Raw genomic sequence first — 144179 nt, forward strand, 5'->3', positions numbered from 1 at the left:
ATCGGTTACCATGGCAGCCAGGATGCTACTGAAGTCCTGGCTGCCATGGTATGTTAGTGAGCAGCATTATACTCACGTGCGCTGTGGCCGCCGAGCGCTCCTTCTTCTCATAGGTCTGTGCGGCGCATTGCTAATGCTATAAGCATTAGCAATGCGCCGTACAGACAGAAGAAGGAGCAACCGGCGGCCACGGCGCACGTGAGTATAATGCTGCTCACTAACATACCATGGCAGCCAGGACTTCAGTAGCGTGACTCCTGGCTGCCATGTCAATCCATCTCCACTACCGCTCCGTGGTCATATCGCGGTCCGGCGATATAGGCGATATGCACAAAATCTATATCGTGGCACAAATTTATATCACATATCGCCTATATCGCCCACCCCTAGTTAACAGCCAAACCTAACTCAATATTTATGGCCCTGATTCTGTAGTTTACAGAAACACCCCATATGTGGTCGTAAACAGCTGTAACGGCACACGACAGGGCGCAGAAGGAAAGGAATGCCATACAGTTTTTGGAAGGCAGATTTTGCTGGACTGTTTTTTTTTACACCATGTCCCATTTGAAGCCCCCCTGATGCACCCCTAGAGTAGAAACTCCATAAAAGTGACCCCATCTAAGAAACTACACCCCTCAAGGTATTTAAAACAGATTTTACAAATGTCGTCAACCCTTTAGGTGTTCTACAAAAGTTATTGGCAAATGGAGATGAAATTTCAGAATTTCAATTTTTTGGCAAATTTTTTATTTTAATCAATTTTTCCCAGTAACAAAGCAAGGGTTAACAGCCAAACAAAACTCAATATTTATGGCCCTGATTCTGTAGTTTACAGAAACACCCCATATGTGGTCGTAAACAGCTGTATGGGCAGGACGCAGAAGGAAAGGAATGCCATACGGTTTTTGGAAGGCAGATTTTGCTGGACTGGTTTTTTTGACACCATGTCCCATTTGAAGCCCCCCTGATGCACCCCTAGAGTAGAAACTCCAAAAAAGTGGCCCCATTTTAGAAACTACGGGATAGGGTGGCAGTATTGTTGGTACTAGTTTAGGGTACATATGATTTTTGGTTGCTCTATATTACACTTTTTGTGAGGCAAGATAACAAGAAATTGCTGTTTTGGCACCGTTTTTATTTTTAGTTATTTACAACATTCATCTGACAGGTTAGATCATGTGATATTTTTATAGACCAGGTTGTCACGAATGCGGCGATACCTAATATGTATACTTTTTTTATTTATGTACCGTATTTTTCGCCCTATAAGACGCACCGGCCCATAAGACGCACCTAGGTTTTTGGGGAGGAAAATAAGAAAAAAAATATTTTTAACCAAAAGGTGTGCTGTGTGTTTGGAACTAATGGTGGTCTGTGGATGGCACTATTACTGGGGATCTGTGGATGACTGACACTGTTATGGGGGGATCTGTGGATGACGGACACTGTTATGGGGGATCTGTGGATGATGGACACTGTTATGGGGGGATCTGTGGATGACGGACACTGTTATGGGGGGCATCTGTGGATGACGGACACTGTTATGGGGGGATCTGTGGATGACGGACAGTGTTATGGGGGGATCTGTGGATGACGGACACTGTTATGGGGGGATCTGTGGATAACGGACACTGTTATGGGGGGATCTGTGGATGACGGACACTGTTATGGGGGGGATCTGTGGATGACGGACACTGTTATGGGGGATCTGTGGATGACGGACACTGTTATGGGGGGATCTGTGGATGACTGACACTGTTATGGGGGGGATCTGTGGCTTGCACTGTTACAGGGGGGGGGGCTGTGGCTGACACTGTTACAGGGGGGATCTGTGGATGGCACTGTTACAGGGGGGATCTGTGGATGGCACTGCTACAGGGGGATCTGTGGATGGCACTGTTATGGGCTGGGGGGGGATCTGTGGGTGGCACTGTTATATATGTGCCATCCACAGACCCCCTAGCCCATAACAGTGCCATGCACAGACCCCCCCAGCCCATAACAGTGCCATTCACAGATCCCCCCCCCTGTAACAGTGCCATCCACAGATCGCAATCCGGACCCCCCCCCCCACCCGCCGCCGCACAAATATAAGTTGTCATATTGAATTAATAGTTATTAAACATGCCCCCCAACTCCTATTACTACCTTACATCCTAATCGCTGCTGTAGAAATCAGGCAGGCCGGCCGGACGGCCGGCGCGTCTCACTGACGTCACTTGCCTGCGCCGCCTACTTCATTCATAAAGTAGGCGGCGCAGGCACGTGACACGAGTTACGCTGCCGCCCGCCCGGCCTGCCTGAATTCTACAGCAGCGATTAGGAGGTAAGGTAGTAATAGCAGTTGGGGGGCATGTTTAATAACTATTACTTCAATATGAGATCTTATATTAGTATACCGGAGCGGCGGGGCGGTGCTATACTACACTGACTGCACCGCCCCACCGCTATTGCCGGCCCCCAGCTCCTCCCAGTCCCTCCCCGAGTCCCCGCTCTGCTCATATATCGCAGCTTGCGATGTAAAAGTGGCAGCATTCGCCCCATAAGACGCAGGGGCATTTCTCCCCCATTTTGGGGGAAGAAAAAGTGCGTCTTATGGGGCGAAAAATGCGGTAAGTTTTACACAATTATTTCATTTTTGAAGCAAAAAAAATCATATTTTAGTGTTTCCATAGTCTGAGAGCCATAATTTTTTCCGTTTTTGGGCGATTACCTTGGGTAGGGTATTATTTTTGCGGGATGAGATGACGGTTTAATTGGCACTATTTTGGGGTGCGTGTGACTTTTTGATCGCTTGCTATTACACTTTTTGTGATGTAAGGTGACAAAAAATGGTTTATTTAGCACAGTTTTTATTTTAAATTTTTATGGTGTTCATCTGAGGGGTTAGGTCATGTGATAGAACGCAGCGATACCAAATATGTATACTTTTTTTTATTTATGTAAGTTTTACAAAATAACAGCTTTTTTAAAACAAAAAAAATGATGTTTTAGTGTCTCCGTATTCTGAGCTATAGTTTTTTTTTTTTTTTTGGGCGATTGTCTCAGGTAGGGGCTAATTTTTTGCGGGATGAGGTGACGGTTAGATTGGTACTATTTTGGTGGTCAAAACGCCTTTTTGATCGCTTGCTGATGTACTTTTTGTGATGTAAGGTGACAAAAAAATTGTTTATTTAGCACAGTTTTTATTTTTAATTTTTTACGGTGTTAATCTGAGGAGTTAGGTCATGTGATATGTAGTTAGAGCCGGTCGATACGGACACAGCAATACCTAATATATATACCTTTTTTTCCCCCCCCCCTAATTTTTACCAATTTTACTTTATTTGGGGAAAATTACGTTTTTGTTTATTTTTACTTGAAACTTTTAATTTTTTGGGGGGAAACTTTTTTTTCAACTTTTTTTTTCACTTTATTTTTTGTCCCACTTTGAGACTTGAACTTTTGGGGTCTAATCCTTTACAATGCATTCCAATACTTCTGTATTGGAATGCATTGGCTGTATGAGTAATACTGTGTGTATTACTCATACAGCTTCCAGCCTGTGAGATCTCACAAGCTCGTCACCGGAAGGCAGCGCGATGCCTTCCTTAGACATCGCGCTGCCTTCCATGCCATCGGGTCCCCCCCACAGCCGCATGGGGACCCGATGGCACCGCCGACCACCGCTGCCACACCAGGTAAAAGCTGCAAACCGCAGGTCTGAATTGACCTGCGGTTTGCGGCGATCGCCGATACGGGGGGGAGGGTCACATGAATGATTTCAGCGGGCATCCTGTCACAATTAACCCCAGCTGCGCTGCAGTCTACTTTTAAACTTAGGACGTACTGGTACGTCCTGAGTCCTTAAGGACTCGGCAAACGTGGCGTACCGGTACGTCCTAAGTCCCTAAGGGGTTAAAGGGATTCTGTCAGCTAGTTTGAGCCTATAGAGCTGAGGACATGTGCTGCTAGATCGCCACTAGCATGTCCACAATATACATTTACCATAGCTCTGAGTGCTTTTATATATGCAAAGGAGGCAAGTAAGGAGCCCAAGGGGCTGTTACCAACGTTTCAGGAGCCCAGCCCACTGTGAAGGAGCCCAGCACCACCCGCATTCTCAGAATCTCCTCCTTGCTCCACTGATGTCACATAGTTGAAGTGCTGTAATCTTCCGCATGCCAGCTATCGCATGCACAGTTCGTTCCCTGAGGCTGATGTCAGCACAGGGAAGGAACACCATTTCGGCACTCACATGCGGCATACTCGTGCATACAGCGCTTCAACCGGCAAGGTTCATCAAAAACGCTTCCATTACTGATAATACAAACATCTGCATCCGTTATGAAGGCTCAGGGATTGTGAGGTGGTGACCTTTCCCTGTTCCCTAGCCTGGTGTTTTGTTGCTCCCTTTGGTTTGCTTCCCTTCTGTCACCTACCGTGACAACAGGAAACTAGTAAAATCATCATAGATTCCAATGCAAGTGCATTGGAATCTATGATTATAACAATCAGATGATTGATTGTTATAGTTCCCTATGGGAACTATAATTAGTGTAAAAAAAAAAAAATTAAAAAAAAAAATTTTAAATTAAAAATCACCCCCCTTTTCCCAAAATAAAAATAAAACAAATAAACAAATACACATCATGGGTGTTGCAATGTGCGAAAAACGTCCATAGTATAAAATAAAACTATGGCAACAAAAAAATTTAATGGATTTTTTTCCCACTTTTGAATTTTTTTATCACTATCAAAACGCAAGAAAAACTATACATATGAGGTATCGCCGGATTCGTACTGACCTGTAGAATAAAAGTAACTGGTCAGTTTATAGCACATCAAACGTCTTAAATAAAAAACTCACAAAACTGTGGTGGAATTGCTTTTTTTCTTTTGCAATTTCACCCCATTTGGAATTTTTTTCCCGATTCCCACTACATGATATGCAATATTAAATGGTGGCATTGGAAACTACAACTTGTCCTGCAAAAAACAAGCCCTCATATGGCTATTTAAACAGACAAATAAAAAGTTATGGCTCTGGGAAGGCAGGGAGCGCAAAACGAAAACGCAAAAAAAAAACTCCGGGCCTAACATAACATACCCAAGACGGATCCTTCATGAACTCCATTGAAAGTCAATGCGGGATGGATCAATTTGATATATTGTGTCAGATTGTGTCAGAAAAAACTGATCCATTCTCATTGACTTGTATTGTGGTTTATGACGTTTTGCCCGCATCCCATGACAAAAAGAAAACCGCAGCATGCTCTCCGGTATGAGAACGGAACAGAATGCATTTTGGAGCATTACGTTCTGTTCAGTTACATTTTGTCCCCATTGACAATGAATGGGGACAAAACAGAAGCATTTTTTCCAGTACTGAGACCCTATGATGGATATCAATACAGGAAAATATTAACGCTAGTGTGAAAATAGCCTTAGACAGATAGTAATACCTCATAAAATACTTATTAATTAACATTCATCATATGTCTACTTCATGTTGGCATCATTTTTGGTAATGTAATTTTATTTTTTAGGACGTTGGAAGGTTTAGAATTTTAGAAGCAATTTTTGAAATTATTAAGAAAATATCCAAAATCAACTTTTTAAAGGACCAGTTCAGTTATAAAGTCACTTTGAGGAGCGCACATAATAGAAAACACGAATAAATTACCCCATTTTAGAAACTACACCCCTCAAACTATTCAAAACTTGTTTTAGAAATGTTGTTAACCCTTTAAGGCCCCTTTCATCGAGTATTCCGCGCGGGTGCGATGCGCGAGTTGGACGCATTGCACCCGCACTGAATCCGGACCCATTCATTTCTATGGGCTTGTTCACATGAGCGGTGATTTTCACGCATCACTTATGCGTTGCGTGAAAATCGCAGCATGTTCTATATCCTGCGTTTTTCACGTAACGCAGGCCCCATAGAAAAGAATGGGGTGAAAATCGCACCGCATCCGAATGGGGTGAAAATCGCACCGCATCCGCACTTGCTTGCGGATGCTTGCGATTTTCACGCATGGTTTCTAGGTGACAGTCTATTCACTGTATTATTTTCCCTTATAACATGGTTATAAGGGAAAATAATAGCATTCTGAATACAGAATGCATAGTATAATAGTGCTGGAGGAGTTAAAAAAAATAAAAAAATTAACTCACCTTCTCCTCTTGATCGCGTAGTTCCCGGTCTCTTCTTTACTTCTTTAATGATGAGCTGTGGGCTAAAGGACCTGTGGTGACGTTAGATCACATGCTGCATCACCACGGTGATGGACCATGTGATTGGAGCATGTGATCTGACGTCACCACAGGTCATTTAGCCCACAGCTAGTAAAGAAGAGACCTTGAACTACGCGATCAAGAGGATAAGGTGAGTTAATTTTTTATTTATTTTTTAACCCCTCCAGCCCTATTTTGCTATGCATTCTGTATTCAGAATACTATTATTTTCCCTTATAACCATGTTATAAGGGAAAATAATACAATCTTAAGAACATTAATCCCAAGCCCGAACTTCTGTGAAGAAGTTCGGGTTTGGGTACCAAACATGCACGATTTTTCTCACGCGAGTGCAAAACGCATTACAATGTTTTGCACTAGCGCGGAAAAATTGCGCGTGTTCCCGCCTCTTATCCGGGCCAAAAATATGACGCCCGTGTGAAAGAGGCCTAAGTATTCCACAGGAATGAAAGCATAATGGAGGTAACAATTCAAAATTTCACTTTTTTGGAAGATTTTCCATTTAATACATTTTTTCCTGTAACAAAAAAAACTCAATATTTATTACCCTGATTCTGCAGTTTGCAGAAACACCTCATATGTGGTCATAAACCACTGTATGGGCACACAACAGGGCTCAGAAGGCAAGGAGCACCATATGGTTTTTGGAGGGCAGATTTTGCTGAAAGGGTCTTTAGGCGTCAAGTTGCATTTCAAGAGACCCTGGGGTACCTCTACAGTAAAAAAAAAACAAAAAGTGACCACATTTTGTAAACTACACCACCTAAGAAATTTTTAAGGGGTATAGTGAGCACTGGACCCCACAGGTGTTTCATAGAATTTATAATACTTGGCTGTGAAAATGAAAAAACTACCTTTACTTTACAAGAAAATGGTGCGTTAGAATGTGCCCAGTGGGAGGGAGCCGTGACTGCCGAGATAGAGGAGATGCCGATGTACACGGGTTTGCCCTATGACTATACTTCTGCCTGTACCCTTGGTGTCACACATTGGTGTCTCTTGCTCCTGCAGGGTCACCAGCCTCTGAACAGAGACTACTCCTAGAGGTAGTGGCCCGGTGGCCCATGCAGCGAAGTCCAGATCTTCATACAGGAATGAAAAGGTAAAATATCAGGGAACTACCTTGACAATGACCTGAGAACTAGCCTGACGTTCAATCTGTTCACTGCCACAGTGGGTCCACAACTGCTGCCCGATTTAAGAAATGAGATCTGTTCAAGAAAATGACTACTCAGTAAATGAACAATTGCTCCAGTATACGGATATCATCTCTGCATGTCTAGACACCATGGATCCCTGTGTCCCAACTCCAATTCCTCAAGCTGCAGCTCCTTAACATCAGCCGCAGTCAGCCTCTCATTGCACCTGCTATTGCTACCTTGTTATGATAAAGACCCCAAGACTTGCCATTGCTTTTGCTAAATCAGTGTACCATACACTTAAAAAATTTCCTGACTACATTACGAAGAATCTTTGAGGAACCTGATTGCCTGCTTCAGCTGCATCTTCATTGCTACATTTCCATCAGGACAATTTGACTGTGGGCAAATATGCTATCCAGTTCTGCACAATGAGTCATCCCCGTATAATAAGGCCCTGGTAGCAGTCCTCTGCGAGGGTCTGATAGGTCGAATTTAAGACAAGCTTGTGGGCAGAGAGTTACCAATTATGTTGGATGAGTTAATTACTCTGGCTGCTCGACTTATGTTTCAGAACTCCACTTCTGGCAGCATTATTCCAAAATCCTGTGCACAGCCACAACAATTTGCTTGTCTACTGTGCAATAAGTCTTCACTATGTAAGGAATTTCCTTCTTACGTTGGGAAACTCCAAAGCTTAAAGTTGGTAGGAGAGACGACCTAGGTGAGTAAGAATTCTCTCCAAAAGTGACTTTTCCTTTAATTCTGTCAAATGTAATGGTCATTTCTCTGCAGAGACCTTTTTAGACTCTATTTCTGCTGGCAACTTTCTACATTAGCCATTGGTTACCTAATAGTCCATACCCACTTTATGACTGGAGAAGTCTCTGACTGTGGAGAACTTCTTCCTGAAACTATCCTGTACTCTACTGTGCCCATTTATCTCCAGTTTGGAGTCATGCACATGGAAAAGATCTCCTTCTACTGTATATCCTCCCCAAAACATTCAGCCCAATTATTATAGGTTTGCGTTAGTTGCAACTTTATGCTCCTGTCATTGATTTGGACAACAGGCAAATCCTTCAGTCTGGGTCTCGGTGCCAATCATGCTGCCTTTAGACCTCATCAATGCCCTGGTAGTGTTCCAGAAAATTGGCAAAAACATCTTCCAAGATCTGTGTCGAGATCCTAGGTCTCAGTTGTGGTATACCTAGATGACTGGTCTACTTGCCTGACTTGAGGTCTCATTGAACGCATGCTCATGCTGTCTTGCAACAGCTATGGTAGAATAGGCTTCAGACCAAGCTAAAAAAAATTACCATCTTTGAAAACTTCACTCTTTCCTTCTTGGGATATGTGAGCACAGACCAAGACCTACAGGTGTATAATAAAAACTGTCTGCAGTCCTAGACTTGCCTTGTTCCCAGGGCCTGAGAGCCATCCAGTGGATTTTAGGTTTCATCAACTATTATTGAGTTCATTTCTCCTTTTTCCACTTTAAACACACTTATGTCTGCTCTCACCAGAAATGGAGTGAATGACAGAGCTTGGTCAGTGATGCAACAGATGTTGCAGCTGCTTTCCAAGCCCTATAGCAAGCCTTCCTTTCTTCCTCTATCTTGCATTGTTATGATGTCACCAGTCAGTGTTTCCTATATCGGTGGTAGTCCGACACCCAAGACCCCTGTTGACCAGCTGTTTGAGAAGACACCTGTGAGTGCCACAACCTTCTCCCTGCTCACCAAGCACAGCCCCATACATTGTATAGCAGCTGTGCTTGGTATCCTGTTCAGCCCCATTCACTTCTATGGGGCTGAGCTGTGCTTAGGCCATGTGACCGATGAAAGTGTTGTCACTTGGCCTAGGGAAACTGAGAGAAGGCTGCCATGCTACTGCGAGAGCTGTAGCCTTCTCAGACAGCTGATCAGTAGGGGTCCTGGGTGTCGGACCCCCACTGATCAGATACTGATGAACTATCAAAAGGATATGTCACAAGTATTTAAGTCTCGCAATACCCCTTTAACTTAAACAACAGTTTATTCAGATTGATGTAAAGAGCATATGGTTACAATCTCACATAGATGACACAAACTTAAAGGGGGTTGGCCACTCTTTAAAGAGGACCTTTCACTACCATAAAAAATCTAAACTAAGTATACAGGCATGGAGAGCAGCGCCCAGGGATCTCCCTGCACTTACTATTATCCCTGGGCGCTGCTCCGTTCTCCCGGTATAGGCTCCGGTATCTTCAGATAGGCTCCTTCTCCCAGGTTGTAGCGTTGGCCAATCGCAGTGCTCAGCTCATAGCTTGAGAGGTTTTTTTTTCTCTCAGGCTATGAGCTGAGCGCTGCGATGAGCCAAAAATCTGAAGATACCGGAGCCAATACCGGGAGAACGGAGCGGCGCCCAGGGATAATAGTAAGTGCAGGGAGATCCGTGGGTGCCGCTCTCCATGTCTGTATGCTTAGTTTTGATTTTTTATTGTAGTGATAGGTCCTTTTTAAATACTCTCCACTACTGTGTGGCAGGCAGGGAAAAAGATGAAGTTTTAAACACACCTGTCTGCTTTTCTTTCAGTTATAAGCCACGCCCCCCTTAGTCCTGCCCTACCTTGCAGCTGAATTCGTCCATGGCTGCACACGACATGTAGGCAGGGCTGGGCCGCCTCAGGGCTCGAGTGGGTGTGCCGTGACTGCCGGGTATGGCCTAATCACACCCCTGTCACTGTGACTGCTCCGCCTCCTGCCAGCCCCGGCCGCCCACTGTGACACAAAGAAGACAGACACATAGAGATACTGACTGTGTGAGACTGAGTCCACCCCCACTGCTCCGCCTCCTGTGCTCCGCCTCCTGTTCTCCGCCTCCGTGCTCTGCCTCCGTGCTCTGCCTCCCATCTTCCGGCGGCCGGCAGTGTAACGTCGCTCGCTCCGACGTCACGTGCCTGCTCCGCCTTCAGTGTGGGAGGAGCAGCGCGTGCAACGTAACGTAGTGAGTGACGTCACGTCACGTTATGTTATGCTGCCGCCGGCCGCCTAGTTTGAATGTTGAAGAGCGGGACTGGAGCACTGGCACGCCACCAGCTTCTGCCTGCCTGCCCCTGCGCCCCAGTAGTGCCCAACTGGCTGTCACTGCCGCGACAATTTGGAGTCCTCCTGACTGTCCCAGGCAGTAAGTTAGTGATGATAGTGATAGATTATATTAGATAAGATAGTAACTTATGTAAGTGAGCTATTGAGCTTGTAAATAAACTTGTGCAAACTGCAAACTATATGAGTGGTTAGTAACTACTCATATACTTTGCACAAGTTTATTTACAAGCTCAATAGCTCACTTACATAAGGAACGGACGTCTTACAATAGGGTGGGACACTGTCAGGGACACTGTTATGGGGGGGGGGGGAGAGATGTGATATGTGGATGATGACACATTTATATAGCACAAGATGCTTGCGCTGCCATATATGTGTATCATCCACAGATCCCCCCCGGCCACCCATAACAGTGTCATCCACAGATGCCCCCCGCATCTGTGTCAGATTCCATCATTCCACAATCCACACGGATGCCGCCATGCCAGTGTCATCCACAGATGCCCATACCAGTGTGTCATCCACAGATGCCCCCCTAATAGTGTCATCTACAGATCCCCCATAACAGTGTATCATCCACAGATGTCCCCATAAGTTCCATAACAGTGTCATCCACAGATGCCCCCATAACCGTGTGTCATCGACCGATGCCCATAACAGTGTGTCATCCACAGATCCCCCATAACAGTGCGTCATCCACAGATCCCCCATAACAGTGTGTCATCCACAGATCCCCCATAACAGTGTGTCATCCACAGATCCCCCATAACAGTGTCATCCACATATCCCCCATAACAGTGTGTCATCCACAGATCCTCCATAACAGTGTGTCATCCACAGATGCCCCCATAACAGTGCGTCATCCACAGATCCCCCATAACAGTGTGTCACCCACAGATCCCCCATAACAGTGCGTCATCCACAGATCCCCCATAACAGTGCGTCATCCACAGATGCCCCCATAACGGTGTGTCATCCACAGATGCCCATAACAGTGTGTCATCCACAGATGCCCATAACAGTGTGTCATCCACAGGTCCCCCATAACAGTGCGTCATCCACAGATGCCCATACCAGTGTGTCATCCACAAATGCCCCCCTAATAGTGTCATCTACAGATCCCCCATAACAGTGTGTCATCCACAGATGTCCCCATAAGTTCCATAACAGTGTCATCCACAGATGCCCCCATAACCGTGTGTCATCCACCGATGCCCATAACAGTGTGTCATCCACAGATCCCCCATAACAGTGCGTCATCCACAGATCCCCCATAACAGTGTGTCATCCACAGATCCCCCATAACAGTGTGTCATCCACAGATCCCCCATAACAGTGTCATCCACAGATCCCCCATAACAGTGTGTCATCCACAGATCCTCCATAACAGTGTGTCATGCACAGATGCCCCCATAACAGTGCGTCATCCACAGATCCCCCATAACAGTGTGTCATCCACAGATCCCCCATAACAGTGCGTCATCCACAGATCCCCCATAACAGTGCGTCATCCACAGATGCCCCCATAACGGTGTGTCATCCACAGATGCCCATAACAGTGTGTCATCCACAGATGCCCATAACAGTGTGTCATCCACAGGTCCCCCATAACAGTGCGTCATCCACAGATGCCCCCATAACAGTGCGTCATCCACAGGTCCCCCATAACAGTGTGTTATCCACAGATCCCCCCCTAACAGTGTGTCATCCACAGGTCCCCCATAACAGTGTGTCATCCACAGGTCCCCCATAACAGTGTGTTATCCACAGGTCCCCCATAACAGTGTGTCATACTGTCATCCACAGGTCCCCCATAACAGTGCGTCATCCACAGGTCCCCCATAACAGTGCGTCGTCCACAGATCCCCCATAACAGTGCGCCTGCGCACTGAGGAGAGACAGAAAGGAGGGCACATAATCAGTGGAAGCAAGCAGAGGACGGCACAGCAGACGACTGAACAGCTTCTTTTGTAAGTAAATTGTTTTATTATAAATGTAGTTTAATGTTTTTTTCTTTTATTATATTCTGGCTTTTGCTTGGTTATGTATGATGCTTTTTGATAATAAGTAAATGTAGTGGTGCTATAATGTGGACCCCAGGCCTCTCTGATGTCCTGCAGGCTGGCGCTGTGGCAGCATACAGTTGGTCAGGCAGCAGAAAGGCTCTGGGGCTGTCATTGTGCTCTGGAACTTTCCCCTTCACAGCCACTGCTATCTCTCGTACACAGTGGCGACTCTAGGAACAATATATAGGGGGGGCACAAAGATACCACAGTCAAAAATGGGGGGGCAAAAACAAAATAAGATTACAAAATACGAGAGAGTTGCGGTCTGCAGGGATACAGTTATAATAAAACAATTTACTTACAAAAGAAGCTATTCAGTCGTCTGCTGTGCTGTCCTCTGCTTGCTTCCACGGATTCTTTCCCCTTCTTTCTGTCTCTCGTCAGTGCACAGGCGCACTGTTATGGTGGATCTGTGGAAGACACACTGTTATGGTGGATCTGTGGAAGACACACTGTTATGGGGGATCTGTGGATGACACATTATGCCTCTCATTAGCCCTCATTATGCCTCTCATCACTCCCATATCAGCCCCCATATAAGCCCTTATGCCTCATTAGCCCCCATTATTCTTCTTATTAGCCCCATTGGCCCCCATTATGCCTCATTAGCCCCCATTATGCCTCTAATTAGCCCCCATTATGCCTCTTATTAGCCCCCATATGCCTCCAATTAGCTACATATGCCTCCAATTAGCCCCCATATGCCTTCAATTAGCCCCCATATGCCTCCTATTAGCCCCCATATGCCTCCTATTAGCCCCCATATGCCTCCTATTAGCCCCCAATTAGCCCCCATATGCCTCCAATTAACCCCATATGCCTCCAATTAGCCCCATAGACCCCATATGCCTCCAATTAGCCCCCATATGCCTCCAATTAGCCCCCATATGCCTCCAATTAGCCCCCAATTAGCCCCCATATGCCTCTTATTAGCCCCCAATTAGCCCCTATATGCCTCCAATTAGCCCCTATATGCCTCCAATTAGCCCCTATATGCCTCCAATTAGCCCCTATATGCCTCCAATTAGCCCCCATATGCCTCCTATTAGCCCCCATATGCCTCCTATTAGCCCCCATATGCCTCCTATTAGCCCCCATATGCCTCCTATTAGCCCCATAGACCCCATATGCCTCCAATTAGCCCCCATATGCCTCCAATTAGCCCCCATATGCCTCCTATTAGCCCCCAATTAGCCCCCATATGCCTCAAATTAACCCCATATGCCTCCAATTAGCCCCATAGACCCCATATGCCTCCAATTAGCCCCCATATGCCTCCAATTAGCCCCCATATGCCTCCAATTAGCCCCCAATTAGCCCCCATATGCCTCCTATTAGCCCCCAATTAGCCCCTATATGCCTCCAATTAGCCCCTATATGCCTCCAATTAGCCCCTATATGCCTCCAATTAGCCCCCATATGCCTCCTATTAGCCCCCATATGCCTCCTATTAGCCCCCATATGCCTCCTATTAGCCCCATAGACCCCATATGCCTCCAATTAGCCCCCATATGCCTCCAATTAGCCCCCAATTAGCCCCCATATGCCTCAAATTAACCCCATATGCCTCCAATTAGCCCCATAGACCCCATATGCCTCCAATTAGCCCCCATATGCCTCCAATTAGCCCCCATATGCCTCCAATTAGCCCCCAATTAGCCCCCATATGCCTCCAATTAGCCCCATAGACCCCATATGCCTCCTATTAGCCCCATATGCCTATTAGCCCCATATGCCTATTAGCCCCCATATGCCTCCAATTAGCCCCATATGCCTCCTATTAGCCCCATATGCCTCCTATTAGCCCCATATGCCTCCTATTAGCCCCCAAATATGCCTCCAATTAGCCACCAAATATGCCTCCAAATGCCCCCATACATCTCCAATTAGCCCCCAAATATGCCTCCAATTAGCCCCCAAATATGCTTCCAATTAGCCCCATATGCCTCCTATTAGCCCCCATAATGCCCCCAGCAGCCACATTTTTTATAAAATTAAAAAAAAAAACACTTACCTCTCCTGCTCCTGGACGGACGCCGCCTGCCATTTTCTCCCTCCTCAGTCGACTGTGCGTGCTCTAAACTGGCGCGCACAGCGTGAGGTCACAGAGCGACCTCACGCTGTGCGCAGCCCTGCACAGCCGACAGCCGAGGACCAGGAAGTGGTGAGTACAGAGCGTTCACCACTTCCTGGTCCTTCTGTACTAATGAGCGCTTCCTTAATGGAAGCGCTCATTAGTATTCACTCGGGGGAATCAGCGGGGGGGCACCTGGGGGGGCAAGGAACAACATAGGGGGGGCAATTGCCCCCCCTCGCCCCCCTCTAGCGACGCCACTACTCGTACAGTGCAGACTCTGCAAGAGGCTTTCCGTTTGCTCTACAGGTTGGCTAAAGCCTTCCTATCTTACTGGTGGCTGGCTCTGCCCCTCAATTGTGCTTCCAGTGTTGGCCCCGCCCCTATACTGCAAGGGGGTGGGGCCTGTTAGGGGTCATGTGATTGGGCTGCTCAGTCAAAAATGCCCAGGCCTATTTTTTGTCCCAGTCCGGCCCTGCATGTAGGTGCTTGAGAGGAAGCTCGTCCATACGCATGTGCAGTCTGCTCCTGTCAGTGGTGGGCTCCCTGCTTCCCCCCCCAACTGTGACAGGAATCAGCTGCTTGTTCCCTCTCTACAAACAGCTGATTCCTGTCAGAAGCTGGCTGTAATAAAAACCTTCAGAGTCCCTACTGCAGAAGCTACTTATACAATCCCCATCCCCCCTGCTCTATCACCACACAGCCGACCCGCTAAGCCACGCCCACCGGTTCCGTTAGGCCACGCCCCCCTGCAACCAACAGGGAAAGCAGGACATTTAGCAGGAACTATGATATATATATATATATATACATACATACAAACATCGCGTCCACATGAGTGAATAATCTTTTTTCTATTTTCATCTAACGAGAGTGCTGTTGTTTTGCTTCATATATATATATATATATATATATATACACACACGTGTTTAATATATTTATACATTGCGGTCTGCAATGCATGGGCTCTGACCGTATGTGTATATCAGGGGGTATTGGGCAGTAATGAGGAAAATCGTTGAAAACAAGGTATAAATGACCTACTAATCCTGATTGACATTCAAGTGGTCCAATCTGCTGAAAGCACATACCATGACTGTGTACATCCAACACTGGGGTGCACCAATCATATTGCTCTAAATTCAATATTCCTCCCTCTTATTCCACCTATGGCAGCGTGCTGGTGGGATGTTACACATGACGTGATGCGCATCATTAAGATGCACATAGACTTCTGTTCACCTACCATGAAGTTTCCCCTATGCTGCGCCGGGACTGTTTGGAGAATGTGGAAGTAAAGAAGTAGTGCGCATGTTCTGCGCAGATCAACAATGCGCACGGACATAGCTCACTGTTCACGGGTAAGTAAGAGCTGCGCATGTCCTGCATAGAAATCAATAAGCAAGAACTTAGTACTCTGCCTGGAACATGACTAGGTGCTGCTCAAGTGCCATGCAGAAGAATCGCACACTAACACTTAAAAGTAATGCCTATAAACTCGGCCGAGTGATGCACATATCTTCTGCACATTTATACTAAGAGTATATTTTATAGGGGCAACCACTCGTATAACATATATGATGCTAATCATTACTGTAATCTTAGCCGTGCCTGGCATTACAATAGTGGATGAAACAGTGAGGAGTAAAGGGGGAGGGGGTTTAATAGAAAATACTTTCTGCACAGGGCGCATATAAATAGGCGGTGTCAAAAAATGTTGGTTGTACTACGAGTAGTCACAAATGTAGTACCCAACAGGTATGTGCCATACATACAGTCAGGGGCGTAGCTAAAGGCTCATGGGCCCTGGTGCAAGAGTTAGGCTTGGGCCCCCCTTCCCTCAGTGCTTTGTGTGTCTTCTTCTGAGGGGGTCTTTGGGCCCCCTCAGGCTCCTGGGCCCGGTAGCGACTGCTACCTCTGCACCCCCTATAGCTACGCCCCTGGATACAGTATAGACCTATAAAAACAAGTGGCACCAATCTGGTACCTAATAAAGACAAACTTTTAAGATATTTCGAATCAATTGTTTGCAAGGTACAATGCTCACTTATGAAATGAAATGATTGTATGATTACCAATACCATCTTCAGGTGTTTACAGGAATGATGTATAGGGGAAGCCCTCATTAAGGCCTTTAGGGCTCAGACTGTCCAGTCTGTAAATCCACTTAGTTTCTTCTTGTAATAAAATTCTATCCAAATCACCCTTTCTCACCCCCGGGGACTTCTTGCAAATAGCCCCAAATTTTAGATAGTCGGGGTCACTATCATGAAAGTATCTCACATGTCTAGATATGGCAGTATCTGCTTTGGTATTAATACCGCTGATGTGTTGAAAAAATGCGACGTCTGAATTCTAATGTTGCTTTGCCAACATATATTTTGGGACAGGGACATTGGGCAATATAGATGATCCCTGCTGACTAACAGTTAATACATTATTTAATATGATATTCCTTATTATCAACTTCATGGTAGGTGAACAGAAGTCTATGTGCATCTTAATGATGCGCATCACGTCATGTGTAACATCCCACCAGCACGCTGCCATAGGTGAAATGAAAGGGAGGAATATTGAATTTAGAGCAATATGATTGGTGCACCCCAGTGTTGGATGTACACAGTCATGGTATGTGCTTTCAGCAGATTGGACCACTTGAATGTCAATCAGGATTAGTAGGTCATTTATACCTTGTTTTCAACGATTTTCCTCATTGCTGCCCAATACCCCCTGATGAAGCAAGCTCTGCTGGTGAAACATGTCGGGGGCAGTTAGCAGATTTTTAGGGGTCTGTGTCCTGTCCTGTGCAGTTCTCTTGCATTCATGTAACCAGTTTATGGCGTTACATTGTCTCTCAAATAATCATGTAACCAGTTTATGGCGTTACATCATTATTGGTAAGATACCAATTGCCAGTGAATGCATCAGCACCCATCGGTATATACAGAGCCAGACAACTATTGGCAACACTGATCTAATAGTTTAGCAGGGAATGTGCATGTCCCTGACATCTATGATTTCAGTATTATACAAACACACTTTACACACGGACTGGACACAGCGGTTTATAACCTATTGTTTATGCTCACTAAGCCATTATAACTGTGATCATTAAAAGTTAAAGGGCTTCTGTCAGCCCACTAAACCGTTTTTTTTTGGTTAATAATAATCCCTACACTGCGAGCTCCCTATACATAAGCTAAATATTCATTTTTGTTCAGTAGATTTTGTTAAAAAGCTATTTTTATAATATGTAAATTACCTCGCTACCAGCAAGTAGGGCGCCGATGACGTCACATCTACACCCGGCGCAGGCGCATTGAGGATGGAGCGGCCGAGAGAGCGGCCGCCTCTCAGTGCGCCTGAGCCGATTAAAGACAGGTACGGCGCAGGCGCGATAATTTGAATTCAAACAGGGCCAGCAGAGAACGATCCCGTTCCCTGGCCCTGTCACTCACACAGCGGAGGGGGTGTCATTATGAGAGGAGGATGTGGCTGCTACCAGTAAGTAGCCGCCCTACTTGCTGGTAGCAAGGTAATTTACATATTATAAAAATAGCTTTTTAACAAAATCTACTGAACAAAAATGAATATTTAGCTTATGTATAGGGAGCTCGCAGTGTAGGGATTAATATTAACCCCAAAAAATTATCTGGGTCAAGTTTGGGTATTCAGCTTTGAGGCTTTTTGTTGATTTATTATTAATGAAGGTCATCTCTCCAAGAACAAGGGGTCACTCCACTTCCAACCACAGATCCTCCGGCTAACTACAGTAACTAGTGGCTAGTGACTAGGGGTGCCTTGGCTCAACTGCAATCTCTCATACACACATTAACTGCCCACGAGGAGCTCTGAGGTCCTCCTATTTATGAAGTGGCCCCACCACACAACTCATGTGGAGCAATGCCACACTGTCCACACTTGAGATTCCTGACCTCAGCCATGACTATAGTTTAAAAGGTACATTACACAGAAAAAATATAGCGCCTGCAGCAAAACGTAACATACAATCCTCTGTCCAGCATATCACAGCATAGCACAAAACATGGTGATCACAAGTTATCTTACTGTCGGTGAAATTTCTGAATGCAATAGTCCCCCCACCTCAGGAACTTCTTCGCAACCCCCATTCCTGTGGCTAGTCAAGATTGTCGTCACAGACCAGGCTCAGCATCCGCCTGTCCTTTTCCTACATGTATATACTGTATGTCATGTCACTGTATATAATGTCATTGAATAATACTGTTGAGGCTTTAAGGGGGCCCTGTCAATAAAATCTTTTAGTCCTCCTCCTGGGTGGGTCCCTTCTGAGTTCGGGCCCCATAGCAACTGCTTCCCCTGCTTCCACAATTGCTACGCCCCATGCTTGGGTATGGCGTCTTAATTTCCTGCACTGTGCAGGAAGTGTGTCCCCACACATTGTAAATGTAAGGTGTACCTCCACTTACTTTTAAACCCACACTAAAGATATTTTAAGAGGATGCCTGGAAATGGTGCAGAAAGAGACCTGTTACAGGGGCAATTTTATGAGGGTAGAAGCCTCTCCTTCCAATTTACTGTTATAATTTATAAGAGCTTTACAGGTGAATCTTCCAGTGACACACAGTGGCCTTGGCAACAGTTGTGTCAGCAATAGATAACCACTTGTCCAATCTTCTGGATTTCTTGCCTCTATGAAATGATGGCCGTACCTATCAATCTTTACTCTCATTCCTTGTGCTAAGAGATCTCTTCTATTAGAATTACACAGCTAGAACCAAAATTAAAGGTGTTATCACCAGACACATGTAACGGTGCCCTCTTGGACTGAGAGTTTTCTAGATTACTATCATAGCCACCACAGAATGGTCACGCTGTTAGCTAGGCTAGGGTTCCTTGAAGTGCAGGGTTGCACATGTTGCTAGTTTATTTAATCTTCATGCATTCCTTTTCACTACTTGTGAATTACTGGAATGTTAGTTTTTTTGCCAAAATATGCAGTACGCTATAATTTCTCCGGTAACATAAAATGCTTTATATAAAAAATATAAGCACCTTGCGACATAAGTGATACGTGCTGCACAGACCACAGTTCTTGCACTCGGCTATGTAACAAAGACAGACTATTGCGTGGTTTAGAGACAATGTTGAAGTACCATACCATCCTGCTCCAGAAGGGGAAGTTTGGGAAATAATTACAACAGCCTGCAATTAAGAAATTAAACTTTACTTAACCCTTCCAGCTAAATGGGTGGTTTGTGGTTTTGCTTAGTATGAGCAAACCTAATGATTCATGGTATGCTATTTGTACTTTGTACTGTACATGTATCTTAAGACTTCTGTGTTAATCCCTAATTATTCCATTGCAACTAGAAAACAAGACATTACAGACCCGCAGAAAAGTACCCACACAATCCAGAGTTGTTACATACAGCATTTGTACACTTTTGTTGCAGCTGCTGTGACAAGGACCTTTGAGAATGAGGGTTTTTCTATAGTTTTTTTTTCAGCCATTTTTTCCTATGTTGCCTCTGATAAAATTGGAACATTGGGCACAGTGTAGTCATGATAAAGTGCCATTGCATTATGGTCTTAAAGGGGTTGTCTCACTTCAGCAAATGACATTTATCATGTAGAGAAAGTTACTACAAGGCACTTACTAATGTATTGTGATTGTCCATATTGCCTCCTTTGCTGGCTGGATTCATATTTCCGTCACATTATACCCTGTTTATTTCCATGGTTACGACCACCCTGTTATCCAGCAGTGGTGGACATCCTTGCACACTATAAGGAAAAAATCCGGACTCTCTGGTGGCCGAGACCGTGGGAGCTCACATAGGTTGGTGCTTTTTCCTATAGTGTGTAAACACGGCCACCGCTGCTGGATTACAGGGTGGTCATAACCATGGAAACAAGCACTGTATAATGTGATGGAAAAATGAATCAGGACAGCAAAGGATGCAACAGGAACAATTACAATACATTAGTAAGTGCCTTGTATTAACTTTCTCTACGTGATAAATGCCATTTACTGAAGTGCGACAACCCCTTTAAGGTCTGCTGTGGACCTATAGACCCTTTTACACAGGCAGATGGAAAGACAGTTTTTGGGAATGAGCCGTTCATTCCCAATCAATGCCTGATAATTCAGCTGAGATGAAGACCAATCACTGCTTCTGAAACCGACCTGTTATTTCACTTTGAATGCTGCAGACACATTGGTGGTTTAGCCTCACTGAACTGAGCTACACCGTGAGCAGATGCCAGCCGCAGTTTCCAGTAGCATCTGTCTGGACACCTCACCAAGAAGGAACATGTCCCTTCTTTGTGAGGTTGTGGCTTTAAATCGCCAGTTGCATGAATTGCTGTGTGGCGCCCAATTGAAAACAATTCAGGTGTCACCCATTCAAGTTTTTGAAGACGAAAAAGAACCCATGGCCTCACCCTAGGCCAGTGACGTCACATTCATTGGTCACATGGCCTATTTGCAGCTCAGTCCAATTCGGCTCTGTGGTAAGCTGTGAGGAGGCCTCAGCGCTCACTGAAGACACGTAGTCTCTTCAAATAGCTAATTGGCGGTGGTGCTGGGTATCAGACCTCCACCGATCTGATATTGATGACCCATCCTTAGGATAGGTCATCAATATCGAACTCCCAGTAAACCACTTTCAGTGGCTCCTCTAGAAGATAGGTAGATAGATTGTGTTACCTCTTACAAAATCTAAGTGTGATGTAAAAAAGCAAGAGTAATAGGAGGTTGGTTCACTAGACACTCCTGTATTTCACTATAGCCAGTATCTAGAAAAACAGTCAAGTTTGGTGGCTATGAAAATGTATGAAGCAAGCAGTTTGTCATAATTTAGCATCATGAACTACCATATCACAAACATGGGCTAGGACACATGGCTAAGACAGCATCACTTTTGCTTTGTCATTCAGGGATTGATCTATTCTTCCAAATAGAGAAAGCTCATGTTGTCTTTAAACTGGTAAGATATGGACAGTGGTTTGATGCTATCTATATTTATTTTTTGAAGATCAGTGGAAATATTCCGTTCATAGACCTGAACCACTGTGGAGGATGCTTTATAAGTGCCTGTATTTCACATGGTACTGTATATCATATAACGATACACAAGCACTACTACAGCATTATACATACAGTGGAGTGTACCCTCTATGGGATTTGCACATACTGCATGTACATATGATATGTAAAGTATATTTACTTCTATCAAGTATTCACTTATAGTCAAGGTCAGCTGTAACTTTATACTGTAATTTACAATAGAAATAATAGAAAACAAATTATAACATGGGAACATTGCATATTTCCAATTTAAGATGAAACAGCCTCTGGCAGTAAAATGTCATGGGTCTCATGATTCACTGTAATTTATTTTTAGTTTGTACCAAGCAAACAGATAAAAGGGAAATGGCTCAAATACTAAAGGTAAACAAATGAGAATGCACTAAAGATCTGTAAAAATCAACTGCAGGTACAGGGTGAGCTTTATCATATCCCTGTGCCATGGTTTTGGCATTAAAAAGTTACCAAACTGTGTTTTATGACTTTTTAAACGCCATTGCAAGTGACATTATTACATCACCCTCTCCAGTTTCTGAAAAGGAGGTTTGGCGAATGGGGGACCATTGGCGTATATGATGATTGAAATCTACACAAGCTACAAGCTGGAGTAGATTTCAGTCTGGGACACGGACTGCTAGAAGAGACATTTCATTTATGATGAGGCCTGAGGTCAATCCATGGAGATTTCAGGTCTGTCAATAACTCAAGACCATTCATAATGTTCCACATAATGTATGCAGGGTCGGATTTGCCCACCAGGGCGCCAGAGGAGTCTCTGGATGACCAAAGCTCTGACAATAATGGTGCAGCCACATGGTCAGGTTTCTGAATGCAGTTTTGGAAGCCAAAATCAGGAGTGGATCATAAAAGGACAGAATGTTTGAGGGGCAGAAAAGACTTCTTCACTTCCTGGTTTTGACTTCAGGAAACCTGACCATAGCCATAACTGTAGTCATACCCTAATGGGCCCCACAATTTCACAGAATAAAAATCACATGCTATTATTTGATGCAAGTGTAATAACAAATAGGCTATTAGACCTTATTAAAGAGGTTCTCCAGATTTTTATATTGATGATCAATATCCAATCAGAGGGGATCCAAATGGAAGCAGTACTGGTGTAAGCAGCTCCATCTGTGTGGTTCTGACACTTCTGATAGTGGGGTGCCGAGAATCAGACTTCAACAGTCAGATATTCATGACCTAGCCTAAGGATAGACCATCAATATAAAAGTATGATGCAGTATGTCCTGTGTGCGCCATAACGCCACACCTCAGCTAGAAACCTGATGGATCTTGATATAGTCAAATGGATCCATCAGGTGCTATTGTTGTCCATATTATGCCATGATTATTGTTGTTCTGCAGTGATGAGCGGCAGGGGCAATATTCAAATTCGCGATATTTCGCGAATATTTGGGCGAATATTCATCATAAATTCACAAATTCAAGAATTCGCTATTATTTTCTTGATTTCGAAAATCGGCAATGTAATATGCACATATTGCGCACGCAATACAGGCGTGGGTCAGTTTTGCTACATTTTTCAAGCTGCTAGAAGTTTCTTGAAACCGGAGAAAATGGTTGGCATGGCAGAACGTTACAAAAGCTTTACAAGCAAATAGAGTGCTCCAATATATTCACGATTGCGAAAATCGGCAATTAATGATGCGCATATTTTGCCGCAATACGTGCAACTTCAAATTTTAGCAGGTCTGACTACATATTACTGATTACCAGAGGCTAGGTGCACTCACGTACACCTGCACCCTAGAGGGAAGTATTAGTACAAATAGTGAAGTTCCACCAGGTAATATCGCAATCAGCAGGTTTTATTCTACTTACAAACGACCTTTTGTAAGTAGAATAAAACCTGCTGATTGCGATATTACCTGGTGGAACTTCACTATTTGTACTAATACTTCCCTCTAGGGTGCAGGTGTACGTGAGTGCACCTAGCCTCTGGTAACCGATCGTTTGGCTACAAGGTGGAATAACCTGAGCATTGGAAAGAAAGATCTGGGATTGAAACTTTGCACTCAGAAGGCAGCGCGATCAGCATATTCTGGACATTTTAACTGTGAAGCGATTTATACTCACGTCGCTTGGTGGATCTGCAGCGCCGATAAGTACACCAAAAAATTGGAGACTGTTTTCTTTTTATTTACATATTACTGATTGGTGCACTAAGTATTGTTGTGAACTTGTGACATCACAGCACTATGTCTGTAGCATGTACAAACCGGATTCCAAAAAAGTTGGGACACTATACAAATCGTGAATAAAAACTGAATGCAATGATGTGGAGGTGCCAACTTCTAATATTTTATTCAGAATAGAACATAAATCACGGAACAAAAGTTTAAACTGAGAAAATGTACCATTTTAAGGGAAAAATATGTTGAATCAGAATTTCATAGTGTCAACAAATCCCCAAAAAGTTGGGACAAGGCCATTTTCACCACTGTGTGGCATTTCCCTTTCTTCTTATAACACTCAACAGACGTCTGGGGACCGAGGAGACCAGTTTCTCAAGTTTAGAAATAGGAATGCTCTCCCATTCTTGTCTAATACAGGCCTCTAACTGTTCAATTGTCTTGGGCCTTCTTTGTTGCACCTTCTTCTTTATGATGCGCCAAATGTTCTCTATAGGTGAAAGATCTGGACTGAAGACTGGCCATTTCAGTACCCGGATCCTTCTCCTACAAAGCCATGATGTTGTGATTGATGCAGAATGTGGTCTGGCATTATCTTGTTGAAAAATGCAGGGTCTTCCCTGAAAGAGATGACGTCTGGATGGGAGCATATGTTGTTCTAGAACCTGAATATATTTTTCTGCATTGATGGTGCCTTTCCAGACATGCAAGCTGCCCATGCCAAACACACTCATGCAACCCCATACCATCAGAGATGCAGGCTTCTGAACTGAGCGTTGATAACAACTTGGGTTGTCCTTCTCCACTTTGGTCCGGATGACATGGCGTCCCAGATTTCCAAAAATAACTTCGAATCGTGACTCGTCTGACCACAGAACAGTCTTCCATTTTGCCACACTTCATTTTAAATGATCCCTGGCCCAGTGAAAACGCCTGAGCTTGTGGATCTTGCTTAGAAATGGCTTCTTCTTTGCACTGTAGAGTTTCAGCTGGCAACGGCAGATGGCACGGTGGATGGTGTTCACTGACAATGGTTTCTGGAAGTATTCCTGAGCCCATTCTGTGATTTCCTTTACAGTAGCATTCCTGTTTGTGGTGCAGTGTCGTTTAACGGCCCGGAGATCACGGGCATCCAGTATGGTTTTACGGCCTTGACCCTTACGCACAGAGATTGTTCCAGATTCTCTGAATCTTTGGATGATGTTATGCACAGTTGATGATGATAGATGCAAAGTCTTTGCAATATTTCGCTGGGTAACACCTTTCTGATATTGCTCCACTATCTTTCTGCGCAACATTGTGGGAATTGGTGATCCTCTACCCATCTTGGCTTCTGAGAGACACGGCCACTCTGAGAAGCTCTTTTTATACCCAATCATGTTGCCAATTGACCTAATTAGTGTTAATTGGTCTTCCAGCTCTTCGTTATGCTCAAATTTACTTTTTCCAGCCTCTTATTGCTACTTGTCCCAACTTTTTTGGGATTTGTTGACACCGTGAAAATTTGAATCAACGTATTTTTCCTTTAAAATGATACATTTACTCGGATTAAACGTTTGATCTGTCATCTACGTTCTATTACAAATAAAATATTGACATTTGCCATCTCCACATCATTGCATTCAGTTTTTATTCACAATTTGTTTAGTGTCCCAACTTTTTTGGAATCCGGTTTGTATGTATGGACAGCAGAACCTATCAGCTACACTATATTACGATATAACCTACACTGACTATATCCCACTAACTATCTGTATTATATATATAAGCTAAGTAACTAACTAACTAACTATCTAATGTAATGATACAAGTAGAGAGCCCATGACAGAGTGGGGAGGGTGTCAGCAGTAAGTTTGTATTGATGTCATTGTTTATGTTTCCCTTCTTCTGGTCTGTCAGAATAACAACCGCCAAAAATGGATTCTGTCTTTTGAGCATCCGCCTTTACACAGCCAGCATTTGCTCAGCAAATTCATCAGTATTGCTAAGGCCCAAAAAAACAGGAGTGGATCCAAAACAGAGATAACATGTGATGGGAACATTTGCATGTCTTCTGTGTTTTGTACCCACTCTTGCTTTTGGCTTCCAAATCATGAGCAAATCCTGATGTAAAATACTGACCGTGTGATAGAGGCCTCATGCGCAATTTGCATGAGTTTTGGCTATTTGCCTCAGAATTCGGTTTTATTCAGATGGGAAAAGAAGTCCTACATGCAGACCTTTATTGGCCTCTATCACACAGTCAGTATTTGGTCAGTTTTTTGCATCAGTATTTGATAAGTATTGGTAAGGCAAAAACAGGAGTCAGTCCAAAACAGAGCTAACATGTGATGGGAATATTTGCATGTCCTCTGTGTTTTGGACACACTACTGCTTTTGGCTTTGAAATCATGAGCAAATCCTGAAGCTAAATACTGACTGTGTTTTTCAGTTCTTCTGACAGATCAGAAGAAGCATAAAATAAACGGTGATGTCAATAATGCCAAACATGGAACCTAGTGACCCCGTCATATAGTGGTGAGGGTGGCAACAGCGGGAGGACTCAACATAGTGGCCCCGTCACAGTGTGGGGAGGGTGGCAACCACATGAGGAGTCAACACAGTGGCCAAGTCCCAGAGTGGTGAGAGTGGAAACAGTATGAGGAGTCAACACAGTGGCCCAGTCACAGAGTGGTAAGGATGACAACAGCATATGGAGCCAACATAGTGGCCCAGTCACAGAGTGGTGAAGGTGGCAACTGCATGAGGAGTCAACACAGTGACCCAGTCACATAGTGTTCAAGGTGGCAACAGTATGAGGAGTCAACACAGTGGTCCAGACACAGAGTGGTGAGATGGCAACAGTATGAGGAGGCAACATAGTGGTCCAGTTACAGACTTGTGAGGATGGCAACAGCATGATGGGTCAACACAGTGGCCCATTCACAGAGTGGTGAGGTGGCAACAGCATGAGGAGTCAACACAGTGGCCCAGTCACTGAGTGATGAAGGTGACAACAGCATGAGGAGTCAAGATAGTGACCCAGTTACAAAGTGGTGAGATGGGGGACAACAGCAGTGGCAGTAACAGTACAAGATAGTGGCAGTAGGAGAAGATGGCAGCAGGTGTGTGGCATCAGGCGGGTGGCAGCAGCAGAATAGTGGCTGAAGCACATGGCCAAAAGTAACGAGCCATTTTTCACAATGTTTTGGTGTGACACTCAGAATGATCTAGTCTGATGCATCAGGCACTGGCGTGTGGATATCCTGGCTGATACAGTCCTGATTCAGCTTTACTTAGGTTAGTCTCTCAACATTTTGTGTTGAAAGACAAGTTCTCTTTGGGGTAACTATGCCCTCGGCCGCACTAAACACCTGCTCTAATGCCACACTACTGGCTGAGCAGGAAAGCTGAGCGTGAGCTCAGAGGGCCCCCCCCAGTCAGACCTTCGTGAGGATGGGCAATGGCACACATAGGCAGCGACCAACTGACTACATAGGATGCCTCGATAGTAGTTGGATTTATCCTCTCTCTCAGCAGGTGGAAAAAAGGCCCCTCATTTTGGCCCGGTAGCGAGGGTCTAGCATGGTGGTTAGCCAGTAATCATCCCTCTGCCGAATGGTGATAATACGACTGTCACTACGCAAACAACTCGGAATGCATCTGGCCATTTGCGCCAGGGGCTCAGAGGGACTCCCTACCTGCATCTTTACTGCATACTGCCACAGTGTGTCAGGATCATCTGCCTGGTGTTCCTCATCACTCTTAAGCTTCTCCTGCTCCTCTCCTGTCACTTGTACAGATAAACCACCCATTTCTGTATACATTGCTTGTGCATGAATGTCCTCCTCTGCCAGTTCAGCCCCCACAAGGCTCAGGTGGTAGTGAGATGTAGGCACCACGTCTCTTGTCCCTGGTCAGCCAGATTTATCAGCACCTGTTCCAGTATGTGAAGGAGTGGAATGACATCATTCATCCCTTAGTCCTGGCGACTGACAAATAAAGTGGCCTCCTCAAATGGCCTGAGCAAACGGCAGGTGTCACGCATGAGCTGACACTGGCTAAGGTTGAAGTTACACAGGGAAGTATTCCTGATCGCCTGCATCATCAAGAAATCGTTCACGGCCTTACTCTGCTGATATAGTCGGTCCAACATGTGGAGGGTGGAGTTCCAATGGGTGGAAACATTGCATATGTTTGGGGATGTTGGGGAATGCTATTCTGTCTTTCCAGCTCAAGGGGGGAGTGTTTTGCAGTGTAAGAGTGGCTGAAGTGCATGCACATTTTCCTGGCCATTTTCAAGATGTCTTAAAGTTGGCTGGAAGACTTCAGGAACCACTTTACAACTAGATTAAAGATGTAAGTCAGCCCTACTTGATGCAGCGCCAACACAATGTTCTTCCCGTTGTTGGTGACCATGGTTCAGATCTTTAGTTAGTGAGGAGATAGCCAGGATTCGATAACCTCTTGAAGGACGCAGAGCAGTTCCTCCCCAGTGTGACTCCGTTCTCACAGGCAAAGCAGGTGTAGAACAGTGTGACACCGCCATGCTTTGCATTGGTGGTATGCTGGAGGAGCACTCCGAATTGTGCCTGCAGTGGAGGCTGAGGACAAGGTTGAGGATGAGGAGGACATTGGCGCAAGACTCACAGCTTGAGATGGCAGATTGCCATCACCTAGCCAAGTTGCCGGTGTGCTTGGGCAGGAACCACATTTACCCAGTGGGTTGTAAAGGACATATATTGTCCTTGACCATAGTTACAGCTCCACACGTCGGTGCTGCGTGAACTTTACCAGACACCGGCAGGTTCAAGGACTGGCTCACCATTTTCTCAAAATACATGTGCAGGGCTGGTACAGATTTTTTAGAGAAGTAATGGTGGCTTGGGACTCACCACCTTGGCTCAGCACAAGCTATCAGTTCTCTGAAAGGTGCAGAGTCAATCACATGGAAAGGGAGGGACTGCAGTACCAGCAACTTGGCTAGGAGCACGTTCAGCTTCTGCATGCACACATACTGTTGTCTTTTTGAAATGAGTGATGAGCAAGAGCATCAGGACCAGTAGATGATGGGAAGGAAACACAGCTCCTGTCTGCTGAGGTGGTGGAGCCTTGACTGCTGGAAAAGGGTTGCGGGCACTAGGAGATGCCTCAGGCTGCACCACTACATTAGCGCCATGGTTTTCCCAGGCCACTTTATGGTGATGCTGCATGTGTTGATGCAGGGTCGTGGTCCTGGCCATGCTTCACCTTCTGCCCACAGAATCTATACATGCCACACTGATGTCTGGTGACTTGATGAAAAATTCCCACACCGGCGAGTTGGAACTTTACCACCACCAGTGCGTACTGACTGCCTGCCGCTGCTTCTATGAATCTGTGCACCGCTAGTTGTTTCCAGACAGGCAGGCTCCTGAGTAGCAGATGGTCTGCCCTGGGCATGTTTGGCTCCAGATCTCACACTGCTGACTCACGGCCACGGCACCCTACTGGTTCAGCTGCTGTCTCACGCTGAAGTGGCCACCCTCATCCCTTGATGATGATGATGAAGCCCCCTCTTCACCCGACTCCCACATGCGATCTGCTACATCATCATCCACCACTGTCTGCACATCACTGATGTCACCCTTCCCAGTCTCAGGGCTGCGTGCCTGACCGCTTGCAACACCAGCTCCCACAAAATTCTCAGCTTTGCTACTTGCCTTCTTACTGGAGGAAGCAGCGGATCTCGCCTCCAAATCTTGACTAGGCAATACTTCCCGAGCAGAAGGAACAGAAATTGAAAGAGGCAGGTTCAGGACAGGTGGGGGCAAAAAGCTTGTTGCTGGGCCATGCCAACTAAGCATGGTGTCAGAGAAACCCACCGACTCCTGGCTGATGTCAGTTGAGATGATGTTAAAGACCGAGTCAACCATTCAAGGACAGCTGAGTTGCTGGTCAAAGCACGACCACTGGATGACACTGACAGCTCTTGTCTGTCGCTGCCACTGCTGCTACCCCCCCCCCCCTCTCTTCTTCTGCTACTACTTTGCCAGCTCTAGAAACATTTTTGCCACTGCTCATTCCCTTGGAAGGCCCTGGCACCTGTCTGTCGGACATACTGTACTGTAATAGTATAAAATAGCAGTAGTATTAGAACACAATTTCACCCAAATTACAGAATCGAGGACTAACAGATTTAGTTATGTATAAAAGAATGTGAACACCCCAAACTCAGTAGTATTAAGTCGCATTTTCACCCCAATTACAGAATCAAGGATGAGTGGAAGTACTTATGAAAAAAACACCATGTGTTCAGTAGTATCAGACCGCAAATTAACTCCAATTACAGAATAAAGGATTAATGGAGTTACTTATGTATAAAAGAATGTAAACACCCCAAAATCAGTAGTATCCGGCCGCCATTTCTCCCCAATTACAGAATCAAGGATGAGTGGAAGTACTTATGAAAAAAACACCATGTGTTCAGTAGTATCAGACCGCAAATTAACTCCAATTACAGAATAAAGGATTAATGAATTTACTTATGTATAAAAAAAATGTGAATACCCCAAAATCAGTAGTATCAGGCTGCAATTTCACCCTAGAATCAAGGAAGAATGGAATTACTTATGTATAAAAGAATGTGAACGCCCCAAACTCAGAAGTTTTAGGCTGCAGCCAGTTACACAATGAAGGATGAATGGAATAACTTATGCAAAATAACAATGGGAACCCCCCCAAAATCAGTAGTATCAGACGCAAATTAACCCCACTTACAGAATGAAGGATTAATGGAATTACTTATGTATAAAAGAACGTGAAACCCCCCCCCAAAAAAATACGTAGTATCAGACCGCAATTTCACCCCAATTACAGAATCAAGGATTAATGAAATTACATCTGTAAAAAACAATGTGAACACCCGAAAATCAGTTGTATCAGACCGCAATTTCACTCCAATTACAGAATCAAGGTTAAAAGAATCAAAAATCAGCAGTATAAGAACAATTTTTAACCCTAATTATTGCAGCAAGGTGTAATAGAATGGCTTCTCTATTAGCCAAGCGTTACACTGTACAATTAGTCCCTGCTCTCTCCCTGTAGTGTGGATAAAGTCTCCCTATTATATCCCTACACTATCACTAAGCTGTCCCTGTACTGCTTAATAGTAATATTTTGTGAATAAAGTCTTTCCTAATCACTGTCTCTAGCGCCTGTCACGTCTTTCCCTGCACTAAGTTCACTGGAAAATGACGGAGACCGGGCAGGATTAGGCTTTTTACAGGGCTGTGACATCACAGGGGCTGGCTATCTGATGTTTGGCTGGCTGCACTGCATAATGGGTGATCCCTTATTCCAGGGCTTCTTACTTCCTCTTTGTAACATGTGCATCAACCATTTTAGAAAAAAATCTGATTTGTTACCATGAACCGTGAGGAAATTCGGATTCGTAACAAATTGAATTTTTCCTGAAATTCAGATCGAATTCCACTTCATCAACTTTTATTCACTCAACACTAATCACGACCATTTGGTCATTATTAAACATTAGAGCACATTACAGGAAAGGGGTATATAAATAAAGAACTACAGCTCCCAGCATGTCCAGGATGTTATTATAAGCTGTCAGAGGATATTACAGGCAGTGGGTATAAAGAGAGAACTACAACTCTCAGCATGTCTAGGAATCTATTATGGGCTGTGTGGGGAGTTGCTCTGGTAGGCAGGTGGTAGCGATGCAGTGAGACAGGGATGAGAAGAGTTTAAAGTCCAAAACAGTGTTTTATTCACACTTTCAAACTAAAACATAAGCAGCCTTAACTCAGGCACAAATAAACACATCGGCCACCCAGCCACTATCTATGGGCTCATTCAGATGATCGTATGTGTTTGGTGGTCCGCAAATTATGGATCCACAAAACAGCCAGCCCTATGATAGAAAAGCCTATTATTGTCTGCAATTGGAGACAAGAATAGGACATACTCTATCTTTTTTTGCGGGAAATGACTGGGTCCGGAAAATTGCAGAACGCATTTGGACACATAAATACGGTCGTGTGAACGGACCCTAATATAGAACAATCCTTTTCTATATGAGGGCCTAGCTGTCAGGCCGACACTATGGCTCTACTGAACCATGTGGGACACGGTTACTTTGGTTGGTATAGCAATACAGCATATGCAAGTCCCCAAGTAATGTTCACCTCTGATTCTCGAAGGAGATTTTATCAGACCCCTAATGACCCACATGACCCAGGGCTGTAAGCTAGGGAAAAAACAGGGATGGAGTTTAGAGTCCCACTGCCAACCTACCATTCACTCCATAAAAAGCAGGCCCATAACAGACTTTACAAAAAGGTCTATGCCTGATATAGATGACCACTTTTTCCTGCTTTCCGTGTCTTTCTCAGCCAGCTCACAGGTTGAGGCACACAAATCCTGGGTTTCACCACACACAATGCAATCTGCTGGGCGACAAATACCTTTTTCTCCCCAGAACATTCCCTTCACTTTCTCACAAGTGTCAGAGGGTATTACAGGGAGTGGGTATCAGGGGTGGATTGGCCATAGACCTTACAGGGAAAGCGCGTTCTGCTGCTTCTGCTGCTGGAGAACACAAGCTGTGCCGATCTTCAGGGAAACAGGTAAGTATTGTGTTTTTTTATGGAGCTGGACAGGGCACTAGGGGCCAAAGGAGGGCACAAGGAGGAAATAACTACTGTTAAGGGACACAAAGGTGGACATAACTACTGTGAAGGAGTACAAAGATGGACATGACTACTGTGAAGGGACACAAATGAGGGCATAATTACTGTGAAGTGGCACAAAGGTGGGCATAACTACTGTGAAGTGGCACAAAGGTGGGTATAACTACTGTGAAAGGAGGGCACAATATGGGTTAACTACTGTGAAGGGGCACAAAGGTGGGCATAACTACTGTGATCAGTGTGATCAGTGGGGGTCTCAAATTCCCACCGATTAAAACCTTTGATATGTTACTATGACATATCAAGAATGTTTTCATTGTGCACTTACTCTTTAAGTCATCTAGTTATAGGTTTAAAAAATATATGTTAACCTAAATATTGGTTTGGCAGCTTGCTCACTATATACATTTTATATCTTGCTGCTGCCCATATGGTATGTTCATCTTTTTGTAATCACAGAGGCTGGTCATGTTTCACAAAAAGGAAACTGTGTGTAAATATCAGTTTTCACTTCCTCTCGGATATATTTCCTTGCAGCTGTACCTATAGAGCAGTAGTCCATACAGCTTGAGGAGGTGGTGAAACTCTGTGCTAAGATGAGCAACTGGGTGGGAAACGAAGGGCTTTCCATCATTGTAATTGTAAGTAGACAGCATCATGACCCTGTGTTCAATTCTCAAGCTATAGTTAGTTATAGGAAACCTACAGTATAGATTGCTTAAAATAAGGTACAGTATAATGTAGTGCAATAAACTAGGAAACCAATTTGAAATAATTTGCAAATGTATGTATTTATATTGAGAACAGACATACAACTATAGTAAAGAAAAGTTTATCAGTTTTTGTTAACTTCGTATAATCTATCAATTTTTAGATTGTTATTTTATGTTTTGCACACATGCAATTTCCACGTTGTAGTCCTAATATGGCCACGTTTTAGCCTCCATATTATGGCCTCAATATCTGGACCTCTCACAATTATCTCAACTGAACTTAGACCACCACAGGGTTCTATTGTGAGCTAAGTACAGTTCCGGGTGCTGGTCCGGATGCTGCAGCCCTAATATGGAGACTAAAATATGGTCACACTACATTCTTCTGAAATTGACCTAAAGATAAGACTATGCTACAACTTTTTTTAACTCTGCTACACAAAATCGTTCAGAAACAAATGTCTGAAAGTACTGGTACTTTGTTCCAAGAAAATGAAAAATGAAAAAATTTAAAATTACTACAGTCAAGTGAATTACTAGTGATTTTTATAAAGCAGTGGCTAGTTTTTGTGAACATGTCTTATTCTTAAATTATTCAGTAAGCATTCATGTAAATAATTAAATGAAAGCAATAAGTAAAGTAAAAAGTAAAGTAAACAATTGGCTGTGCTGTTTTACACTAAAGATTTATGTGGCTGGATAATTTTTTTTATTGTAGACATGTTGTTTGTACCACTGTGCATTTGTAAGATCTGATCATTTTACAATGATTTGCAAAGAGAGAGAGAAAGAGGAAAAAAGATTAAATCAATAAACTATTTAAAAAAGTGAGAGACAAGAGAGAAAAAGTCTTAGAAGAGAGAGAGAGGTCTTACACAAATTTGGGTAGAATTGAGCCTGAATAGAATTTTGAGCTATTCACTCATCTCTAATTAAGACGTAAAAAGATAACACAGAATAATAGCGACACTTGCCTTTTAACCACAGCAGTTTGAGCAAATAAGATGAACGCATGGCTGGTTATAAGTTTGGGAACATAAAATTACTCCGGTATATCACCTTGAGAGAAAGTTATGAAAAATATCTGAAATATTACTTGTAAAATACTCAGTTTTTAATAGCTACTTATTACTCATTTCTCCTATTAGAATATCTTTTAAAGTGTATTCTATAATCTTCAGATATACTGCATTTATGATACAATTATAAGAAGGAATTACTTGTTTAATGTCTATATAAATTCACAAAAAGAGGTGAAACAAGTTGTGACCTTGTGATATGCTGAAGTATGTTCCCTCAGTACTAATCTGTTGTGGGAGATTTATTTTCTTTACTTGTGTGTATTGTGTTCATGCATAGAAGATAAATACATATATCCCTGAGGGGTTGCAAGTCTGTCAAATGGCTTGCAAAAATATGCTGCCAATAGAGCTGGCATCGAAAACTAGCAACTTACTTCCAGAAGGTCCCCTATAGGCATGAGCCTTCAATGCCTGTGAGACAATCTGAGCTTAAAGGGATTGTTCAACCCGCTGGATTGACGGGAGTCCAACACCCCACACCTCCACCGATCAGCTGTTGCTCCAGAACTACACAGCTCTGTCCGTGTTGCAGTGGTTACTGAAGCATTGCTCCCATTCACTTCAGTGGGCATAGTGCTGCAGTAGTCACCTCTGTCTACTGCAAAACAGCTGATCAGCAAGGTTGTGGGTGTCAGACCCCCGCCAATCAGATAGTGATTGTCTGTCATGAGGATAGGCCATTACTTGTAAATGGTTGGACAACCTCTTTTATAATTCTCATAAATATTGTTATTATCTTTCAGCTGGCATGGTTAGGAATAAACGCATATCTTTTCTGGAATTTCTACCTTGTCTATGATGAAGATGTACGATATGTCTACTCCAGAGACCTTTATAAGGTAAGTCGCTTTTTTAGAATGACTCTGATAACAGGTTAGTCCCCACATATGCTAGGTAGAATTCAGTTACATTTATGCAACTGCATTCACAATGATCTGAGCAGAAGAGTCAGTGTAATTTAGAGCAATTCATATTACCTATTTTTCTACTATCATTTAAAAGCATCACAGTGCTACTATGAGAGAAGCCAACCCTTCTGCTCATATTGAAAATCCTAAATTAATATACAATTCTTTAGTCCTGTAGAAAAATACATTTTAATTGTCTAAGAGACTTTCAAATGTAGAGGTCTTAGGAAACCTGATTGTACATTGGCCCAGATTTAATAATGCGCCTGCGCCTAGAATCTGTCTAAAAAATGTTGCAATTTGGCGCAAGTGGATTTATAACATTTTTTTCTGACTTGCTCAAAAGGGGGCAGGACTTCGTGGGAAAGAGCAGGGCTTAGCGAATAGGGGGTATGGTTTGAACGTCTGTCTCAAAGTAAGCCAACCAATTGTAGGTATGGAGTTAGACAAATGTGTCTATCCCTGCAACAGATTTATCATCCAGCCTGAGCCCTGGTCGTAAATCTGGTGCAGATCTAGAAATATTGCTTAAGTTTAAGCCATCTGTAAGATTCATAAATCTAGGCCAATGTGCTGCCTTAAATGTTAGCTAAATAGATCATTCGTTGGCTGTTATACCTGGATGTTCATTGTATTTACAGAAACATATCTATTAAACCAAGGTCCACTGTTATAGAGAGGACACTCCCAAACAAATTCACATTTTGTTGTAAATTCATCTAAATTATTATTACATGTATATTGTTTTTTTCCCCATCTATTGCAGTCTGCCCTAGCTTGGGCCAGAGCTCCAGCCGCCTGCTTGAACTTTAACTGCCTTCTTATCCTTCTTCCAGTATGTCGCAATCTACTTTCATTTTTGCGTGGATCCAGTGCGGTAAGACCACAGCAAAGTTATAAAAATGTTCTCATCTCACATATTTTTATTTTTACTTTGGAAAGAGGTGCTGCAGATTTCGATGCAGTTTTTTGAGTCAAAAACTAGAAGTGGATCCATCAGTAGGGTACCGTACAGTAAAAGTCCTTTGTTTATATTTCTCATTCATTTGAATCCTCTTCTGACACAAAAGAATACATGAAAAATTCCCACAAAAACTACAGTATGAAAACCACCTTAAAGTGTACTAAGTTTTCAAAAACACTTGCATATTGGCTTCTTTGTACAATTATGTGAAGGAGCAGTTATGTTTTGGCTTCCCTAATGTTTTTCAGCCATGTTATTCCCTATTTCTACTGCATAGCTAGATACATTTCACTCAGAAGCAGAGGGGCATCTCCCTTTTGCCAGCACTGTACTGCTGTGACATCCTTACACCCTTACTTCCCGCTATGTTTGTTTTCAGCTCCAGAGATCACAGAACAGATAAGGAGGGATAACTCACATTTACAGAAAGACAGGAGGCTCCTATAATGTAGAAGCAATTCTTTTATCAGGCATAGGATCTGACACCCCTCCACTTCCTCTTAGCCATCTTCTGAGTCTCTGTTACCAGGGATGGCTCTTGCCTGCAACTTAGGTGCAAGTGAGAGCCCTAGCAGCCATGACTACAGCTCTTTTTTTAGGTGGATTTAGGCATATTTTTTAACCCTAAATTTAGTTAGGCACTCCTACATCTGGATACAATATGGATTCATCATATTCCTAAAAATAATACCGTATTTATTAAAAACCGAAAAACATCTTTTTGTATATACACCACAAAATGGTATCACCCTAAAAATCTATAAAAACAAGGATGCACTCATAAAATGTCTAGTACAATCACTTTTAGGTACAAGCGTCTAACCCTCCAAAAAAATGCATAGCGGTAATTAAAAACAGTGTCTATAAATATATGCGCATTATATCATGTCGTATTCCAACTGTTAAAATATCACATATCGATATTTGTTAATAAACATCACAATTAATATTCCAGTTGGATATATAACACTGTTGATGTTAATTTTCTTATTAGTTTTGCTCAGCTGATATAATTGGTATCAGATGTCCTTTTGCCACAATATATACAGTATGTGTCTGGTATCGAATGTCCTTTTGACACAATGGTTATGGCGTTAGAAATATCCACTGTATAGTTGTTAATGTATTATCCCAAGGAAGTGTATACATTGATACACGTTGAGGCTGTGATATTTATAATTATACACACATTAATGCAGTTTGGCTGCCTATTACTCACAGTTCGGTGAATCGAAGGGGAGTCGAGGACTGTTCAGACCAGACGCGTTTCCAAGCCAGTATCTTGCTGCTTCTTCAGTGCTTAAAGGGCTTCTGTCACCCCACTAAACCGTTTTTTTTTTTTAGTTTACTTATAATCCCTATAGTGCGATTTCTGCATATATAAGCTAAATAATCATTTCGGTCCAGTAGAATTTGTTAAAAACGTAATGTTAAAATATGCAAATTAACTTGCTACCAGCAAGTAGGGCGGCTACTTGCTGGTAGCAGCCGCATCCTCCGATCCTAAAGACGCCCCCTCCACATGTTGATTGACAGGGCCAGGGAACGGGATCGTCCTTTGCTGGCCCTGTTTAAATTCAAAATATCGCGCCTGCGCCGTACCTGTCTTCAATCGGCGCAGGCGCACTGAGAGGCTCCATCCTCAATGCGCCTGCGCTGATGACATCACATCTACACCCCGCGCAGGCGCATTGAGGATGGAGCGGCCGCCTCTCAGTGCGCCTGCGCCGATTGAAGAAAGGTACGGCGCGTGCGCGATATTTTGGTCAGTGAATACCATTCACTGACCGGTCCTTCAGTATTGGCCAGGGGTGAGGGGCACTTATGGCTGATGACTGTCTTGAGGGTGGGCGGCAGATGGCAGGCAGCACGTGAGCGCAGAGAGGATAACTCTGCCACGCCGGGTGCACGCCTCTATTAGAGTGGCCAGACGTCCGGTTTTTAGACTCCTGGCCCTCTGTCTGGCACAAGGCCAGGACGGAAGGCCAGGACGGACGGCCAGAAGTCCTCCTTTTTTGTGGTCATCAGCGACTCTAGACTCAGCGAGTACAGGGCACTTTAAGGATCACTCACATCACAGCACAGAGCGCACTGACGTCACGTCGCATGTCTGGCAGCGCCTGCATCGCACCAGTCAATTCTGGTTTGTGCAGGCACGGCCACGCAGGAAGTGGAGGAACAGACTCAGAGGAGTACAGCTGCGCTGAGGTACTCACTGGTCTGTGCTGTGGGCCGTCGGGGATTGCTCAAAGGGGGGAAGGGCAGGCGCTGGTAATTTTGAAAGGAGTTAATAATAACTACTGTGTGGGTCCTGGGAACAGCTGAAAGGGGGAAATAGATAAGTTTGAAGAGGGGACTGAAAGGGGTTAATAAATACTGTGAATGAGGGACTGCTGAAAAGGGTTAATGTGAAGGCCCTTCACAGTAGTTATTAACTCCTTTCAGCAGTCCCCCATTCACAGTATTTATTAATCCCTCGGGGGACTGCTGAAAAGGGTTAATAAATACTGTAAATGGGGGACTGCTGAAATTGGTTAATAAATACTGTGAATGGGGGACTGCTGAAATGGGTAAATAACTACTACTGTGAAGGGGAAACTGGCTGGATCCACACACCCCGGCCCCTCCAGGACACCCATGGCCCCTCCACAGGTTCTTTCCTCTCCTCCACCCGTTTCCCGGCAGGCGATGGGGGAGTGGCTTCATGGAGGTTTTGGGAGCGTGGCCGGCAAGGTCCGTGAAGCCAGTAGCCACCCTAGTCTCTATGTGTGACTGCGCTGCTCCTGCTGCCTGATACACTGGTCAATCAGCAGCAGGATCCTTGCCTGGGGGGGAGCCGCAGCCCAAATCATGGAGCCGGAGGGAGAAGTTCAAGAACGCTGCCTTAAACTATGAATAAACTTTCACTGTCTTGTGCAGAGTAGGGACGGAGCCTTCCATGCACTCCGGGCCCCCCTGTGCATTGGGCCCCATAGCAACGCCGTGGTCTGCCTATATTTGCAGTACGGCACTGCTTATAACTATTATTAAGAAAGGATATGATGAACACTCCTTATCGAATCATTTTAGGAAGAACACAATCAAGGCCCCACAGGTTTGAAATTTGCAGCACTGGATAAGGTGGGGATCATATTAGCAAAATGTCAAGATTAGAATTAAGGAGGATTTTTGAATTCAATACACTTTTACCTGCAGGTCTCAATGCCGAGTTAGAGGTATTCAGTTTCCTGTAGATCATCGGAGATGCCCCTCTCCAGCAAGGGATCGGGGCCTTTAATTAAACAATCACATAGAAAACGCCTGCGGTAAAACCAGATTATAGATCTCGGTTGATTAGCCTCATATGAAGAAGATCTCCCAGTCATGTAAATAGTAAAAAAAAGTGTTAAGTTATATATAAGTGTATTAAACTATGCCTCTTTATCTCATGAAATTGCAATAATAGCAGCTGATTATTTAAATACAGAAGGCGTATAGACAATGTGAAGTATAAGAAATTAACAGCAAAAACTGCATAAAAAATTCACTGTATAATCGCATGAAAAACGTATCCTAACAGATTTATTTAAAGTGTGATTGCATCATGTTAGGTAAACTTTTTTAAGATTGTATATAGATACTATATTGACCAGCCGAGAATTTATTGACCATGAGTAATGATAAAGCTGGTATCAATTATGTGAATGAAGATTAATTCCATAGTTTGGGTACACCCTATACTAAACAATGCCGGATATTGTATTTAAGGATACAAAATTCATAGGGGACTTAACCACTGAAGAAGGAGCAAGATACTGGCTCGGAAACGTGTCTGGTCTGAACAGTCACCTTGTGAAATGTACCTGACTTTTGTCTTCTAAAAGTACAATACATGGAGCTCTCCACAATTGTCCAGGCTTCTACCGCTGAGAGATACTGCTGAGAGGACTACGATCCGGCCCTCTGAGACACGTGGGACACCGACTTCAATAACATTCCACATAGGAGGTGCCGGCTTAATCTTCTAATTACACACTCTGCAGTGTCACAACACTCACTGATACCGAGGTAAGAACCCTTGGGGACACCGCGGCAGGTACGGGACTTCGCTTTGTTTCACCGAACTGTGAGTAATAGGCAGCCAAACTGCACTAATGTGTGTATAATTATAAATATCACAGCCTCAGCATGTATAGATTTCCTTGGGATAATACATTGAGAACTATACAGTGGATATTTCTAACGCCATAACCATTGTGTCAAAAGGACATTCGATACCAGACACATATATATTGTGGCAAATGGACATCTGATACCAATTATATTGGCTGAGCAAAAGTAATAAGAAAATAACATTGTTATATATCCAACGGGAATATTAATTGTGATGTTTATCCAAAACGAACAGCAGGTAGCAAAAGAAAGCAAAATAAATCCCAAAATGTTTTTTAAATATATAAATGCTAAAAAACATAGGTCTGGGCAGTTAGGTCCCTAAATAATGGTAAAAGGGGGGGGGGGGTAGTCACTGAAGATAAGGAAAAGGCAGAGTTCCTAAATAGGTTTTTTAGCTCTGTGTATACAAAAGAAGAGAAAGGAGCTGATATCTGTGGCGCCCGGGCTGTTAGTACCATCCAGTGATATACTCAATTGGCTAACTGTAGATATGGTCCAAGAGAAGTTAAATAGGGTAAATGTGAACAAAACTCTGGGTCCAGATGGATTACACCCAAGAGTGCTTAAAGAGCTCTGTTCAGTCATTGCTGTGCCCCTGTTTATAATTTTTAAGGATTCTCTCGTACAGTGCCAAGTGATTGGCGCAAGGCAAACGTGGTGACCATATTCAAAAAAGGATCAAAGTTCTCCACAGGTAATTATAGACTAGTTAGTTTAACTTCTGTTGTGGGAAAAATGTTTGAAGGAATCTTAAAGGATAACTGTCGTATATATATTTTTTGGAGTATTGGATTGTGGTGATTAATATCACCTTGGTGGCCCTATTTCAACTTTTCACTGTGTATTTAATTACCCCTTAATTCCACATTTTTGTTCCCTGTACTGCCTACTTTTACCTGTGCTTAAAATAGGGTTGCTATGCAGGTCCGTCTATCTGTTGAAGGATGGAGGACGCTGCGTGCAAGGTCAGATTACTGACAGCCAGGGACTGTAAGTAAATGATTAAAGCCAGGTCCTCCCCAGCAGCTGATAACAGTGCCTGGGCTGTGTGCACTTCTCCCTGTCCCTGCGCTTGGCAGACGCTCCCTCACTCAGCAGAGCTGGACAATGCAGAGTTGAAGCAGCGCAGAGCAGGGAAGGGAGATCTGCCGTCTGCTCAGTGTATAAATGTAAGCAACATGTGGTAAGAGGACCCCTTTGTGCTGCAGGAGATTAACCCTTTAGGGGGAGGGCTCTGGTTACTGACACTTTTGGGGGGCTATTGTTACTGGCTAGTGAGGGCAGGCGGGATTAGCCTCAGGGTGAGGGCAGTGGAGACCATCTTAACTGAATAGTGAGATTGCAGTTTTATGCAGACTGGTTGCTAAGGGCTGAATCTTATTAAATATGGGGTAAGTCAGTCTAATAGTAACTGATTCTGGAATATCATGTTATTAGTAACTACATATATGAAAATTGAAATTAGGGTCTAAATGTGACAGTTATCCTTTAAGGGACTATATACAGGAGTATGTATCTATAAATAATATTATAAATAATAACCAGCATGGGTTTACCAAGGACAGAAGTTGTCAGACTAACCTGATTTGTTTTTATGAGGAGGTGAGTAGAAGCCTGTACAGAGGGGCGGCTGTGGATGTAGTGTTTCTGTATTTTGCAAAGGCTTTTGATACTGTCCCTCATAGACGCTTAATAAGTAAAGTAAGGTCTATTGGCTTGTAAACTATAGTTTTGTAATTGGATTGAAAACTGGCTGAAGGACCATGTCCAGAGAGTTGTGGTCAATGATTCCTATTCAGAATGGTCCCAGATTATAAGTGGTGTACCCCAAGGTTCAGTGCTGGGCCCTCTATTATTTAATGTATTTATTAATGTAATTGAGGATGGGATTAATAGCACCATATCTATTTTTGCAGATGACACTAAGCTATGTAGTACTGTGCAGTCTTACACTAAGCTATGTAGTACTGTGCAGTCTATAGAAGATGTCCATAAGCTGACTTGAACACTCTGAGTGATTGGGCATCACCTTGGCAAATGAGGTTCAATGTGGACAAATGTAATGCATCTTGGTAGTAATAATCTCTGTGCTTCATATGTCCTAGGTCAGTGATGGCGAACCTATGGCACGGGTGCCAGAGGCAGCACTCAGAGCCATCTCTGTGGGCACCCGCACCCTGGAAAAAGTCTATGGTGTACCAAATTGCCTTAGATGTTTCCTGCCATCATCAGCGCAGGGCGTACTATGAACAGCACAGGCAGCGCATTGAATGTAGGCAGGCTATTGTAGCTAAATGATAAAGTACATGGAAGATATACTATATTAGACTGTAGTATTCAGGTTACATTGCCGTGTTGCCACTTTGCGATAAATAAGTGGGTTTTAGGTTGCAGTTTGGGCACTCGGTCTCTAAAAGGTTCGCCATCACTGTCCTAGGTGATGTAGCACTGGGAGAGTCACTTTTAGAGAATGATTTGGGTGTCCTTGTGGATGGTAGATTAAATTACAGCATACAATGTCAATCAGCTGCCTCTAAGGCCACTAGGATATTATCATACAATAAACGAGGCATGGACTCGTGGGGCAGGGATGTAATATTACCACCTTACAAAGCAATGGTGCGGCCTCATCTGGAATATGCAGTTCAGCTCTGGGCACCAGTCCATAGAAAGGACACACTGCAGCTGGAAAAAGTACAGAGGAGAGCGACTAAAATGATAAGGGGCATGGAGGGTCTTAGTTATGAAGAAAGATTAAAATAATTGAATTTATTTAGTCTTGAGAAGAGACGTCTAAGATGATTAACCTATACAAGTATATAAATGGGCCATACAAAAAATACGGCGAAAAGCTGTTCCATGTAAAATGTGCTCAAAAGACAAGGGGGCACTGCCTCCGACTGGAGAGGAAAAAGTTCAGTCTCCAGAAGACTCAAAGCTTCTGTACTGTAAGAACTGTGAATCTGTGGAATAGACTTCCTCAGGACGTGGTCACAGCAGGAACAGTGGACAGTTTCAAAAAGGTTTTATACAAATTCTTAAAAGTTAAAAACATAAATGCTTATGAAAACGTGTAGAAATCTGAGTCTCACTTTCTTTCTGGGATTCGCGTCCCCACCTATCCCTTGGATTGAACTTGATGGACATTTGTCTTTTTTCACCTGTTTTAACTAACTAGGTAAAATATCGATATGTGATATTTTAACAGTTGGTATACGATACGATATCTTGCGCATATATTTATAGACTGTTTTTAATTAGCGCTATACTTTTTCTTTTTTGTTAGATGCTTGTACCTAAAAGTGATTGTACTAGACATTTTATGATTGTATAATCGAAACCTAAAGTTCTTCACGAATTGCACCTCAGCGTAGTCCATACATTTGAATGCTGCATCATTTATAATACTGGTGTCTTATATGGCAGAGGGTTCGTTGGGCCAGGCACAGATGCAACTTCTACCTCCTAATCGCCTATAGTTATGCCACTGGCCAAAGAGACTCTGCAGTATTTGGGAGAACTTTTCAAAAACTCCAGAGAGTGAAACATTAGTTCTGAGTGACTGCATTAAATATTTTATTATTCTGTGTCGGCACCTTTTAAAATGTTTTAAAATCATTTTATTATAAAGTAATGTAGTGTTTTCATTAATTCAACAAAGGGGGCTACATTTGCCTAATCTGCCTAGGGCACTAAAGTACCTTGTTTTGGCCCTGTTCCTCTGCCATAACAACCAATCAGATTAAATTTTGAAATTTTTCAGAACTAATTTGGAAAGTGAATGGTGGAATCTGATTGGTTGTTATGGACAACTATGCCAGCCTTCCTTTACACCCGTTTTGATAAATTCCCCTTAGGTTTTATTGGTTTCTGTTAAGATTATCCATAAGATGCATGTTCAAAAGCGACACATTTCAGACAAATGCGTGTCATCCTTCTTCATGCCATAACGTTATATTGTGCAAACACACTTTTAAAAGAAATATAGGCGGACCCAAATGCATCATAAAATAAAGAATACACCTCCTGAATCTACTTAAGCTATACACCTGAGTTAACCACTTTGATACATATCCAACAACTATGGTAGATAAATGTGCAATTATACAGTGCCATTGAAAAATGTAGGCACCTCTGGTCAAAATTGCTGTTACCATGAGCAGTTAAGCAAGTTGAAGATCAGATGATGTTCAAAAGGTATAAAGTTAAAGATGACACATTCCCTTTGTATTTTAAGTTAAAAAAAAAAAAATGTCTTTTCATCTTTTGCATTTTCAAAATATCAAAATGAAAAGGGCCTGAAGTAAAACTTTGGGCACACTACATGGTTAGTGCCTAGTAGCACCCTCTTTGGCAAGTATCACAGCTTGTAAATGCTTTTTGTAGCCAAGTGTCTTTCAATTCTTGTTTGAGGGATTTTCATCCATTCTTCCTTTCAAAAGTCTTCTAGTTCTGTGAGATTCCTTGGCTGTCTTGCATGTACCACTCTTTTGAGGTCTATTGACAGATTTTCAATGATGGTCAGATCAGGGGACTATGAGGGTAGTCTATTGTGGATTTTGATGTGTGTTTAGGATCGTTATCCATTTGTAGAAGCCATCCTCTTTTCAACTTCAGCTTATTTTACAGTTGGTGTAATGTTTGCTTCCCAAATTTGCTGAAATTTCATTGAATATATTCTTCCCTTCATCTGTGAAATGTTCCCTGTGCCATTGGCTGCAACACAACCCCAAAGCATGATTGATCCATCTCTGTGCTTAATGGTTGGAGAGGTGCTATTTTCATGAAATTGAGTGCTCTTTTTTCTCTAAACATATCTTTGCTCTTTGTGGCCAAAGAGTTCTAGTTTAACCTCACTGGTCCACAGGACTAATTTCCAAAATGCATCAGGCATGTTTACATGTTCTTTTGCAAACTACTGACTGATTTTGTGGAGAGGACGCAAGAGAGGTTTTCTTCTGATTACTTTTCCATTCAGGCCATATTTGTGCAGGTGCCGCTGAACAGTAGAACAATGTAACAGTAGAACAGTAGAGTAATGTACAACTCCAGAGTCTGCTAAATCTTCCTGGAGGTCTTTTGCAGTCAAACGGGGGTTTCTGATTTGTCTTTCTAGCAATCATAGCAGTGTCTCTGAAATGTATTAGTCTTACAGGTCTTCTCTTGACCTCCACTGCTCTTGTTAACTGCCGTTTCTTAATTGCATTTCTAACTGAGGAAATGGCAACCTGAAAACACTTTGCCATCTTCTTATAGTCTTCTCCAGCTATGTGGGCCACCACCATTAATATTTTCAGAATGTTAGGCCTCTTTCAGATGAGCATGTCCTGTGCAAAAATCCCCTGACTTTTACAGAATTATAATGACATAATGCTATCAGTATAATTCTGTAGAAGTAAGGTCATGCAGAGACGCACAGCATTATAAATCATTATAATGTCATGCTCTCCTGCGAAAATAGCAGTGTCCGTAATGGGAAATCGTGCTCACACACGGAGTGCGATTTCTGCACAGAACACCAATGTCTGAAAGAGGCCTTAGGCAGCTGCTTGGAAGAACCTATGGCTGCTGTTTCTTGGAACATGGTTTGAGGAGTCTGGGTATTTATAAAGCTTTGAAATTTGCATCACCTGACGGTTATGACCACCCTGCAATCCAGCAGCGGAGGCCATGCTTGAACACTGTAGGAAAAAGTGCAAGCCTCTCGTGGCCAGGACCGTGGGAGCTCAAATAGGCTAGTGCTTTTTCTATGGTGTGCAAGCGCAGCCACTGCTGATGGAATGAAGGGTGGTCATATAACCATGTAAACAAGCAGTGTATAATGTGATGGACAAATTAATATAGCCAGCAAAGGAAGCAATATGGATAACAACAATGCATTAGTAAGTGGCTTGTATTAATTTTCTCTACATGATAAATGCCACTTGCTAAAGTGACACAACCCCTTTAAGGTCTGAGACCTCGCTCAAAGTTTTCTGAGCATGCAAATCTCCTTGGGTTCCCATACCTGCGTAACTGGTCAACTGTTTGGGAACTTCTAAGATTTTTTTTAACTATGCCATATTCACATACAGCACTCTGGCATAATTATAGAGGTAAGGAGGTCCCAGATGCACCAAGACCATGTGCCACATTAAAGAGACACAAGTGTTATGTATAACATTTGTCAAGTTGGGACCCTGTTACAGATTTTGGTTTGTGGCCTCAGGGCTTTAAGTTAATCTTTTCACACACATTATATACACGAAAAGAACACTGAAGAAAAGAGGACAAATGTTGGAAAGTGAGAAGGAATTAGCTGGTTGTTTTTTTTTTGTTTATGTTTTTAGTTTTTATCAAAGACCGGATGCGTGATTCTATTTTCTCAGTATTTCTTCAGTGTTTTTAAACCAGTACCAGGAGCAGGTCCAACACAGAAGAGGCACAAATCATTCCATTAAACGTTCTCTCTGTAGGTTCCACTCACGATTTTGGTTTACAAATACTGATGTAAAATAGTGACCAAATACTGACCATGTGAAAGTCGCCTTAGGCCTCTTTCACACGACCGTTTTTTTTTTTCCGTTTTGCGGGCCGTTTTTTGCGGTCCGTATACGGTCCGTATACGGAACCATTCATTTCAATGGTTCCGCAAAAAAAACGGAATGTACTCCGTGTGCATTCCGTTTCCGTATTTCCGTTTTTCCGTTCCGTTTAAAGATAGAACATGTCCTATATTTGGCCGCAAATCACGTTCCGTGGCTCCATTAAAGTCTATGGGTCCGCAAAAAAACGGAATGCATACGGAAATGCATCCGTATGTCTTCCGTATCCGTTCCGTTTTTTGCGGAACCATCTATTGAAAAAGTTATGCCCAGCCCAATTTTTAATATGAAATTACTGTATACTGTATTTGCCATACGGAAAAACGGAACGGAACAACGGAACGGAAACGGAACCACAACGGAAGCAAAACACGGAACAACGGATCCGTGAAAAACGGACCGCAAAACACTGAAATGGACATACTGTCGTGTGAAAGAGGCCTTAGGCTGTGATGTATGAACAAGTCAATGATGCTAACCATCAAAGTACAAATGTAATTGTGTTTACTATGCCTTTTCCATTTCAATAAAGAGACTGGCGAGGACAAATAAGTGGGTTACCTGGCTTAAACAGTGAGAGCTCCTATGAAATGAAAAAATAGCGCAATAGGCCAGCCCCTGGGTCCCAGTAGGAATCATGATGCATGCACATAGGCACAATCATATTGCAATGTGGGTGGATGTTCATGACGTATAACAAAAAACATTTCCAGTGTCTATTTTGAGACAGGCAACAGATAAAAACAAGAGGTACACGAATAGCAATTTGTACCTAAAAGAGATAAGTTGTAAAGCATATGCCGATTTACAGGCGGATTAGGAAATATGACTTGGCGTTATAATATTAGAGGGCACTCTAGAGATACAGCTGCTCATCTTCTCACTCCTTAAGTAAAAAAGGAAAAAAAAACTTTCAAAGGGGTGGTTTCACGTGTGGTGTTTTTAGGGAGGAAGGGCAAGCTAAAACCTGCAATTTTTAAAAGTGCCAAAAAGGTTAAACAGGTGCTAATATGCACCAAAATTTTAGATTTTTTTTTAAACCCTTTCACCCCCAGAGTCAGGGGAGGGCTGGGAAGGAGGGCAGGGAGGCAATTGCCCCCCAGGCCATCCTAAAGCATGTTAAAAACGGCCGCTGGGCCATCTTTAACAAATTATTATTATTATTTTTTAATTCCTCAGAGTCACACCACCGATCACCACAGGCGGTGCGGTCCTGGTTCTAGTTGCCGGCAGCAGTGGGGGGCAGTAGGAGATGAGTGCTTCCATTGTGGAAGCACTCATCTCCATATTCATCTGTATCTCCGTCCTCAGGACAGCGATACAGATGGCTGTGCTGCGGAGGTGCAGGGGAGGGAGCGAGGCGTGTCCCTTCCCTGTTCTTCTGATAGGCCGCAGGCATTAATGCCTGCAGCCTATCAGAGGCCGGCTCAGGCGGCGCGATGACGTCATTATCATCGCGCCACCTGAGCCAGGCAGCACAAAGCGGGGGGACACACTGCTGATGGAGGTAAGTATTAATGATTTTTGTTTTTTTCTTTGCGGAGGGAACTGGCACTATGGGGGCATCTGGCATTTCTTACAGCCCCATTTTTTTGGGGTGGCACTCTGGGGGCATTTATTTCTTGCAGATTTTTTGGGGGGCACTATGGGGGCATTTTTTACTGGCACATTATGGGAGGCACTATAGGGGAGAGCGTCACTATGTGGCATTATTTGGGGGCACTATTGCATTATGCCACATTATGGGGGAGAGGAGCACTATAGGATCATCTGCTGGGGGCACTAAGAAGGGCATTTATGGGGGACACTATGGGGAAGGGGGAGAGGAGCACTATGAGGGCATTTACTGGGGCACTATATAGGGGTATTTTATACTGGCATACATTATGGGGACATTCACTCAACTGCGGGCACTAAGGGGGGGGGGGTATTAAATGTACCTTCATATTATAGGGAGAATTATTACTACTAGGAGGTATTATGCAGAGCTTCACTACTACTGGGGGGCTATGAGGAACATGATTACTAGTATGGGCACTATAGGAGCATTCTTACTACTAAGTGTGCTCTGGCAGAGAATTATTTCTATTGGTGGGATTTTAGGGAGCACTGTTACTTTGGGGGGTATCCTGGCACAGTATCAGCTTAGCACAATTATTTTTGGGGGACATTATCTATATACTATTAGTGTCTGGGCACAGTTATTTTTTAGAGCACTGTGTGCTAATAATTGTTGAAGGGGGCACTATCTGTGTGGTAGCAGTATTTCAAAGGGGACTGTTTCTGCAGCATAGTATTGGGGGCACAGCGGGCACAGTATTGGGGGAACTATCTGTGTGGTAGTAGTATTTCCAGGGGGACTGTTTCTGCAGTATAGTATTGGGGGTGTTCAGAAGATGTGAAGATGATGGAAATGTGGGAAACTAATGTCTGTTTGTCAATCTCTCCAGAGACGGGAGATGGCTGAAAAATCATCATGGCGGTCTGGTCTGAATGGAGAAGATAAATAAAGAGAACGTCTACAACAAAGGTGACATCACTGGATGTAAGAGGCATGGGGTGCTATGTAGGAGAGGAGATGCTCCGGCTCCTCCACCTGCCATTTGCAGAAGGAGGATTCAGAACTGGGTGAGGACGGCCAAAGGAGGCAGCAGGCTAAGGGCGGGTGGCAGATGGTAGGGGAAAACACAGGCCTTGAGCAGGATCTGGGGAGGGAGGAGCTTCCTGGCTGTAGCCTGCTGTTTATTGTATAATGTAAAGCAGGCAGTGCAGCCAGGACAGGCCTCCCCCCTCTCCGTATGATGTGTAGAGACAGGCCTCAACAATAGAATGTCAGCTGTACAGTGTTCGTTGGGAGTGGCCTATTATATGTAGGAGGGGATTCTAATAATGGGCGGGGTTAAAAATGGGCCATTTGACTGGATTTGCCCCCCAGGACTAAGGCTGCCAGCCCTCCCCTGCCCAGAGTTTTTCATTTTTGCATTTTCGCTTTTCACTCCCTGCCTTTCCGGGGCCATAACTTTTGTACTTTTCCATTCATATAGTCGTTTGATGGCTTGTTTTTTGCAGGGCAAGTTGTACTTTCTATTGACACTATTTAAAGAGAATCTGTTGCCACAAAGTGCAATGCAATCTGAAAGCACCATGTTAAAGAATAGAAGAAGCTGATAAGATTGATGTGGATGTGTTATGGGTATTGTTTTCACAGCAGTCCCTGTGGTATTATTGACCTGTTACTTTCATTCTCCGGGTCAGAACCATAACAGCAATACCACATTTGTATATTTTTTCTTGCATTTTTATACTGAAAAAAATTAATTAAATAAAATAAAATTTGATGAGACTTACACTATGTTCCTATTAAGCCCTGCCACAGACAGGGTCTCCAAAGACACCAGTGTGTGGCAGCCTCGGATCATTCAGAAGAACCAAGGCTGACGCACATATTATCTGGCTCCCCCAATACCTGCTAGGGGGAGTCGATGCACACATGGGTGCACGGTATTGTCATTCTCATCCATTAGCCCCGAGTTTCGGCTGTTTATAGCAGCAAGCACCCAGCGGCTATGGCGCTGCTGCATGTACGGTGCTGAGCGGGAAGGGATTAATTCCACTTACATTTTTACATTTACAACACCTATTCATTTATTTACTTTGCACCAGAATTTTGTGCTAAAATTTTGGCATCTTAAGCCGTGCCTCCTTTCAGGTGAACCACACCCCCTGTCTGGTAAATAGTCATTTAATAAAGACTAGCATTTTACATGCCTGTCCTAATAAAAACCCCACTAGTGAAAGATCCAACCAATTTATTAAGAGGAACACCCCCCATAATACATTTTTCACATCTTCTGCAGGCAATACACCAGAAGAGTAAAGTGAGGCTGTACTGGGACGCCAGTTAGGGAAGGCCGACATGAAGAGTTTTGGCGAGAGGGGGCTGGTAGTGTAAGGGTTAAGTGGTAAAGGAATTCGGTGGGTGAAGTGTAGAAGGGGGCGGACTAGGGAGTTTATATCATGAGAGGAGTGTCGGCGCCATTTTAGTGCGTGATAAAGAGAAGGAACGAACTGCCTCCCTTATGAAAGGGGTTTAGCAGGTGGGGGAACATATGGGTAGGTGTGGTGTTGTCTTATGTCCGGGTTTTATGTAGGTTATGTGTGTTGTGTGTCATATGTTGTGGCAGTCTGGGCGCTGGGAGGTCCTCTAAGTTGGTGGTATGGATGCTTCAGGAGAATGGGAGGGCCTCAATGGTGGGGCTGGACTCCCATGGTTGGACAGTTGGCTCAGATGAAAGGCGTCCGTCAGGTGGTCTCCGAGCTGGTGCTTTACAGCTGGAGGCAAGATGGATGTGCCAGTTTGGGGAGTTGTGTTTAAACAAATTTTGGGCTTCAAGGACCTCCCTCGTCAGGGGTAAAAAACTGTGTAGTTATGTTATTTATGGTTATTGTATTAATTTTAATAAACGGCTGCTGTGGCCATTAAAATCCAAATTTGGTCTCGGTGTTTTATTTGGGGAGTTTAGAGTAATAAGTGGGGTCAGAGCAGGTAGGGGAGGCCCCCGAGAAAATAGCCAATAACCTACTCATGCAGCTGAGGAAGAATTTTAGTTTAATATGTGCCAGTTTTGTGGCACATACGTTATTAAATGAATCAGACTATTAAATGAGCCACTGCCTATGGTACACCACCTCATGCCCACTTTTTGGGTGTTAGAAAAAGTTAAAAATTCACAAATGTTGTAAAACGGCACTTGTAACAAAGTTTGCGACAAAATAGCCTAGAACATTAGTACTTAAATCCCTTAAACCCCAGCACATTGGAGTAAGATTTGCTAAATTGTTAAGTGGCGCTTCTCTCTTTGCTTCAATAAATGGTTGACAGTACACATTTTGACTTATTCTAAGCTTTCTGAACTATTACAGGAAAGCTGTCTTCTTTCATGTACAGTGTGTGCATTAACTAAAGTAAAAAAATATTAAATTAAAGAGAATTTAATCTGAGATCTGACATTACAATAAATATTTCTATTAATGTATTGCATTATATACCTTATATAGTGGCATGCAAATGTTTGAACACCCCTGGTCAAAATTACTGTTATTGTGAACAGTTAGGCAAGTTGAAGATGGAATGATCTACAAAAGGCATGAAATTAAAGCTGAAAAACAATTTTCAATTTTTTTTTTTTGCAATATCGGTGTATTATTTAAGTTTTGTACAATTGTAGAGTAAATAAAAGGAAATAGTTAGACAGGATAAGGAAACATTCCCATGTGTATCTGGAGTTTTCCTCATTAGGACGGGTGCTCCACTGTGATACTGTGAGAGTGAGACTGTGGTGTACTATAGCCAGACATTGCTTATCTGGCGCCATATCTCTGTATCCTAGATGAAACCAATATCTCCTAAAATAGTGAGCACCGCATAGTGAGATGCAGAGAAAGAAAGGAACATCACCTGGAAGACGAAGAAACACTGGCAAAAAAAAAAAATCACATTAACTGGAGATCTAACAGAACTCTTACCTGGTGACCCCTTTTGATCTTTTCAGCTGCAGATCCACTAATTCTTGGGCTCTTTTTATGCCATCCAAGATGGCCGCACAGCTTCTCAGATTATCTGATGCACACTATGTGTTGGTACTACTTGTCCAGCCCTGCTCTTGGATTGGCCAGCACTGTTCACGGGAGTAATGCTGGCCAATCTAAAACCGGAAGGAAATGTCTTGGGCTACCAAATGCACAGTGTGAATTAGACTAAGCAGTGGTGGGGCCATCTACAATGGCATAAAAGGAGTCCAGGAATTAGCAGAAAAGATGAAAAGGAGGGCACTGGGTAAGAATTCTCCAGTTATATTTTTTTCTTGAACAGGAGGGTCCCTTTAAGTAAGAAATAAATGATATATTTTAAAGGAAACCTGTCACCAGGATTTTGCGCATAGAGCTGGGGACATGGGCTGCTAGATGGCCGCTAGCACATCTGCAGTATCCAGGTCCCATAGCTCTCTGCGCTTTTATTGTGTTAAAAAACAGTTTTGATTGATATGCAAATGACCTGATATGAGTCCTGTATCCGGAGATGAGTCAAGCGGAAAGGAGCCCAGCACCGCCCCGCGTCCTCCGAATCTCCTCCTTGCTGGCTGGCGTCACAGAGCTGGAGCGCCGAAATATCGCGATACGCGAGCTAGCACATGCGCAGTGTCGGCATCATGTTCATTCCCTGTACTGGCATCAGCACAGGGAACGAACTACGCATGTGCTAGCTCGCGCATCGCGAGATTTCGGCGCTCCGGTGCTGGGCTCCTTTCCGCTTGACTCATCTCCGGATACAGGACTCATATCAGTCATTTGCATATCAATCAAAACAGTTTTTTAACACAATAAAAGCGCAGAGAGCTATGGGACCTGGGTACTGCAGATGTGCTAGCGGCCATCTAGCAGCCTATGTCCCCAGCTCTATGCGCAAAATCCTGGTGACAGGTTCCCTTTAACAGATTATCCCTTTTATATATATTAGTATGAAAGTTGCATATATAAGGCCGATTAAGCACCCAGTCAGGAACTACTAATTAAGAACTGATGTTCTGAACGGCGAAGTGAGCTGCAGAAGCTCTTTTTTTTTCACGCATCTGCAGGTGGACAACAACTCCATCCTAGTTCTTGCTGTCACTGATGAAGTGACTTCTTATATGCACAATACATATATGTATAATGTGTGCATTATTGCATTATGATGCGCTAGTCATAAATTGTCAATAGAGAAAGTTCAATAACATACAAAAATACTTCCTCACTAAAATAGAAGGTCAGCTGTAGTGCTTAAATAACCTATTTCATTCCATTTCTTATGGAAAATACCAGTATTTTTATTGTTGCTGAAGTTAGTCTGATATTTCTTCACTTCTCATTTTTCTACTGCTACTTCCTCTTTCGCTTTATGTTGAAGGGGTTTTCCACTATTTTTACATTGATGGCGTATCCTCAGGATAGTCCATCAATATCAGATCAGTGGGGGTCTTACATCCCCTACCCCAGTTAATCACTGGGTAGAGTTCTGGAACTTCACAGCTCAGTCCATGATGTAGTGGATGGAGCTGGTTAGTGCAGTGCAGCTCCCATTTACATTCTTATAACAATGAAGCATGCTCTAGGTATAGCATTTATAATTTTTTTTTTTTTTATAGAAATCGCCATGGGGGTTGAAAAATACCTAAAAAATTGTCATTTCTGAGCATACAGTCAAAAAGTGAATGATGCCATGAGTGCAGGACAGTAGACCCTTGGATGGACTAGAACTCACAGCATCATTATAATACATAGTTTTTTCCCCATACTACACATGCTCATATGAAATCGATCTTAGCCACAGTACTAAGATATGGGGCTAGGACAGTGTTGGACTGGGGTGCCTGGAACCCACCATTCCTACTAGAGGCCCACTGTAAAGCTACATGAAAGTACTACATGCTCACACAGTGGCAGCAGCAGCAACATGATTTTTGTAGGGGGTCCCTGCAGTGACTTTGAAAAGGCAGGTCCCCAAGGAGAGAAGATACTGGTTGGCCGGCCTCTGTTCGTAGACATCATTTCAGCTATCTGATTCATATATAATAATAAACTAGGTAGTTTGTTAAATAATCTACCCGCATTTTTATATGGTTGAGAATATGTATGTTGCCTATCTGTATGAAGTACAGTCCATCTACAGTACCATGCACTACTAGTGCAGGGGGTGGGGGACTGGAGGCCCACCTTGATCAAGGCCCACCTGTTCCCCTGTGGGCCAGTCCAAGCCTGGGCTAGGATAACAAATAAATAGGTGAAGACCATCTACTTGTGATATCCAGTGTAGGTACTCTTCTGTGGACTAAACACCATGGACTCTCTCTGGCTCTCCAGCTGTTCTAAAACTACAACTCTCAGAGCGCTTCATTCACTTCTATGGGAGATAGAAGAACAGCGGAGCATGTTCCATGCTGAGAGTTATAGTTTCACAGCAGCTGGAGTGTCGAAGGTTGCTGATCCCTGCTCTAGAGTGAAGCAGATTACCTACACGAAGACATCATAGCAAAGTATCATTATATAGGACTGAAGAGAAGCAACTGGGGCATGTGTGTCCTTGTTACCAGGGGGTGCCATGAACTCAAATTGTCTTGACCAGTGTATCTAATCTAAATACAGAGTTATGCCAAACTGTATCTTTGCCCTGGCTGAATAAAAAGCCTATCTATGGTTCCCCATAAAATATTTTGCTGCTAATATATTTGGTGCACAGATGATAATCGAAACTAGGAATGCTCAACTGTGAGTTTCGTTTACCGTATATACTGGTTTTCAGCCTTTGATTATGAATAAAAATGTTTCTTCTCACTGACAGAATACAGAGATCTTGAAAATGGATAGATAAGAGCAGTGTCGGACTGGGGTGCCTAGGGCCCACCAGTAAAATTTATTTTAGGGGCCCACCGTACGTATACATTCAAATATTAACTGCTCACATGGCTGTCCCTGCAGCAACTTTGAGAAGGGAGGTCATTGGGGAAAAGAGGATACCGGCAGCTTTCCTCTATATCTAGAAGTCATCTCAGCTCTGATCGTGTCTAATAAACTCAGGAGTTTCTTTAATAATCTATCAAGTTTTGTATATAAACATAGGCCGGTTGAGGTGCTGTACATTGAATATATTTATGTAGAACCCCCAGCAAGAAGAGTTCTGGGAATTGGCTATAAAGGAAAAAAATAGAGTTTCGAAGAACTTTCCCATAGGATTACCCAATTTAATATATTATACCGCCTTTACTATTCCCCTAGGATTTTAATGAAGTGCTTAGTTGTTTAAAATGTGGGAAGGAAGGGGCGGATGATATCCACATACTCTGGAAATGCAAAAAGATTCAAGAGTTCTGGGGTAAGGTCAATGACAGAATAGAGCAATACCATTGGTTTAAAGTCCCTAGCTCTTTTGAGACATGTATACTGGGGGTGATGGATAAAATGGAAACACGACAACATCGGGAATTTGCTTCCAAACTCCTTTTTCAAGCTAGGATATGTATTGTTGGACATTGGGGAGGTAGTGCGGTTCCCACGATTAGGGAATGGGGGAAGATCACTAGATCCTCACTTGCCAGAGAGGAATTCCATCTGATAAATACCAAGAAAAAACATAGATTTGCCAGAATATGGCAGAAATGGCTTACATAGCTTCCTTCTCGGAGATGATGGGTGTTGCAGGTGGGGCCGAGGGGAGTGGGCGCGATAGAGGGGACAGAGATAGAAGGAAATTTCTTTTTGTTATTTTTATTTGTATTTTTATTTATTTTTTATTGTTTTTCTATATTCTTTTGAGCAGATAATGAATGTGGGATGGGGAGGGGAGGGAAAATAATGTTATGTATTTAAAGATTGTTGTAATATTGATATATGACTTTTTTAAAGATGGTATATATTGTTATATGAAGTAAAACATTTATAATAAAAAATTTAATAAAAAAAAGAATATATTTATGTAGAACAATAAGTCTACTGTGTTATGTGCCACATGTGCAGGGGGTGGAAGACTAGGGGCCCACCTTGCTCAGGGGCCCACCAGTGGATTCACCTGTACCCCTGTGGGCCAGTCCGAGCCTGGATGAGAGATAAAATATATTAACAATAGTAATATAAGTTTCCTGCTGTTTATTTTTATTTTTTTGCAATACAATAATTAGCTAGAAATCTATTTTTCACATTACTTTCTTTCCAGTGTTGTGGGAGAAGTCTAAGAAGACAGCTTGACAGAAACCTCACTTTTCACAAAATGGTTGCTTGGATGATTGCTTTGCATACAGGTTAGTGTGGAAAAAAGATTAGAATAAGTATTCATATGCCATATATGTCATCATAGCTTAACAAAATACAATTCAGCTTTTTTTTTATTACTCTTTGGCCTGTTTTGGCCAGTGCAGTAATTTCTAGCATGTGTTCCCATTCACACAATGCAGGCTGCAGTTTTATCCTAATCACATCAGGCCCTAGCTGTTGTGGTTTTGATGCTGATTTCCAGCAATTTTGAGAAAAAGGAAAGAAACTGCAGCAGTGAAAACGATGGTTTTGAGATATAGAATGAGGATGTGGTTTTCTGTAGAAGCAATTCTAGGAATAAAGCTGTACACACAGAGCTATTCAAACCATCAAAATGATAATTTTAAAATGTAATATCCTCTTGCTTTAATTCCTGTTGAACACCTGAAGGGTTAACAAAGTTTCCTAAAGAGGACCTTTCATGTTTTTTTATTAATTGAGATAAATACCTTTACTTGCCACCCTGCCAGATTTTTTTAAATATAATCCTATGCCCCGCTGTGCCACCCTGCACTTTTCCTGCTCAGTATGCTAATACTGAGCATCGGTACAGGGAGGAAGAGATGTCAGGGTTTCTCAATGGGCGTCTCCTTCTCCCTGGCTGTGCCGCGATCTAATCACAGCGGAGAGCGTCACAGCCAGGGAGAAGGTGAGCTTTTCCCCCCCCCCTGGCTGTGACGCTCTCCACTGTGATTAGATCACGGCACAGCCAGGGAGATGCCCATTAAGAAACTCTGGCATCTCCTCCTCCCTGTACCGATGCTTAGTATTAGCATACAGAGCGGGAAAAGTGCAGGGGGGCACAGTGGGGCGTAAGAGTGATATTTAAAAAAATCAGGCAGGGTGGCAAGTGAAGGTATTTATCTCAATTAATAAAACACCATGAAAGGTCCTCTTTAATCAGTTTCCAATAATTTGAGGGGTATAGTTTCTAAAAATTGCGTAATTTATGGGTGTGGTTTTTTTTCACTTCAAACCTGAATTGGTCCTTAAAAAATTGTTTTTAGAAAATTTGAATTGCTTCTAAAATTATAAAGCCTTCTAAAGTCCTAAAGTAATAAAATGTCATTTGCCGAATGATGCCAACATGAAGTAGACATTGTAAATGTTAGTTAATAACTTTTTGTGAAATATCTGTCTTAAAAGCAGAAAAAATTTATAATTTAGAAAAATTACTAATTTATCCAGATTTTAAATTTTTTTATATAGATAAAGGTAAAACAAAGCTACCCAAATTAACCACTAACATGAAGTACAGTGTGTCACGAGAAAACAATCTAAACAAGTAAAAGCGTTCCAAAGTTATTACCACATAAAGTGACATATGTCAGATTTGCTAAATTATGCTCGGTCCTTAAACTGAAAACTGGCTGTGTCCTGAAGGGGTTAAAAGGGCTAGCCACTTCCTGTTTATTTCCACAAATGTGTTGTAAATAGCAATATATGGCTCTTACTAATATACTCTTATTAGCAGTTCAGCCCTGATGCCTTCTTCTGGGAAGGGCTGCTCGCTTGTTAGTACAGTCTGCTCCATGGACTGTATGGTGGTTCTGTCTTAAACATGGACTTTAATGACCCAAAGTATCTATCAGCAGCCTTAGTGAAAAGTATTGCACTTGGTGGTTCTCCATAAACAATGGTTTTAAATTGGGGCTGCTGATGGACGTATCGTGTCGCATACATTACTCCTCAATCAGTAGCCATGTTTAGGATGGGATCACTGTACAGTCCGCTGAGTACATTGTACAAACAAGGGGGTGAAACCTCACAGAAGAAGACATCATTGTTGAACTACTGATAGCAGTATATTAGTTAGTGGCATATAATGTGGATGCAAATGCGGTAATGCAGAAGTATTACAGTGTATTACAAGTGTGATCACATATTCAAGTCCTTTATTGTGGCATAAGAAAGTGTTCAGAAAAATTTACAAAATTGTAAACAATCACTCAATGTCAGACCCCCATCAGACCTCAGATCAGCTCACAATGTCAGACCCCCATCAGATCAGAGCTCCTTGCTAGAACACCATCAGACCTCAGATCAGAATAAAGTAAAAAACTCATCAGACTCCTCTCCACATCTGATGGTCTCTGCAGAAGTCATGCTCCCGTGTCTTCTCTGGCTTGTGCTCGCAGTACAAACTGATGCTGTACGCAGTCAGGACAGTGCAGCGCCAGCCCCAGGAAGGGAAACCAAGAAGGGTGAGTACCGGAATCGCTAGCAGCGCTCCACTCCCGGCACCTAATACATACTAGTATTCGCCTTATAAGACACACGGTCATTTCCCCCTCACTTTTGGGGGGAAAAGTGTGCTTTAAAAAGCAAAAAATACAGTATCTATCTATCTATCTATCTTTAATCTATCTATCTAGCTATCTATTATCTATCTATCGATCTGTCTATCTATGTATACATAATTGATACTGTCACATCAGTAAAGATTTGAAAAATAAAATCATTATGGCATTTAACCAGCACAATGAGCTTCGTCACAAAAATAAAGCAAAACAAAAAGCCAAACTGCTGTTTATTGTTAATTGTACCTCCCTATAAATTCTATAAAAAGTGATTAATAGGTCGTAAGTACCCAAAAATGGACTAATGCGCCAATGAAAATTAAAAGCCATCCACTTACAGGGCTCTTCCCAAATCCTAGACCCAATAAAATAATGACAGTCCTTAATAGGAAATAATTAGCTAATTCATCCTTTTTTTGTTGTGCTTCCTGTCACTTTAATGTTAGGAAAGGATGTGAAAGTGGATGTCCACTTCAATCACGTCTTCATTATTATTGTTCATCATTATTGTCTTATACTATTGTAACATTTTGCTGCAGCTATTCACACCGTGGCACATTTGTTTAATGTGGAAAGGCTGGTAGATGCTCGAGTCGAGGCAAACGGTACAATACAAGCTTTTCTGACTGACCTTGAAGACAAAGAAAATGAAACATATCTCAACTTTGTTCGTTCAAGAGTGCCAGTGAGTAGCCTTATTCCGTTTTATCAGTTCTTTAAAGGCAATGTATCACTTTATTTTTCAACTAATTAAAAACAGATAATGAAACATGTTTGATTTTTTTATATTTTTATTTTCTGCTAGTGTATTTTTGTTAATTTTTTCTGTACATGTTTATGGGGTAGCCATCTTGCCCAAGCTGTTAAATGGATTGTCCGGCTTTTTTTTTAATGATGACACGCTGCATCCCCTTTCCATCCCTGGCCACAGTGAATGGTCCAATAAACCAAGCAAGTTAAAGGGCAGGAAGTAGAATACATGGAGTGACTTCAAAAAATTCTAGAAAACCATAATAATAATCTCTATTTATAAAGCGTCACCGTATTCCACAGCGCTTTATGTACAAACATAATCATACATTACATAACAACAAACAAGTCAACAATTAAAACAAGAGGAATGAGGGCCCCTGCTCACAAAAGCTTACAATCTATTCACTTTTTGAAGAAAAAACCCCAGAGTATTCACATAATGATGTAAATATGTGATGCAAAATCGTTGATGGTGTCCATTTAATACAGATAATGATATGGATTTGTAAAAATTATTGAACAAAAATTCTTAAAAAATATGTATACCGGTAACTAATTTTCTGGTTTCATATTCCCTTCACGGTCTTTGCTTTTTAGGACACTCTCTGTATCATTTGGTTGCAAAGCAGAAGTAACATGAAAGAAAGTCAAACATGGCTAAATGACCCAATTAAGTTTGTAATGTATTGGAAAACAGCGAACTGAAACTAGGGGAAAACCAGCATCATTTTAATATTTCCAGAAATTGTTAGGCAGCGAAAGACAAGTAATTAATTGTGCAGATGTAATATATATATTTAAGAATGTTCTTTCTATTTACTGTGTATCACTCATACATAAACTCTCGCCTTAAAGGGCTTTTCCAAGATGTTTTAATTCAGTGTTTCCCAACCAGTGTGCCTCCAGCTGTTGCAAAACTACAACTCCCAGCATGCCTTGACAGCCTTTGGCTGTGCGGGCATGCTGGGAGTTGTAGTTTTGCAACAGCTGGAGGCACACTGTTTTAATTGATGACCTATCCTCTGTATAGGTCATCAGTATGTGATCGGAGCCAACGATCTGCTGTTTCAGAAGGCATCAGCATTCCTGTGAGTGCCGTGGCCTTCGCAGCTTAACCCCTTTGTGACTTAGGCAGAAGTCGCGTCTTTAAACATGGCACCTGTTCGCGGGCACCATAACCACCGGGTTTCTGCTGTTTCAAACAGCAGAAACCTGCGGCACATGTATGCAATAAGCCATAAGGCTAATCACATTCATTTTACCCCTCAGATGCCGTGGTCAAATGTGATCATGGCATCTGAGGAGTCCGGATGCAGGAGCCACGGCTGAGATCGGGGAACTGGTTACACTATACTAATAGCCTGAAACCTCAAGCAGGCTTCGGCAGCTATTAGTGGAATATACCAATACAGGCCACTGATTTCTTATATTGAACATGAAGTGTTCAATTATGGCTATATAGCCATCAATGAACACAATGGGCAATCTAATGATTGCCAGTTATAGTCACCCAGGATGACTTAAAAAAAAGTAAAAATAAAGTAAAAAAAAAGACTTTTTAAAAATATAAAAAAATAAGTTAAAATCACCCCTCTTTCCCCAAAAATAAAAATATTTAACCCATTAAAAAATAAACATCATGGGCATCTCCGTGTGCGCCAATGCTATTAAAATATAACATTATTAATCTCGTACGGATTATGGTATGATGTAAAAAAATAAAAAGTGATCAAAAAGTCATACACTTCAAAATGGTATCACTGAAAAGTAAAGATTGCCCCGCAAAAAATGAGCCCTAACACACTACATGATCAGACTATGGTGATGGAAAAAAAATTGTTTTTGAAAAGTTTTCAATTTTTTTTCTGTATTAAAACGCAAGAAAAACCATACAAGTGTGGTATCCTTGTAATTGTATTTACCTGGAGAATGAAGGTAACAGGTCAATTTTACCACATAGTGAATACCGTAAAAAAAAAAATAACTGTGGCAGAATTGTGTTTTTTTTCCAATTCAACCCAATTTAAAAAAGAATTCCCGCTTCCCACTACGTTTTATGCAACCATAAATGGTGCAATTTAAGAGTACAACTTGTCCCACAAAAAATAAGCCCTTATGAGGCTCTGTGAACAGAAAATTAAAAAAGTTATAACTCTGGGAAGGCGGGGAGTGAAAAACGAAAACACAAAAATGGAAAATCGCCCGGTCCTCTAACGGTTAACTTAGACCTGTGACATCATGTTTATCAGTCACATGGCCTAGATGTAGCTCAGCCCCAGTGAAGTGAATATGGCTGAGCTGCAATACCACACAGCTGCTGTACAATGTATGGTACTGTGCTTGCTGAGCTGAGAGAAGGCTGCGGCGCTACCGATCATATACTGATGACTTATCTGGAGGATGGTAAGTCCAATAGGTCGGCACTGCAGGTAAATAATTTGTGGTGCTCGCGTCCTAGGATTGGCATCCCACGAAACAAGAACAGAAAGGACCGGCACTCGCTGTAAGTTGTCTGCAAAATTCTTGTTTATGGCCACATAATCCTGTGATGCGTTTCGACACTCGCAGGTGTCTTTATCAAACAAAGACACCTGCGAGACACCTTTCGAGTGTCGAAACGCGTCACAGGATTATGTGGCAATAAACAAGAATTTTGCAGACAACTTACAGCGAGTTCCGGTCCTTTCTGTTCTTGTTTGGAGGATAGGTCATCAGTTAAAATATCATTGAAAACCCATTTAAATAACATAAAAATATGTCCATCTTTACAACCAATTTTGTTTTATTGCTTCAATGCATCTAAAATACAAAAAGAAAATGTCCTACTGTTTTACTGTCTTGTGTTCATGTAGACCTACGTGCCACCATGGTTACATGCTACAAACAGTCAGATCTTGTAGTCTCTTCTTCCCCTACATCTTGATAACATTCAGTCGCTTCCCCAGACTGCTAAATCAGTTTAGTTTTGAAGATATGGGATGCAGTGTGTCACTATATAGCTAAAAATATTTTCCTGGATGCTCTGTATAACTTTTGTTTAGCGTACAAAAATAATCTATAACTAATTCAAAGAGATAACACTTTGTACATTTTTTTATATACCGCACTTAGTTCCTTAGAAATGCTCAAATGCTTATACTAATCATATTACCTTAAAAAAGTAGCCAATGCGGCAAACATGTCAGTGCCCTGTTTTCACAGTACTTGACAAATGTTGATGTTGATGGTGATATATGTTATTCTTTTCCAACAGAATCCTATAGGGGGAATTAATGTGGCATTCACATTTCTGGCTGGACTTACTGGAGTTGTGATTACTCTTGCCTTAATCCTAATAATAACTTCATCCACAAAAATTATTCGCAGATCATACTTTGAAGTTTTTTGGTACACTCATCATCTTTTTGTCGTCTTCTTCATTGGCCTTGTCATCCATGGAGCTGGGTCTGTATTTTACTGTATACTATTCTGTGTAAAGAAAATGACTGTATATGATGGAAAATCCATGTTATGCAATAATATGCACTCGATGGAGAAGATTTAGTAAGCTAAAAACATTAGAATTCTGGCTTCATTTGCAATAGTTTCCAACTTGTTTGACATTAAGGGTGGATGGTTTTATGTGTACAGCATGTCCAAAATTGCACCAAAAGTTTGACGCAAAGTAAGCCAACCAATTGGTAGTGCACAGTTATACAAATGTGTCTTATTACAATCCACTAAATTTATCATCAAGCATGAGCTACTGTAGACTGTCTAGTCTAAGGGGGTAATGTATCAAGATGCAACATTTTGGCCTTTCTATGGAATGTCTGCTTGGTTGAAGGGTCCATTCACACATCCGTAAGTGTTTTGCAGATCCGCAAAACACGGACACCTGCAATGTGCGATCCGCAATTTGCGGACCGCACATCACAGACACTATAATAGAAAATGCCTTTTCTGGTCTGCAATTGCAGAAAAAAATAGGACACTATAATAGAAAATGCCTTTTCTGGTCCGCAATTGCGGACAAGAATAGGACATGTTCTATTTTTTTCAGGAACGGAATTGCGGATCCCGAAAAAGCGGATGCGGATCCCGAAAAAGCGGATGCGGATCGCGGAAATGCGGATTTGCATCTGTTCCAGCCCCATTTAAAGTGAATGGGTCCGCAAATTGCGGAACGAATGCGGACCCAAATTACGGGCGTGTGAATGGACCCTTAAGCAATTTTTGAGCTAAATTTACAAAATGTTACTCACCATTTGTGAAATTTGTGACATGAAAATCCTATGTTTTTTTTCTGTCTAAAATCTAATCATAGTTATTCCAAAGGTTCTCTCAGTTTCTATGCCACACGGGGAACAACTTTTTTTCCCAACTTTTTAAAAAATAATTTGCAATGATAAATCAGGATTAAAATATATCCACCAATAAAACATATGCGTGCCCCTTAGTAAATTGCAGAGCATGGAGCAAACCACCCTAAAATTTGCACAAATTTGTAAATTTGGTGCAGATACCTAGTCCACTGATAAAGCAGGCAAAATCACTCCACTTTTCTGGCACAGCTCATTTGATCAATTATTTCCCCCTAAGTTTACACTGTCTAAATATTAGGAAGGATTATTAACCCCTTAGGGACACAGCCTTATTACACCTTAGGACCAGGCCATTTTTTGCAAATCTGACCAGTGTCACTTTAAGTGCTGATAACTTTAAAACGCTTTGACTTATCCAGGCCGTTCTGAGATTGTTTTTTCGTCACATATTGTACTTCATGACACTGGTAAAATGAAGTCAAAAAAATTATATTTTTTGCACCAAAAAATACCTAATTTAACAAAAAATTTGAAAAATTTGATAATTTTAAAGTTTCAGTTTCTCTACTTCTGTAATACATAGTAATACCCCTAAAAATTGTGATGACTTTACATTCCCCATATGTCTACTTCATGTTTGAATTATTTTGGGAATGATATTTTATTTTTTGGGGATGTTACAAGGCTTAGAAGTTTAGAAGCAAATCTTTAAATTTTTCAGAAATTTACAAAACCCCAATTTTTAGGGACCACTACAGCTCTGAAGTCACTTTGCGAGGCTTACATAATAGAAACCACCCAAAAATGACCCCATTCTATAAACTACACCCCTCAAGGTATTCAAAACTGATTTTACAAACTTTGTTAACCCTTTAGGTGTTGCACAAGAGTTATTGGCAAATGGGGATGAAATTTGAGAATTTCATTTTTTTGCCTAATTTTCCATTTTAACCAATTTTTTCCACTAACAAAGCAAGGGTTAACAGCCAAACAAGACTGTATCTTTATTGCCCTGACTCTGCCGTTTACAGAAACACCCCATATGTGGCCGTAAACTACTGTACGGCCACACAGCGGGGAGTAGAGTGAAAGGTGCGCCATATGGTTTTTGGAAGGCAGGTTTTGCTGGACTGGTTTTTTGACACCATGTCCCATTTGAAGCCCCCTGATGCACCCCTAGAGTAGAAACTCCATAAAAGTGACCCCATCTAAGAAACTACACCCCTCAAGGTATTCAAAACTGATTTTACATACGTTTTTAACCCTTTAGGTGTTGCACAAGATACAAGAAAATAGAGATACAATTTCCAAATTTCACTTTTTTGGCAGATTTTCCATTTTAATATTTTTTTTCCAGTTACAAAGCAAGGGTTAACAGCCAAACAAAACTCATTATTTATGGCCCTAATTCTGTAGTTTACAGAAAAACCCCATATGTGGTCGTAAACTGCTGTACGGGCACACGGCAGGGCGCAGAAGGAAAGGAATGCCATACGGTTTTTGGAAGGCGGATTTTGCTGGACTGTTTGTTTTTTACACCATGTCCCATTTGAAGCCCCCCTGATGCACCCCTATAGTAGAAACTCTAAAAAAGTGACCCCATTTTAGAAACTATGGGATAGGGTGGCAGTTTTGTTGGTACTAGTTTAGGGTACATATGATATTTGGTTGCTCTATATTACACTTTTTGTGCGGCAAGGTAACAAGAAATACCTTTTTGGCACAGTTTTTTTTTTTTTAGTTTTTAGTTTTAGTTTCTCCATAGTCTAAGAGCCATAGTTTTTTCAGTTTTTGGGCGATTATCTTAAGTAGGATCTCATTTTTTGCAGGATGAGATGACTGTTTGATTGGCACTATTTTGGGGTGGATATGATTTTTTGATCGCTTGCTATTACACTTTTTGTGACGTAAGATGACAAAAAAATTGCTTTTTTTACACCGTTTTTATTTTTATTTTTTTACGGTGGTCATCTGAGGGGTTAGGTCATGTGATATTTTTATAGAGCCGATCGATACGGACGTGGCAATACCTAATATGTATACTTTTTTTTAATTTATGTAAGTTTTACACAATGATTTCATTTTTGAAACAAAAAAAATGATGTTTTAGTGTTTCCATAGTCTAAGAGCCATAGTTTTTTCAGTTTTTGGGCGATTATCTTAAGTAGGGTCTCATTTTTTGCGGGATGAGATGACGGTTTGATTGTTACAATTTTGGCGTACATGCAACTTTTTTGATCACTTTTATTACCTTTTTTTGGGAAGTAAGGTGGGCAAAATAGTTTTTAATTTTTAATTTTTATGGCGTTCACCGTTCGGGTAAAGTAACATGACCATTTTATAGATCAGGTCGTTACGGACGTGGCGATACCAAACATGTGTAGGGAATTTTATTTTTTTCATTTTTAATCAGTGATAAATGTGTTTTTTGATTTTTACTTTTTTTTCACTTTTTTTTTACTTTTTTTTTACCCAGACCCACTTGGTTCTTGAAGATCCAGTGGGTCTGATGTCTGTATAATACAGTACAGTACAATATATAGTACTGTACTGTATTTTACTTACACTGAACAGATCTATGTCTTTAGTATAGATCTGTTCAGCACCATGGACAGCAGGACGCCTGAGCAGGTGTCCTGTTGCCATGGGAACCTTCCCCGTCTGCCACAACTGCGCAGACGGGGAAGGGTGAGGACTGGGGTGTTGGGGGGCTGTCCCCCGATCGGAGAGGGAGGGAACCTTCCCCGTCTGCCACAACTGCGCAGACGGGGAAGGGTGAGGACTGGGGTGTCGGGGGACAGCCCCCCGATCGGAGAGGGAGGGAGCTCCCTGCGCTGTTAACCTTTTCCATACAGCGGTCTGTACGCAATGTGCTGGCACCCTGGTATACCCACTAGACGCCAACGATTATTCAAGGGGAGGCGGACGGGGGATCGCCTGCCGCACCGCCCGCCTCCCGCACCGCCCGCAACCCTCCCCCTGCACCACCCGCCCACATAATATCATTCAGGGGTGCAGGGGGAGGAAAAACCATATATATTTTGGGCATTATAAAGTTTCTGATCCCTGCGGTCAGGGACCGCGGGGATCAGAAACTGCAGAAAGCGCATCAAACCGCAGGTCTGAATTGACCTGCGGTTTGTTGCGATCGCCGACATGGGGGGGGGTCACGGGACCCCCCCGCACATTTAGCCTAGGTGCCTGCTCAATGATTTGAGCAGGCACCTTGTTCCGATCACTGCCAGCCAGGTGGCAGTGATTGGAACAACACATGACGTACCGGTACGTCATGTGTCCTTAAGTACCAGGACATCATGACGTACTGGTACGTCATGTGTCCTGAAGAGGTTAAATCTGCCCCAATGTGTTGCAGGTCTGCCTTAAATTCTGAAGTTAAACTATATTTTTCTTTGGACTTTTGTTGTATATGATCTATATATTTTTTTTTAAATTAGACATTTAAATGCACCTTTTTCATGTGAATGAATGTTGTAGATGCACAATTTGTACTTTCAAGCAAGCAGATGAAGCAATAGAGATAGATAATAGACACCTATCAGGTCTTGCCACAAGAGGACTTAAAAGCGCTTAACCCGCTGCCCTATATAGGGGCTCTGAGGCTATTTTTGGGTAGTGTACCTCTTGGCGAGAGATTGTTGACTGATAGCCATGCCTCTTCGATGCACTCAAAGCCATTTTGCCCATCAGACAGACTTTGAGAGGCAGTGCATCACTGAACTGAGAGAAGCAGCATGGTCGTTTCTATGAATTTCGAACCATCTAGGCCATTCTTACCTAGCTGTTAGGACTTGTTGGAAACAGTGGTTAGGAGAGGACACGCACACATGGTGAACAGGTTCCACAGAGAGGATCATTTCATCTCCCAACAAGCAGCTCCCACAGTTCGGTTGTCCACCATCCAGATACAGGTGGCACCTTATTACACACCTTTGTCTCTGACTGGACCATTTCGAGGTGCTTAGCAGAAGAGAATTTGGTGCCATGTCACCCATTAGGTGTCCTGCCATTGACAGCAAGCCACAATCACCTTTGTTTGCACTGGTGTCATGAATAGTGATGAGCGGCCGGGGCAATATTCGAATTTGCGATATTTTGCGAATATTTGGTTGAATATTCGTCATATATTTGTGAATTTGCTATTATTTTCTAGATCACGAAAAATCAGCAATGTAATATTCACCTAATGTGTGCGCAATACAGGCGTGGGTCACTAAGGCTACATTTTTCAAGCTGCTAGAAGTTTCCGGAGACTGGAGAAAATGGTTGGCACGGCAGAACATTACAATAGCTTTATATGCAGATAGAGTGCTCCAATATATTTGCGATTGCGAAACTTCACATTTTAACAGGTCTGACTACTTATTAGTGATTAGTGCACTAAGTATTGTTGTAAACTTGTGACATCACAGCACTATGTATGTATGTAGCATGTATGTATGTATGGACAGCAGAACCATAACTAACCTACACTGACTATCTGTATTATATATATAAGCTAACTAACTATCTAATGTAATGACACAGGAAAGCACAGAGCACAGCAATAACAAAGAAAAAGAATACTGAGATAAGAGCCGCACATCTAAAAACATATCAAATTTATTTAAAGCAACAGACATGACAAGAAATGGTTTAAAATCATTGTATACAACAAATCAAGGCCATGTGAATCAACCATATACACATGCCACCCTGGCTCGCCACAAAAACATAGACAAGCCCCCACAAATGCCGGAAGCCACATATCAAGGTAGGAGCGCTGTCTGCGCTTGCAGAGAATACACTGTGGGCGAGGGGACAAAGCGAAGAAAGAAAAAAATAGAGCAAACGGATTAAGATAAATAACCTATATAAACAATACTTAAATCCAAATAAGAAATTAGAACCCTATATTAATACATAATAGATTTTGCTGAGGGGTCACAAAAACATAAAACAAATGAAAAGGAAATAATAATAATAAAAATATATATATATAATAAACAAAGAAAAACCAAAATGTATTTCCATATACAGTAAAAGAACCAAGCTCTGTTTCCATATGCATGCACAGAGCTTGGTTCTTTTACTGTATCTTTGCACAGAGCTTTTTTTTTTTTGCTGTACATATGCAAAGAACTTGGTTCTGTTACTGTATGCATGCAGCTTGGTTGTGTTGCTGTCGGCATGCATGGAGTTCGGTTATGTTACTGTATGCATGTGCAGAGCTTGGTTATGTTACTGTATGCCAACACAGAGCTTGGTACTTTTACAGAGCTTGGTTCTATTGTTGCTGTATCTATACACAGAGCTTAGTTCTGTTACTGTATCTATACACTGATCTTAGTTCTGTTACTGTATCTATACACTGAGCTTAGTTCTGTTACTGTATCTATACACTGAGCTTAGTTCTGTTACTGTATTTGTACACTGAGCTTGGTGCGAGTACTGTATCTATACACTGAGCTTGGTGCTGTTACTGTATCTATACACTGAGCTTGGTGTTGCTACTGTATCTATGCACTGAGCTTAGTTCTGTTACTGTATCTATACACTGAGCTTGGTGCTGTTACTGTATCTATACACTGAGCTTAGTTCTGTTACTGTATCTATACACCGAGCTTGGTGCTGTTACTGTATCTATACACCGAGCTTGGTGCTGCTACTGTATCTATACACTGAGCTTAGTTCTGTTACTGTATCTATACACTGAGCTTAGTTCTGTTACTGTATCTATACACTGAGCTTGGTGCTGTTACTGTATCTATACACTGAGCTTAGTTCTGTTACTGTATCTATACACTGAGCTTGGTGCTGTTCCGTTCAGGGATTTCACAAGCGGTCCAAAACTGATCAGTTTTGCCGTTAATGCATTCTGAATGGATAAGGATCCGCTCAGAAGGCATCAGTTTGCCTCAATTCCGCTTTGGAGGTGGACAACAAAACGCTGCTTGCAGTGTTTTGGTGTCCGTCTGACGAAACTGAGCCAAACGGATCTGTCCTGACACACAATGTAAGTCAATTAGGATGGATCCGTTTTCACTGACACAATAGAAAATTGATTCGTCCTGACACACAATGTAAGTCAATGGGGATGGATCCGTTTTCACTGACACAATCTGGCACAATAGAAAACGGATCCGTTCCCCATTGACTTTCAATGGTGTTCAAGACAGATCCGTCTTGGCTATGTTAAAGATAATACAAACGGATCCATTCTGAACGGATGCATGCGGTTGTATTATCTGAACGGATGCGTTTGTGCAGATCCATGATGGATCCGCACCAAATTCGAGTAGCCTTGGTAAGTAGCCTTACTCTGTCTATACATAGAGTTTGTTTTGGTTTCTGTATCTATGCATGCGGCTTCATTCTGTTACTATAGCTATACATGCAGCTTGGTTCTGTTACTGTATCTGTGCATGCAGCTTGGTTCTGTTACTGTATCTATGCATGCAGCTTGGTTCTGTTACTGTATCTGTGCATGCAGCTTGGTTCTGTTACTGTATCTATGCATGCAGCTTGGTTCTGTTACTGTATCTGTGCATGCAGCTTGGTTCTGTTACTGTATCTATGCATGCAGCTTGGTTCTGTTACTGTATGTATGCATGCGGCTTCATTCTGTTACTATATCTATACATGCAGCTTGGTTCTGTTACTGTATCTGTGCATGCAGCTTGGTTCTGTTACTGTATCTATGCATGCAGCTTGGTTCTGTTACTGTATCTGTGCATGCAGCTTGGTTCTGTTACTGTATCTATGCATGCAGCTTGGTTCTGTTACTGTATCTGTGCATGCAGCTTGGTTCTGTTACTGTATCTATGCATGCAGCTTGGTTCTGTTGCTGTATCCGCAATGAGCAGGACCGTGGTACGGTGGCCAATTATGCAGTGGGTCAGGATAGATGTATATAATTCTATGGTTTCTTCGTGACGCCAATTGCAATGTGCACAGGGTACTGTTGCAGGGCCCTTTAAGATGTAATAACTCACGTACGAGGAATGCCAGAGGGGGTTAATGTCTCTGTGTAGCAGTAGTGCTAGTGTCAACAGTGTCTCCTACCTTGGTACGGCTGGACTCCTGGATCCTGGCTCACTTGCAATAAAATTAGCCCTCAGCCCTCAAGCACAGAGGGTGAGAAACCATCGACTCCTATGTCTAATGTATGCAATACTGCAGCCAAGGACAAAAAAAGACAAAGTGAAGTCTCAAAGAAAGCAGCTGTTGCTGGGAGATTCAATCATAAGAAGTGTGGAGCTTAAAGAAAATGGTTTTGTGAAATGTCTCCCTGGGGCTACTGCTACAGTGAGTGCAGAATTATTAGGCAAGTTGTATTTTTGAGGATTAATTTTATTATTGAACAACAACCATGTTCTCAATGAACCCAAAAAACTCATTAATATCAAAGCTGAATATTTTTGGAAGTAGTTTTTAGTTTGTTTTTAGTTTTAGCTATTTTAGGGGGATATCTGTGTGTGCAGGTGACTATTACTGTACATAATTATTAGGCAACTTAACAAAAAACAAATATATACCCATTTCAATTATTTATTTTTACCAGTGAAACCAATATAACATCTCAACATTCACAAATATACATTTCTGACATTCAAAAACAAAACAAAAACAAATCAGTGACCAATATAGCCATCTTTCTTTGCAAGGACACTCAAAAGCCTGCCATCCATGGATTCTGTCAGTGTTTTGATCTGTTCACCATCAACATTGCGTGCAGCAGCAACCACAGCCTCCCAGACACTGTTCAGAGAGGTGTACTGTTTTCCCTCCTTGTAAATCTCACATTTGATGATGGACCACAGGTTCTCAATGGGGTTCAGATCAGGTGAACAAGGAGGCCATGTCATTAGATTTTCTTCTTTTATACCCTTTCTTGCCAGCCACGTTGTGGAGTACTTTGACGCGTGTGATGGAGCATTGTCCTGCATGAAAATCATGTTTTTCTTACCTTGCAGACTTCTTCCTGTACCACTGCTTAAAGAAGGTGTCTTCCAAGACTGGCAGTAGGACTGGGAGTTGAGCATGACTCCATCCTCAACCCAAAAAGGCCCCACAAGCTCATCTTTGATGATACCAGCCCAAACCAGTACTCCACCTCCACCTTGCTGGTGTCTGAGTCGGACTGGAGCGCTCTGCCCTTTACCAATCCAGCCATCTGGCCCATCAAGACTCACTCTCATTTCATCAGTCCATAAAACCTTAGAAAAATCAGTCTTGAGATATTTCTTGGCCCAGTCTTGACGTTTCAGCTTGTGTGTCTTGTTCAGTGGTGGTCGTCTTTCAGCCTTTCTTACCTTGGCCCTGTCTCTGAGTATTGCACACCTTGTGCTTTTGGGCACTCCAGTGATGTTGCAGCTCTGAAATATGGCCAAACTGGTGGCAAGTGGCATCTTGGCAGCTGCACGCTTGACTTTTCTCAGTTCATGGGCAGTTATTTTGTGCCTTGGTTTTTCCACACGCTTCTTGCGACCCTGTTGACTATTTTGAATGAAACGCTTGATTGTTCGATGATCACGCTTCAGAAGCTTTGCAATTTTAAGAGTGCTGCATCCCTCTGCAAGATATCTCACTATTTTTGACTTTTCTGAGCCTGTCAAGTCCTTCTTTTGACCCATTTTGCCAAAGGAAAGGAAGTTGCCTAATAATTATGCACACCTGATATAGGGTGTTGATGTCATTAGACCACACCCCTTCTCATTACAGAGATGCACATCACCTAATATGCTTAATTGGTAGTAGGCTTTCGAGCCTATACAGCTTGGAGTAAGACAACATGCATAAAGAGGATGATGTGGTCAAAATACTCATTTGCCTAATAATTCTGCACGTAGTGTAGAAGAGATAGAAGACGTATTATTAATATTCTTAAGCAAGCAAAGCAGGAAGGGGACGTGGATGTTCTTGTCCATCTAGGGACAAATGACCTGGCTTGCAATGAAGTGTCAGAGGTGAAAAAATCTTTTATCACACTTGGTAATGACGTACAGGATTTTGCATCCACCATTTCATTTTCTGAAGTTCTGCCTGTGCATAATGTTCAGAATGATAGGCAGAGGCGCATAAAGGAGTTCAACATATGGCTTGGTAAATGGTGTCAAGAGCAAGGATTTGGCTTTGTTTCTCATGATAGCTCTACTTGGAATAGAAAGGAACTGTACAAAAAAGATGGTTTGCATCTTTCTCTCAAAGGAACAAATGTACTTAGTGAACAACTCCAAGAATTTGCGAAAGAGTATTTAAACTAGGAAGGGGGGGCAAAAGAGTGAAAATAAAAGAGTCCAATTGCCCCCCGAAACAATGCCAGAACAGGTCAGAAGCACAGAGGTTAAGAAATGATAAGCTGTCTACAAATGCTCGCAGTTTAGGTAAAAAAATCAATGAACTTGGGTCAATAATGGCATCTGAGAATGTAGATTTAGTGGCTGTTACGGAGACATGGTTTAATGAAAGAAATGACTGGGACATAACCATACCAGGGTACTCTTTATACAGAAGAGACAGAGAAGGCAAGAAAGGAGGAGGAGTGGCCCCGTATGTGAAAGATAGCATTAAATCTAACCTAATACAAGTTGGTGAGGCCAACATAGAGTCAGTTTGGGTTACGTTGCAGTTTGCCAATCATGCAGTAACTCGTGTAGGTGTGATATATAGACCACCTGGTCAAGTTAAAGAACTAGATGATCTACTAGTTGAAGAAATAGCTAAAATGACAATGAAAGGAGAAGTTATCATTATGGGAGATTTCAATCTTCCAGATATAAACTGGAAAACCAAAATAGCAAGTTCTACCAGGAGTACAGATATTCTAAATTCCCTACTGGGGTTATCCCTACAACAAATGGTTGAGGAGCCAACCCGGAGGGAGGCCATTTTGGATTTGGTATTCACAAATGGGGATTCGGTATATGATGTCATTGTAGGCGAAACCTTGGGATCTAGTGATCACCAGTCAGTGTGGTTTAATATAAGAACTGTGAAAGAGTCCCACCACACAAAAACAAAAGTTTTAGATTTTAGAAAAACAGACTTTTCAAAAATGAAATTAGTCATAAATGAGTCCTTATCAGACTGGAACGGATTACATGGAGTCCAGGAGAAATGGGACTACTTAAAAGGTGCATTATTGAAGGCAACAGAAAATTGCATTAGACCACTGTGGTACTCAGCAGAAGTGGCCCAAATCATTAAAAATAAAAAGCTAGCATTTTGTAATTATAAAAAAAAAACAGAGCAATGAAGATAAGGAAATCTACAAGATTAGGCAGAAAGAGGCCAAGCAAGTTATAAGAACTTCTAAAGCTCAGGCAGAAGAAAAACTAGCTCAGTCTATGAAAAAAGGGGATAAGACATTCTTGAGATATATAAATGAAAAAAGGAAATTAAAACAAGGAATAACTAAATTAAAAACAAAGGACGGAAGGTATGTAGAAGAGAATAAAGGGCTAGCCGACTGCCTTAATGAATACTTCAGTTCAGTTTTTACAAAAGAAAAAGAAGGAGAAGGACCTCCACTAGAAAGGATGACTAATAAATCGTTTGATGCATGTGTCTTTACAGAGGAAGATGTTCTAAGTTTGCTGTCTAAAGTGAAGACAAATAAGTCACAGGGGCCTGATGAGATACACCCAAAATTATTAAAAGAGCTTAGTGGTGAGCTGGCAAAACCGTTAACAAATTTATTTAACCAATCATTAGTAACAGGAGTCGTCCCGGAAGATTGGAAATTGGCAAATGTCGTGCCCATTCACAAGAAAGGTAGTAGGGAGGAATCGAGCAACTATAGACCAGTGAGTCTGACATCAATAGTAGGCAAATTAATGGAAACCCTATTAAAGGATAGGATTGTGGAACATCTAAAATCCCATGGATTGCAAGATGAAAAACAACATGGGTTTATTTCAGGGAGATCATGTCAAACAAATCTTATAGATTTTTTTGACTGGGTGACTAAAATAATAGACGGTGGAGGTGCAGTAGACATTGCATATCTAGATTTTAGTAAGGCTTTTGACACTGTCCCACATAGAAGACTTATCAATAAACTGCAGTCATTGAGCATGGACTCCCATATTGTTGAGTGGATTATGCAGTGGCTAAGTGACAGACAACAGAGGATTGTAGTCAATGGAGAACATTCAAAACAAGGTCATGTTACCAGTGGGGTTCCACAGGGATCTGTACTGGGACCAATTTTGTTTAATATCTTCATAAGTGATATTGCAAAAGGCCTCGATGGTAAGGTTTGTCTTTTTGCTGATGACACAAAGATATGTAACAGGGTTGATGTTCCTGGAGGGAAACGCCAAATGGAAAAGGATTTAGGAAAACTAGAAGAATGGTCAGAACTCTGGCAACTGAAATTTAATGTGGATAAGTGCAAGATAATGCACCTGGGGCGTAAAAACCCAAGGGCAGAATATAGAATATTTGACACAGTCCTGACCTCAGTATCTGAGGAAAGGGATTTAGGAGTAATTATTTCAGAAGACTTAAAGGTGGGAAGACAATGTAATAGAGCAGCACGAAATGCCAGCAGAATGCTTGGATGTATAGGGAGAGGTATAAGCAGTAGAAAGAGTGAAGTGCTTATGCCGCTGTACAGAACACTGGTGAGACCTCACTTGGAGTATTGTGCGCAGTACTGGAGGCCATATCTCCAGAAGGATATAGATACTCTAGAGAGAGTTCAGAGAAGAGCTACTAAACTAGTACATGGATTGCAGGATAAAACTTACCAGGAAAGGTTAAAAGACCTTAATATGTATAGCTTGGAAGAAAGACGAGACATAGGGGATATGATAGAAACTTTTAAATACATAAAGGGAATCAACTCGGTAACGGAGGAGAGCATATTTAAAAGAAAAACTACCACAAGAGGACACAGTTTTAAATTAGAGGGGCAAAGGTTTAAAAGTAATATAAGGAAGTATTACTTTACTGAGAGAGTAGTGGATGCATGGAATAGCCTTCCTGCAGAAGTGGTAGCTGCAAATACAGTGAAGGAGTTTAAGCATGCATGGGATAGGCATAAGGCTATCCTTCATATAAGATAGGGCCAGGGACTATTCATAGGATTCAGATATATTGGGCAGACTAGATGGGCCAAATGGTTCTTATCTGCCGACACATTCTATGTTTCTATGTTTCTATGTTGTTAATAGGGGGAATTTTGGTAGCAGAAAATGAGACCCAGACTTGAAATATAATCCAACTTGTCTTTACTGAATGGCAGCATAAATGCATACGAGTTACAGCATAAGTCTTGGGTCCCAGCAGGTATAGGCAATGTATGGCAGGGATCAGTATCTCCTGCTTCTGATCATATGCCTGGAGAATATGGCAGGTATCTATCTTCTGCTCTGTCTGTCTTCTGCTTGGTGGGGGTCTGACTAGCTGATGAGGATTTTGGCTTCTCCTGGTCTCTGGATATTACTCACAGTTATGCTCACAGGGAATGCTTTTTCCTGGAGGCTGGAGGTGGCTGCTTGTTTATCAACCAGCTGAGGCTGATGGCTCAGGCTGGGAAGGTTCTCTGGTCTCAACCGAGACGGGGTCCTGGTATGGGATCCCTATTTTCTAGGAGCTCGAACTAACATAGCCTTCCCCCAGCAGTGGTGGCTGGCACACTAAACTGAACTTCCTTTCCTCCCCATGAGGCAGGATGTGGGAACATTTCACACCTCCTCAAAGAGGGGGGAGCCAGACTGGAATGTACTATTCCAGTCCAGATATGCTAAACTGTCTAAGTCTATGCTAAACACATTGCTGCCACCTGCTGGTGTACATGGAAATTACAGCAATTACATGAAACATGCCTAGAAAATGCATATGATGACAATAGATTATACAGACTGACAATACACATAAACTTAACATGCTGTAGCAGGGTAAAAGAGTTTGGTAACATACTCCGGGATGTTACATATCTATGCATGCTGCTTGGTTCTGTTACTGTATCTATACATGCAGCTTGGTTCTGTTACTGTATCTATGCATGCAGCTTGGTTCTGTTACTGTATCTATGCATGCAGCTTGGTTCTGTTGCTGTATCTATGCATGCAGCTTGGTTCTGTTGCTGTATCTATACACATTGCTTGGTTCTATTGCTGTATCTATGCACAAAGCTTGTTTTTGTTGCGATATCCATGCACAGAGATTGGTTCTTTACCATATGCATGAACAGAGCTTAGTTCTGTTATTGTATCTATGCACAGAGTGTGATTCTGTTGCAGTATCTATGCACAGAGCTTGGTTCTGTTGCTATATGCATGCATGGAGCTTGGTTCTGTTATGGTATCTATGCACAGAGCTTGATTCTGATGCTGTATGCATGCATGGAGCTTGGTTCTGTTACTGTATGCATGCACATAGCTTGGTTCTGTTATGATATCTATGCACCGAGTCTGGTTCAGTTGCTATATGCATGGAGCTTGGTTCTTTTATGGTATTTATGCAAAGAGCTGGGTTCTGTTGTTGTATGCATGATTGGAGCTTGGTTCTGTTATGTGTTTTATGCAAAGAGCTTGGTCCTTTTACTGTATCTATGCACATAGCTTTGTTTTGTCGACGTATCCAAGTACAGAGCTCATTTATGTTGCCACCTGTTAGTGTATGATAATTCAGAGCATGGTTCAGCATTTTTAGTGCTCAGCTTGTTTCTGATATTGTATGTTAGGATTGAGGGTAGTCTGGTTCCACTTACTTGGGTCTCTTGCCATATCTATGTTTGACGCTTATTTCTGTTACCATTAGGGTGGTCAGAGCATGAGCTGTCTGACTGAGGCTTTCTCTCCCCCCCACTCAGTTACTAGAGCTGGCTGACATTTCACTCTGTGACTGACTGAAGGTGAAAGACACACTCTGGGCCCTCACGCAGCTCATCTTAAGGTCTCCCCATCTTTTTATTTTTTCTCCCACGGTTACTGGTAGACGGGGCATAACTTAGCGGAGTTGGGGACGTGAGAGTTTTTTTGGGGGGGTTAAGCAAGTGGCCACCCTAGTTACCATATCTTAGCGTATCCTATTGCTAAGCATAGTTCTGATAGCATATCTAAGTAGCAGCTTGAGATAATATATGTAGTATGTATACCATATGGATATGTTGCATAGCATTAATAAATTTTGCTGGATTTACTTACTTTTAACAATATTCCCCTAATCAAAGTCAATCAATAAGTTATATTTACCTCAAAATAGTGGTAACAAAAACTATAACTCATCCGACAAAAAAGCAAGCCCACATTCAGCTACTGTACATTGGCAGAAAAATAAAGTTATGGCTCTTGGAATGCAGTGACATAAAAATTACCCTTTTCTCCATAAAACATGCTTTTACAGTCCAAATAACATAATAACAATACATAAATAACATAATGTTATGTATACCGTACCATCCATGCAATTAAAATGCTGTATAAAATAAATTGCTGCATTCTGAAGGCCTAACAATTAGTAATGAACTAGTAATATTTGCATGCAACTGTAGGGAGGGCCCTCAAAGTCACTTCAAATGGTGGGCCCTAGATAACCAGTCCTACATTGTCTGGGGGCAAAAAAGTGCAGAATACCATAAGGAACCTGAGTGCCTCCATACCCAACCATATCTCATCTTGTATCCAGGTTAGAGGTGACCAAACAAGGTAATAGAGACTCCTTTCAATTATACAGTTTTCTCCAATAATTTGTGAATGTTTCATTCAATTCCAACAACTCCTTCTTGGTGCATTATTTGCTTTGTCAATGAGTGTAGATAGATAATAGCTAGATAGATAATGGATAGATAATAAATAGATAATAAATATATAGATAATAGATTTACATATATAAAAATGTGAAATGACTGAAATCTTGAATAACATATAAAAATAAAACTGTATTTGACAATGCAAGTTTGGTTCTGTTTTTATTAATTTACACTTTTTTGTCTTTTAGGCGCATAGTTCGAGGTCAAACTAAAGACAGTCTAAAAGAACATAATCCAGAAGTCTGTAGAGACAATTTTACAAACTGGGGAGAGGAGCCATGTCCAATTCCACAATTTGATGGAAATGAACCAATGGTATAATAATTTTCATAGGACATATCCAAATATATAAATTATATTGAAACTTTATTTAACTGGAGCTCACATGATCACCTGTTATTTTTAGCACTGTAAATAATGTGGGAGATTTATCAAAACTGGTGTAAAGGAGAACTGGCTTAGTTTCCCATAGCAACCAATCAGATTCCACCTTTCATTTTTCACAGCTCTTTTGCTCCAGTTTGATAAATCTTCCCCAATGTGTCTATCTATCCAGTGAGATTCATAAAATAGACCTAGAAGCATAGCAAAGATCAAAATGGGTTCCCTTGGTGTCAGGAGGTTTTTTTTCTTCCCTCCATCCATGCCCTTTCCATTACCCTTGAATTCACCTCTTTCTGGTTCACAGAAACAATACAGTTTCTCCATAATTTTTCATTCTGTGTTTATCTAATTTTTATCTGTACTTTTCTTATTTTATGACATTCTAATTCGTTTTCAAAAACAAATTTTACCTTCATAACCTCTGAATTAATTTACTACAAGACCACATCCCAAAATTAATATAGACCCCAGACTCCAAAATTAATTCAGGCTCTCAGACTAGGCTCCAAAATTTTTACAGACCTTCAGACAGACACATAAATGAATACAGGCATCCAGACAGACTACAAAGTTGATGCAGACCCCCCAGACCCCAAAATTAATTGACTCACATACTATACCCCAAAATTAATACTTAATAACTTACAAACCCCCAAAATTATACAAACTCCAGACAAACCCCAAAATGAATGGAGACTCCCAGATTAGGCCCAGACAGGATCAGCACCCAAGTTCATACACACCCCATATTAGACCCCCAAATCAGCTCTCAAATTAATTCAGACCCAAGATTAGACCCCAAATCAGTCCCCAAACTCAATCAGACCCCAAATTTATACAGACCTTAAACTCATACATCCCCAGATCAGCCCACAAATTTACACCCCCCAAATTTATAAAACTCCAGATCAGCCCCCTAAAGCCAGCACTAGCAGTTTCATACTCACCACTCCATGGGTCTCCTATACTAATGAGCACTTCCACAATTAACAATTAGCTATATTTAGAAAGCTAATAATTTTTTAAAGTCTAAAATAAAGCTGTGCCTCCTCTTACAGATCATGAAGTGGTGCCCTAGTTGGGCGCCTACTTTCCTCTACCTGTTGACCTGTGCCACTTTACGTCATATAAAATTCAGTACACTAGTGAGTAAAACAGGGCAGGAAAAATGAAGACTGAGGCAATCAGTGGTGAGCATGCTTACCTAAATGGTCCCTGTTGCAGAAAAGGTACCATCATACCATCATTGGAGAGCATTGATTGGTCAGGGATGTGGATTGATCCTTCATAAATAAACGAAACATGTATTTATTTGGGACAATTTTATATATATATATTACAGACCAGGAACAGACAGACGTAGGAACGCGCTGTAAAACGCTCAGGTGTGAACCCAGGGTCAAGAGGTAGTCACCTGTGAAATGGTTTTCACTTCACAGGTGTGCCTGGTCAGGTTTAATAAGTAAAGAAAAGTTTTGATGCCTTCAGTGTGAATCTACAATTTTCATAGTCATGAAAATAAAGAAAACTCTTTGAATGAGAAGGTGTGTCCAAACTTTTGGTCTGTACTGTACATATATATATACTAGCAGAAGGACCCGGCTTTGCACGGGTATTTTTCATCTATTTCATTTAATGTTTTAGTGTTGTTAAAGGATATCGACAGTATCCCCCATAACAGTGACCTCTACAGGTCTATTAACTTTGACCTTCACAGCCCCTTTAGCAGTGAGTTTCACAGCACCCCACTCCCTTGACAGTGACCTCCTCAGGGGCCCGTCCCCTTAACTTTGACCTTCACAGCAGCCTGCCCCTTTTTAGTGAGTTTCACAGCACCCCACTCCCTTGACAGTGACCTCCTCAGGGGCTCGTCCCCTTAACAGTGACCTCTACAGCACCCCGTCCCTTAACGCTGACCTCCATAGGGGACCTTTCCCTTATCTTTGACCTCCACTGTTCCCTGCCCCCTTAACAGAGACCTCCACAGCATCCATCCCTTTAACAGTGATCGCCACAGTACCCCGTTCCCTTAACAGTGAGTTCCACAGTACCCCGCTCCCTTAACAGTTACCTCACAGTACCCTGCTGCCTTAACAGTAACCTCCACAGCAGTTGCCCCTTTAATAGTGGCCCCTGCCCCCTTAACAGTGACCTCCACAGTGTCCGTCCCTTTAACAGTGACCTCCACAGTGTCCGTCCCTTTAACAGTGACCTCCACAGCAGCTGCCCCTTTAATAGTGGCCCCTGCCCCCTTAACAGTGACCCCCACAGGGCCCTGCCCCTTTAATGCTAGGGCTACACGACGACATGTGCAACATTTTGTCTCAACAATTTTTATGATAGGCTATGGTGCCCCAGTAGTGTTACCCACTGCCACCATTAGTGCCTCCCACAGACCCTAGTAGTGTCCCCCACTGCCCCAGTAATGTCCCCCATTGCCCCCAGTAATGTCCCCAGTAGTGCCTCCTACAGCCCATAGTAGTGTCCCCAGTAGTGCCTCCCACAGCCCATAGTAGTGTCCCCCACTGCCCACAGTCTTCATGTAACGGGTCATTTTCACTGTACTTAATGCCATGCCATTCAGAGCGCTCATCTCACCTGCATGATATGCACTCCAGTCTCTAGGCCTCCAGCATCAGGCCCTGGAGCTGCCTTACTAAAACTAGTCACAAATTAAGCATGTGGGCAGAGCCTGACTAACACAGATTAGGCTCCACCCACCCGCTTAATTTGTGCCTAGTTTTAATGAGGCAGTTGCGGGGCCTGATGCTGGAGGCCTAGAGACTGGAGTGCATATCATGCAGGTGCGATGAGCGCTCTGAGGGGCCTGGCATTAAGTACAGTGAAAATGCCGGTCCGCGTTACATGTGAGCGCATCGGGGTCCCTCTTCCCGCTCATCCTGGTCACAGTCACACCCTCTGCGACCATGATCATTACGCCCCTTCTAATATCCTATCCTGTGTTATACTGCCTGCTGAGCTGTGTATCTAATCCTGTTATTTGTGATACTGTATGCTGAGCTGTGTATCTAATCCTATCCTGTGTGATACTGTTTGCTGAGCTATGTATCCAATCCAATCCTGTGTGATACTGTCTGCTGAACTGTGTATCTAATCCTATCCTCTGTGATACTGTCTGCTGAGCTATGTATCTAATCATACCATGTGTGATACTGTCTGCTGAGTTGTGTATATAATCTTATGTTGTGGGATTTTGTCTGCTAAGCTGTGTATCTAATCCTATTCTGTGTGATACTGCCTGCTGAGCTGTGTATCTAATCCTATCATGTGAGATACTGTCTGCTGAGCTGTGAATCTAATCCTATCCTGTGTGATACTGTCTGCTGAGCTGTGTATCTAATCCTATCCTGTGTGATACTGTCTGCTTAGCTGTGTATCTAATCCTATCCTGTGTGATACTGTCTGCTGAGCTGTGTATCTAATCCTACCCTGTGTGATACTGTCTGCTGAGTTGTGTATCTAATCTTATGTTGTGGGATTCTGTCTGCTGAGCTGTGTATCTAATCCTATCCTGTGTGATACTGTCTGCTGAGCTGTGTATCTAATCATACTATATGTGATTCTGTCTGCTGAGCTGTGTATCTAATCATATCCTGTGCGATACTGTCTGCTGAGCTGTGTATCTAATCCTATCCTGTGTGATACTGTCTGCTGAGCTGTGTATCTAATCATACTATATGTGATACTGTCTGCTGAGCTGTGTATCTAATCATACTATATGTTATACTGTCTGCTGAGTTGTGTATCTAATCTTATGTTGTGGGATTCTGTCTGCTGAGCTGTGTATCTAATCCTATCCTGTATGATACTGTCTGCTGAGCTGTGTATCTAATCCTATCATGTGAGATACTGTCTGCTGAGCTGTATATCTAATCCTATCCTGTGTGATACTGTCTGCTGAGCTGTGTATCTAATACTATCATGTGAGATACTGTCTTCTGAGCTGTGTATCTAATCTTATCCTGTGTGATACTGTGTGATGAGCTGTGTATCTAATCCTACCCTGTGTGATACTGTCTGCTGTGCTGTGTATCTAATTCTATCCTGTGTGATACCGTCTGCTGGGCTGTGTATCTAATTCTATCCTGTGTGATACTGTCTGCTGAGCTGTGTATCTAATCTTATGTTGTGTGATACTGTCTGCTAAGCTGTGTATCTAACCCTATCCTGTGTATCTAATCTTATGTTGTGTGATACTGTCTGCTGAGATGTGTATCTAATCCTATTCTGTGTGATACTGTCTGCTGAGCTGTGTATCTAATCCTATCCTGTGTGATACTGACTTCTGAACGGTGTATCTAATCCTACCATGTGTGATACTGTCTGCTGAGCTGTGTATCTAATCCTATCCTGTGTGATACCATCTGCTGAACTGTGTATCTAATCCTATCCTGTGTGATACTGTCTGCTGAGCTGTGTACCTAATCCTATTATGTGTGATACTGCCTGCTGAGCTGTGGTTCTAATCCTATCCTGTGTGGTACTGCCTGCTGAGCTGTGTATCTAATCCTATCCTGTGTTATACTGCCTGCTGAGCTGTGTATCTAATCCTATCCTGTGTGATACTGCCTGCTGAGCTGTGTACCCAATCCTATTATGTGTGATACTCCCTGCTGAGCTGTGGTTCTAATCCTATCCTGTGTGATACTGCCTGCTGAGCTGTGTATCTAATCCTATTCTGTGTGATACTGTCTACTGAGCTGTGTATCTAATCCTATCCTGTGTGATACTGCCTGCTGAGCTGTGTATCTAATCCTATTCTGCGTGATACTGTCTGCTTAGCTGTGTATCTAATCTTATGTTGTGTGATACTGTCTGCTGAGCTGTGTATCTAATACTATCCTGTGTGATACTGTCTGCTGAGCTGTGTATCTAATCCTATTCTGTGTGATACTGCCTGCTTAGCTGTGTATCTAATCTTATGTTGTGTGATACTGTCTGCTGAGCTGTGTATCTAATACTATCCTGTGTGATACTGTCTGCTTAGCTGTGTATCTAATCCTATCCTGTGTGATACTTTCCGTTGAGCTGTGTATCTAATCCTATCCTGTGTGATACTGTCTGCTGTGTATCTAAGTCTATTGTGTGATACTGTCTGCTGAGCTGTGTAGCAGTCGCAGCATGTCGCAGTGCAACACCATAGACCAGGCATGCTCAACCCGCGACCCTCCAGCTGTTGCAAAACTACAACTCCCAGCATGCATGAACAGCCTACAGCTATCAGCCTACAGCAGGGAATTGTGGGAGCTGTAGTTTTACAACAGCTGGAGGGCCGCAGGTTGAGCATGCCTGCCATAGAGTATCATTATAAAAGTTGTCGTGCGACACATGTCAGGCAGACAGAAACTCATTTTTATATATATATATAAGCAATACATATACATTGGCAGTCACTGTTTGTATCGCCCAAATAATCCGGATCTTCCAGTTTCCAAGGTGCTCATTGGTAAAATAGCAGATAACTGGTGACACAGCAGCAGAAGAAAAATGTACTGTGACACTTACCAGTCCATAAAATATATTTCCTTTATTTTATCCTTAAAAGAATAGCAGCATAGTGAGGTGGATACAAATAAAGCTTCTTCCTGGTTCCTCACCAAGGGAGGTGGGGGTTGGTCCAGATTCTCTTCAGCCTGGCAGCTCAAGGGGGGTGTCCTTTCTGAGGGAGGGTGTCCTTTCCAATCGGTGTGTCCTTTCTGCTGCAGCTCTCTCCTTGTAGCTGTCACAGCTTCAAACAGTAGATACAGCTGGTGGCAGTTGATGGACTGAACTGAGCACGTGTCACCTACCACCTCAGTAAGTGGACATGCACATTACTGTACAGACTAAACACCATTATAATGAAGTAAAGATAATTTCTCACAATGGGATCATTTTTCTAATAGAATGTAAATGACAATGTAACTAGTTTTCCATGTTAAATTATATTAAAATAACATCCCTTTAAATAATATATATACTGTGTTTCTTTTTTAAAACTTTAGATAAGTATATTCTAATATTGTATTTTCTTCTCAAACAGACCTGGAAGTGGGTTGTAGCACCTATGGCTCTATATCTAATTGAAAGGCTCATACGATTTTGGAGATCCCAGCAAAAAGTTGTGATCACAAAGGTGACATACTGTATGTGGATGTTTATGTAGCAGAAGACAACAACACTACAGAATCTATCTATCTATCTATCTATCTATCTATCTATCTATCTATCTATCTCATATCTATCTATCTCATATCTATCTCATATCTATCTCATATCTATCTATCTATCTATCTATCTATCTATCTCATATATATCTATCTATCTATCTATCTATCTCATATCTATCTATCTATCTATCTCATATATCTATCTATCTATCTATCTATCTATCTATCTATCTCATATATATCTATCTATCTATCTATCTCATATCTATCTATCTATCTATCTATCTATCTATCTCATATCTATCTATCTATCTATCTATCTATCTCATATCTATCTATCTATCTATCTATCTATCTATCTATCTCATATCTATCTATCTATCTATCTATCTATCTCATATCTATCTATCTATCTATCTATCTATCTCATATCTATCTCATATCTCTCTCATATCTCTCTCATATCTCTCTCATATCTCTCTCATATCTATCTCATATCTATCTCATATCTATCTCATATCTATCTCATATCTATCTCATATCTCTCTCATATCACAACAATCAATAGAAGACCGGGCACACCACAAGATATTTAAGCCACAAAGTTTAATCGGTTTAAAACAATGCAAAAATTAATTGAAAACAGTAGCTCTAAAATTATTTAGGACAATAAAAATAGATATAAAAAAGATATAAAAAAAAATTATAAATAAAAATAAATATTAGAGTCGAGGTCAATCTTTATAAATATACATTTAGATCTATCAGTGTGCTGAGGATCCGATGGATAATAAATAATTAAATCGGCTGAAGGTAAGCACGATTCAAAAGGACACTCAGTCACTGGTAGTGGGAATAGGATCCTTGACTGCCGACCGGTAGCAGCACAGTAGTTGGGGTCAAGGTAGCTATAGATCTGGATCTCTTTTAAACAGGGTAGATACAAATCTGTAGCGCCAGCTATCAGCCCTTGTGCCACCTTGATAGCGTCTACTATATTCCCGCAACGCCCGACTTGCACAATAGTCAGTTCAAGGCAGTTAGTATCAGTTACTAGAGCTCTTGAATGTCAATACATCATAGACCTAAGGACGGTAGAAAAAATCAAAATAATTTGCGCAGCAGTCAAAAAGATTGTCTCATTTCTCAATCAATGTCACAAAAAGATTTTGGTTTTGGCCACATTGTATCAAACGAAAGAAAATGGGTAAAAAATAACTGTGGGTTCCTATCATGGAGAAAGAGGTAATTGTTAGTCCATAATCCTAGTAAGCGGCTTTGTACCTCATTTATAGCGCCTGCAGTGAAAGTTTGAGTTATAGCTGCTAGCTAACATACGGCGGCGTCCCGCTGTATGTGTGTCCCAGCAGTGTCCCGCTAGCAGTAGCTAAATAGTATATTCAATACTACCGACCCGAGGTCGGAACGGTCTTACCCGTTTGGAGTGACCCCGACTGCCGTGTTCAGGTGGAGATTTCCTCTCCCTTCACCAAAGGTTCGTTTGCCGCGTCGTGGATCGGTACACGTGAGTCCGCCGGTTTGGCTTCGGACCCGATTCAATGTAGTTTTCCACGCGGTCTTTCAACGGATATTCGGCAGCGGTCTTCTTCTTTGTGTAGTGCACCACTGAAGAAGGGGATACTCTAACCCCGAAACGCGTCTGGTCAGACCCCCCCATCGTTTCAAGGAGTAGTGCACTACACAAAGAAGAAGACCGCTGCCGAATATCCGTTGAAAGACCGCGTGGAAAACCACATTGAATCGGGTCCGAAGCCAAACCGGCGGACTCACGTGTACCGATCCACGACGCGGCAAACAAACCTTTGGTGAAGAGAGAGGAAATCTCCACCTGAACACGGCAGTCGGGGTCACTCCAAACGGGTAAGACCGTTCCGACCTCGGGTCGGTAGTATTGAATATACTATTTAGCTACTGCTAGCGGGACACTGCTGGGACACACATACAGCGGGACGCCGCCGTATGTTAGCTAGCAGCTATAACTCAAACTTTCACTGCAGGCGCTATAAATGAGGTACAAAGCCGCTTACTAGGATTATGGACTAACAATTACCTCTTTCTCCATGATAGGAACCCACAGCTATTTTTTACCCATTTTCTTTCGTTTGATACAATGTGGCCAAAACCAAAATCTTTTTGTGACATTGATTGAGAAATGAGACAATCTTTTTGACTGCTGCGCAAATTATTTTGATTTTTTCTACCGTCCTTAGGTCTATGATGTATTGACATTCAAGAGCTCTAGTAACTGATACTAACTGCCTTGAACTGACTATTGTGCAAGTCGGGCGTTGCGGGAATATAGTAGACGCTATCAAGGTGGCACAAGGGCTGATAGCTGGCGCTACAGATTTGTATCTACCCTGTTTAAAAGAGATCCAGATCTATAGCTACCTTGACCCCAACTACTGTGCTGCTACCGGTCGGCAGTCAAGGATCCTATTCCCACTACCAGTGACTGAGTGTCCTTTTGAATCGTGCTTACCTTCAGCCGATTTAATTATTTATTATCCATCGGATCCTCAGCACACTGATAGATCTAAATGTATATTTATAAAGATTGACCTCGACTCTAATATTTATTTTTATTTTTATTTATAATTCTTTTTTATATCTATTTTTATTGTCCTAAATAATTTTAGAGCTACTGTTTTCAATTAATTTTTGCATTGTTTTAAACCGATTAAACTTTGTGGCTTAAATATCTTGTGGTGTGCCCGGTCTTCTATTGATTGTTGTGATATTTTTCTGAGTAGTGGGGTGATACTACTCGACTGTGGGCACCCCGGTTGGTGATCACATAAACTTGTGCGTCTGACTACCTTTGATCTACCTTTGATCTATCTCATATCTATCTATCTATCTATCTATCTATCGTAGAAAATAGCAGCACTCCAGGGTGCCAGGTACAAATTCCTTGTAGGATTTCTAGACAGTCACACAAATAGCAAAGAAAAAAAGGTACAAGGCAGCTATCCGGTCTTCTGGAGTAAAATCAAAGTGATAGCTTTATTCACCAGACCGCGCCGTTTCGGTCCACTTGCTGGGACCTTTCTCAAGCAGTGACAAATATACTGGTGCAGTGTGCATATTTATACAGGTTCGCACAATCAATCATTAATTAGTCAAATGAATCAAATAAAATACAAAGAGTATAAAAATATCTCATGTTAACACGCTATTTCCATAAATTGCAATGTGATTCATCAGTGCATATGATAAAAAAAAATAAAAAAATTCATTGGTAAATTCATATATTCATAGATAATTGACATGATTATAATATAACTCACACATGTGATAATGACATTCAAATACCTTAGTGCAGGTGTATTTAATAAAAACAATGGGGAAGGAATCCATGGAGAAAGCGGGGATATGGTCCTCATGGATACCGGCGTATCAATTTGCGTAATGCACATGTCCAACCTATTCTAACTCATCTCAATGAGGGCTCTCTTATACCTTTTTTTCTTTATCTATCTATCTATCTATCTCTCACTATTTCATATCTATCTATTAGATTATCTATCTATCTATCTCATATGTATATATCTCACATCAGTCTATCTAATTATCTATCTAATATCTATCTATCTATCTATCTATCTATCTATCATCTATCTAATATCTGCCCATCTGTTACCTATCTACCATACATATATCTATCAGCTATTTATTATCTATCTATCTATCTATCTATCTATCTATCTATCTATCTATCTATCTATCTTCTTGACACTATATTCCATAGTGTGAAATAATGAAAAACTCAGTTACCATCTTGATTTCTTCTACCATCAGGTTGTTAACCATCCTTTCAAAACATTCGAGCTGCAAATGAAGAGGAAAGGTTTCAAAATGGAAGTTGGACAGTATATCTTTGTCCAGTGCCCCGCAGTATCTAGCTTAGAGTGGCATCCATTCACCTTAACTTCTGCCCCTGAGGAAGACTTCTTTAGCATTCACATTCGTATAGTTGGGGATTGGACAGAGGATTTAGCTAAAGTTTGTGGTTGTGATAAGACAGAATTTCAGGATGCATGGAAATTACCTAAGTAAGTATACATGAAATATTAAATCTTTTATTCAGCATTTTAACCACCAATCATAACAAAAATTCTATATCTACATGTATTAAGGGGACTATACACCATATATCCCTCCCTGTACCCCTCACACAAGCACCATCGGGAAAAGGGAAAGGAGACTATGCCAGACCTCTCTGGCAACACTTATCTTCTTTGAGAACAAAGGATCGGGAATGGTGCAATCAAACATGCCTGATCCTTCTTCACGGGAGAGTCTGCAGCTACCACCAGTACATGGTATCCTGGTTGTATGATGATCACACAGCTGCTTGGCTTGTTACAGAACACATCTTCAATAACTGTACTGTTACATACAGGCCCCTTCATTCCTCTTGTTTTAATCATTGATTTGTTTGTTACTATGTAATGTATGATGTTGTTTGTACATAGTGACCTCTGATTGTAAAGCGCTGTGCAATATGTTGGTTCTGTATTGCTTATTTTTTTACCTATAAGATGCACCTGGGTTTTAGAGGAGGAAAACCTCAGAGACCTTAGATCAAACCCCCAGACCTCAGATCCACCCCCCAGTCAGGGTTAAAATTTTTCCCAGACTGCATATCAGACCCCTACTCAGATCTACAGTGTTGGTGAGACCCCAATCAGATCCCCTAGTGATTCTTAGATCTCAGATCAGAACCCAGCGTGTCTCATACCTAATATCAGATCCCCAAACAGACCCCCAGTGTTGATGAGACCCCCCAATCAGACCCCCAGTGATTCTCAGACCTCACATCAGACCCCTAGTTCTTCTAAGACCCCCCTCCAGTGATTCTCAGACCTCCAATTAGACCAAAGTGTTTAACTGGCCTCATATCAGACCCCCAGTGTTGATAAGACCCCCAATCAGACCCCCAGTGATTCTCAGACCTCCAATCAGGCCCCAGTGTTTACTGGGCCTCATATCAGACCCCTAGTGTTGATGAAACCCCCAATCAGACCGCCAGTGTTGATGAGACCCCCAATCAGACCCCCAGTGATTCTCAGACCTCACATCAGACCCCTAGTGCTTCTAAGACCCCCCTACAGTGATTTCCAGACCTCCAATCAGACCCCAGTGTTTACCTGACCTCATATCAGACCCCCAATCAGACCCCCAGTGATTCTCAGACCTCACATCAGATCCCTAGTGTTTTTCAGACCCCCGCCCCCTCCAATGATTCTCAGACCTCCATTCAGACCCCAATGTTTCTCAACCCTCATATCAGACCCCCATTGTTGATGAGACCCCCAATCAGACCCCCAGTGTGTCTCAGACCTCAGGTCAGATCCCCAGTGTTGATGAGAAGTGCCCCATAAGATGCAGTGACATTTTCCCTCTGCTTTTGGGGGAAAATGCAGTTTATATATGTGCAAAATACGGCAATTAAAGATTATTATTAACACATTGTGTAATCCTTTGGATAAAACCAATGAAAGTTGCTATTGAATAACTGCAGGTAGAGGAATGGATTCAGAACGTGTATTACACAATTGCATAACTGAAGTAATAATGGGTTCTCTTGTGTCCTATCTCCATCAGAATTTCAGTAGATGGTCCTTTTGGAACAGCGAGTGAGGATGTTTTTAGCTATGAAGTGGCTATGTTGGTTGGAGCAGGCATTGGAGTCACTCCATTTGCTTCTGTCCTAAAATCTGTCTGGTACAAGTATTGCAATAATGTTTCAACCTTAAGGCTAAAAAAGGTACGTACCCCTATTCCCTCTGTAGGGCTAACAGATAGGAGGCTCTGAAAAAGTGATCTCTTTTTGCATGTTTGTCGCACTTTATTGTTTCACATAGTTACAGTTTTAACTGATCATTTCAATATTCAAAGGAAAAAGGGTATCCAACAGCATGTGAAAAATTTCCCCCTTAGTTAGGAGGTTGGTGATTTAAAGGGGTATTCCAGTTGTTTTAAGTTATCCTCTATCCACAGGATAGGGGATAACTATTAGCTAGGTCGACGTCCTACCTCTGTGAGCTCCATCGATCACGAGAAAGAGGGCCCCGTACCCCCAGGTAGGGCATGTGTGCTGAGACTCCATTCATTTCTATGGGAATTCCGTAGATAGCTGAGCGGATATGTGATAACATGGATATGAGATAACTTGAAACAACCTGATTACCCCTTTAACTAATTTTTTTTTTCATCAATATATTTTTATTGGTTTATAATACATTTAAATATTACATTACTTTCTTCTTATGTGATAAATAAATGAATAGATCAATAAACAAAACTATTATAACTTATGGACGTATGGAGGCTTGATTACTGCCAGTCCTTTAACAAGGGTAAGGTTGTTGCCTTACATTTTTGACAGAACTGTAAACAAGAAAGAGAAAACCGTGCGGCTATGTGTGGCCTTACCCTTAGGCCCCTTTCACACGGGCGAGAATTCCGCGTGGGTGCAATGCGTGAGGTGAACGCATTGCACCCGCACTGAATCAGGACCTATTCACTTCAATGGGGCTGTTCAGATGAGCGATGATTTTCACGCATGACTTGTGTGTTGCATGAAAATCGCAGCATGTTCTATATTCTGCGTTTTTCACATAACGCAGGCCCCATAGAAATGAATGGGGATGCGTGAAAATCGCAAGCAAGCTGTGCGATTTTCACGCATGGTTGCTAGGAAATGATAGGAATGAGCAACCCCAATAAAGTCAACATGGTTATAAGGGAAAATAATAGCATTCCTAATACAGAATGCTTACTAAAATGTGGATTGAGGAGTTAAAAAAATAAATAAAAATTAACTCACCTCATCCACTTGTTCGCGCAGCCGGCATCGTCTTCTTTCAGGACCTGCAAAAGGACCTTTGATGACGTAATAGAATCTTCTATCTTCATTCAGCTGAACATACGCTGACGTCACCGACCACGTGGTGAGCACAATTACATCATCAAAAGTCCTTTTGCAGGTCCTGAAAGAAGACATGCCGGCTGCGCGAACAAGAGGATGATGTGAGTTAATTATTATTATTTTTTTAACCCCTCAATCCACATTTTTGCATTTTCTGTATTAAGAATTCTATTATTTTACCTTATAACCATATAATGTTTAATAAAAAATTTTGTGGGAGGTGAAGCGACCAAAAAACTGAGAATAAGCCATTTTGACTTTTTTTTTTCTATTTTGCTGTATAGGATAAATATTTTTATATTTTAATAGTACGGGTGTTTTCACACACGGCAGTGCCCATGTTGTTTATTTTTTTATTGTTTATATATTTAGATTTGGTGGAAAGTGGTGATATATATATATATATTTTTAATAACTTTTCTTTTACACTTCCATAGGGTACTATAACAAGCAATCATCAGATTCTATTCTCATAGATTCCAATGCATTAGCTTTCAAGCCCATGAGGATTTTACTATTTTTCTATGGAGCCCTGAAACTAATGTGCAGCAGCCTAATATCTCTCAGCAATACAGAGGCTGCTGCACACAGACTTTCTGCACTCTCAGATGCCATGGTCACATTTGATCACTGCATCTGAGGGGTTAAAAGTATGCGAACAATGTTATTAACGATCACATACATTAGTTCCGGGGTGGCACCTGGCAGCTATGGGGGCGCCACGCTCACAAGCGGGTGCCATCTTTAAAGTCCTGACCAGTGCTGTACATGTATGTCGCTGTTCAGGAGGGGGTTAACCCCCTAAATTAATCTCTGATTCTTGTTCCTACTCTACTGGGATGTGTGGAAAGGGGTCAATTCAGTGGGTTATTCCATAAGTAATGTAAAAATTAAAATCAGACATCTTCTAGTAGATGTCAATCTCTTTCTAACAAAGCTAGAACCATCCCTGTACCTCACATGGGTCCAGAGATCTCCCCAATCATTGCTCCAATCTGCTAGATTTTTCTTTTGAAGCTGGCAGCTCAGGGGGCATGCATTTTCTCAGGGGTTGTTTCCTTTTTGCTGCAGTTGGTGGCAGTTGAAAGATGCAACTGAGCATGTGCTTCCACCTTAGTGACCTGGACAGAGAATTTAGAAAAAGGGCACACAGCAGGTGGTGCTATACAGATATATTTTGGTGAATAACTCAGTGGCTATACCTAATTTTTTATAACTTTTTAAGGTCACCTGCAGTTTTTGTGCCTTTTTTTAGTAGCTTTCTATTGTACATGGCTGTATGAACTGAGTTTTTTCTGGCTTTTTTCCAATAGTGAAAGAGGTAAAAATGCAAATAAAGGCAAAGAGTTACAACATGCTATGTTTTTTTGTGTTGTTTTTTTTTTAAATGGCAGAAAGACAAAAAATGGCAACTAATTAACAAAACTGCCAAAAACACAATGGTCAAAAATTGCTGCAAAAAATGCAACAGTGCAGAAAAACATCAGGAATTTCTGGATAGATCAAGATAGATCTCTCTAAGTGACGGTCTTTTCTCTTTAGCCCTGTAATGACTACTATGTCTTTTTTTATTGTGGCCATTAACAGGTTTTTACAGCACTCCAGAATAAGGGCTGCTTGGACGCACTGTAAAAAAAAAAATAAAGTTAAAAGAAATTATAATAAAGAAGTTCCTAATAAAGTATACAAAACAAAACACTAAACTTTCACAAGCCAATGTAATTTTTTTATTTTTTATTCATACACAGTAAATGCCCAATAATTCCTAAAAGCAATTAACAAGGGTATATAAAAATGTACAAAAAAAAAAAAAAAGTTAAAAATAATATTGACAGAGTGTGAATAAAGCATGTCTATCCATTAATGGATATAAATATTGATCAACACGTCATCCAAATTTTACTTCACACCTGATGTCTTTTTTTTTTATATTGTGGTCATTATTCTTCATTCTCCATCAGAAATGTTCTTGCTAAAAGCACTGTCTGTCATCACTCTATTCATCTCCATGTCTGTACCATGAATTACACTATTAGGAACACTGGGAACATTTATAACAGCTGAAAATGTCCCCTTCTGTGTTACGGCTGGTCCTAATTGGTAGCACCATGACTCAGAGCGGTACATTGTATGAAGGCAATTCACTGCACTTTCCTGTCCATTAGTGGTCTTGTATTAATATTTAGTGGCATGGAAAAATACACTAGGATGTCCTGCATATTATTACTGAGAGGCACTGGAGCTCTTCAATAATTTATGCCTGGGGTGAATACAAGCAGAACATAACAATGCAGATTTTATAGAAATGGTATTCATAATAGGACAGCAGAGTATTTGTATGGGGCATTGCTGCAATGAAAAATCCTCAGTAAAGTTGTATATACTTTTATCTTACAGTTTTTCCTGTTGCTCAGCTTTTGAACTTTCAACCTGTTTGTGTTAAAACTGAGGAATATTTCTATCTTGTTGATTTCTCCTCATTTTTCAGATATATTTGTACTGGCTGTGCCGCGACACGCAAGCATTTGAGTGGTTTGCAGATTTACTACAATCATTGGAGAATCAAATGCAAGAACGGAATAATGCAGATTTCCTCAGCTACAACATCTATTTGACTGGATGGGATGAAACTCAGGCAAGAAACTTACTTCCTCAGCTTGTTTCATTATATATATATAAATATATAAATATATATATATATATATATATATACACACAGGGGCAGATTGAGAACTTAAAGGGAGTCTGTCACCACATTTGAGCATATTAGACTGATCAAATAGCGTTATATGTGACACCGAGAACTTAAAAACGGTACCTTTGTTGTATCTAATGGAGTTTTCTTTCAGCCAAAAATGAACTTTTAAGATTCTGTAAATGCGCCCTCTCAAGTGCCCAGGGCGGTGTCTCAATCGTCCGAGCCCCAGGCAGCACCTCCTCAACGGCTCATAACCCCGCCATCCGTGTGCCTCTGCCCGCCCGTTTACTCTCCTCCTCTCTCCTTTTCCACTGTGCCCGCTACGAATTTGACTTCGCAGCCGCAGTGGAAAAGGAGAGGAGGAGAGTAAACGGGCGAGCAGAGGCACACGGAGGGCGGGGTTATGAGCCGTTGGAGGTGCTGCCTGGGGCTCAGACGATTGAGACGCCGCCCTGGGCACTTGAGAGGGCGCAATTACAGAATCTTAAAAGTTCATTTTTGGCTGAAAGAAAACTCCATTAGATACAACAAAGGTACCGTTTTTAAGTTCTCGGTGGCACATATAATGCTATTTGATCAGTCTAATATGCTCAAATGTGGTGACAGACTCCCTTTAAAGTAGCCCTGGAAAAAAAACTAAAAGTGGCCCCATGTTGTAGGTGGGTCCAAATTGACAGAAGACGGGCCAAAACAAGTAGGCGGGGACAACAGAAGTAGGCAGGACCCTCAATACCATAGTTCAGCACAGAATGCTGACCCAGCAGAACCAAATACCACAGCACAGCACAAAATACTGCTGCCCCAGCCACAGTATTCAACTGTATCACGGTCATGAGGATGGTAATACAGTTGAGTTCAGGAGGACACCTGTGGCCGTTGAGCATCAGATCATTATGTACCTGGCCTGCAGCCATCAAGAGGGCTTGAGTGGCCTCCTGGGCATCAGACAATCCGCTCCTGTGTGTATATACAGTAGATAAAAAAAGTCTACACATCCCTGTTAAAATGTCAGGTTTCTGTGATGTAAAAAAAAATGAGACAAAGATAAATCATTTCAGAACCTTTTCCACCTTTAATGTGACCTATAAACTGTACAACTCAATTGAAAAACAAACTGAAATCTTTTAGGCAGAGGGAAGAAAAAATATAAAAATAAAATAATATGGTTGCATAAGTGTGCACACCCTTAAACTAATACTTTGTTGAAGCACCTTTTGATTTTACTTTGACTTTAATCTTCTTCAGGTGAATCCATTCCCTTGTTGATTTGGATGTACGCTTTGGGTTGTTGTCATGCTGAAAGATGAATTTCCTCTTCATGTTCAGCTTTCTAGCAGACGCCTGAAGGTTTTGTGCCAATATTGACTGGTATTTGGAACTGTTCATAATTCCTTCTAGCTTAACTAAGGGACCTAGAAAAAATTGTGTACACCACCCCTGATAAAAATTACACTCAAGCAGAAATGACTGCGCTACATAATCTGAGTAAAAATAGGGACATCATTATTAAATCATCGGACAAGGGGGGGAATATTGTTGTTCTATCTCTACAACAATATAGAGATATGTGCCTATCCTTGGTCTCAGATAAAAACAACTATGTAGTCTTGAGAGGTGATCCAACTGAGAGGTTTCAGGTGGAATTATCTCAAATTTTACAAGAAGGTTTAGAAAATAGGTGTATTAACTGGAAAGAATTTGAATACCTACTACCCACTGTCCCCAAAATAGCAACTTTCTATGGCCTTCCAAAAATACATAAGGGCACGAGTCCCTTAAAAGGACGCCCCATAGTTTCAGGGATTGAGAGTCTAACCCATCATGCCGGTGTATATAGTGACAAAGTTCTACGTCCCTTTGTGTCCACACTTCCTTCATATCTACGGGACACAACTGACCTACTGCAAAGAGTTGAGGGTGTCATCATAGAACCTGACTGTTGGTTCGCCTCAATAGATGTGGAGGCCCTCTATACCTCCATCCCTCATAATAAGGGCTTATCAGCAGCTAAAAAATTTTTAGACTCTAGATCTGTTGACGTATACCAACATAATCAATTTACCCTCCAGCTCCTCAACTTTGTTCTGACACACAATTATTTTATTTTTGAAGACCGCTTCTACCACCAGCTCAGGGGTACCGCGATGGGTAGCCCCTGTGCACCCACGTATGCCAATCTACTCCTGGGCTGGTGGGAGGACACAGTCGTTTTTTGTGAATCTATGATATCTTGGACCAGATTTATCACACTCTGGTCCAGATTCATAGACAATATTTTTCTTCTGTGGTCTGGGACAGAGAGTGAGTTCCAGCAATTTATGGACATACTTAATTCCAATCATATTGGATTATATTTCACCTTTGAAATACACCGTAACACCATCAATTTTCTCGATGTGTGTTTAGAAAGAGACGAACACAACTACATTAAGACGACTCTTTTAGAAAAAAGACCTCGACTAATAGTCTTTTACGTTGGGAAAGTTTCCATCCTACCCCCCTTAAAAGGGGCATCCCAAAGGGTCAGTTCTTACGGGTTCGTAGAAACTGTTCAGAAGACAAAAACTTCACAGAGGAGGCTTTTAAGCTTTTTGACCGGTTCAAACAGAGGGGGTATCCAAGTCCTTGCTTATATCAAGCATAGGATTGGGCCAACTCAAAAGATCGTACAACTTTATTACATCCACAAATCCATAACATCAATGTTCAAGAACCAATAAGAATTGTTGGCACTTTTGATTCAGAGTCCCAACAGGTTCGAGACATTTTAAACCGATATTCGTCTTTATTAAAAACAGATCCTGATTTAACACAGGTATTATCTGAAAATCCAGCCATTACCTATAGACGGGGACGTAATGTTGGTGATACCTTAGTCCACAGTCATTTTGAGCCCCCAGAAAAAAGTACGTGGCTGTCTAATAGACAGATTGGCAAATTTAAGTGCGGCAAATGCAAAGCCTGTACATTTATATCTCCAGGCAAAACCTTTTTCAACAGTCAGGGTGATCACATATATTACACTCGCAATTTTGCTAATTGTAATACTTCTGGGGTCATCTACATGGCTCAATGTGACTGTGGACTTAAATACATAGGCAAAACCAAGAGGATTTTTAAAAAACGTATCCTTGAACATATTGGTGATATTCGCAACAAACGGGATAAACCAATTTCAAGACACGTATGGAACAAACATGCAGGATCTGTCAAAAGTATACAATTTTCAGTGATCGAGGTAATAAAGTTGTCCAAAAGAGGTGGGGACCTAGATAAACTACTAAAACAAAAAGAATCAAGGTGGATTTTTAGGTTAAACACTGTCACACCATTAGGTTTAAATGAATTCATAGATTATGCGTTCTTTATTTGAGTTGTCCAGTATATATTTTTTAGGATCATCATATCCTTCTTATCATAATTAATTAAATATCAATGGGGGGGCATTCTCTCTTTAATGTACCCCTAGTAGATATATGCCAATCACCCTCTTCTAATGTAAACAGGCTATAATTAGAATCCAATGTGACTTGCTTCACATCGCCTTTTACCTTGCCTCCCCTGTTTGGCTATTCTGACACGCTCGATAACCGGCAGGACCTTCCGATCATGTGACCTGCCGGTTTCAACAGTCACCTGATCGGCAAATCGATCACGTGGGTACTGCTGGCCTCTGACGCGATGTGCATCTTACCTCATGGTGGATCACATGGTCACGTACCGGCGTCTGACGTCAGACGCCAATTCGACTCCACGTGACTCAATACCCGGAAGTAATGGTTCATAAGGCAGAAAAGCCGGCAGTATCTTGCCGCCTGCCTGCCGGACACAATCACACTCTGGCCATTATGATGCCATTACCGGGTTCATCATCCTGACTCCTGGATACCATCTTTGGTCCACCAAACTAGCCACTATGGGCACGCAAGTATTTTCTCAAAATATCTGATACCACTGTTTTTTGTATTTTCTGATCAGTGGATCAGTAGTTTATATTGAGCAAAGTGAGTCCTGGCCTACATGTTCGGTCTATCTGTACCCTCATCTATTATGCATCTTAGATATTATCTTGGTACAAATTAATAGGCATGGTCCTATCATTATTTGACTGATGGTTATAAGCCTGATACAAGAATTGCTATACCCCAGTCTGGTCATTGCCTGTAGCACAGGACATAGATATGATTCTGGTTTATCCCTGAGTATCAGCACCGGGATCATTGCTATATATTCAATGTCCTCTGGACAAATTTGGAGAGGAGAAAAATAGTAAATCAAGATAAAATAAATAAATAAAAATATAATTATGTGTATATAGAATTAATTGTTACACTTAGGATAATTTTTGGTGATAGATACTCTAGGTGTTAACTATGTCCCCTGATGAGCCTGGCGAACGCGTAGGGACTTTATTGGACAACTGACATTTCCAAACAATCTAATTCACTTCACTTTATTATTAGGGTGTTTTCTGTCTTGAAGTCTGGGTGTCTCATCACATATTCATTTATTATTTTTTGTACATTAGCCCAGGTACCTCTTCAGGGTTCTCCATATAGGTATCCATCCCCTGATAGGGTATAACCAGGGACACCAGGAGGTACGAGAGACGGGATCGCCCCTATCGGGGCGGCTATTCCGTATCTAGGTAGGGCCGGTACACTAGGGCCAGATCTAGGGATATATTTACCAGTAGGCCTCACTAACACCTACTAATTAATATCTACCTGACCCTAGATTTTGTTTTTCTTTTCATATTTCTATTTATTTATAATTAAGAGGGTGGATTGACATTTTATACTGTAATATTAAAAGTTATATTTTCGAATGATGGTATTTCTGTGATTCCTAGCTTAACTAAGGCCCCAGTTCCAGCTGAAGAAAAACAGCCCCAAAGCATGATGCTGCCACCACCATGCTTCACTGCGGGTATGGTGTTCTTTTGGTGATGTGCAGTGTTGTTTTTGCGCCAAACATATCTTTTGGAATTATGGCCAAAAAGTTCAACCTTGGTTTCATCAGACTATAACACCTTTTCCCACATGCTTTTGGGAGACTTCAGATGTGTTTTTGCAAAATGTAGCCTGGCTTGGATATTTTTTTTTCCGTAAGAAAAGGCTTTCATCTTGCCACTCTACCCCATAGCCCAGACATATGAAGAATACGGGAGACTGTTGTCACATGTACCACACAGACAGTACTTGCCAGATATTCCTGCAGCTCCTTTAATGTTGCTGTAGGCCTCTTGGTAGCCTCCCAGACCAGATTCCCTCTTGTCTTTTCATCAATTTTGGAGGGACGTCCAGTTCTTGGTAATGTCACTGTTGTGCCATATTTTCTCCACTTGATGACTGTCTTCACTGTGTTCCATGGTATATCTAATGCCTTGGAAATTCTTGTGTACACTTCTCCTGACTGACACCATTTAACAATGAGATCCCTCTGATGCTTTGGAAGCTCTCTGTGGACCATGGCTTTTGCTGTGGGATGCAACTAAGAAAATTTCAGGAAAGACCAACTAGAGCAGCTGAACTTTATTTGGGGTTAATCAGAGGCACTTTAAATGATGGCAGGTGTATGCTGACTCCTATTTAACATGATTTTGAATGTGATTGCTTAATTCTGAACACAGCTACATCCCCAGCTATAAGAGGGTGTGCACACTTATGAAACCACATTATTATTTTTATATTTTTTCTTCACTCCACCTAAAAGATTTCAGTTTGTTTTTCAAATGAGTGGTACAGTTTATAGGTCACATTAAAGGTGGAAAAAGTTCTGAAATGATTTATCTTTGTCTCATTTTTCTACATCACAGAAACCTGACATTTTAACAGGGGTGTGTAGACTTTTATATCCACTGTGTGTATATATATATATATATATATATATATATATATAGACTTTTCTAGTACTTAGGAACAGAACTTTGGGGGCCATTTATTAAGACTTTCATTTTAGGAGCCAGACCCCTAAATTGCCAGTGGTTCCACCAAAGTTATGAAGAGACGCCGGCCTCTTCATAACTTTGGCAGACCCACAGCCGCTTCTGATTGTAAGACAGCTTCCTAGCTGTCTTACATTTAGATCTTTATCAACATCCCTGTCCACGCCATGCCCACTTTTTTTAGACCTGAGCGGGGAAAAGTCACATTTAGGTGCAATTAACTGTTTTGCCACAATCTGCACCTTAAATACACCTATTATAGGCATATTTCAGCTTCATAAATTACTCCTTTTGTTTCTAAAATTGTGGAAAAACTGGACCCTATTATTATTTCCTGTTTCATATTAAGACATTCGGCCAAACTTTTCAGTATGAGATCTACTTTTTGTAAAACCTGAGTTAAGAAATCTACTTGAGACATGGGACAGGCACATTTGAAGTGTGGAGGACACTGACACAATTTTTTTGAATGGCTCCGCATTTTTAGCTGCCCCAGCATCCTCATAAAATAATAAGGGGCACAGTTGGCTCTTTATGACATTTGTTACTCAGCTATGCCTTCTTGTACATGGCTGTGCTGTTCCTCCCCCCCCCTGCCCTGTGCTAGAGTGCCAATTAGTAAAGATGAGGGAATCATTTCAGTTCAAATACAATTTGACCTGCATTTTCCAAAAATGTCACTGAGTACAGTCCTTGGAAGAGAAAGTCTTGAAAGAGTAGAGTCCTAAGAGACCCCAGAATGCTATCCACAACTTATTAGGGTAATTGGGGCACTTTCCATTTTGGCCAAAGGCATTCGGACCTGAATCAAATAGGCTAACTTATTTGGCTGATTCAAATCCCAATCAAATTTCAGGAAATGTTATTATTGCTATATATTAGATGTCAGGGGATATTTGAAACTTAAACCAGCTAATAGCATTGGTCAATCAAATAAGTCCCTATATCACATATACGGTAATCCACCAAAGAGAAAATGGTGGTGACAGGCACCTTGGACCGCAAAATCATCCGAATCTACTGCACTTTGCCATGTGGTCTACCAGTAAATTGTGTTTCAATTGATATGTGGACTGAAGATGTATTTCCACAGTTATGGCAAACCATTTGAATATGTCATAACATTCTGACCCATACACTCATCGCTAGAATTTTTGTGTTAAATTTACTTGTGTTTTACCAGGCCACAGCTTTCTCCTTGCACCATGACCAAGAGAAGGATGTGATCACTGGTCTGAAACAGAAGACCTTGTATGGAAGACCAAACTGGGAAAATGAATTTAAGACTATTGCAGGAGCACATGCAAGGTAGGTTATAGGTTTATACCAGCTATGTCAAATTCAAGGGCAAGATGTTACACGTAACATCCAGCTAGTAAACCATCAGTGCCAATGTCTGATGGTTTATTATATCTAATTCATGTTTATAACAAGGTCTTTTTAACTGCTTATGGTATGGCTGCTGATGGAGGGCCATGTATCTGAAGTTTTTGTATGCTGCAATGGACTGCACATGCACTAGTTTACCTTTCCATCTGTCGTGTGAACGAATTGGGGCCGTTGTATGGGAATGGTCACATGACCCTCCATCAGGAACCATTTTCGGACCACAGTGCTAGAAGACCTGTAAGAGGACCTGTTAATAAACATGAATTAGGCATATTTAACCATCGGACATGGGCACCAATGGTTTAATACCACCTATTACTAGCTGCATCTAGTGGCTGGGGCAGCTAGTAATATATAGCTAGTGGAACTAATCTAAAGGATTAGAAAAACTCAGATGCTTTTTTATTTCAACTAAGCTTCTTTAAATATAATGGTGCTGAGCTTCATTACCACACACATCTTAAAGAGGTTCTCCAGGATTTTTATATTGATGGCCTATGTTCAGTTTTGACACCCTGCACTACCGTCAATCAGCTGTTCATGAGTAGTTTGGTGTTGGAAATAGGTGCTCCATTCGTTGTGTAGTGAATGGAGCTGGTGAATGCAGAGAAGCTCTTGCTGAAATGAATGGGAGCAGCTCTGCAGTAACCACTACACCAACCACTACAGAATAGACAGGGCTGTGTAGTTTCAGGTACCTGAATCTGCCACCAGAGCTATGAACAGCTGATCGGGAGTGATGAGGGGTGTTGGACCATGCTGATCTAATACTGATGACCTATCCTGAGGATAGGCCATCAGTCTAAAAATCCTGGAAAACCCGTTTAATCCATTCCAGTTAAGTCATACTGTATACACAGTTCATAATGAATAAAACTACATAGGAGAAGCAAATTGCTTTGGTTCATTCACACATTTAGATTTTTTTTTCCCTGTCCTTCTAAGCTCCAGAGTTGGTGTTTTCCTGTGTGGACCGGAAAGCCTTGCGGAGACCCTCAGCAAACTGAGCATTGCCAACTCCAGTGTGGATCCTAGAGGGGTGAACTTTATTTTCAACAAAGAAAACTTCTAGTTCAGCAAAAGTGTTTCATGTGATACATTACACATACATTATGCATCTATTTGATTTTGATTTCACAAACCTAAGGATTTTAATCTTTGTGCTTCAATGACTAAGAAAAATTGCAGCAAAACATACAACATGACCACAATTTGTGGACATAGCCCTAAAGGCAGGGGCGTAGCTAAAGGCTCATGTGCCCTTGTGCTAGAGTTCAGCTTGGGCCCCCTTCCTTCAGTGCTTTGTGGCCAGGGGCAGGGAAGCACATTGCCTTCATGCTGCCTCAGGCACAAATTGAAACAGTATGCCAATTTTTTTTTACCTTAACCCTTTCCTCCAGCCAGAGGTGTAACTTGACCAGTATTCACTTTCTATAATACTGATGTTTTCTTATGCGGAACAAGGGTCTTTAGGCCCCCTCAGGCTCCTGGGCCCGGTAGCGACTGCTACCTCTGCACCTCCTATAGCTACGCCCCTGCTTAAAGGAGAATCTGTCAGCAGGTTTGTAACTATGAATTAAAGTGGCTGACCTGCTGCATGTGCGCTTGGCAGCTGAAGGCATCTGTGTTGGTTCCATGTTCATATATGCCCGCATTGCTAAGAGAAAATGTTTAATTACTTGCAAATGAGCCTCTAGGACAGGCATGTCAAACTGCGGCCCTCCAGCTGTTGTAAAACTACAACTCCCACAATGCCCTGCTGTAGGCTGATACCTGTAGGCTGTCCGGGCATGCTGGGAGTTGTAGTTTTGCAACAGCTGGAGGGCCGCGAGTTTGACATGCCTGCTCTAGGAGCAATGGGGGCGTTGCCATTACACCCAGAGACTCTGCTCGCTCTGCAACTGCCGCACCCTCTACACTTTGATTGACAGGACCAGGCAGTGTAAATGTCATCACGCCTGGCCTTGTCACTCAAAGTGCAGATGGTGCAGCAGTTGCAGAGAGAGCAGAGTCTCTAGGTCTAATGCTCCCATTGCTCAATGAGTCTCATTTGCATATATTAAAAATTAATTTTTCTCAGCAGTGCAGGCACATATGACATGGGGCCAACACAGATCTCCTCAGCTGCCAAGTTCACATGTAACAGGTTGGCCAGTTTCATAGGTACAAATCTGCTGAGACATGCCCCTTAAGGTTCTCTGCCCCAAGACCTGTTAGGCAGCTGTCCCTTCACCTTCTGCTGTGTGGGAATATGGCTGTCAGAATGACCCCGCTGCATGAATAAGAAACCATTTTAGTGGGTCAACGAGCTCTATACTGGTTTTTAAATACATAATTCAAGCTCCTTAAGGTCGATCTGCAGCGGATCTGCTGGTATTCCACAGCAGCAAAATCCACACCAAAGGGTGAAAGGGAGTTTACCACAGGTTTACCTGAGAGTGGCTGACATCAGCTATATAAATTGACATAGTGCAGGTCACGTTATGTGAGGATTTTGCTAAGGATATTTTCCGCAGTATGAATGAGATTTTTTTTAACCCTGAGAATTTGCTGCACACAATTTGTTTTCTCTACATGTGGCCCTACCCTTACTGTGGCTTTTCTAGAATACTTTGAAGCACATGCATGTACAATATTAGAAAAATGATTGTAGAATAGTTCATTTTACTACTGATTTGCTTCCTATGATGAATATCTGTTTGGCGGCCAAGGTTATTTTATGAAACAGGTTTCTAAAAATGTAAATCGACGTCAATATGATGAAAGGTATTGTTCTGCAATGAATGCATTTACAGTTCATATTTTATAAAAATTGTTATCTTTCTGCCTCAGATTTTATTTTATGAGTCTGAAAAACTATGACATAAAATAAAGGCCTTTTCAAAATGTTGCATATACGTTCTTTCTTTGCTTTTAACACATATTACATTTCTTTCTAGTTCTTTGATTCAACAGAGCGCTGAATTTTTACACTGAGACTTGAATTTTGCAGGAAGAATAGTTTTTTTTGTCATTAATTGCCCCAGTTCTGTATTATTGTAGCAGTGTACAAGCATTTTTGCTTTCCATATTCCTAATTCTTGTACATTATGATAACTCACAAGGTTTACAGTCCCATGAAAACACACAGATAACACATATGCATTTCCTTAGTCATATAGTATGTGCATGGCAAAGAAGTATCAGTAGTTAGTAAATGGTAAGACTGGCCAACCAGAGGATCTGCTAGCGGTCCCAGGGTCTGGCATGATAATGTGGCTAACTAATTGCAAGGAGAGTATAGTTTTTTTTAGAGGTTGTTGCAAAAAAATAAATAACTGAAATTAGGCCTAAATGGGAGGAAATGCTCAAAAACCCCAAACACTGTGGCGTATTTATAAATGGAGAGCAATTCCTCCCCATGTGATCCGTTGCTAATGGCAATCCCCAGCAAAAATGCATACAATGGAGGATGTCGGCAGCGGTACCACATGTACCACAATGCCATCCTACACAAGATGAGATAATGTGTGGATGCAAATATAAAAATACATAAATGACTGCGAAAGGTGCACCACAATGATATGCAACTGACAACACTGGCTAATCCCTCAGGCTGATGTTAAGAACTGAGACTTTAGCCAATGTATTCCAGTCAGGAACTCATCAGAGCCCTTTTGCACCACCATCAAGGTATCTCAGTGTGGCATGGGTTCCTACCACTAGACTACCTACGGTAATTTATGGTTGTTGCAAAAAACAAAAAAACAAAACTGTTAATCCATATTTCTGATATGAGATGTATGCACTTACCTCAGCACAGTAGACAGGAAAATGGAAGGAAGGTATGTACTTGTTCTGGACAGAATGTTCCATTTGACACTACAACCCAAGAATTATTTGACGTCCTACAAAAAGGTGGCATGCAGCTAAATGGAGAAGAATGTGGTAATTCATATAAGGATGCGTATTTATTAACATTTTAATTGTTTGAAACCAAGTTTTTCTCTACATTTTGTCATAACATTACTATTCTAAGTAGTATATTATGGAAATAATGATAACTGTGCTTACATCAATATAATTAATCAGCAAGTGGACCTGCCTGCTAATACTTACTAGTACTTTAAACTACATGTATAGAAAGCAATGTTTGTAAAGAACCTGTAATGTTCTTCTCCAGTCTGTGCCTATAATATTCTCTAAGGATGCCATAAACATGGGCCTACCTAACATGGAGGCAGACCGCGCAGCTGCTATGGGCATTTGGAGAGAGAGGGCCTAGTCCTGGTTGGTCTCATCCCCTGTGCAGGAACCGTAGGAACCAATTATGTATGCCTGATTTTGCAATGTACATCAACTACTCTTATAGAGCTAGCTAGATATTAGGTACCAGTGTCTGATGACAGTCATACCCAGCCAACTTATATTTTTGTAACTTAATAGAAGGCAATGTCTAGGTTTTTAATAAGTGGTCGACCATTCTTAGTGATGTCTCCAAAAGGCAGAAGTCCTGAATAACTGATTGGGCCTAGCAACATCCTTTCTAATTTTTTAGTGGTATGTCCTGAGAAACTTGTGAAATATAAATGCTTTCTACTATAATGATTGCTATATCTGTATACTATACTTGTGTCAGAATATCAACCCAGCAGGTAAATAGCTAGTACCATTCCTACTTGCACTTGTCATATACCATGTCCCAACTACTATATTCCTTAATTGCTCTAAGTGTCAAGTTCACTTATAGTAAGGTCTGAATTACGTTAAAATTCAGGCAGCCGATTGTTGGGAGGGAAGTGTTCCATCCCAGAAATCTCCTGCTTGCTAGTGGAGGAGACCGCTGCTATTACATGCAGTGATCTCCTCCACAGTATGGGGAGGAGCGATCTCTAATGCCATCGCTTGTGCCCATACTGACTAGTTGTTTACTGGCAGAAGATTGTGATTAAACAGCACGATCTAACACCGACAAACGATGATTTTTAAGGATGATTAAAAATCCTGATTGCCCAATGAATGAGCGCTTACTTGTTCATCGGGTAATCAGCGGCAGTATTACACTGCCAGATCACCGCTAACAAGCGTTTCTCATTAGCGATGATCTGGCAGACAATCTGCCAGTGTAATACAGCCCTAAGATTCTTTATAAATGTTATGAACATCTTTGAGAAAAACTAAAAGTATTGGTAACAAAGGCAGTGCATGAACAGAACGACACTGTCACGCTTCGGTATAGGAGGGAAACATCACACCGAGCATAGGAGGGAAGGGGGGAACAGTGAATCACGCCTGAGAACTATGAAAGGAAAATGGACACCTTCTAGTGAAAACCCTAACCAAAATCCTGACTGACTACCAGTATGAGCAGGCCCCAAAGGTAGGCGAGTTCATATGCAGGAATACCTAAAGTCCTATCAAGCTCTATAGGACCCTGGTACTAATGGCAGGGACGATACTACCTGTTCCTCCAAAAGGAAGGACGAACAGAAGTCTCCTTCTGGCCTAATACAAAAAATAGGGAAATGCAACACACACAGAACCCAAACAAAATACAAAAGGGAAAGGAAAGACTTAAAGGGGTTGGCTACTCTTTAAATACTCTCCACTACAGTGTGGCAGGCAGGGAAAAAATGAAGTTTTAGACACACCTGCCTGCTTTTCTTTCAGTTATAAGCCATGCCCCCTTAGTCCTGCTCTACCTTGCAGCTGAGTTCGTCCATGGCTGCACGCGACATGTAGGTGCTTGAGAGGAAGCTCGTCCATGCGCATGTGCAGTCTGCTCCTGTCAGTGGTGGGCTCCCTGCTTCCCCCCCAACTGTGACAGGAATCAGCTGCTTGTTCCCTCTCTACAAACAGCTGATTCCTGTCAGAAGCTGGCTGTAATAAAAACCTTTAGAGTCCCTACTGCAGAAGCTACTTATACAATCCCCATCCCCCCTGCACTATCACCACACAGCCGACCTGTAAAAGCCATTCCCACCGGTTCCGTTAGGCCACGGCCCGTGAAACCAACAAGGAAAGCAGGACATCTAGCCTCGAACTATGATTTTGTGTGTGTGTATATATATATATATATATATATATATATATGCCTTTACCTTGGAAATACTGCCTGCTTTCTGGAATATATATATATATATATATATATATATATACACACCTAAAGAATTATTAGTAACACCTGTTCTATTTCTCATTAATGCCATTATCTAGTCAACCAATCACATGGCAGTTGCTTCAATGCATGTAGGGTTGTGATCCTGGTCAAGACAATCTCCTGAACTCCAAACTGAATGTCAGAATGGGAAAGAAAGGTGGGCTACAACAGCAGAAGACCCCACCGGGTACCACTCATCTCTACTACAAATAGGAAAAAGAGGCTACAATTTGCACGAGCTCACCGAAATTGGACTGTTGAAGACTGGAAAAATGTTGCCTGGTCTGATGAGCCTCGATTTCTGTTGAGACATTAAAATGGTAGAGTCTGAATTTGGCGTAAACAGAATGAGAACATGTATCCATCATGCCTTGTTACCACTGTGCAGGCTGGTGGTGGTGGTGTAATGGTGTGGGGGATGTTTTCTGGGCACACTTTAGGCCCCTTAGTGCCAATTGGCCATCGTTTAAATGCCACGGGCTACCTGAGCATTGTCCATCCCTTCATGACCACCATGTACCCATCCTCTGATGGCTACTTCCAGCAGGATAATGCACCATGTCACAAAGCTCGAATCATTTCAAATTGGTTTCTTGAACATGACAATTAGTTCACTGTACTAAAATGGCCCCACAGTCACCAGATCTCAACCCAATAGAGCATCTTTGGGATGTGGTGGAACGGGAGCTTCGTGCCCTGGATGTGCATCCCTCAAATCTCCATCAACTGCAAGATGCTATCCTATCAATATGGGCCAACATTTCTAAAGAATGCTATCAGCACCTTGTTGAATCAATGCCACGTAGAATGAAGGCAGTTCTGAAAGCAAAAGGGGGTCCAACACTGTATTAGTATGGTGTTCCTAATAATTCTTTAGGTGAGTGTATATACAAACATCGCGTCCACATGGGTGAATAATCCTTTTTCTATTTTCATCTAATGAGAGTGCTGTTGTTTTGCTTTATATATATATATATATATATATATATATATATACACACATACATATTTATTTATATACAAAATATAACACACGTGTTTAATATACTTATATGTGTATATACATTACGGTCCGCAATGCATGGGCACTGACCGTATGTGTATATATATATATATATATGTATATATGTGTATGTATCTATATGTATGTGTGTGTATGTATTTATGTCTAAGTATGTGTACATATAAATATATATATGTGAATATACATACACATATGTATATATACATATTTATATACATATATTTACACACGTGTGTGTGTGTGTATACATTGCAATGCATGGGTGCCGACAGTGTGTCCACTGTCTGCAGACATGAACCCATTCATTTAAATGGGGTCTGCAATCTGCATCCGACAGTACTTTTTCGCAGTGCGGAGGCATGGGCAGAAAACCCATGGATGCACTCCATAGGTTTCCGATCTGTGCTTCCATTCCAGACCACACCGTATCTTTCGGATTTCAGACCCATCACTTGATACGGTGCGCACACGGCTGGTGCCTGTATATTGCAGACCCCCTGTTCGCTGGCCACAATACAGGCGTAGGCAGGCTATGGTCATGTGCATAAGGCCTAGAGCCATACCGCCTTCCAGAATCCGGCAGGTCAGTCCCGGATTTCAGTGGCGGTCCTGGTACGGGGGAGGTATGTCGAAAATGGATCAGTTTTTCCCTAATGAATTCTGAATGGAAAAGGATCCATTCAGAATGCATCAGTTTGCCGATCAGTCACCATTCCGCTTTGAAGGCGGACACCAAAACGGTGCCTGCAGCGTTTTGGTGTCCGCCTGATGAAACTGAGCCAAACGGATCCGTCCTGGACACACAATGTAAGTCAATGAGGACTGGATCCGTTTTCTCTGGCACAATAGAAAACGGATCCGTCCCCCATTCACTTTCAATGCTGTTCAAGATGGATCCGTTATGGTTATAGAAGACCTAATACAAATGGATCAGTTTATGACGGATGCATGCGGTTATATTATGGTAACAGAACCGTTTTTGCAGATCCATGACAGATCCGCAAAAAACACAAGTGTGAAAGTGTCCCTCTTCCTTCTATTCTAAAGTTGGGAGGTATGCTAAAGCACTGATGAAATGACACGTAATGTGCTGTTGTCACTATGGCATCACAAGTAGGCAGAGCTGTCATGTGACTGCTACCCTGGAGATGCTTGCTGTGATGCATGCTGGGATTTTTACTTTCACTTTGAAGCTGCTCCACCCACACAGCCTCTCATTAATGGGAGCATGCTATGCTAAATGCAGTAGAAAAATGATACATATACAGTATATCTGTCATGATACAAATTCCTCTTGGCTTTAGTTATTGTCTGGGGCACTTTATTTGTTTTTATTCTTATGGTGGCCAACCTCTTTAACTTCAAAGGAGCAATAGAAGCACCAGGAACTCAGCCGAGATCCAACCACAATCTATCCAAAGGTCCAAACAGAAGCTATAAACCGCACAGCATTGTGGGAGAAGCAACTATAAATAGAGAAGGTTAAATGACCCTAATAGCCACACCCGGGGAAAGAAGGTGTGGTGATCACCAGAAACAACACAGACGTCATTTGATCCAAATGGAAAACATGTCAAATCAAACCACGTGTTGCCAGTCCCACCGATCTCCTGCCACCTGTCGCGGGAACGTCCGTGACAAACACTTACACTCCATTCTTTAATGTCAGTAGTTATGTAATAAATATTTCCTCTTTATGCACCCTCTTGCATTTCCTTGTACGGTTTACAGTTTACAAGTCACATGTCTGAAGTAATGCTTGCTTGTGGTTAACATGTCTTTCACTTCCTCAGTCCTACATTGCTGCATATACTGTAGATATTCCTACATAAATTTTGACATTTTTATTATACTACCCATATCATGTCAACTTCCTGCTTACTCTAGAACAGGGATCAGCAACCTCCGGCACTCCAGCTGTTGTCAAACTACGACTCCCAGCATGCTCCATTCACTTCTCTGGGACTCCTGAGAACAGCCAAGGAGGCGTGCATGCTGGGAGTTGTAGTTTCACCACAGCTGGAGTGCCGAAGGTTGCTGATCCCTGCTCTAGAACCACTACTGTATGTCACACCAAGTTCAGAATTCATCTTCTATAAATGGACACCAATCGACTAATAGTTTCAGCATTAAATTTCCTGGGCTTATCGATGTAGCTGAACTAAAATTGACTCTGATAACTGATAACTCATCATAGTGTAATCTTGTGCCATCTCCTGACAAAAGCCATTGAAATACGTTATAAGATAATCTTTTTTTTTACTTAATGTGTTAACCATCAAGTTTAGCTGTATCTGTAAGAAATATCAAAGAAAAATAAATTAAAATGTTAGTGTAGGGGGAAATTATAAAGGTCCCAGGGGCAAAATCTTTGAGTCCAAGGCTGAAGAGAAGCTCACTTGCTTGCCTATTTGTGTAAGTTTTAGAACTGGCTCCTGCACACAGATCTCCTCTAGATCTGTCAGGTTTCGGGGTGTCGCTAAGCAACACAGAGTTTCATCTCCCTCCAAAGATGTTCTATTGGATTTAGGTCTGGAGACTGGCTAGGCCCCTCCAGAACCTTGATATGCTTCTTACGGAGCCAGTCCTTGGTTATCCTGGCTGTGTGCTTCAGGTTGTTGTCACGTTGGAAGACCCAGCCACGACCCATCTTCAATGCTCTGACTGAGGAAAGGAGGTTGTTGCTCAAAATCTCACAATAAATGGCCCCTTTCATCCTCTCCAGTAATACAGTGCAGTCATCTTGTCCCCTTCGCAGAAAAGCACCCCCAAAGCATGATGTTACCACCCTCATGCTTCACAGTAGGGGTGGTGTTCTTGGGATGCAACTCAGCCTTCTTTTTCCTCCAACAGTGAAGTTTAGACCAAGAAGTTCTACGTTGGTCTCATCTGACCACATGACTTGCTCCCATGCCTCCTCTGGATCATCCAGATGGTCATTGGCAAACTTCAGACGGGCCTGGACATGTGATACATGAGTATAGTTTGACCATCTGCGTACATCACTCCTATATAAAACAGAACATGAGTGCTTTACCATAAAGAAGGAATCTTGAAAACCTTAGAAATGTTTAGTTTGAGGATATACAGTACAGACCAAAAGTTTGGACACACCTTCTCATTCAAACAGTTTTATTTATTTTCATGACTATGAAAATTGTAGATTCACACTGAAGGCATCAAAACTATGAATTAACACATGTGGAATTATATACTTATCAAAAAAGTATGAAACAACAGAAAATATGTCATATTCTATGTTCTTCAAAGTAGCTACCTTTTGCTTTGATTACTGCTTTGCACACTCTTGGCATTCTCTTGATGAGCTTCAAAAGGTAGTCACCTGAAATGGTTTTCACTTCACAGGTGTGCCCTGTCAGGTTTAATAAGTGGGATTTCTTGCCTTATAAATGGGGTTGGGACCATCAGTTGCGTTGTGGAGAAGTCAGGTGGATACACAGCTGATAGTCCTACTGAATAGACTGTTACAATTTGTATTATGGCAAGAAAAAAGCAGCTAAGTAAAGAAATACGAGTGGCCATCATTACTTTAAGAAATGAAGGTCAGTCAGTCCGAAAAATTGGGAAAACTTTGAAAGTGTCCCCAAGTGCAGTCACAAAAACCATCAAGCGCTACAAAGAAACTGGCTCACATGCGGACCGCCCCAGGAAAGGAAGACCAAGAGTCACCTCTGCTGCGGAGGATAAGTTCATCCGAGTCACCAGCCTCAGAATTCGCAGGTTAACAGCAGCTCAGATTAGAGACCATGTCAATGCCACACAGAGTTCTAGCATCAGACACATCTCTAGAACAACTGTTAAGAGGAGACTGTGTGAATCAGGCCTTCATGGTAGAATATCTGCTAGGAAACCACTGCTAAGGACAGGCAACAAGCAGAAGAGACTTGTTTGGGCTAAAGAACACAAGGAATGGACATTAGACCAATGGAAATCTGTGCTTTGGTCTGATGAGTCCAAATTTGAGATCTTTGGTTCCAACCACCGTGTCTTTGTGTGACGCAGAAAAGGTGAACGCATCGACTCTACATGCCTGGTTCCCACCGTGAAGCATGGAGGAGGAGGTGTGATGGTGTGGGGGTGCTCTGCTGGTGACACCGTTGGGGATTTATTCAAAATTGAAGGCATACTGAACCAGCATGGCTACCACAGCATCTTGCAGCGGCATGCTATTCCATCCGGTTTGCGTTTAGTTGGACCATCATTTATTTTTCAACAGGACAATGACCCCAAACACACCTCCAGGCTGTGTAAGGGCTATTTGACCATGAAGGAGAGTGATGGGGTGCTGCGCCATATGACCTGGCCTCCACAGTCACCGGACCTGAACCCAATCGAGATGGTTTGGGGTGAGCTGGACCGCAGAGTGAAGGCAAAGGGCCAACAAGTGCTAAGCATCTCTGGGAACTCCTTCAAGACTGTTGGAAGACCATTTCAGGCGACTACCTCTTGAAGCTCATCAAGAGAATGCCAAGAGTGTGCAAAGCAGTAATCAAAGCAAAAGGTGGCTACTTTGAAGAACCTAGAATATGACATATTTTCAGTTGTTTCATACTTTTTTGTTATGTATATAATTCCACATGTGGTAATTCATAGTTTTGATGCCTTCAGTGTGAATCTACAATTTTCATAGTCATGAAAATAAAGAAATCTCTTTGAATGAGAAGGTGTGTCCAAACTTTTGGTCTGTACTATATATATATAAGTTAACTGTCTAATGTAATACAACAAAGCACAGAGCACAGCAATGACACTGCTATCTCTTTCATAACTGCAACAAACTTTAGAAAATAACTGCTTGGAGGTTCTTTTATACTAAGGGGTAGGCAACTTTTCTATTGCTAGGGATGTTGCTAAGCTGTGACAAAGCCTTCTCATTGGCCCACAAGCTAGAAGAAGGAAGCGATGATCACCTGATGTGTACTGTTATTACGACTATATAGCACTATATTCTAAATATTCGCGAATTCTTGAAGTGCCGATATTCGCAATAAAATTTTGCTTTTTGAATATTCGCTCTCAACACTACTGCTAATCCTTAAGGTTCACATACTTATGCCACTCACATGTTATGTGATATTGGATCATTTTCCTCAATGAATAAATGATCAACTGTAATATTTTTGAAAAGATAAACTTGCCACTCAATTCTGCTCAGATGAAGTATACTTCGTTTGAGCAGAACTGAGTGTCAAGTTTTTCTTTTCTATGAAGTATGGAGTAGGATCCTACTTGTGAACCAACCCCATAACAGAGTGCGGCACAACCATATACTGTAATATTTTTTGACTCATTTATTTGATTGGGTTATCTTTATCTACTTTTAGGACTTGTGCGGAAATCAGATATAGTTTTAAATCAAATTTATGCTGAAATACAGTATAGACTATTCTGAAGGGTTCACAAACTTTCAAACACCACTATATTGCTTTGTAGCTGATTCTTTTGGCATTGACTTCTTTAGTCTCAGCATTATTTAGTCTTATAAATAAAAAAATAAAAAACAACCTACTGTCATGAGGCAAAACATAAAGTCAAAATGACTATAGTAAAAATGCTGTGTCGTTTCTCCAACAGTGATATAATGTATACTTATAATTTATGAGTCAGTAAACATATCACTGTACTTATCTCAGCTATATGACTACATTGCCATTTAATCCCTATATTGAAATTTAACCTGTATATCACAGTTGCTAAGGGCTTGTATGGAGTGGGCTGCTGCACTCAGCCCTCTCCATATGTATTATACAGCCGAAACCCAGCTGCAACAAACGGGATTGGCAATTATGCTGAAACTGGTAATTTAACCTCAGCATCTATAGCAATCGCAGCATCTATGAGGTTAGGCAGAGGGATGCGGCTCCATATGCCTTCCGATCGGAGACCTCAAAGTTTCCCAGGTCTGTCATACAGGGGCATAGCTAAAGGCTCATGGGCCCTGGTGCAAGTGTTCAGCTTGGGCCCCCCTTTCCTCAATGCTTTGTGGCCAGCTGCTGAAAAGCCCATAGCCTTTGTGCTGCCTGAGGCAAAAATTGAAACGGTACCCCCCCATACCAAATTTTTGACCTAACCCCTTCCCTCCAGCCAGAGGTGGAACTTGATCTGCATGCAATTTCTATAATACCAGTATCTTCTTATGTGGCACAAGGGTCTTTGGGCCCCCTCAGTCTCCTGGGCTCGGTCGCTACTACTATCTCTGCTATGATTTAGTATTTTAAAAGCCTTTTTATACTTTAGTATATACTGTACTTTTATGTGACATAATGTAAATATCTATTTTATGTTATATGTTTTCTGTTCCATAAAGAGCTGTTATTGCACCTGTTGAATGGGGTCAGTGAGTCAGAAATGTTTACTGTACTTCACGTTTCACCGCCGCCTACACAGCAGTTGGTGCAGTCTTTTGTTTTATTAAGTGCTCTGCTCGGTTTATGATATATGGTACATTATTGAGCCATCTTGTTTGTAATACATCTACCAGTTTTGCACAACATATTTCAAAACTAAGAAAAGGAAGATATGATCGTCTGACTTGTGAGTTTCCTTGAAATGCTCAGATTATGGATGTAAGGTATTTCTGCTTTTTAACCATGCTTTTAATAAGAAACAGATGGAAACTGCTCTGTGTTGCCTCCATCATGTAAATGCGCATCCCTCCAAAATATCTTAATGGATATGGAATCTATGCTTTGCATTATTTTAGAAGGGATAAAACAAAGGCAAGGACTCGGTACCCAATGCATAAATATAAGGGTATATTCACGTGCAGCAGATTTGTTTGCCAAGCATGTTAATGGACTTTGCATGAATTAAAAACAGTCACTGTACTGTATGGAGAAGATTTTCTGTACCATGCCATGTGTGAACATAACCCACCCTGAAGGAGAAGAAACATGTCGTCATTATCCAATCATGTACTACTGCAAGGCATAAACAATAGAAAATATTATTATATTGTTTAATATATTGTTAACTTCTTGCTGACTGCCTGTTGACTACCTACATACTTCCGGTGGTCGGCCCTTATCTCTACACAGACTTTTCTAAGTGTCCTTGCAGAGATCACAGCTGCACACTAATAATTGCGCTGTTACGGGAACATGGACCCCGCTGCCGTTACAGCAGGGTGAGAGACAGATTCTTTCTGTCTCTGCTTTCCCTAATGCTGCATACAGAGTGCTCTATGTCACCTTCTGCTCTGGTCTCAGTGGTCATGTTATCGCTGGGGATTGGGTGTCTATAAGGGCTGATTGGTCTTAGCAGACCCAGATCCGCACTGCAGTGAGTCTGTAAACCTTTCTGGGGCTACATTCCCTAATGTGTCAGCCCCAGTTACAAAAACAATCAGCAATAAACATTAAATGTCATGTTTAATGCCTCTTAAAGGTCTTGTATTACTTTTAAGGGGGCACAAAGTGTAAAAAAATTAAAGAAAATAAAGAAAATGAATACAAAATAATCTTAAACACCCCACCCCACACTGCAGCCTCTAGCTCTGTCCCCAGTGACCATAACCCATACATCCCATATATCAAAACAACCGTTATGGAAAAGGGATATAAAAATAAAACCTCATGTATCACTAAAAAAAGGCACCAAAAGTAACTTCATAAATAAACAGAAAACTTTATGGCTTTCAAAGATGTACAGTGGATATAAAAAGTCTACACACCCCTGTCAAAATGTCAGGTCTCTGTGATGTAAAGATAAATCATTTCTGAACTTTTTCCACCTTTATTGTGACCTATAAACTGTACAACTCAATTGAAAAACAAACTGAAATCTTTTAGGTGGAGGGAAGAAAAAAAAAGCTAAATTGTGGTTTCATAAGTGTGCACACCCTCTTATAACTGGGGATGTAGCTGTGTTCAGAATTAAGCAATCACATTCAAAATCATGTTAAATAGGAGTCAGCATACACCTGCCATCATTTAAAGTGCCTCTGATTAACCCCAAATAAAGTTCAGCTGCTCTAGTTGGTCTTTCCTGAAATTTTGGTGGTCCACAGAGAGCTTCCAAAACATCAGAGGGATCTCATTGTTAAAATGTATAAGTCAGGAGAAGTGTACAAAAGAATTTCCAAGGCATTAGATATACCATGGAACACAGTGAAGACAGTCATCATCAAGTGGAGAAAATATGGCACAACAGTGACATTCCCAAGAATTGGACGTCGCTCCAAAATTTATGAAATGACGAGAAGAAAACTGGTCTGGGAGGCTACTAAGAGGCCTACAGCAACATTAAAGGAGTTGCAGGAATATCTGGCAAGTACTGGCTGTGTGGTACATGTGACAACAATCTCCCGTATTCTTCATATATCCAGGCTATGGGGTAGAGTGGCAAGACGAAAGCCTTTTCTTACGAAGAAAAACATCCAAGCCAGGCTACATTTTGCAAAAACACATCTGAAGTGTCCCAAAACCATGTGGGAAAAGGTGTTATGGTCTGATGAAACCAAGGTTGAACTTTTTGGCCATAATTCCAAAAGATATGTTTGGTGCAAAAACAACACTGCACATTACCAAAAGAACACCATACCCACAGTGAAGCATGGTGGTGGCAGCATCATGCCAAGGGGCTGTTTTTCTTCAGCTGGAACTGGGGCCTTAGTTAAGCTAGAAGGAATTATGAACAGTTCCAAATACCAGTCAATATTGGCACAAAACCTTGAGGCTTCTGCTAGAAAGCTGAACATGAAGAGGAACTTCATCTTTCAGCATGACAACGACCCAAAGCATACATCCAAATAAACAAAGGAATGGTTTCACCAGAAGAAGATTCAAGTTTTGGAATGGCCCAGCCAGAGCCCAGACCTGAATCCGATTGAAAATCTGTGTGGTGATCTAAAGAGGGCTGTGCACAGGAGATGCCCTTGCAATCTGACAGATTTGGAGAGTTTTTGCAAAGAAGAGTGGGAAAATCTTGCCAAGTCAAAATGTGCCATGCCTAATGCTATAATTTATCTTGTAGCGCACCACCCTACCATCCCTTAAAAGGGATGATTAGGGTACATCCACATTAATCATATATGCTGTAGTCTTTTGTTGCTGCAGATTTTCTGTTTGGATGTACCCTTATAATTCCTTGTCTGAAAAATCTCTATTAATGCAAGACTATACCCTTCAATAGTGTCTAATTTACACAATACCAAAATCACTACATTATTTAGATCAAAATTGCATCAAATCATTAAATGCAAGTACAAGTTGGGGTCTAATATACTGTTGTGTATAGTATATACTGTAGTGGAAAGTCAGTAAAAGAAGATCATTTATTGGGCAGAAAGGAACAATAGTGTAACAGGGTGTAGACCCACTGTGCTAACTAAACAATTTGTAATTGTGCCAAACCTAAGGGCGTTATCCTGGTTGTTCACTGGTATTCACCATTTAACCCTTGTACAGGGATATTGACTTCGTTGCAGGAAACCAACCAGGCCACTACCTCCTGGAGTAGTCCTGGTGTAGATGGCAGCTGACCCACGGAGGTCAAAGACACTGGTGCGAAGCTCCAAGGAAAAAAGTGTTGTTTGAATACAGTTCAAGATCAGGGCAGGCTGAGTACGTGTGTATTCCAGATAGCAATTCCAAGGTCAGGGCGGGTGGCAAGGAGCAGAATACACGGGTAGTCAGACAAGAGATCACACTTTTCACAGCCAAGCTAAATAGAGAAGCTGATCAGCACTTAGGGAGCAAAAAGGGAAGGATTAATGCTATAAGTGCTGTAAGGAAGCTCACTAAGCACTATTCCCAATTCACTTAGGGGGAATGAAGCGACGCCTGCCTTGGAAAGCAGGACAGTGGCAGACAAATGCTGCCAGCATAACAAATAAGAACTAGAGATTGTCCTTCCAATAAAGGGACACTGGGAGGTATGTATATTTTTACTTAAAGGGGTTGTCCAGGTTCAAAGCTGAACCCGGACATATGCCCTTCTTCACCCAGGCAACCCCTCTGCGATGAGCATTAAAGATTTTCTGTTTAGAAACTTACACTTCTAAACGGAGGCTTCTGCCTAGCAGAGTTCCCGGGGACATCTGTTTTACAGGCTAGGGAAGCCTTAAGCCAGCCCATTAGTGCCGCTGACATCACTGGGCTCGCTGCTAGGTAGAAGCCTCTGCCTAGTAGAGACCTGGTACGTCACCGGATCTGCTGAAAAAGCCCATGCCTGCTCGATTCAGCACATGGCAAGGGAGAGGATCAGAACATGAAATGCTCCAATGCTCATCTCAAACGGGCAGCCTAGGTGAATAAAGGGATATGTCCGGGTTCAGCCCTGAATCCAGACAACCCCTTTAACAATTATTAACTTGATTAACTTTAAACCTCATCCAGACAGTAGAGCCATGTGAAGTAGTCTGACTGGCAGCAATAGGAGTTGTGCAGAGCCATTCTGTTTGATGCTCTGTTGGGTACTGTATTTCCGAGATATTTTCTCCTAGAATAGTTCTGACATATTTGTCCAAAATCTGACTGAATGAAACCTCCAAATGCCTCTGTATGCAGTCAGGTATGTACTTTAGAGGTACAGTAAGGCACTATGCAATTCTATAAAATCCCTATTACAGCTTGGTTAAAGGCGAACCTGCCTGCTGGATGTAGCCCTCTTTGCACGCATTTTTGCACGAATAAATCAATAGTACAAGGGATCACAAGAAACTTGTAATATTCCATCAGTGGGAAATGTCTAGTTCCCATGTTATCAGCTTTTTTTTTCCTTTCCTCACCCCCCCTTCTACTGAAAAATACCTTAATCCCATCCTATTACATATGTCAATGCAAGTCTATGGAGGGGAGGGGAGTGAGCAGGAGCACACACAGACAAGCAGACTTTGGCCGAGATATAAACTTGCCAAGGGCTTTATTCACAACTATACAGGTCAGTACTCCTCTGTAATGTCCTCTATATCCTCTATCCTGATTCTGGGTGCATGAGAGAAGGTTAAGAAGCAGAATCTCTTCTACTTTATGTGTGCAGTCAATGGCAGCTAGTTTTCCCCAACCACGTCTTCGAAAACCGCAAACTAGGCATTCATTATGCACAGGGGAAAACTGTGAAATATGGCAGATACAAGTGATACAATGGCCAGAAATAGTGCTCTTCCTCATGTACTGTACATGCATTGTACTACTGATTAATGGAAAAATTGTTAAAAGGCTGGTGATGCTTTAATACCTTAAAGGGGTTTTCCAAGAATATTTTAGGGTACTTTCACACTTGCGGCAGAGGATTCCGGCAATCTGGCCGCAAACTGATGGCATTTGTCAGACGGATCCGGATGCGGATCCGTCTGACAAATGCATTGAAATACTGGATGCGTCTCTCCGGTGTCATCTGCAATTTTTTTTTGCATTTTTAAAGGTCTGCACATGCGCAGACCAGAAATCCGGATCCGTTTTGCCAGAACACTTAATGCCGGCACTAATACACTTCAATGTAAATTAATGCCGGATCTGGCATTCCGGCAAGTGTTCAGTATTTTTGGCCGGAGAGAAAACTGCAGCATGCTGCCGTATTTTCTCCATCCCAAAAACTTAAAAGGGACTGAACTGATGCATCCCTCCATTCAGAATGCATTAGGATAAAACTGATCAGTTTTTTTTCCCAGTATTGAGCTCCTGTCAAGGAACTCAAAACCGGAAAACAAAAACGCTAGTGTGAAAGTAACTTTACTGATAACTTTTCCTCAGGATAGGTCATCAGTCTGTGATTGGTGGGGGTCCGACACCCGGGACCCTTGCTGATCAGCTGTCCGAGAAGGCAGCAGTGTTCCTGTGAGCACTGTGAACTTCTCTCACACGTGAAGCAATCTCGTTCTCTCATCCTCCGGCTTGACAATACAGACTTGAAAAAGGAGCTCTGATGCTCCGAAATGCGTAGTCATCTATCTAAAAATATAAAGAGTTTTCTCTACATCCTCACGGTCGTAAAGTTGCGCCGAAAAAGTGTCCCTGTTACATGGGTAGCTTCCCACTAACACATCTCCTGTTATGATTGTTTCAGACTCCTGGGGGCTGGCAACCCCTTTTAAGCGAGGATTGGATGACACCCCCAGCACCGACCTCCTGCTTATACCGGTGCACACTAGCTTTGTGCCTATGCTTGCACAACAATATAAGGTGAGCCTAATCATCTAAACCGACAATTTGTGATCCATACATATCACCCTATTAGCGCCTTTCCCCTTTTTCTTGCCCTATTTCGCTCAGCTTTTCCAAGGCCAGTGATGTCACTTTCATCGTTCACATGGCCTAAGAGCAGCCCCATTCAAGAGGTATGCTTGGGAGAGAGCCCCCTCTCTCTAAACCATTGTTGCCCTAGCCACTATTGACGGGTGATCTTGACAGGTGGAGGAGATCCATGCAAGGCTTAGACTAGGCCGACATAAAAAGGTGGTGGCCTAGCCCAAGGGGTTAATATTCAATACCATGTACTGGAAAATGGGAAAAAAAATTCAGAGTGAAATAGAACCCCCCCAAAATTCTGCCATGGGTTTTGTTTTTGCGGTGTTCACTGTGTGCTAAAAATGACATGATATTTTATAATTCAGCATGATTACAGTGAAACCCTATATAGTTTTTATTTTGTTTTACCAGTTTTAAAAGAATTTTGAAAACATATTTACATCGCCATGTTTTTTTTAAATATCTTTGTCTATAGTGCTGGATGAGTGCTTGATTTTTGCAGGGTGAGATGCTGCATTTATTGGAACCATTTTGGGGTACATATACCGTGTTCCAAATGACTATGCAAATAATTTTTTTCTCTGACTTTTCTAAATGGTCCATGCAAATGACAGTCAAGTTATTAACTATTTGAACAAACCTCCCATTAAAAACAACACATTTCCCACACATTAAAAAACTCCAAATGTTCCAAATTATTATGCACAAAACAGTTTCAATACATTTTATAGGTTGTAAAATGGTAATTTGCTGAATTTGCAGCATTAAGAGGTCACATTTACTGAAAAGCAATTTCAATCAAAAACATATTAGCATAGGACCCTTTATTTGATATTGTCTTCACAATTCTTCCATCCATTGAACTTGTGAGTTTTTGGAGAGTTTCTGCTTGAATTTCTTTGCAGGATGTCAGAATATCCTCCTGTCACGGATGAGGTATAGGAGGAAACACCACACTGACAACCCGGAGGGAAATGGAAAGCCACTAGGCCTCAACGCTAGAGAAAGGAAAAAGTCATCTTCTAGAGAACCCTACTCCTGGCCCTGAATCCTAACCGTATGGGCACCCCTTTAAGGTAGGAATGCCCATACCCTGTAACCTGGGACCCTGGAGACCCTAAAGATCCCTATGGATATTGGCAGGGCTGAGACAATCCGTTTCTTCTCAGATGAAGAAACAAGTGTCTCCCTGAGGCCTAGTAACAACCAACAAGGAAGATAAAACAAAACACAAACAAACACAACACTTAACTTCTGTAGTGAGATGGACGAGCAGGAACTCCAGAGAGGACCACACACCAGCTCTTCCAAAACCAAATGAAGCTATCTTACCGCACAGTCAGAAGGGTGGGGTAAGACTAAATAGTGTAGAAGTAATGACTACTAAGCTACACCTGAAACAAGGGATGTGGTCATTAACAACAACAGCACTGAATCAAGAGTAATCAAAGAGGCTGTTAGTTTCCTCCACGCTCCGCCAGTCTCCTTGATCTCCTGACATCTGTCACAGGAGGGACCGTGACAGTATCCCCCCTTCTATGGGTGACCTCCGGGCACCCAGGACTGACCTTATCAGGATGAGCTCTGTGAAAGGCCTTCACAAGTCGATTAGCATTAACATCGGCCGCTGGAACCCACATCCTCTCCTCTGGTCCGTACCGTTTCCAGTGGACGAGATACTGGAGGCATGTACTGAGAACTCGGGAGTCCACAATCCTGTTGATCTGAAATTCTAAATTACCGTCCACCATGACAGGAGCGGGAGGCAAGGAGGACGGCTCAACAGGTTCAACACATTTCTTCAACAACGACTTATGAAATGCGTTATGAAATTTAAAAGCCTGAGGAAGGTCAAGACAGAATACAGGGTTAACAATGGCAGTGATCTTATATGGACCAATAAATCTTGGACCCAACTTCCAAGAAGGTACCGAGCTTAATGTTTCTGGTTGTCGGGTGGTAATAATTCAATTAAGAATGATTAATTATGGTCATAAAAATTATTAATTATAAAAAATTAAACTTATAAAATTTGTCATAAATTCTTAAAATCATGACCTGGTGAATCGTAGACGACCTAATTGATACAATTCACATCTGAGGCCGACTATTTCCTCAGATAAATAAGTTCTTTTTGACGTGAGATGACGTTAATGATAAAACATGTAGTTCTGCATTATAGAATAATACACAGGTTTATAAAAATATGCAGATTTATTGGATACAAGGTTATAAACATATATAAGTAAATAAACACAATGAAACATGCAAATGAATATATATAGCATTGATATAAAGCATTACAAGCTTAACAATACATGTGAGTGGAAATAACTTGTCACATTATAACCAAGCTATTATTAGTTTAGGATATCAAATAGGAACATCATTTATATACATCACTTCTCTGTTCGGAGGAAACCTCATGATATCAGGATGGGCATGTCTAATCCTAGACATCAATATAGAATGCTAAATACATTCCACCCCCCCTCTAACCAACTACACGTCACATGACTTCAGGCATGGGCAGATCCATTCAAGGATATAACTTAGAAGAGATAACTGTATCCTTCCGCCCCATCCTGGACTATTTTCACACATATGACTTTGGTAAGACTATTAAGACAAATGACAGGGATATAGGATCTTTGCTAGACCATACCTTAAAGGGGAAGGACTTGAAATAAGTCTTTCCTGTGGGAATCCATCACTTAGCTTGGCGAAGAATGTTCTATCAGTATATACATATATATATATATATATATATATATATATATCTAAGCAATTATTTAATGCTCTGCGAGATTATGAGTCTTGATTCTTCTGCAGGTAGAATAAAGTCTCACAATATCCTAAAACTACATCTCAATATGGAGATGATCAATTAATTAATGTATTTATTCGCCAATCTAGATGGTATCATTTCACCCACACTATCAAATTAGTCTTAATAAAATGAAATATCATTTTCTGTGTCTCTTACCAAGTCCTAGTAGAAATCTCACTTCTGCTCCTAGGAAAGCTGGATGGTCCATCATAGCGCATCTCATTATGGCTTTCATCTTGATGGACCCCTCTAAAGAGCTTAACTTCTCTTTCCTCTCTTTCTTGTGTGTGTGTTCCTTTTCTCTGTCCTCTTTCTCCCCCCTGTGTATGGTTTATGAACACAAACTTATCAGTTAGACACACCTTCCTAGTTTGGAAGTTTCCAATCATAATCGGATGGGCGTGACTATTGATAAGAAATGACATCATAACCTTACCCAGAATGCACTTTTGCTACTGTTGTAATGTCACCTACTCATACCTAGGTGGCACTGCTGTGTAAGCTATTTGCATCATAGTATAAAGGGTTAACTTCTGTAAGTCTGAATAAAGGTATAATATACAATTGACCTTAAAAGCTTTAATTCAAGGCTATAGGGATTAGATTTGACACTTGTAGCAATTAGAGACAGACCTCTAGGCGTCTCTCTGGATGTTTATCACACTGTATGTTTATGTATCATAAATAACTTGAATCTCCTTGTTTTCTCACAGAGATAACAGTATCTCCTGTTACACCAAAGAGGTGAATAATTGTTACAAAACACACATCTTCACAGACACTCTTTTAGAGACAAAAATTCTCCTAATGAGAAATATATATAATATACTGGATACATGTTGTCTTCATAACATATAACAGTATAATATATATTATATGTTCTACTGATTGTCTTATGCTAAGGACTAAGGCTCATTAAATGAATACATGAATACTATATATTTGCTTCATTGATAAATGCCTAATTGTATAGGTAATTATCACCAGCTGCATAGAGCTTGTCTTTACCTCCCGTCATAAATTTATCAGTAGATAAGGAGGCCTCTTCTCAGACTGGTACATTCATGAGAAGAATAACACTAAAAAGTAGAAACCTTCGTGTGACCTTACTTTGGCCTTTTCAAGACATAAAAATTTGTAACTATAGTCGAGCATGGCTCTTAAAGGTAATGAACATTCATCTTGACTAGAATTAATTGGATATCAATGCATTTACCTATGAAAAGGCACCACATTGTGGACAGCAACACAGAATCACCCACTCTCAGGTTCGGACCATTCATACGTCTCCTGTCAGCCACACGTTATACTTGTTGCCCATCTTTTTCAGGTTATTTTGAATTTTCCACCAAATGGAAGACAAAAAAGAGGAAAATCATTCCTCCTCAGGAATACCGGAAGTTTGAGAACCAGAAAATGTGCCAAACTGCAGATGGAACCCATATGCCCCAAAAAACGGCAACTTATCAGTGGACTCCTGTCTACGTTTATTAATGCCAAATTATGCTAACGACAAGAATGAAGACCACTTCTCCTGGTTCTCCAAAACAAATCAAGTCTCCAGATTCTGATTAGACTGAGGATGAAAAGTCAATGAAAAGGACAATTGTATCCCCAGCCGAGTACAGAACGCTTTCCAGAATCTGGAAATAAACTGAGTTCCCCGATCAGACACCACATCAAAGGGAATGCCATGTAGTGTCACAATGTTATCGACAAACACCTGTGCAAGAGTTTTGGCATCTCTTGGCCCATCATGAAGTACAGTAACAATGCCGGGACCCGTCAGGGCGCTCCATTACATGTTTAATATGAGGCAAGGTGGGGGAGGTTTGCGCAGAGGGGGGAGGAGGAAGAGGGGGGACACGCACACTCACTCACATACGCTCGGCCCAGCAGTTCTTGTCACTGCCGGGCTGTCTCCAGATCATCAGTGAAGCAGGAGCTCTAGCACTCCCTCTGCTGGCCGCACATCGCGCTGCTGGCTGTGGGAGGAGCTCTGAAGGCCAGGGAAACTGCCTTCAGTACAGCCAGCAGCTCAATGTGAGTGTGGCAGCGCAACATCAGGGAAGAGGGTAAGTATGTGTTTTTTCTTTTCCTAACACTGCAGATGGGGGCAAAGGGGAAGGGGGGGGGGGGGGTGATGGGCACAACTAGAGTGAGGGGGCACAAAAGTGGGCATCTCTACTGAGGGGGAACCTAATCTGCCATAACTACTGTGAGGGGGCACATATAAAGGCATAACTATGAGGGGGCACATATATCAACTACTGTGAGGGGGGCACATAATCTGGCATAACCACTGTGAGGGGCACATATGTGGGCATATCTAATGTGAGGGGCACATAATCTGGCATAACCACTGTAGGGGGCACATATCTGGCATAACTACTGTGAGGGGGCACATATAAAGGCATAACTATTAGAGGGCACCTATGAAGGCATAACTACTGTAAGGGGAGCACATAATCTGGTATAACCACTGTGATGGGTGCATATGTGGGCATATTTAATGTGAGGGGCACATAATCTGGCATAACCACTGTAGGGGGGCACATATCTGGTCATAACTACTCTGAGGGGCACATAATCTGGCATAACTACTGTGAGGGGAAACATATCTGGCCATAACTGCTGTAAGGGGGCACATATCTGGCCATATCCACTGTGAGGGGCACATATCTGGCCATATCCACTGTGAGGGGCACATATCTGGCCATAACTACTGTGAACGGGCACATATCTGGACATAACCACTGTGAGCGGACACATATCTGGGCATATCCACTGTGAGGGGCACATATCTGGGCATAACTACTGTGAGGGGGCACATATCTGGCATAACTACTGTGAGGGGGCACATATTTGGCATAACTATTGTTAGGGGGCACATATTTGGCATAGCTACTGTAAGGGGCACATAGCTGGGCATAACTACTGTGACAGGAACAAAGGTGGGCATAACTGCTGTGAGGGGCCACAAGAAGGACATAACTTTTGTGAAGGGACCCCAAGGTGGGCTTAATTACTGTGAAAGGCCACAATGTGGGCATTAGTACTGTGTGGTAGCACAGGCTCAGTCTTACAGGCCAGCACAGTGACCCCTGCTGGTAGTTTCATAGGGGCAGTCACCATCCCTTCCTTATGTGAATATTCTTTTTTTCTCTATCACCACAGGGACCTTGTTCTGGATCCAGAGGACATCACGCCGATGCCAGCGACACCCTGGATGAGGTAGGACCAGATTTTATTAGACCTGGGTGAGGGTAGTCATGCATTGGGCTTAGGGCTCTTTAACACGAGCGGATCCCGTGTGGCTAATCCGCTGTGTGAAAGAGAGCCAAGCCCCGATCCGGACAGCAGAGACACAGAGCAGTAACATAATTGATAATGCTCTTTGCCTCTCTATGATCATTTTGCTACAAAATCACGGTGATAACTTTATCTCACTGTGATTTTGTAGTAAAAAGGTCACAGCGAGGCAGAAAGCATTATCAATCATGTTACTGCTCCGTCTTTCTGCCGTCCGGAATGGGGCTTGGCGCTCATTCACGCAGCGGACTAGCCTCACGGGAAAGAGCCCTTAGTAAGAAAATCTGCCGCTTCTTTGTAAAAATGGGGGGGGGGGCCCGATCCAAAGTTTGCACTGGGGCCCATAACACTCTAGTTACGCCACTGCTCGGGAGTCCACAATCCTGCTGATCTGAGATTCTAAATGGGCCCCAACAAGGAGAACGGCTCAACAGGTTGGACTCATTTCTTTAGCAACGATTTATGAAATACGTTATGGATTTTCAATGCCTGAGGAAGTTCAAGACGGAAGGCTACAGGGTTAACAATGGCAGTGATCTTATATGGACCAATAAATCTTGGGCCCAACTTCCAAGAAGGTACCTTAAGTTTAATGTTTCTTGTAGACAACCACACAGAATCACCCACTCTCAGGTCCGGACCACTCATATGTCTCCTGTCAGCCACACGCTTATACCTGTTGCCAGGGCCGGACTGGGGATAAAAACCAGCCCTGGAAAAAGTTGCACACCAGCCCCACAGCATTGCGTCATTATTTACTTGTTTATAAAAGGGGAAAGCATTCATTTTAAAACACGTGTGTAAACACGAATATGAACTTTGCCCCACAATAGCTCTTTTGTAGAACCCCATTGTTCATATTACCATTTTACTGGCTAGGGCAGCGCTAAATCCCAGCCATCAGTGCCGTTGACGTCACCGGGGTTCCTGGCAGCCCCATGGAGAGCCCCGGCACGTCACCAGATCTTCAAAAAATGCCTTTGCCCTGCGCGATTTAGCGCAGGGCAAAGGAGAGCATCGGAGCATGAACTGCTCCGATGCTCAAGTCAGAAGGCCTGCCTGGGTGAAAATGGAGGGATGTCCGGGTTCAGCTCTGAACCCGAACAACCCCTTTAATTTATACTCAGATATAGTCCTCCTGTAAGTACCTGGCCTTCCCCCTCTGTCCTCCTCTTCCTCACCCCCTTCCCCTTCTGTCCCCCTTGAATGTATGTCAGCAGCAGCACCAGGAGAAGGACTGGAGCTGCAGGCTGCACAGGGACAAGTGAGTGACTGGCAACCCCTTCCTGCTGTCACAGAGTTGCTGGGTTCTCCTGGAAAAGTTGTTGAAGTGCAGCTGCCTGGAGGTGGAGGGCTCCAAGCTTCTCACAGCCACTCTGTCCATCATGCATGGAGTTTCAGCTGCCTGGAAGTGACCTCCAGGCTTCTATGTAGGAAGGCACAGTAGACTGCTGGGAGCTGCCTGTGTGGAGGCTGAGCAGCATGCTGGATGCAGAGAGTGTGATCACTGTCCCCTCCTGTACAGAGAGCAGCAAGGGACTCTCCAGGAGTGGCATCGGCTGGGCAGATCCGCTTCTAGGATGTGGGCTCCATGGGCACTCTGTAACCCTCACATGCTTCTTTATGCATCACAGCAAGGAGATTGGGGCAGTTGACAGAAGGGCTCTGGCTGGAGGTAGCACTTTGTGAAAGGTTGTCACACAGGTTGTCAGGGGCTGGGAGTGGAGAACATCTTGGTGTGTAACCTGGTGTCACTGTGCTGTACAAAGGATCTGCTGGGCATGGTGCCTCCACAGAGGGCAGGGAATCAGATTGACTGAGGAGGGCTTGTACTTTGGAGAAGAATATGTGGCTTCATGTGACAGAGCAGAGGAATCGCACAGAAGAGTGTGTGGATGAGGATACGTCGTGTCTCCAGGAGCTCTGCCCCTGACATCTCCAAGTGACAGACACTGCTGGACCCCCCTGGCACCCTGCACACAGAGCCTTCCTGTATGTATGGCTGGTGCCAACTTGTGATCAGATCTGACAGTCTGAAGCCAGGAAGCGCTGCCACCCTGTCCCCAGGTCTGCTCTGTGCATGCACCCAGAGCCCTCTGTGCCCACGCCGGTTATGCCATGTCCCGCAACCATAGTGGAGGTGATGTGGGAGGCTCTGGGCTCTGGATAAAAAGCAGCTCTGGAGGTAAAGGCAGGGGCAGGGACCGTTACTACGGCACGAAAGATGTGGAGTCGGGGCAACAGGGTGCTGTTGAACTCCAGTAGAGGGGATGGGCTGCTTCTCCTGGGCACCGGTGACACTGGCAGGGGCAGCGGTGTGGGACCAGGAGGGGGCTTGCAGGAGAGCCGCCGTGGGAAGCAGGGAGCTCGCATGAGCTTATTGGGGAAGCCGCTGTCGTACAACAGCAGCCAGAGCTGCCGGAGGAACGTGAAGTACCGGAGGCTGCATAACTACCTGTGCAACGTGCTGGAGAGACCCCGGGGCTGGGCATTTGTCTACCACGTCTTTGTGAGTACCGGACACCGTGCTGCTGTGTATAATGCACCGCCACTCGCCACATGTGGGCATGGCCCTGACATTCAATACATATCAGGGAAAGCTATACTGTGCATTTATAATGTGTGCAGGGTGCCTGGGGGGTCCAGCAGTGTCTGTCACTTGGAGATGTCAGCGGCAGAGCTCCTGGAGACACGACGTATCCTCATCCACACACTCTTCTGTGCGATTCCTCTGCTCTGTCACATGAAGCCACATATTCTTCTCCAAAGTACAAGCCCTCCTCAGTCAATCTGATTATCTGCCCCCTGTGGAGGCACCATGCCCAGTAGACCCTTGGTACAGCACAGTGACACCGGGTTACACACCAAGATGTTCTCCACTCCCAGCCCCTGACAACCTGTGTGACAACCTTTCACAAAGTGCTACCTCCAGCCAGAGCCCTGCTGTCAACTGCCCCAATCTCCTTGCTGTGATGCATAAAGAAGCATGTGAGGGTACAGAGTGCCCATGGAGCCCAGATCCTAGAAGCGGATCTGCCCAGCCGATGCCACTCCTGGAGATTACTAGTAAACTGGAGACTGTATGTAAACTAATAATATACACTACATAACCCTGGCAGCCTGCACAGTCACATGTGGGCACAGCCCTGGCATCCAATACATATCACAGAGAGCTATACTGTGCATTATAAGCTATACTGCACAGTATAGCTCTCTGTGATATACCATATTTTTCGCCGTATAAGACGCACCGGCCTATAAGACGCACCTAGGTTTTTGAGGAGGAAAATAAGAAAAAAAATATTTTGAACAAAAAGGTGTGCTTTTGGTGGGTTTTGAACTAATTGTGGTCTGTGGATGGCACTATTACTGGGGATCTGTGGCTGACGGACACTGTTATGGGGGGATCTGTGGCTGACGGACACTGTTATGGGGGGATCTGTGGGTGACGCACTGTTATGGGGGATCTGTGGGTGACGCACTGTTATGGGGGATCTGTGGGTGACGCACTGTTATGGGGGATCTGTGGGTGACGCACTGTTATGGGGGATCTGTGGGTGACGCACTGTTATGGGGGATCTGTGGGTGACGCACTGTTATGGGGGATCTGTTGGTGACGCACTGTTATGGGGGATCTGTGGGTGACGCACTGTTATGGGGGATCTGTGGGTGACGCACTGTTATGGGGGATCTTATGGGGGATCTGTGGGTGACACTTATGGGGGATCTGTGGGTGACACTTATGGGGGTCTCTGTGTATGACAGTTATGGGGGGGATCTGTGGATGACACATATATAGCATCTTATGCTATGTGTCATCCACAGATCCCCTCCATAAGTGTCCCTGCAGTGAATGACCCTCAATACAGGGCTGGGGGCCGGCATCTGGCTTTATAATGACAGCAGGGCCGTGCAGTGACTATTCTACTACACGGGCCCCGCTCACTGTATAATCGTATGTCTAATAGTAAATAGTTATGTGCATAATCGCATAATGAGCGGAGTACTTACAACTACAAGCGCTCGCCGAGAGGAGGGAGGAGGCAGGAGGCAGGCTGGGAGGACAAGCGCTGGCAGCGTGAGTCATACGTCATGCGCCCACGCCGCCTGCTTCATTCATAAAGTGGGCGGCGCAGGCTGCGTGACGTATGACTCACACACTGCCAGCACCCGTCCTCCCAGCCTGCCTCCTCCCTCCTCTCAGCGAGCGTTTGTAGTTGTAAGTACTCTGCAAAAAATTTGCGCCAAAAATTTGCACAAAAATTTGCGCAAAAAGATTCGCGCGAAAATTCGCAAATCGCAAAATAAGCTGCATTCGCCGTGCAGGCTGTCAGGGTTATGTAGTGTATATTAGTGTACATACAGTCTTAAAATTTATAGGACTGTATGTAAATAATATACACTACATAACCCTGACAGCCTGCACAGTCACATGTAGGCACAGCCTGGCCCCTTCTTACCCCCAGTATTTGCGGCTCCTCAAGTCCTCTCAGGGCTGTTTGCATCGGTCATGACGGCGGGCGGCAGACACAGGGGTTGGGCTCTGCTTCCGGTCTGCGGCCTGGGCCCGGCATATTGAATGTGGAGGTGAGGCCACTTGCAGGAAGTCAGAGAGGGGCAGCCACACACAGGACAGCAAGCCAGGAGGATCACGGGCTGCTGCTCACAGTGACACCAGGTGGTCGGAGGGAGAAGTGCCGCTCCCACGGAGGCCGGCTGCCGGCCTGCTCAGCTCCACCCACCGGCCACCACTACAGAGCTTTCAGATTCGGCCTGCCGGCTGCCGAAAAGGTGCAGACACATCGTAAAGCGGCCCCAGGGCCGGCGGCCTACCGGGAAATTTCCCGGTATCCCGGTGGGCCAGTCCGGCCCTGCCTGTTGCCCATCTTTTTCAGGTTATTTTGGATTTTCCACCAAATAGAAGACAAAGAAGAGGAAAATCGTTCCTCCTCAGGAATGCCGGAATTTTGAGCACCAGAAAATGTACCAAACTTTGGATGGAACCCATATGCCCCAAAAACGGCGACTTATCAGTGGATTCCTGTCTACGGTTATTTATAGCAAACTCAGCTAACAACAAAAATGAAGACCACTCTTCCTGATTGTCTGAAACAAAACATCTCAAGCAAGTCTCCAGATTCTGATTAGTGCGCTCCGTCTGTTCGTTCAACTGAGGATGAAAAGCCGAAGAGAAGGACAATTGTACACCCAGACGATTACAGAACGCTTTCCAGAATCTGGAAACACACTCTATCGGACACCACATCAGAGGGAATGCCATGTAGTTTCACGATGTTGTCGACAAACACCTGTGCAAGAGTTTTAGCATTGGGTAGACTAGGTAATGCAATAAAGTGTGCCATTTTACTAAAACGATCTACAACCACCAGAATCACAGTTTTTCCCGAAGAATTCGGCAAATCCGTGATAAAATCCATGGACAAATGCGTCTGGACGGGATGGGCAATGGAAGCAGACATCCGGAAGGCCGAGTATGTGTCACCTTAGCACGTGCACAGGTACCACAGGCTGACACATAGTCCTCAACACACTTACACAACCCCAGCCACCAAAATCTGCGAGAGATGAGATCGACAGCCGATCTGCTCCCAGGGTGCCCAGCAAGCACCGTACAGTGATGTTCCTCAAACACCTTGTGACGAAATTCTGAGGGAACAAACAACTACAAGAGTCCGGAGCATCCTCCTGTGCCTCCAACACCCTGGCCTTAAGGTCAGGATAAAGAGCGGATATGACTACCACTTCAGATAAAATGGGACTATAGTAATTAGACTCACCCCCCCCAGGAAAGCTACGTGACAAAGCGTCCGCCTTGACGTTCTTAACCCCTGGGCGGTAAGTAACGATGAAGTTAAATCCGGTGAAAAACAATGACCATCTGGCCTGCCTTGGGTTCAGTCGCTTAACCAACTCCAGGTAGGCCAGATTCTTGTGATCTGTAATTACCGTAATAGGGTGAATTGCTCCTTCCAACCAATGCCGCCATTCCTCAAACGCCAACTTAATGGCCAGCAATTCCCTATTCCCCACATCATAATTCCTTTCAGCAGTAGAGAGTTTTTTTTAGAAAAATGCACATGGGCGCCATTTACTAGGTGAAGGACCTTGCGGCAAGATTGCTCCTACACCTACCTCGGACGCGTCAACCTCAACAATAAATGGCTGATTCACGTCCGGTTGCATCAGAATAGTACTGAAGCAAAACATTCTTTCACAGCAGAAAAGGCCTGTAATACCGCATCAGACCAGACAGAAATATCCGCACCCTTCCTAGTCATGTCTGTTAAAGGTTTAACCACCGATGAATAGTTCAAGATAAATTTACGGTAGTAGTTGGTAAACCCCAAAAACCACATAAGCGCTTTCAGATTTTCGGGTCGATCCCAGTCCAACACGGCACGGACCTTCTCGGGATCCATACGAAAACCTGAGGATGAGAGCAGGTAACCAAGAAATTGCACTTCCTGTACAGCAAATACACACTTTTCCATCTTAGCATACAACTTCTTCTCTCTTAGGATCTGTAACACCTGTCTCACATGATCCTAAGTCTCCATATTAGGCAAATGAATTAGTATGTCATCAAGGTATACAACGACAAACCTCCCCACCAGATGATGAAAGATGTCATTGACAAAGTGTTGAAAAAACGCAGGAGCATTGGTTAACCCAAAGGGCATGACCAGGTTTTCAAAATGACCCTCAGGGGTATTAAATGCGGTCTTTCACTTATCCCCCTCCTTGATACTTACCAGATTATATGCCCCCCTCAGATCCAACTTAGAGAACACTTTGGCACCGACAATCTGACTAAACAAATTCGGAATCAAAGGAAGAGGGTAAGGATCACGGACGGTAATACGATTGAGCTCACGGAAGTCCAGGCATGGTCTCAGGGTTCCATCTTTTTTCTTTACAAAGAAAAATCCAGCAGCCACTGGGGACTTGGATGGTCTAATATGTCCCTTTGCCAAACTCTCGGTAATATACTCTCACATGGCCTTTCTTTCGGGTTCCGAAAGATTATACAACCGAGATTTGGGCAATTTAGCTCCGGGAATAAGATTGACGGGACAATCATACAGCCTGGTGCGGAGGCAACTCCTTATTACCACTCTGAGAGAAAACATCTGAAAATTCTGAAATGAATGAGGGTCACCATAGAGAATGATGCATTAAGACAGTTGTCCATGCAAAAATCACTCCAATCGAGAATCTGTCTCGCTTGCCAGTCGATGTTAGAGTTATGTTTGCTTAACCATGGTAAGCCCAACACCAACGGAGCAGGCAGACCCTCCAATACATAACAGGAGATAGATTCCTTATGAAAATCACCCACTCTTAAATGAATGTCATTCACTACCTGCAACAGGCATTTTTGGGTGAGAGGTGCTGAGTAGAGTTGAGCGAACACCTGGATGTTCGGGTTTGAGAAGTTCGGCCGAACTTCCCGGAAATGTTTGGATCCGAACCCGACCCGAACTTCGTCCCGAACCCGAACCCCATTGAAGTCAATGGGGACCCAAACTTTTCGGCACTAAAAAGGCTGTAAAACAGTCCAGGAAAGGGCTAGAGGGCTGCAAAAGGCAGCAACATGTAGGTAAATCCCCTGCAAACAAATGTGGATAGGGAAATGAATACAAATAAAAATAAAATAAATAAAAATTAACCAATATCAATTGGAGAGAGGTCCCATAGCAGAGAATCAGGCTTCACGTCAGCCACCACTGCAACAGTCCATTGTCAGATATTTAGGCCCAGGCACCCAGGCAGAGAAGAGAGGTCCCGTAACAGAGAATCTGGCTTCATGTCAGCAGAGAATCAGTCTTCATATCATAGCAGAGAATCATGCTTCACGTCACCCAACACTGGAACAGTCCATTGTCAGATATTTAGGCCCAGGCACCCAGGCAGAGGAGAGAGGTCCCGTAACAGAGAATCTGGCTTCATGTCAGCAGAGAATCAGTCTTCTTGTCATAGCAGAGAATCATGCTTCACGTCACCCAACACTGGAACAGTCCATTGTCAGATATTTAGGCCCAGGCACCCAGGCAGAGAAGAGAGGTCCCGTAACAGAGAATCTGGCTTCATGTCAGCAGAGAATCAGTCTTCATATCATAGCAGAGAATCATGCTTCACGTCACCCAACACTGGAACAGTCCATTGTCAGATATTTAGGCCCAGGCACCCAGGCAGAGGAGAGAGGTCCCGTAACAGAGAATCTGGCTTCATGTCAGCAGAGAATCAGTCTTCATATCATAGCAGAGAATCATGCTTCACGTCACCCAACACTGGAACAGTCCATTGTCAGATATTTAGGCCCAGGCACCCAGGCACAGGAGAGAGGTCCCGTAACAGAGAATCTGGCTTCATGTCAGCAGAGAATCAGTCTTCATATCATAGCAGAGAATCATGCTTCACGTCACCCACCACTGTAACAGTCCATTGTCATAAATTTAGGCCCCGGCACCCAGGTAGAGGAGAGAGGTCCCGTAACAGAGAATCTGGCTTCATGTCAGCAGAGAATCAGTCTTCATGTCATAGCAGAAAATCATGCTTCACGTCACCCACCACTGTAACAGTCCATTGTCATAAATTTAGGCCCCGACACCCAGGCAGAGGAGAGAGGTCCCGTAACAGAGAATCTGGCTTCATGTCAGCAGAGAATCAGTCTTCATGTCATAGCAGAGAATCATGCTTCACGTCACCCAACACTAGAACAGTCCATTGTCAGATATTTAGTCCCAGGCACCCAGGCAGAGGAGAGAGGTCCCGTAACAGAGAATCTGGCTTCATGTCAGCAGAGAATCAGTCTTCATGTCATAGCAGAGAATCATACTTCACGTCACCCACCACTGTAACAGTCCATTGTCATAAATTTAGGCCCCGGCACCCAGGCAGAGGAGAGAGGTCCCGTAACAGAGAATCTGGCTTCATATCAGCAGAGAATCAGTCTTCATGTCATAGCAGAGAATCATGCTTCACGTCACCCAACACTGTAACAGTCCATTGTCAGATATTTAGGCCCAGGCACCCAGGCAGAGGAAAGAGGTCCCGTAACAGAGAATCTGGCTTCATGTCAGCAGAGAATCAGTCTTCATATCATAGCAGAGAATCTGGCATTCACGTCACCCACCACTGTAACAGTCCATTGTCATAAATTTAGGCCCCAGCACCCAGGCAGAGGAGAGAGGTCCCGTAACAGAGAATCTGGCTTCATGTCAGCAGAGAATCAGTCTTCATATCATAGCAGAGAATCATGCTTCACGTCACCCAACACTGGAACAGTCCATTGTCAGATATTTAGGCCCAGGCACCCAGACAGAGGAGAGAGGTCCCGTAACAGAGAATCTGGCTTCATGTCAGCAGAGAATCAGTCTTCATGTCATAGCAGAGAATCATGCTTCACGTCACCCACCACTGTAACAGTCCATTGTCATAAATTTAGGCCCCAGCACCCAGGCAGAGGAGAGAGGTCCCGTAACAGAGAATCTGGCTTCATGTCAGCAGAGAATCAGTCTTCATATCATAGCAGAGAATCATGCTTCATGTCACCCAACACTGGAACAGTCCATTGTCAGATATTTAGGCCCAGGCACCCAGGCAGAGGAGAGAGGTCCCTTAACAGAGAATCTGGCTTCATGTCAGCAGAGAATCAGTTTTCATGTCATAGCAGAGAATTATGCTTCACGTCACCCACCACTGTAACAGTCCATTGTCATAAATTTAGGCCCCGGCACCCAGGCAAAGGAGAGAGGTCCCGTAACAGAGAATCTGGCTTCATGTCAGCAGAGAATCAGTCTTCATGTCATAGCAGAGAATCATGCTTCACGTCACCCACCACTGTAACAGTCCATTGTCATAAATTTAGGCCCCAGCACCCAGGCAGAGGAGAGAGGTCCCGTAACAGAGAATCTGGCTTCATGTCAGCAGAGAATCAGTCTTCATATCATAGCAGAGAATCATGCTTCATGTCACCCAACACTGGAACAGTCCATTGTCAGATATTTAGACCCAGGCACCCAGGCAGAGGAGAGAGGTCCCTTAACAGAGAATCTGGCTTCATGTCAGCAGAGAATCAGTTTTCATGTCATAGCAGAGAATCATGCTTCACGTCACCCACCACTGTAACAGTCCATTGTCATAAATTTAGGCCCCGGCACCCAGGCAGAGGAGAGAGGTCCCGTAACAGAGAATCTGTCTTCATGTCATAGCAGAGAATCATGCTTCACGTCACCCAACACTGGAACAGTCCATTGTCAGATATTTAGGCCCAGGCACCCAGACAGAGGAGAGGTTCATTCAACTTTGGGTAGCCTCGCAATATAATGGTAAAATGAAAATAAAAATAGGATTGAATGAGGAAGTGCCCTGTAGTACAATAATATATGGTTAAGGGGAGGTAGTTAATGTCTAATCTGCACAAGGGATGGACAGGTCCTGTGGGATCCATGCCTGGTTCATTTTTATGAACGTCAGCTTGTCCACATTGGCTGTAGACAGGCGGCTGCGTTTGTCTGTAATGACGCCCCCTGCCGTGCTGAATACACGTTCAGACAAAACGCTGGCCGCCGGGCAGACCAGCACCTCCAAGGCATAAAAGGCTAGCTCTGGCCACGTGGACAATTTAGAGACCCAGAAGTTGAATGGGGCTGAACCATCAGTCAGTACGTGGAGGGGTGTGCACACGTACTGTTCCACTATGTTAGTGAAATGTTGCCTCCTGCTAACACGTTGCGTATCAGGTGGTGGTGCAGTTAGCTGTGGCGTGTTGACAAAACTTTTCCACATCTCTGCCATGCTAACCCTGCCCTCAGAGGAGCTGGCCGTGACACAGCTGCCTTGGCGACCTCTTGCTCCTTCTCTGCCTTGGCCTTGGGCTTCCACTTGTTCCCCTGTGACATTTGGGAATGCTCTCAGTAGCGCGTCTACCAACGTGCGCTTGTACTCGCGCATCTTCCTATCACACTCTAGTGCAGGAAGTAAGGTGGGCACATTGTCTTTGTACCGTGGATCCAGCAGGGTGGCAACCCAGTAGTCCTCACACGTTAAAATGTGGGCAACTCTGCTGTCGTTGCGCAGGCACTGCAGCATGTAGTTGCTCATGTGTGCCAGGCTGCCCAGAGGTAAGGACAAGCTGTCCTCTGGGGGAGGCGTATTGTCATCGTCCTGCGTTTCCCCCCAGCCACGCACCAGTGATGGGCCCGAGCTGCGTTGAGTGCCACCCCGCTGTGACCATGCTTCATCCTCATCCTCCTCCACCTCCTCCTCATCCTCGTCCTCCAGTAGTGGGCCCTGGCTGGCCACATTTGTACTTGGCCTCTGCTGTTGCAAAAAAACTCCCTCTGAGTCACTTCTAAGAGACTGGCCTGAAAGTGCTAAAAATGACCCCTCTTCCTCCTCCTCCTCCTGGGCCACCTCCTCTTCCATCATCGCCCTAAGTGTTTTCTCAAGGAGACATAGAAGTGGTATTGTAACGCTGATAACGGCGTCATCGCCACTGGCCATGTTGGTGGAGTACTCGAAACAGCGCAACAGGGCACACAGGTCTCGCATGGAGGCCCAGTCATTGGTGGTGAAGTAGTGCTGTTCCGCAGTGCGACTGACCCGTGCGTGCTGCAGCTGAAACTCCACTATGGCCTGCTGCTGCTCGCACAGTCTGTCCAGCATGTGCAAGGTGGAGTTCCACCTGGTGGGCACGTCGCATATGAGGCGGTGAGCGGAAGGCCGAAGTTACGCTGTAGCGCAGACAGGCAAACAGATGGCCCGCACTTTATGCAGCAGCTCTGACATGTCGGGGTAGTTGTGAATGAACTTCTGCACCACCAAATTCAGCACATGCGCCAAGCAAGGGATGTGCGTCAAACCGGCTAGTCCCAGAGCTGCAACGAGATTTCGCCCATTATCGCACACCACCAGGCCGGGCTTGAGGCTCACCGGCAGCAACCACTCGTCGGTCTGTTGTTCTATACCCCGCCACAACTCCTGTGCGGTGTGGGGCCTGTCCCCCAAACATATGAGTTTCAGAATGGCCTGCTGACGTTTACCCCGGGCTGTGCTGAAGTTGGTGGTGAAGGTGTGTGGCTGACTGGATGAGCAGGTGGAAGAAGAGGAGGAGGAAGCCGAGTAGGAGGAGGCAACAGGAAGCAAAGAATGTTGCCCTGCGATCCTTGGCGGCGGAAGGACGTGCGCCAAACAGCTCTCCGCCTGGGGCCCAGCCGCCACTACATTTACCCAGTGTGCAGTTAGGGAGATATAGCATCCCTGGCCGTGCTTACTGGTCCACGTATCTGTGGTTAGGTGGACCTTGCCGCAGATGGCGTTGCGCAGTGCACACTTGATTTTATCGGATACTTGGTTGTGCAGGGAAGGCACGGCTCTCTTGGAGAAGTAGTGCCGGCTGGGAACAACATACTGTGGGACAGCAAGCGACATGAGCTGTTTGAAGCTGTCTGTGTCCACCAGCCTAAATGACAGCATTTCATAGGCCAGTAGTTTAGAAATCCTGGCGTTCAGGGCCAGGGATTGAGGGTGGCTAGGTGGGAATTTACGCTTTCTCTCAAATTTTTGTGAGATGGAGAGCTGAACGCTGCCGTGTGACATGGTTGAGATGCTTGGTGATGGAGGTAGTGGTGTTGGTGGTACACTGTTTGCTGGGCGGCAGGTGCCAACTGTTTCTCCAGAGGCGGAGGAAGAGGCCGAGGCGGCAGCAGCAGAAGAGGCCGAGGCGGCAGCAGCAGAAGAGGCTGATGCGGCAGCAGCAGAAGAAGTAGCAGGGGGAGCCTGAGTGGCTTCCTTGTTTTTAAGGTGTTTACTCCACTGCAGTTCATTCTTTGCATGCAGGTGCCTGGTCATGCAGGTTGTGCTAAGGTTCAGAACGTTAATGCCTCGCTTCAGGCTCTGATGGCACAGCGTGCAAACCACTCGGGTCTTGTCGTCAGCACATTGTTTGAAGAAGTGCCATGCCAGGGAACTCCTTGAAGCTGCCTTTGGGGTGCTCGGTCCCAGATGGCGGTGGTCAGTAGCAGGCGGAGTCTCTTGGGGTGTCCTGCTTTTGCCCACTGCTCCCTCTTTTGCTACGCTGTTGGCTCAGTCTCACCACTGCCTCTTCCTCCGAACTGTGAAAGTCAGTGGCACGACCTTCATTCCATGTGGGGTCTAGGACCTCATCGTCCCCTGCATCGTCTTCCACCCAGTCTTGATCCCTGACCTCCTGTTCAGTCTGCACACTGCAGAAAGACGCAGTAGTTGGCACCTGTGTTTCGTCATCATCAGAGACGTGCTGAGGTGGTATTCCCATGTCCTCATCATCAGGAAACATAAGGGGTTGTGCGTCAGTGCATTCTATGTCTTCCACCGCTGGGGAAGGGCTAGGTGGATGCCCTTGGGAAACCCTGCCAGCAGAGTCTTCAAACAGCATAAGAGACTGCTGCATAACTTGAGGCTCAGACAGTTTCCCTGGTTTGCATGGGGGTGATGTGACAGACTGATGGGGTTGGTTTTCAGGCGCCATCTGTGCGCTTTCTGCAGAAGACTGGGTGGGAGATAATGTGAACGTGCTGGATCCACTGTCGGCCACCCAATTGACTAATGCCTGTACCTGCTCAGGCCTTACCATCCTTAGAACGGCATTGGGCCCCACCAAATATCGCTGTAAATTCTGGCAGCTACTGGGACCTGAGGTAGTTGGTACACTAGGACGTGTGGATGTGGCAGAACGGCCACGTCCTCTCCCAGCACCAGAGGGTCCACTAACACCACCACGACCATGTCCGCGTCCGCGTCCCTTACTAGATGTTTTCCTCATTGTTATCATTCACCACAACAACAAAAATATTATTTGGCCCAATGTATTGAATTCAAATTCAGGCCTTTTTTTACAGACACCTAACACTATCTGGCTATCTATTTAGGTACCGTATTACACTAATACAGGCACAGCAGTAACCACAGATTTAGCTGAATATAAATTTGAGGCCTATTATTTAGGCGCTGGGTGACGGGTATACGTTTACAGACAGAATTAGACTTGGATATGCACAGTAGCGTGTGTGTGAAGTTATTGAGAATGACCCTATCAGCACCTTGAATCTAATATACCCTTTTAGGGATAGATTTAAAGTAGGCCTAATACAGCAGAAACCAATAATTTAGAGAATTGCTAAATTGGGAATTGTATTTCAACCCAGAACAAAAACTGTGCTTTGACTGGACACTAAATAACTTGCCCAGCCACAGCAATAACCACAGATTTAGCTGACTATAAATTTGAGGCCTATTATTTAGGCGCTGGGTGACAGGTATACGTTTACGGACAGAATTAGACTTGGATATGCACAGTAGCGTGTGTGTGAAGTTATTGAGAATGACCCTATCTGCACCTTGAATCTTATATACCCTTTTAATGAATAGATTTAAAGTAGCCCTGATAAAGCAGAAACCATCAATTTAGGAAATTGCTAAGTTGGGAATTGTATTTCAACCCTGAACAAAAATATATCCTTTGCCAGACAGCAGACAGTATTACAATTGGCTGGCCACAGCTGAAACACCAGATTTAGGGTACTGCTATTTTGGCAATTGTATTTCACCCCACAATAAAATAGCAAGCACAGCCAAGCCCCTGATGTAGGATATAGCCCAAAAATAACCACACTATTGAGGGTTAAATGCACTTGGTGACAGGCTCAGCTTGCCCCTGATGTAGTATATGGCCAAAAAATAACCACACTATTGATGGTTAAATGCACTTGGTGTGACAGCTTGACCCTGATGTAGGATATAGCCAAAAAATAACCACACTATTGAGGGTTAAATGTACTTGGTGGCAGCTTGTACTGGCGCACCACAAGACACAAAATGGCCACCGATCACCCCAGAAAAAAGTGAATGAAAAACGCTCTGAGCAGCCTAAAAACAGTGAGCAATTGAATAGCAGCAGTTCAATGATCCACAGCTGCAGATCGATCACTGAATGAAGTCTTTTGGAGAAGTTAATCACTGCCTAATCTCGCCCTAACGTCGCAGCTGCAACCTCTCCCTTCACTGATCAGAGCAGAGTGACGTGCGGCGCTACGTGACTCCAGCTTAAATAGAGGCTGGGTCACATGCTGCACTGGCCAATCACAGCCATGCCAATAGTAGGCATGGCTGTGACTGCCTCTTGGGGCAAGTAGTATGACGCTTGTTGATTGGCTGCTTTGCAGCCTTTCAAAAAGCGCCAAGAAAGCGACGAACACCGAACCCAAACCCAGACTTTTACGAAAATGTTCGAGTTCGGGTCCGTGTCACGGACACCCCAAAATTCGGTACGAACTCGAACTATACAGTTCGGGTTCGCTCATCCCTAGTGCTGAGTCAATTGCGAAGACAGAAATACTTTTCTCTAATGCATTAGTAGTCAACCCATGAATGTGTACAAACTCTCCATCAATCAAGTTAACTCCTGCCTCACTGTCGATAAATGTTTTGATTTTCACAGTTTTGGACTCTACCGCCACCTCGGCAGACAGGAGAAAACGGGTACTACCAGTAAAAGACAAAAGTAGGTTTTCTTGCTCCCCATCCACACGACCAATAGTAATTTGAAGAGTAAAAGTTTTTTTCTTTTTGTATACACCTTGATGCTGCAAGTACGGACAAATATTCACAAAATATCCCTTCTTGCCACAATAAAAGCAGACTCCTTTCACATGACCCAAGCTTTTGTCAGAAGTAGCTCCTCCTAACTGCATAGGCTCATTACAAGGCGCAACTACCAGTGTCTCTCCACCATAAGTGTCAAAGGAAGCAGTACCCTTATTGGACAGTACGTCCTGAAGGTGAGGACCCCTAGATCTCTCCCTCAGGCGTCTATCTAGATGTACAGCAAGGGACATAGCTGCCTCCAATGACACAGGATTTTCATGAAAGGCCAACAACGCGTCCTGCAGTCTCTCAGAGAGACCCTGAAAGAATTGGCTACGGAGAGCAGGATCAGTTCCACTCAGTATAGGTAGCCCATCTCCTAAATTCAGAGCAATAGGTATCAGCGGAACGTTCTCCCTGTCGCAAACTCCGTAAATTGGTCTCGGCCTGAGAAATCCGATCCGGGTCATCGTAGACGAGACCTAAGGCTCTGAAGAATTCATCTACCGACCGGAGGGATGGTGATCCGGTCGGCAGAGAAAAAGCCCAAGATTGGGCGTCCTCTTTAAGCAATTAAATAACCATACCCACACGTTGAG

General features: G+C 42.7%; 1 protein-coding gene across 1 annotated transcript; it reads left to right on the plus strand.

Annotated features, from left to right (window-relative positions):
- Positions 1 to 33008: 33008 nt before the first annotated feature.
- LOC122931271 (cytochrome b-245 heavy chain) lies at positions 33009 to 104015 on the plus strand. Its single transcript, XM_044285332.1, has 13 exons — positions 33009 to 33146; positions 35044 to 35139; positions 35975 to 36085; positions 56657 to 56741; positions 59594 to 59739; positions 63061 to 63251; positions 79061 to 79187; positions 85300 to 85392; positions 89249 to 89502; positions 91058 to 91220; positions 94873 to 95019; positions 102213 to 102337; positions 103364 to 104015. Exons 1-13 carry the CDS (start codon positions 33102 to 33104, stop codon positions 103488 to 103490), a joined length of 1710 nt encoding a protein of 569 aa, XP_044141267.1. The 5' UTR covers positions 33009 to 33101; the 3' UTR covers positions 103491 to 104015.
- Positions 104016 to 144179: the final 40164 nt, after the last annotated feature.

The sequence above is a fragment of the Bufo gargarizans genome, chromosome 3 (assembly GCF_014858855.1).
Source record: "Bufo gargarizans isolate SCDJY-AF-19 chromosome 3, ASM1485885v1, whole genome shotgun sequence".
Classification (NCBI taxonomy): Eukaryota; Metazoa; Chordata; class Amphibia; order Anura; family Bufonidae; genus Bufo; species Bufo gargarizans.

Coding starts and splice junctions, on each gene's coding strand:
- LOC122931271 (XM_044285332.1), top strand. CDS start 33,102: ATGAGCAACTGGGTGGGAAACGAAGGGCTTTCCATCATTGTAATT. Junction 35,140..35,974: donor ACTCCAGAGACCTTTATAAG/GTAAGTCGCTTT, acceptor CATCTATTGCAG/TCTGCCCTAGCTTGGGCCAG. Junction 85,393..89,248: donor AAAAAGTTGTGATCACAAAG/GTGACATACTGT, acceptor TTCTACCATCAG/GTTGTTAACCATCCTTTCAA.